This window comes from Melozone crissalis, unplaced genomic scaffold, assembly GCF_028551555.1.
Source record: "Melozone crissalis strain CALT ecotype California unplaced genomic scaffold, PUWL_Pcris_2 ptg000038l_1, whole genome shotgun sequence".
Lineage (NCBI taxonomy): Eukaryota > Metazoa > Chordata > Aves > Passeriformes > Passerellidae > Melozone > Melozone crissalis.
This window is the reverse complement of record NW_026535816.1, coordinates 9,114,032-9,250,982: the sequence shown is the minus strand read 5'-3', so window position 1 is coordinate 9,250,982 and position 136,951 is coordinate 9,114,032. Positions and strand designations below refer to the sequence as shown.

The 136,951-nt window shown below is 37.1% G+C and overlaps 2 protein-coding genes across 3 annotated transcripts; one reads left to right on the top strand and one right to left on the bottom strand.

Annotated features, from left to right (window-relative positions):
• Positions 1-18,771: 18,771 nt before the first annotated feature.
• On the top strand, positions 18,772-33,454 carry SLC5A12 (solute carrier family 5 member 12). The gene is made up of 15 exons (XM_054283700.1): positions 18,772-19,128; positions 21,109-21,174; positions 22,236-22,287; positions 23,564-23,631; positions 24,637-24,791; positions 26,005-26,145; positions 27,542-27,671; positions 28,006-28,094; positions 28,953-29,065; positions 30,141-30,208; positions 30,565-30,651; positions 31,252-31,430; positions 31,651-31,754; positions 32,002-32,123; positions 33,296-33,454. Exons 1-15 carry the CDS (start codon positions 18,772-18,774, stop codon positions 33,452-33,454), a joined length of 1,890 nt encoding a protein of 629 aa, XP_054139675.1.
• Positions 33,455-43,465: 10,011 nt separating this feature from the next.
• Positions 43,466-129,223, bottom strand: ANO3 (anoctamin 3). Of its 2 annotated transcripts, none has more exons than XM_054283601.1 (27): positions 129,055-129,223; positions 110,918-111,130; positions 109,969-110,040; positions 102,507-102,643; positions 91,170-91,322; positions 89,407-89,507; positions 85,687-85,731; positions 80,346-80,477; positions 78,940-79,046; positions 77,482-77,537; positions 73,950-74,071; positions 72,669-72,803; positions 68,360-68,456; positions 67,421-67,481; positions 56,888-56,970; positions 55,832-55,972; positions 55,326-55,490; positions 54,262-54,298; positions 52,146-52,257; positions 50,908-50,965; positions 49,355-49,452; positions 47,748-47,893; positions 47,488-47,640; positions 46,701-46,848; positions 45,440-45,520; positions 44,480-44,585; positions 43,466-43,704 (listed from the first exon to the last, which is right to left on the bottom strand). In XM_054283601.1, exons 2-27 carry the CDS (start codon positions 111,126-111,128, stop codon positions 43,522-43,524), a joined length of 2,940 nt encoding a protein of 979 aa, XP_054139576.1. In that variant the 5' UTR covers positions 111,129-111,130; positions 129,055-129,223; the 3' UTR covers positions 43,466-43,521. The 2 variants fall into 2 exon arrangements, with proteins under 2 accessions (XP_054139576.1, XP_054139575.1); XM_054283600.1 differs by lacking the exon at positions 129,055-129,223 and adding an exon at positions 127,618-127,708.
• Between the last annotated feature and the right edge of the window lie 7,728 nt (positions 129,224-136,951).

Genomic DNA, 136,951 nt, shown 5'->3' with positions numbered 1-136,951 from the left:
GCCTTTGTTCCAAGTAAAAGGGAGCTCAGAGCAAATGGATACATGCTTGTTCTGGGGACATCTCTCTCATTACCAATGCTTTTTGTTATAAGGAAAGTTTCATGTAAGGCTCAAGACTGGAAACTTTCATCCTAAAAGAAATTTGGTTCCAGCTTCAAGATTCTCAGTTTCTTTTTAAATAATAAAACATTAATATAAATTTACTTGGCACCTTTTATTTGTGAAGAGTGCTCTACCAAATAAAAAAGGGACAATATAAGGGCTTCTGAAATAAATAAACACTTTTCCATGTGTTTGTAAAGAGGATCCACAGGATTCTGTCGTGGTTGTACCCATAGCATTTTAGTTTGCATTTTAGTGATGATGTAGGTCTAGAGGCTTTTGCTCTGGCCGCCTCAGTCTGCTCATCCGTTGCATCATATTACTTGCTAAAATAGACACAGCAAATTTAATATAAACCTCAGACTTTTACAAAAAACCCTAACATATAGATCTGAAAAATGATCAAATTATCCAACCAAGTTTTAGACTAAACTGGAGTCTGCAACTTTTTTATCAAACAGTAAGTGTCTCAAAAGATGTGCTGCTATTTGCATTTTGATTATCACAGGATCCAATTCAAAGCTCATTAAATCACTAAAGGAATTCATCCACTGGTCTGCAGTGTCCTTCCTTTCAGCTCATTTCTATGCTTGGGTAGGAAGGACCTAACAAACACCTTTTTTTTTCTAGGAGAAAATAATCAAGTGTTTATGTTTGCGAACAAATGAGCATCTGCTCTGACGCCAGTTAGGTTTCTTTCAAATGATACAAGAATTCACCCAAAAAGCAAGTTTTTGTTCTACATACACCTACAGCTGTAAAGCTCTGATCACCCTCAATGCCTGATACAAGCTGGGAAAGTTGTCATGGTACATGTGATGAAGCCCCACATTTGTCATTCCATTAAAAATACCTTTTGTATGTACACGACCTCATGAAAAAGTAATAGAAGATAATTTACCAAAGGAAAATGAAATTAATTTTTATTTATTTTAGCTATTATTCACAAACTCTGCATCACTATATCAAAAACCTCAGCCTGTAAAGCCATTTCAGTATGAAGGAGCAAGTGGAGTTTTATGCCTGAGGAATGGTTGTAATTATGAACAAGGACCAATTTTCAAATTTATAAGCAAATTTATATATGCTATTATCCTTCTGTTATGCAATTGTATTTTTTCTAATGACACAAACACCTCAGTCTTGGTAAAACATGATACCATATCTTTGCATGAATAGTCTAAGACATTACCCTTGATTTCAGTATAGTTGGTGCTGAAAATTTTACCACTACTGAAAAGTTTCTTTATTCATTACATTAAAAATAACTAAACAAAAATGCCATTTCAAAATAACATAAGACTTTTAGCCAGCATGCCTGCCTTTCTTCCTGCCATGGAAGATCTTGCAGGTTTGTGTTATAGCCACAGTCACTGACATGATTCAAAGGCCACCAACATTAATTTGGCAGCAACAGCCAAACATCATATCAAAGCTGACTACAAATCCTTGCATTTCTGCTGTATTGTTTAAAGAAATATAACTGAAATGTGAAAAAGAGATTTTAAATTGGAGCCACATATCCACAGCTATTGCCAAATAGCTTTCAGGCAGCCCCTCCCCTGGGGGCAAAGAACGTTTATTATTATCCTTGCAAAAAAAGCCTGAGCATGCAAAATGCCAACAAAAACCTAAACAAAGGAAGAATGAAAAATTAGCATTAAATGCAGCAGGTTTAAGTTGTGGAAATGTATATAATTTTTTTTGATTATGATGATGATAAAATGTGTGTTTAGGAGGCTGCTCTTGCAAATAATAACAAAAATGAACAAATGAAGCACCAAGCATAAGTGCCGAAGAAAGAAAACAGTGATATTCAACAGAGGCAAACGGTTCAGGAGGAAAGAACTCTGCTCAAGAGAAGATGAGATGTAATGGCTTCAGTTGCATATGGGCAAAAAAAGTCTTTCTGCCTAACTTTTCAGGTATACCCTTCTGTGAAAACTTTAAACACATCACAAAGACAGATGCAGGTTTAGTTTCACAAAGAGCAGTCCCTCTGACACTGAGATGCCCCCATGCTGCTAGAAATGTTTTCTTTGCTCCTCCTTCATGCTGTGGATGTAAAAATTAGCATTCAGCTCAGTGTTGTCTTAAGTGGGGAGCACTTCCTTTTGGTGAGGGATAGTCAGGAGAAAATGGGTCAAGAATATGTATGACTCCATGGTGCTTAAGAACAGTAATTGCATGAAAAATACGTGGGGCCCAACGGAAACACTGGTTAAAATGGTATTAAAAATATACATGGGAATGTGTTAAAACACTTAGCTGAATTTGCAATTATACATTGCATTTGGAGGAAGTTTAGCAAAATTCCAAAAGCAACACTGATGCTTTTAATTTAAAAAACAAACCACCAAAAGCTAGTATTTCAAATAAGTTCTAGAAACAGCCTGGAGAGGTTAATAAAAAAATATCTCCTCTTCATGTCCTGTTCAAGACATTTTCAGATATAGAGTTTTTCTTACAAATGGTTAAAATTGCCTACAGCAACAGACCACTGTCTACCACAACTCAGGTTTTTTAGCAATTATACACATATACACACACATTTAACACCAGACTCTGGAGACCACAAGTGCAGGGTACAGTAGTTTATATCCACCACTCCAGCACTGTGTGACACACCTGAAGGACAGAAAGCTGTCCAGAGGGACCTGGACAAGCTTTAGAAGTGGTGCCATGAGAATCTTAACAAATGCACCAAAAAAATCAAAAGTCAGTACGTATCCAAAGCTGAGGATCTGAGCCATTTTTACCCCACTATAAGGACAGATAGAGATATTTTGCAGATATTGGCTTGTACAAATGAACAATATCTAAACCAGAGACTGAGCTGCTTGCATCAAATTTAAATAACCATATCCTTCATTGCTGTATAGACAAGAAAGGGTGTGAATAAAAAAAAACCCAGAAAGATGATGTAGTATATACAGGGAAAAATGCCAAAGTTCAGATTAAAAATATTATAGTAGGCAATCCTCTTGCATACCCCATCTGAGGAAGCATTTGTGGCTACAAAACCATGTTTCTTTTGAACAACATAGGAAGGAAGCTAAGGGTTCCACTTTGGGACTGCATTTTCAGAGAAACACAAGGTGACAAAACTCAGGCTCCTGCTCTGACCTGACTTTACACTGAGAACTTTTTGATATAAAGCATGGGGAGAGCTGCCCCCCCGGTCCTCTTTCAAAAGTATTTATAAACAAGGAATGCAGCACCTCCTTCTAGATTATGGCTGCTACTGCTGTGCTTTTAGCGCCTGCACAGTCCCAATCTGCCAACTTCATGTTCATTTAGAAAGACCTGGCAGCCATCAATATTTGAATCATGCCAGTCCAGAATAAATAAAAACTTGGAAAGTTTCAGAAAAAAAAAAAACAAAACCCAGACAACAAAAACAATCAACCAAGAACCAAATCAAAACCAACCAAAAAAACTCCACCCTGAAATTTCATATTCTTTTAAGTGTATTTTTCTTTCCCCCAGACTGGAGCTATTTTTAAATCCTATTTCCTTAGTGTTCTTTCCAAAGCAGAGAAAACTCTCTCCTTCATACCTACAAGTTAAAGTTGCTTTCTCTTTATTTGCACAAGCCACTAAACCATTCCTATGTTCCTTATGCTTCAAAAATTTCAGCTTGCAGAAGAAAATGTTATATCTGGGTTACATCAAGTAATGTTCACTCTGGTACGCAGACAGCAATTTCCTTGCCAAGTTTTATATTATTAATCCCTTGGTAAGCAGAAGGGGAAAATATCTGGTTCTAAACTCCTCATAAAGGGAAGAAGGGAAATCCACCCTTGTGGGAGCAGGGAGGGGGGGAATAAAAATCTAATCTGTGGAATTTTTACCACATTTATGAACAGTGCTGCTAAAAGTAAAAGAATAAGAAAGGTTGAAGTAAATTTCAGCTCCTAATAAATACAATTAATTAAAATATTTACAACAAGATGGATGTTTTTAACTTAACTGCTAGGTCATTTTTAATAAGAAAACAGTAAGGTAACTCCAGACTCACATCTCTTAAAACATTAATTGTTTCCAGATATGATAGGTATTACCTTTCCCCTACATATTCAAAAATTTATTAACTAAACTTCTCTGGCTGAATCAGCATAACCTGACGTAGATGTATGTGGAAACAATTTGCCTTAGGTGAAGACATTCCAATACAGGTGTGGAAAAATGTGGAAAAGCACTTAATGTGCACCCTTGCACTTTATGACAGGAGGTAACTCTTGCCATGTCAGCCCCCTCACTGCTGACCTCTGCATGCAGCATCCTCACAGGCAGCCACAAAGGACACTTTCTGCCTGGATTACTCAAAATGAGATTACCCTGTAGAGCTTATATATAATATTTTACATTCTTTATATGTTGCTTAAATCCAAATGTTTGTAAGAATAACTGTGACGGTGTTCACAGGGGTCCAAGAATGAGGGAAGAGACGAGGATCTGACTCCATGTTTCAGAAGGCTTGATTTATTATTTTATGTTATATGTCATATTAAAACTATACTAAAAGAATAGAAGAAAGGATTTCATTAGAAGGCTAGCTAAGAATAGAAAAGCAAGAACGATAACAAAAGCTTGTGTCTCGGACAGAGTGTCTGAGCCAGCTGACTGTGATTGGCCATTAATTAGAAACAACCACATAAGAGCAATCACAGATGCACCTGTTGCATTCCACAGCAGCAGATAATCATTGTTTACATTTTGTTTCTGAGGCCTCTCAGCTTCTCAGGAGAAAAAATCCTAAGAAAAGGATTTTTCAGAAAATATCATGGCTACAAGTAACCCACAGGGCAAACATGTTCTCAGTAGTGACTTCATGAGCATTTTTATGTACAAATTAGGAAACAGCTAACACTTCAATTAAATGATGTTTTATTGGTGCTCACTGCCATCAGAATCCTAGGTAATCTGTGCTGGTGGGGGGAATTGCTGCAGTGACAAACTGCACTCACCATCCCAGCGTGCTGCTGAGGGCAAGTACAGCAAAGCACAGCTCAAGGCAAAACCTGTTGCACTTGGCACCAACCAGCAAGACAGGCTGGATGCTTGAGCTGCACACAAGCCAAAGACAAACCACCCATTCAGCTGCCTGGCTAGTTAGCTCCAGTGGGGTGTGAAAATGCAGGTTTACATAATGGAATACAGCACTCCAGTGTATAGCATTTCAAGAAGAGTTCATTTTTCCTGGCATTTACTTTTCTTCCATGTTATTTCACTCCCTCAAGAAATCTCTCAAATATGCTTTGGTGTGAGCAATCTGTCTACCAAAGCATTAGCAAGACAACATCTTTGCATGAAATGATTTGCCAGAAAATTTTGGACAATCCCTTCAAGGTTTTCTTGCACAGTATTTTGTAACAACAGTTAGTGCAGCTATATTGAAAAAATGTCCATCCATGAGACTCAGGCAGATTGAGAATAGTAACACAAGTAGCTGGAGTACTGAAAAAGTGATCTGCTTCTAAACCTAAGGAAAATACTCATTCCTACATCAACACACACACTCAAAGGTTCCTTGTAATTGAAAAACCAGATTATATGATCCCCACACTAAGATCATCCAGCTCTGTGTCAGTATTTTTTCCCCATTTCTTTTGAATTTTTTGTTTTCCAGATGAGGAGTGGGGTGATGGGAGCTAAAAAAAAATAAAAATAAAAATAAAAATAAAAATAAAAATAAAAATAAATCATTCTCATTCTGAAGTCGCCTCTAACTAAGTTAACATCAACTTCATTTTTTAAGTCCTCACTGCGCCTGATTTACTGTTTTTCTTTCTACCTGATTTATTTTCCAGATGGAGAACTGTAGAAGGCAGACAATTTTTCAGCACAGTGTCTTATTTCCTGCTGGGTTATTTTGTCTGTCCAAGGAGCTCTTAGAGAAGAGAACAGAAAAATGGATTTATGTTGCTGTACCTGATGAAGACACATATAGCCACACGTGAACATTTTTTTCAAAAGCTTTTACTGAAGATTTCACAGGCAACTACATTAATAATAGGCATTGCCTGCAGCAAAGTATAACAAAGTACCTCTACTTTCTCCTTCTGTCCTCCACTCTCTCACCTCCCATTTGGCAACCTGCCTGGCAGGGCATCTTACACACACATACACACACTTCACACCTTTATTTATTTATAATGACTCTGACAACACCATCTGTAATACCAGTTTTAAAGCAGCAGCAATGATGTAAAATAAGCCCAGTTAAAGGTATAGAAAATAGTTTCATAAAGTATAGATCATATCCATTCATTTTTTAGCAAAACTGCTCTAAAACTTAGTAACCTTCCAAAATTAAAAAACAAAACCACATAGATCAAGACCGAGCAATATCTAAACTCCTTAAGCACCTGGTCAGCCTATTTTTCACCATACCCTACCTTGTATTTATTGTACCTCTCAGATCCCTGCTCTTATCTTGATCCACCTTCTTTTTTGCCTAACAAATGGCTTTGTATTATATATTGACATAAGTGCATGCTCTCACATGGAAATACTTTAGCCCAGAGAAGCTGTGCGTGCCCTGTCCCTGGAAGTGTCCAAGACCAGACTGGCTGGGGCTCTGAGAAACCTCCTGTTACGGGAGGTGTCCCTGCCCATGGCAGGTGATCTTTGAGGTCCCTTCCAATCCAAACCATGCTATGGCTCTCAGATTGCCCTTGAATGTGACTGTGCAGTTATAGCCAGGAGTGAAGCCTTTCTCCTGTGAGTAATAACACTACTCCTCTTTCCCAGAGCATTTACAACTCTTACAAAGGCAAAGAAAAGAGGGGACAAGCAGGAGATGAAGGAGTAGGAGAATAAAGACAATGTCGTAAGATGCAGAACCTTCTTCATTTGCCCCAAGGACTTCCATAAGGGTTTGATTTTCTTCATGAATACAAGATTTAGTACCAGGAGTTTTCATCCACTGAAAAACTAAACATACCACATTAGTCTACGAAAAATACCAAAAATTAATATATAGCAGATGTGCTACATTGAGCATGAAAAAAGTATGCATTTGTGTGAATGTATTTCAGCAAAATCTTCTTCAAAGCATATAGTGATACCACTGTCAACTTGCTCTTGTGGGTAATGCCACGGGCTTTTTTGCTATTCATTCAGCAGAAAGTGACAGAAACTCTCAATTTTTAAGTTACTTATATAGAGAAGACCATGTAATTAATTAAAATACCATTTTTTATGAATCAAAGCAAGTTATCAGGACAGGTATTGTGGCACTGAGTAGAATTGCACACCAGTCCATGCAGTTACAAAGCAATTGTTTCCCAAATATTTCCTACTGACTTACACAGGATTTCAATTAAAACAGCATTTGAACTACAACTGTGAGGAATTTATGAGATTGGGTGACATTTCATGTAAAGAGGTTTATGAGTTAGGCAGCAGGATCTAATTTTTGAGTTATCTTGAGGATAACACGTTCCTCATTTTTTCAAACTGTGATGCTATAGAAAATTAATATATGCTGGTTTTTATTTCCTCTGAACATTATCTAAGGTTGTCCTTGGAAATAATTTTTTTTTCATTTCACATCATTACAAGGTAAATCTAGACAGCTGATTCCCTTTAAGGAAAGCAATCCACTGCCATATTCTAATTTCTGCCCAATAGAGTGCATGAAGAGGTGGGAGCAGCACCTGTCCTCTTCTAGGAAACTTGATACAGAACAGCAACAAGCACACCAAATCTTTCACTAAGCATCAAAAGCATGTTTTACTTGACATTATCTTAGGATTTACTTTAATATTTAAATATTAATTACCATTATATATTTTGTAGTAATTATTAATAATAATTTAATATGAGGACAGCTTTGTTCACTCCATTCTTGGAAAAAATCCAAGCCCCATCTCTTTCAGCTTTCTTTGTGCAGAACTGTCCTACTGAGATAGTTGCCATACCTGTATAAGCAAGATTAGGGAGTTAAAAACATGGAGGGCAAGAATTATATTGGACTTCAGGCAAGGAAATAAATATAATTATACTAAGGTGTATATAATACAAATATAGTATAATTTAATATATGATAATATATAATGCCATAATTTAATATAGAACAATATATAATACTATATAAATAAAAATACAACATAAAAAGAAATATATAATATCCATCAGTAAAATTATACTATGTGCCAAGTAGATTGTGAACCTTCTAAAAAATAACAAAGAGGTATTTTCTTAATGCTGATTCATTCTCCTTAACAATGTGGGAAGTTGCTAAATTTGCCATTCAACTTATGCCTACCTTGAATTATTCCAAGAAACAGAGGAACCAATATCAAAGCTTGATGTGGTTTTGAGTTCAGTATTCTCTATTTAACTATTATTTTCACACCATCTAAACCCACACAAAACCCAGAAATAATATTCACTTGAACACAAACTAAATTGTGTTGGTCTAGGAGCTTTACCCCAATTATTAAGGTGTTTACTCACTAAATTATGTGAAGTCCTTATGTCTTTTTTTCAAAATTAGTCAACTTCTAAAAAAGTAAAGTGTAAGAATGTTACTCTTCCTATGATTTTTGCTACTACTCATTTGTAAGCAAGATGTTTAATCACACTGCCTATGCCTTCATCAATATAAAAGCAGATCAAACCCTGTACTACAAATTTCACTCATAGTTCCAAAGAGAAAAAATGGACTCCTTCCAAACCACTTCTTTTCAAAACAGTATTAGTCCAAGCCTTATATACAGTTGTGTTCCAAATTCTTTATTACTATTTCTAGTTCATTTCTATCTCATTTCTTCTCCAGACTTGTCAGTTCTCAGCTGTTTCTGGGTCACGGAGCTGCGCCTAGTCATCATGTCTTAGGAAGAAAAATGATAAAGAACTATGCATATTGCAAAATGAATTCACAAATATTTAACGTACACGCCAGTAGTCAGGAGAAGTAGTCCAGAGAGGGGTCTGTAGGAGTTGCTGGGGGTCGCACAGTTTGGACAGATAGAGACGAGATCTCTTTGAAACTAAGTCTTATAACTTGCAGTTTATTTCAAAGGGCGTGGGTGCAGGGCCCTGTTGCAAGCTGCCAGCTGCAGCTCGGAGCAGGCCCGAGAGAAGAGAGGCTTAAAGTGTAAGAGAGTTAAAGGCAAAGGTTTAAGAGAGGAGAGCATGTAGAAAGGAGGGGGTGAAGAAGTGCAGAGAAGACAAAGAGAGAAAAGGGCGCGAAGAGGAGCACAGGACAAAAGGAGAGAGAGGGAGAAGAGATAAGAGCGCGAAAAGAGACCGAAGTTCCTGTTACAATACAATAAATCATCTTCAGTGTTGAATATTCAGATTCTCATTAATTAATCTACTACAGCATGCATATTCTATAACATTTCCATACAACCTATAAGAATCACTACATTACCATACTATGTTTACATTTTAAACTCTAAATTTTATTCTTTGGGCCCCATCTGCCAAGCTGCAGGGCCTGCTCTGACTCTTAGGCCTGCCTGCTTGCAGAAGGAATTGTTTCCTCCAGGGGGGATTACATTCAACTGGTCACATCATTGTTTTTCAGCAACTAAGGCATCTCAAAGGTTGCTTTCATTTCAATCTCACTTATAGTTTCTATATTCTCAAAATCTTTTGCCAGGCAGTCATATTTATTAGGCTTTCTTGTTTCATCCTCCCCAACAGGGGTCCTTTGTGTTAGCATCATTAAACTACCAGGTTAGATAACATTTTGAAAGCAAAGTGTCCTACAACTTGTCCTAGTTATAAATCAAAGATTACAGCCCGTAAAGAGCATTTAGGTCAGAACTACAAATGCCTGTAAAGTTATACTGGTGGAACTGAGGAAAGGCAACTTGAGTATTTCTGCATTTGTGAGGGGGATCCCAAAAGGTTTCCCCCTGCAGCAACCTTTGGCTACCTCTTAAAAAGCTGATTAGCCAAGTATTTTCCAACAGCTCCAGTTCAGCGTCTGATCTTTTTTATTTTTCTTTCCTATGGAAAAAGAAAATGAGAACTTGAATTTCTAACCCAGACCTGTGCAGCCAGCTGGCAGGAGCTAGGCATCCCATCAGAGGTCCCACTTCCAAGTCTTCATCCGCAGACAAAGCCTGCTCAAAAATTAAATCTAAAAAAAGACTGCTGCCTTTCACTTTTCCCTTCTCTCCTCTAACCAGAAAGCAAAAGTTAATGTTCCACAGATGTTACAGGGCAAAACAACACCAAAGATATATACGCTAATTCAAAAATATCCAACAAAAAGCCAAAGCAGAAAATCCCCTAGCCAAAAAACCCCCACACTTAATGCAAATGGGGGAAACCCCATACAGTAGTAAAAACATTATCCAAAAATTCAGCAAGCTACTACTCTGCACTGGGTGTGTTTCATACAAGAAGGCAAAGGAAGATGATCATTTGCAAAAACCAAATGCTGAAAACAATTCCTTTCATTTTCATGTCAAAAATTCTTTCACTCTGATGTTGATTATCAACAGCAAGCGATTTACCATGAATTTTTCAGTTGCCCTGTCACAGATTTAAAAGGAATGTAAAGCAGAAGCAAAATAATTGATCTATTTTCAAGCCTGCAGGGGACAGGCAATATTTGTTTCACTTCCGAGTTTTCATTCCACCAAGGCAGCATTGAATAAACATGAAATAGAGAGATGGCCTGTTTACATGTACACTTACATTCAAAGTAAAGTAACATAAAGTAAAATAAAATAAAATAAAATAAAATAAAATAAAATAAAATAAAATCTTTTCATCTTAGAGAGATGTGTTTAAAGAGCCTCACGTGTTCTGTCAGGACAAAATTTCATCTCTCCTCAACAATATATAGCACATCAAAAGTGCAGTTTTCCACCATAGGCCATCACATACAGCAAAAATCTTGGTTTAGAATTTATTGCTGAATGGATACTCATTTGCAATATCCTTAATTTTGATGTGTAATTAATGCCATTCCTAAATAGCATTTTACTATGATAATATTTTTCTTTTATATGTGTGATTTCAGGGATCAGCTTTCCAAAACAGTTCAACATGTGTACTCAGAATCAATTTTCCAAATGGATGAATGACTCACACTGCATAAAAATAACACTAAATTCCCTGCAGCTTAAACAGAGAACCACCCCAAAGTATTTTTTTATACAAGGAAAAATGTGAAATCTCAAACAAAACCAACATGACTAACAGAAGCTCTTCCACTTGATTCTTTCAAGCCAAATATATCGTGCAGTTGTAAGCAAAATCCTATTTATTCACTTATTTTGATGGATTATTTTAACTATGACTAGATCTTTATTTTTTAACTTTATTCATTTTAAGCTAGGGGAAAGAAAATAAGATATCATAATTGAGGGAATTTAATGATAACAAGCTATATAACAAACAGTTCAAGAGAAGCTATTCTCTGCAGAAAAATACAAAAAACTTTTTGCTGTGTAATAATATTGCACTCTAATCTATACAAAGATAAGGATGTAAGTACACAAGGAAACTGAAATTATGTAGGCAAAACAGGATTACGAGATCCTTCTGAAGTACATTAAGAATGAAAAGTGAATGTGACAAAATAAGCCAATAATGATTAAAGATGATTAATCTCCAAGTCCTACTAAAGAAGGTGTCCCTTTAATTTGGATTTTCTGTGATGTGGGAAAACACACTTTTTATAACACAAGTACACTAGAGTGCATGAACCATCTTATCTGGGGGAAGATGTCATGCCTCTTTGGTGTTAAACATCTTCACTCCTCAGGGAATGCCTGAGTTTCTCCTTTATGCTTAGCAGGGTATCACAAAGGTGAGGGGATGTTTGTGATCCTCAGCTCTGCTGTGGGCAGGGATGCTCATTAAAGCTGCTCATGATCAGCACAGACCTTCAGACCTCAGCTGCAATCCTGTAAAGTACATATTATCTGTCTGTCCCTAGGATTGCTGCCTGACTGTTCCCAAATGCTTCTTTTGCAGGGTTAAGGTGGAATGTCTATAACTTATTAACAACTGAAGAACAAATCAGATGACTTTGGTTTCTGAAGCTTTGAACAGCACAGGAATAATGAAGCGCACATTACTTTTTCATTCTCCTAAAGCATGTTCTGCTTCTTTATTCTTAAATCACCTGCAGTGATATCTCAACCCCCTCTTTCCTTACCAATTGCAACTACTTTCTCCCCAAAGTGCTTTTTAATTCATGTATAAAGTGGCTTACTTTTGCTGTGCCTTTTCCTCATTTTAAAACAAAGTAGAACTGTAATGCTGCTATTTTGTTCAGTCCTTGACTGCCTTCTTTTGCTGAGGTACACTGGAATGCACAGCTGGTCCATCTGTCAGTCCACAAGTTTTACAACCTCTTGGCTTGTTCAGCAACTAAAAAGTCAAACCAAATTTAACAGCCTTTGTCTGCAAAGCTGTAAGCCAAAGAGAAAATAAGTCATGTTCTCTCAGAACTAAATTATGTTTATTCATTAGTTATTGGTAAAGAGTAGTATTCTACTCTTCCCTGTAAGGATCTCAGATGGCCACTGCAGTGAGTTTCCCCAGTGCAGCCTAGCCCTGCCTTCCCTCAGGCAGCCTCCTTCCCTCCTCTCTGCCATGCTCAGCCTCATGCATACTCCCTCTCACAGAGTCTTCCATTGGTAAAGTCAGAAAAAAAATAGAGATGACCAAAGGACAGCCTTACCTCCTTGGTGTCCACACCAAGAGCACAGCAGCCTTCCCAGCCTGCTCTGTTTCACCAGCAGATCTGCACCAGCTATTTCCACACCTTCACCCACTCTGGTCTGTTATGAGCTCTGTCGCTTGGGCTATCCAGCTTGTGATCCAACTGCATTAGCCAATGATTGATTGATTTTGGGTGATATTTGGATAGAAACATCATATCTGTGCCATTTCTAGAAAATTATTCATTTGGTTGTCTCTCTTTTTCACATAGACACTGTGGCAAATACTCCCTGAAAGCTGGGACTGGGAAATGTCCCATCCTGTTTTGGAACACTCCCCAGCCACAGTGCCAGGATGTGATGTGTCTCATCCTTGCTCTGCACTGATGTCTGCCCACTGGTGCCAGTTTATAGGCTTCAGAGGAAGATACTCCCTGGGCAGATGAGTGGCAAACTACTTTCCTATATCCTACTTTCCTTCCCACTGCTGGGAAGAGGCAGCTGGGAAGATGTGAGGATGGCTCAGGGCCTTGGGAAACTGCAGCCACAGAGGGACCCCTCCACCACTGTCACCGTCATATTTTCTGGAAAAATCTCCTTGCCCAAGATTCTTCTCCTGGGAAGCTGACAAGCCTCAGAGAAAAAGGAAAACATTATCTCATTTGCTTCTCCCTGTGTTTTGCTGCTTTGGAATGTGGTTGGAGATTGTTTATCCAACAGGTGGTTGTTTCATTAGTTTCATGTGAATTGTTTTAACTTAATGACCAATCACAGTTAAGCTGTGTCGGGACTCTGGAAGGAATCACAAGTTTTCATTATTATCTTTTGAGCCTTCTGTTTGTATCCTTTCTGTATTCTTTAGTATAGTTTAGTATAGTATTCTTTAATATAATAGAATATCATAAAATAATAAATTAGCCTTCTAAGAACATGGACTCATTCATCATTCCTTCCTCTGTCTGGGGAACCCAACAAATACAAGACACCACTGCAGTTGTGGAGGGATAAATGACAACTGACATATGATTTTAAGCTGGTTTGGTTTTTTTCTTAATAATATGACTATTGAAAATCCAGTGTTTCAGATTTTTCTTCCCATTCAACTTTCTAGCTGTCTTTGTAGAAGAAAATCCAATTCTCAGTGTAAACCATGCATTTTTCTCCTGAAAAATGCTCACAAAGTGAACAATTGTGTTTGCAAGCAGCTCCACAAACTTTGCATCCTACAATGAAAGTAGAGGGAAGCAGGACTGGATGGGTCCTGATCACTCACCACAGAGGCCACCAGGTGCCCTGATGTGACCTGGCACTTCCAGGGAAGAACATTCCCACAGGGAGGACTCTGTGTCCCCAGAGAATGATCTATTTTGAAACTCTAAGCAATACCTCCAGTTCTTCATACTACTGGACTATAATCATCTTTTTATAGATAAATGAGCAAACTTTCTGAGGAAAGAGTAATCATTAAAGAAGAGCCTCTTAAGAAAAACCAAAGTCCACTGTCAAGGAAAGATAATAACCCCTAAGTTTAACTTCTTTCTGGAAGACACAGTTTTCAGTGCACTTCTTTTGCTCCAGAAATTTACTTTTTCTCAATAAACTAGTTAGCACTTCTTTTTTGCCTATCCAACCAAATGTGACTTAAATCCTCCAGTACCTATTTCTATGAATTTTTCACAGCTTGCTATTGAAAAATAATGAAAAGGAATATGAAAATAATTTAGTTGTATATTAGGATACAGCAAAATAGTTGGGTTTTTTAGCAAAATATATTATTCACATATTTTATTCTATTATTTGCATTTTTAAAAGGAAAAAAAATCCTTCAGTAATGCACAGGTATTTATTTGACAGTTGCACTTTAAATGATTTCTAGTGGAAAGCAATGTACTAAACAGAGAAACTGTCTGACCTAGGTGTTAGAAATCCTTTCCTTAGAGAAACACATGTAATATTTATTTTTTTGTAATAATATTTATAGGCTGCTGTTTATGAATACTATGCAAAGTATACAACCCGTGAGATCTTAATTTTGTAAGTTAAATCAAGTGTATTTTCTATGTATAGACCTAAGCACCAACAAATGGATATCAACAAAGGGATATCAAATTTACATGTGACTTGATCCTATGTCACAGAATGACCCATTTATAACAGTGGACACATCTCAGACGCAAGTACTTGACTTCAGCATCAAAATAAGTGCAGAAGATGAAAAAATAGTAAGTAATTTAGGAATTCAAAACCCACTTTTCTTCTTCTCAGTACTAGTGACCAGTCAGTCTTGGATCAAGGGTCAGGTCCTGGATCTGTTACACATGACAAATCTAGCAGATTGACTCAGCTGAAGCCAGAAAAAAATGTTCATGATCTGATCACTGAGCCTCAGACTACATGATTCTATTCTGGCCTCAGAGAGGAATTACTTCTATCCTCTCAAACTGGCATTTACTCCAAGCTGAAAGCTCTCATTGCAAGGAGAAAAAGAAGAAAAAAGGAGAAGAAAAAAGGGCAATGTAGCTGTGGTGGTGAGAGCATTAGGCAGAGGTGTCTTAAGCTTCCTCCTAGGGAACTGCTTGTAAATTTGCACAGTGTGCACATACAGCATCACTTTTCCGCATTTTAGGATAAATTATTTTAACAATATAAATATAAAAAAGTATATATAACTGCATTTTAGGATAAGGCAGATGTGTCTCATAAGTGCTCAACTCTCAAGCCAGTAGAATGCTGAATAAAGGTTTGTCTTTTCCCTGATCCCAAACTGAAAGATGCAATGATATATATATATCCATACACCCAGCTGTGTCTCCTCTCCCCCTCAAAAAGCTTATGTTCCCCATAGACATGGGCAAAACGAGATAGCAGCTCATGGAAAAGAGCATTCCTTGCAAGTTTTCCTGCCTGACTGCTGCAAGTCAGGCTGCAGCTCATTAGTCACACCCTAAACTTTGCTATCCTCAAGCACTTTTTTCACATGTTGAAATGGGGCCTGACATAGAACCTCAGATACATAGAGCCTGGAGAGGAAAAATGAAACACTCAGTTTGGAATTTCTTGTCAGATTCTTGGTCAGATATTGAAAGAGGTATTGAACCTTCAAAAAGTGAAGGTTCTTCCTTGGGTTACCCTGGCTAAAAATTAGTTTCACAAGAGTTTGCATAAATAAATTTAAAATAATCTTATTATTTCAGGGAAATAAAAATACCAATTATTTCCATATAAAGTCTAACATCATGACAGAATAACAAATGTTCCATACTATTTAAAAATACCTTTTTCTCCAGAAATTGTATTTCTAAGTTATATTATTTTTTCTGTATGAGATTTAGCCAAAATGGTTATTCTGAACAACCCCATGAGAGGATGCTGAAAATGTGTCAGAAGACTATGGCATGATAAATACACAAATTTACATTTCTAGCTTGATTTTCAGTTTGTTATTCCATCAGTTTTTTCCTACTTTGTGTAAAATACTATCATTCAAAAAATCCTCACTTTTCTGCTGGAAAAAACATTTGTAATTTAAAAAAATTTCTGCAGACTTCTATTTATGCCAATAGGAATTTTTACACTACACTTATTTTCCTAGAATGGATATTACAGGGATCTTCCACTTACAGTTTCTTTGGTAACATGACTAGGAGAAAAACCTTCTGACTCAGATGATTATTTTTTCATTTGCTTTATATTTTCAATTTTTATCCCAGGCTTTAGAATCAGTTTCCCCAGTGCAGAACTCAATGTTGAGTTCTCTGCCCTCTCAACACTGTAAATCTGATGAGGTCTTATTTAGATAACACATGTTCAGCAGCTCAAATTTAAGAAGAAATACCCTCAAGTTTGAGGGTTTTGCATCTTTTTGTGAATTCACTTGATGTCCCTGTGCTCAGGCTAGATCAATCTATGATTTTCCTGGTTGGCCCTACAAACTGCATGCAAACCCCATTAAATTAGCCTCCTGCCAGACCTGGTTGATGGTTGACCCCAGAAACTCCATGTTGTAATGGCATAGGTCTTACCATTGCCAGAGACATTTATTAATAAGACCCTCTAGGTATGAAATAAAACATGCACAAAATATTCAAATCCATATCCACACTTATAAGGAGAAAAGAGCAAAAAGCTTGGGGGGGGGGGGGGAAGGCAAAAAATTCACCCTCTCAAAAGCAGAGGAACGCTTGTCTATTTTTTTGAGAGTGCAACAGTCTAAGGCATTTGGTCTGAACAAAAGAGAAATATTAACTAACGATGGTTGCATACTGGGATAGAGTTGTGTGAAAACTCTCAGCTTGTTACCTGTACTGACTCTAATCCACACCATGGAACATGGTTCACTGCTGTCTCCTCTGGCCCCTCCATCTCACCACCCACAGGCCACAGGTTAGACAGTGGTGTGCCATGGCAACTGCTACTTCCATATCCTGGCTTTCACACATTTGGGGTCATGGGTCCCAAACCTGCACTCCATATTTTTAACTTACATGGACTAAAAATGTTTTCTCTGTACGCAGCAGTACCTTTAAAGAAGTACCTTTGGTGTGGGTTTTTTATTTGTCTTTTTCAGCTCATATTTGGCAACAAAAGGGGAATTTCAACTTCCCCCTTCACACTCAGTCTCACCAAAATCAACAATAAAATTGCACAATCTCTACTGCACACATGGGCAGAAGTTGTTCTTCTCCTGAGCAATGGATGGGAACAGGCAAGACTTCAGGTCTGGTCACACACTAAGTTGCTACTGACATAGCAAAACCACCTCTATTTACCAATGACTTAACAGAGATGTGAGGATCCATCCCTCACCAAGACAAGGCTGAAGAAAAGGACTTCTGCTATTTATAGCTCTTCCAGGTTACATAATTTCTTTTTTAAAATTTTCCTCACAATACACTCTCCACTCTTCCTTCAGGGTTCTGCACACACTACCTCTCTGTAAAAGTTAATCCTTCAGAATGACAAGTAATTTCCTGCTTCTTTGGAAAATGTATTGTTATGGCATTAATGAGGATAAAATGAATGTTCAATTATTTAAAACACAAACACAAAAGGAAAACCTAATAATTGAATTTACAAAATTATGCCAAAGACATAGTTAAGATAAATGTTGCAGTTCAGTCTGTTTTTCTATGATTCTGTAGTCCTGTAAGTCCAAGAAAGTTTTATATGGATAAACAAAATAAGCAATTTCTCACATGAACCCACAGAAGCTATATTGTCTTTGGCAGAAGTCAGTTAAAAATTAGTTTCTAATTGAAACTCGCTCTCAGCACAAACTATACCTCTGGAGGCCCATTGGGTTTCCAAACACACCAAGGCTGAACTCCAGCAGGTGGGAGGGGAGCACCATAATTAGTTTTAACCATTAAACACTTTAGTTTCTTATGGCCACGGTAAGTTCCAGAGAATTCTACCCAGGAGCACACTTAGCATCTCAAAGGACAGCTGCAAAGCCTATTGCTGGCATTCAAGATCAGTTTTTAACCATATGAGGAAACTGCTTCTCTGAAAATGAACTCACTACTGAGATTACAGGTTTGTACACTGAGCTTCCCTTCCTTTTTCTCTCCTTTTTCCCCCCTCTATTGCTCTCATTTCATTATTTAAAAATGCTGAGACATTAGAAAAGAGTTGGATCATGTCAATGTGCCAGGCTAATGTTTAACCTTAAACTTACACAATACAGATTAAAAGGGATTGTACTACAGATTTCACAGCTAACTCCTTTATTTCAGCTTGCCTGGCAGAAGCACCCACAGTACTTGGGTCTAAGTGTATTCCTCCTTAACTCATCCTTAGCTACCTTTTTTTTAACTCCTTAGAACAGAACTGGATTAGAAAAAGTGTTCTGGCTGAACTCTTCCAGTTTATTTTTTGTCATTGTTGAGCGACAGATAAGATTCATCTTTACTGTCAACAGAGTCAATCTGGTCAGAGCAGCAGACACAGTAAAACAGAATCTTCCATCAGAGAATTATACAATTGGTATATCAATTATACCAATTGGTAAATTGGTTTGGTAATGTCAAACTTTGTAGCTCCAGAAGTTAAAAAATTTGTGACTTGGGACTATATTGTTTTTGCAGCCCTATTTTTAGTCTCTGCCAGCATTGGAGTCTTTTTTGCAGTTAAAGAGAGGAAAAAGAAAACTTCAAAGGAATTTTTGGTGGGCGGTAGGCAGATGACATGTGGACCCATAGCTTTTTCTCTTACATCAAGCTTCATGTCCGCAGTGACAGTCCTGGGGACACCCTCCGAAGTTTATCGCTATGGGGCATCCTTTGTGCTCTTCTTCCTTTCATACACACTTGTCATCATTTTTACTTCTGAACTTTTTCTACCTGTTTTTTATAGATCTGGCATCACAAGCACTTATGAGGTAAGTAGAAATCATAAAATAAAGGCATTATTCTAGCATAACTAATTATCATGAATATATTTTTTTAGAGAAAAATCTTTGACAGAAAGCTTTCTGCAGTGTTTTACAGAACAAATATATTGATATACTAATTATTTTTAGAAATAAATTGCATTTAAATTTAGTTTACTTATTTAAACTAGCTATTTATATGGCATAAGCTGAAATCCTAGTCTAAGGGTCAGAGCTCCTTTTATGCACATATAGCACAGACTGGATAAGGGTTTACGCACAGCATCAAGTTAAATTACAGCAGGAAAATATTTAAGCGTATCCAAATGTTTCTGGTCTTTGAGTATTCTGCTCTGGTTTAGAGAGACAGACTTTAAGAACAACATTCAATACTATACAATTCAAACTTAGTCTATATATGGTAAATTTGACCAAGTTACTATATCTAAGTAGCTGCGGTGGGAAGAAGAGAAAGAAGGTGGTAGGCTTGTTCAAAAACATAAAAAAGAAAGAAGAAGAAAAACCAGTCAGGGCTGGAGAATAAATTCAAGCATTCTCTAGGAAAAGAAATCAATGAATTCTGAATTTTGTAGAGTTTTTTGCCTGGCATTTTCTCTGGAACACATTTTTTCCTTCATAACAAAGTTCAGTAGCAGTCCTTATAAACAGCACATCCACAGGACAGCTACTGACCATTTGGGATGGCCTCTTACTCACTTCAATCAGCTCCTGCAAGTTTGGTTGCTCCACTGTGGGCAGTTTCAGCTAGGCATGAATTGGATGACAAAGTGGGTTCCTTCACACAGAACCTTCTGGTAACAGAAAAGCTGCTCATGCTCACTGAGCCCAAATCCAAGGAAGGAAATTTGGCCAAACAGATCTGCCTGGGTATTTGGAAATACTTTCAGGTCAGTGAAGAGCAAAATTGACCATTGCTGCAAGTAGTTGCATTTTCTAGCTGGTTTTGATACAATGTTAGAGAATTAATTATTTTTGTCATATGAACCAGCAAAAGGGTCATTGTAGATGGAGAGACCCTTCAAGCATGCTGCAAAGATGACTGTTGGCTTCACAAATGATTTTTAGAAATAGATCAAGTTACATAAATTAGCCATGCATTTATATGGCAGACTGTGGGGTTTATTATGCAAGAAACACAAGATCAGCATGAGAAAAATGGAAAAGAAAAAGATATTTTGGCAGTAGGAAGTGCACAGCCTAGAGACTTGTAAAGAGAGAAAACATGTACAGGCCTCCAGCCTGGTGTCTGGGGGGCACATGGGACTGTGGCCCAAGAACAGCCTCCCTGCATGGGGGCTGCCATGGGGCAGAGAGATTCTGCAAAGACCCCAGGTGGTGATTCAGCCTTAAAACCTGGGCTTTTGGGTCTAGAGATCCACTCACCTCTGCAGTTCTTTTGAAGGTGGAAACACCTCTCCACATCCTTGAACCTGGAAGTCCCTAAGATCCCCCTTCACGCCTCTCCATATTGGTGATGTGCAGATTTGGCTTTAGGCTAACACAGAAAAAGGGGGAAAGCCAGCTCAGCTCCTGCACAAGCAAACTCCAGGCTGCTGTTTCACCATCTGCTCCACCTCCACTTTTGGCACTACTGGAGTCGATGCTATTTCTGCTAGAGACGAGCTCAAGTTTCCTCATTGTAGAGCTGGAATATACCTTCATTTGAAGTTAAAATTTCTTTGTAGTTCTTGGGATCTTTCAGTTATTCCTGGTGCAAAGAAGGTATTGATTACTGCAACCCAATATAGATCTTCCCCTGGTTCAGATGAGGAGATTGATTTCTTAAATCTAATTATCATTCTGTCTAATGACAATCTTGCTCTCCTCATTAGCTGCTCACAGCAGCAGGGCCAGCTGCCAGGAAGTTTACTGGTAAGCACAGTAAGGTGTCACTTGGGGCAAACAGAAGGTAACAGCTGTGTCACAGATGCTACATGTGCACTTTACTGACATTATGCTTTTTCCTAGTATTTGGAGTTAAGATTTAACAAGATTGTCCGTCTTGCTGCAACACTGATTTACATCCTCCAGACGGTAAGACAACATTGACTCTTTTTTTTATGCTACTTTCACTCACCATTGATTTTCACAGCCTAATCCCATACACCACATTTTTTATAATGAGATGTTTTAATGTCTTTTTTCTTAGTTTTTTCACTTGAACTATGAATGCTAAAAAGAAAGTCAGATTGTATTTTTAACTGTCTAACTGCCCTAACCCTTCCTGTTTAGTATTAAGAATGCCATTTTAGTTGTCTTTAACACTCTTTAGCTGTCTTTAACACTCCTAAGCTGTATTTAACACATGTTGGGCTGTACTCTCACAGCACATTCTTGGTCACATTATGTTCATTGGAAGCCTCTCTCTTCCCAAACAAGTGGATTCTGTCTTTCTTGAGAAGCTGGTCAAGCTTCACTGGGTATGTTTAGTTACCCATTTATGACACTGAGGTGAAGTGCCCTATTTGAAAACTGCTTTACAAGGTATACTTGTAGGGCAGATGCCCTGCTAGCTGCGGTCCCATGATGGTCTCTGCTGTCACCGTCTTGAAAGGTTACATTATTTGTGTATTTAAGGGAAAGATAGGTTTTAATGGGAGATTAGGAGACATTTTCTTCTGCATTAATTCCATTTTAATTATTCCCAAACATTTGGCAACAGATCTGAATGCTCAGTGACTTTGATGCTTAGTTTCTCCATCAGCTCTCTCAGATCTTAGACATAAAAGGTATTGAGTCAGTTACTTTGAAAGGGATTGAATGGAAAAATGAAAATTTAATTTCTAATATGAATGCAACTTTATATCTGTATCACTATTTGTGTTTTCTGGAGATATTCTTTTTGTATTTCATGAGGATATTTTGTCATGTACTTGTCTTAGCAGTAGAGAAATAGGTAATACAAAGACAGATAATGGTTCTCCCCTCAGAAAAGAACTAAAGACAACATTTTAATTTTTAAGGGCTGAAACAGAAAGCCATAGTACAATACAAGCTGATGCAAAGAAACCCTAGATCTGCTATTTTGCTCACAGCCCTACTCTAAATACAAGTTCTATCACTGAGCATTCAAACACGTAATTTTTTTCCTTCAGATCCTTTACACAGGAATAGTGGTCTATGCTCCATCACTGGCACTCAACCAAGGTGAGTTCTTACGCTGCACTACACTGCTACCCCAAATAACCACACCAGAGGGATTACTTCAGTAAAAGAAGTAACAAAAATAGATAAAAACCCAACCCTGCTCAAAGGTGCTATAAGAAGGTTTTTGCCTTCACCTCGTAGCTCCACATTTCTGACTCCTCTAGCTCCTCTCACACCCAAAATTAGCAGGAACCTCATGGTTGCTCTTCTGCTCTCCTTCCCACTCAGTACCGTCTGAAGAGAGCTGAAGCAAACAATTTCCCAACATCCTGACAAAGTCCACAGTACAAGCTGATGATCCAAAACCATACTATGTACTTTGATTGCCCCCGTTCCTGTCTCTTGTGTTCAGGTTTCCTTGGGAATAGCTCCTTTTCCTGCAGCCAGAGATGAATGCTGTTCATCTGTCTGCCCCTAGACTTCTTCAATTAATATTTGCAAATTAGGCATAAAGCATCCATCACCATAGGTGGGATTTGTAATTTTGCTGTCATAAGGCACAAGGAATCATTGTGGCCCAAAACCTGGTTTTACCAAAATTTACCGGGAAGAGATTGTAAATGTCTTTTCTTTGTTCATTATCTGAGTTGCATTCAGACTGATCCCACCGCTCACACAGCGCCAAATTTTCTTCCTCTATCATGCAGCTGAATTCCATGTGAAAGTTCTCATTCATTATCACACCACACTAACTTTGCTAATAAGAGAACCTTTACAAATAGGTTTTGCCCTCACAGGTTATCACTGCTGGGTGAGATTTCAGTATCAGCCAGAACAAAATGTGTGCATTTTGTGTAAAGAAACTTTATGAAGCAAAATGAACACAAAAATTTGTTTTAATGAAGTTCATTTTAGCATTAAATCATTCTTAGATGCAGGTAATGGAATTACTTAGGGGTTGGGGGTTTTTTCATCTTTGGATTTTTGGGAATCTTTGAAGAACTTGGTTTCTCAAGACAAAGTCTGGACTAAGAACAGAAGTGAAGCATTGCTTATAAAGCTCTGTCCTGTCAGAATGACATTTTTGCTTTATGCAAGTATTCTTACTTTTGCTTGAAAGTTAGTTAATTTCAATTCAAAAGAAAACAACAATGAAAAACAGTATCCAGAAGTTCTACAAAACTTGAACAATCCAGCAAAGCTCCTAATAGACACGAAAGATTGAAGTTAGTAATTGCTCCTGTCCTTCTAAAGCTAAAGGATTACAGCTCTTCTGCTACCTTCCAGATGACTCACACCCATTTCACTCACAATTTTGTTTTCATTGGTTTCACAGTCACTGGATTTGATCTCTGGGGCTCTGTAGCTGCAACAGGAATTGTCTGCACTTTCTACTGCACTCTGGTATGTAACAGGCGTAACTGAATACTTGGAACACAGACGGTTAATTCGACCATCCTTTAAACATTACACACTATCAGAAAAAGATGGCTCCTGTGAAGAACACAGATAAATTTCTTCCACATTCTGTGTTGTAAGAAAATCTATTTGGTGGAAAAAAAAAAAACCTCTCTAATCCTCTGCTGTATGTCTCCATGTTTAAACCAGATATCTTGAGACAGAATCCAGATAAGGAGGCAATAATCTTCCCTTGTCTTGAAGGGAAGATTAATCTTCCCTTCTCTTGAAGAGAAGATGATTCTTACCTTTTACAAATTATAAGCTGAAAAACATTGCAATGAAAATTGTGTTCAAGAACAAAGCACTAAAACCTAGGAAGGATAATAAAGGTCAGAGAGCTTTACTTTTGAGTGGAAGCAACCTGAGACTCCAAATTCCAACCCAAATATATTGTATAGATATTTGCAGCAAAGCAGCAGAGCCCTGTGGCTCAAGACACAAATAATTGCCATTCTCATTGCCACTAATGATTTTTTTTTCAATATACCACTCCACTCCTCTTGAAAACACTTATTATGTGCTCTAGTACTGATTTGATCAAATAAGAAAGCTATGGAAGAAGCTGAATGGCAAATTGTCTGGAGATGTTTTTTTGTGTTGTGCTAATTGTGGGCTCTGAGAACATATGGAGTCCTATGGGATGTAGGAATAGGCCAAAACTCCCTAAGTTCCACACTATCATATGTTCTTCAAATGCATATAAAGGAGGCAGTAAAAAAGCTTTTAACTGAAAGTCAAATATTCTTCTGTGCCTGTGAACAAACTATTTAGGCTGTGAAATTTTCTGACCTGCCAAAATACACACTTTGTGGGAGAATACAGAGCCCTGATTTGCTGGGTGCTGCACATACAGATCAGAAGCTGTCAAAATAAGGAGTCTTGCTACATTTTTCAGTACTTGAGCAACAGGAAAGAAGACTGGGGGTGTACAGTTTCTCTTTGTTCTAGGGAGGATTAAAAGCTGTTGTCTGGACAGATGCATTTCAAATGGTTGTTATGGTGGCTGGCTTCGTGGCGGTTCTGATTCGAGGCACTAGTCTGAACGGTGGAGTGACCAAAGTCTGGGAAGATGCCCATGAAGGATCTCGGCTAAACATATTTGAGTAAGAAACAAATGATGCAAACCATTCCTCTCTGTTCTAAACATATTTAATGTTTAGAAACCATTCCCTCAGTAAGTCAAAAATACACAGACTTGCTATTAAATAACTCTGGTGACTCAGAGAAGTCCATTCCTCATCTCTTCAGCTACTGGCAGTGCATTTGACCTTCAGGAAAGCTTTACTCTTTGAAAAAATCAAAGGTCTGCTGAACTGAAGGGGAGATTTGCCATTTTTCCATGTGTAGCTACAAATGCAGCCTAATTATTCCTTCCAATTTCATACACAGAATAGAGTTGGAAGGGATCCACAAGGATCAACAAGTCCAGCTCTTAAGTAAAATGGCCCATAAAGGGATCAAACATGAAACCTTGATGCCATTAGCACCATGTTCTAGTCAACTGAGCTAATCTCAGTGGCTAATTGTATATATCTTTCATTTTCTATTCATAAAACAGATGCTGTTTTACTTGCACTCACCACAGCAGCAGGCAATAGTGCACCAGTGCACTGGGATAGAAATCTGATCTTCGTTTGGTTGTTTGGGGCATTTGTTGGTTAACCAAGGCAAGTCAGTGACAGAATCCAGCAGCAAGGTCAAATGTTACCTGCTGTCCCAACCAAGATAAGAAGAACTGCAAAGACTACACATTCGAGACAGAAAAATATACTTGTACAAGTTAGATTTGCAGAGTAGCAGAATTTTGTTAGATAACACAGCAGCTGAAGCAATTTCTTGTAAAGGCAGTTATAATTATTATTATTAATTATAAATAAATTATCAATAATTATTAAAAATTATTACTAAAACTCTGCTGGATTTTTTTAGTTTGGTAAACAACCTTGCTCCTTACAGAAGATGGGGTCCCAGGCAGGAAGGCTTGTAGGTCTGCTACAGCATGACACAGGTCAGATGTCTGAGCATAAGCACCGTTATAAATTTAATTAATCTGAATTAAGTGATCCTCTGACTAGGTCTGAATGATATTTGTTTATCCTGTCTTGAAAACAATGTGTTCCAATATAAAAGTATAAAAACTTCCAAACCTGAACACATCCGATGCTGTCTGTTCTGGAAAACCGTATTACCAATGCAGAATTTTTTGATTCAGGTGGTAGGACACACCAGATAGTTCTGAAAAAATCACCTACCTCTTGCTGAAAAAAATATGTTTAAATAAAAAAAATTAATTGCTTCTTTCTTTCTTTCTTTTAGCTTTGATGTTGATCCTTTGAGACGACATACCTTCTGGACAATAGTTATTGGGGGAACATTTACCTGGCTAGGGCTCTATGGAGTCAATCAGTCCACAATACAGAGATGCATTTCCTGCAAATCAGAAAGGCATGCTAAACTGTAAGCTACCTGCTGTTAACCTATTCCTGCAATCAATCAAGAATTACACTAAGTTTGTCAGCTATACTGAAAAAATAGATATGATAAATAAATATTGGGATGCCATTAGGTGGTAGTAAGCTAATTTTGCTCTGACAGACTTACTACCTCTGGCTCAAAATGACTTAAGTATATGCAGAGGAAAAAGAGAAATCCATCTCTTGCAGTTTATCAATTTGTTATCAGGCTGACAAACTAATCCTCAGAAGGAGAGTATGGCAAAGACGTCAACACCGAAGTTGCGCTATCTACAATCTCATTGTAAAAATGTATCTATTGGAACTGTGTTTATGTTATACAGGATTAAAAGTTGTTATTGATTTAGTGGAGCACTACAGTACAAGGTATTACCTAAATAAATCTTAATTTCTTAAAATTCTGCAGTGTCACAATAATCAGAATCAATGAAGAACAAAATCTTCATAACATAGATATACAGGTCTCCAGCTTGCTACCTGCCTCAACTTCAGCAGTAATATATTCATAGCTAGACATATTTTACTAAACAATCAGATTTTTTTCACACACCTAGGGCCAATTGCCTGCACATGCAGCTAAAGAATAAAGGTATTAATTTTTTCCTTTTTAAAACAGTTAGCTTTTTTGCTGACTGTAAAGCCATTAATTTCTCTGAAGGTCATGACTGTCTATACGAATTCATCCTGTAGATAATTCAGTGTCTGAAAAGCATTTAGAAGTCACACCAGGGAGAACATCACCAGTAACAAGTTGTGTTAACCTTTGTTTCCTGGCAGCACACTCTGAACTGGCCTTAGCAATAGATCTTGTGCAAGGTGTGTCCAAACAGGATGTGAGCTCTGTAAATCCTGGCAGCTCTCAGAGCCCGCAGGATTGCTGACCCACAGCCATACAACCTCCCCAGGAGAGGCTGTCACCCACATCCATTCATGGAACAGAGAAAAGCCACCAGGACTGTTACTGTCCTGTTAAAAAGCCACTGACTGTTACTGTACTACCGACTATTACGGTAACATTGGAAACAATATTCTGTGTGCTCTAAAGGGAGAGCAGCATCAGCATCTCCCAACAGGCAAAAATCTGTTCTTACAAGGGACAGGCATTACAGACCCAGCCCTCAGTGCAGCCCATTCTGCATTGAGGTTACTTGACTCTCCCAGCTCTATGGAGTTGCTTGGAAACTTTATCCTTGCCCTATAGCACAGAGATGGTGTGCTTTTCCCTTTTTTTTATTTTTCATCTTGCTTTGAATTATACAGCCAGTTTGAATTACATAACCAATTGAAATGAAGATATCTCCCAAAAAACTTCAGAATAAGTATCTTATAACAACTTTTTAGTTTATCTTCCATTAAACAGTTTCCCTCTTTACCTCTAGGGCACTTTACCTGAATTTATTGGGACTTTGGACAGTCCTGCTGTGTGCAGTATTTTGTGGATTGGTGATGCACTCTCATTACAAGAGTTGTGACCCTTGGACAGCTGCTTTCATTTCAGCTCCTGATCAGGTACAGATGTCCATTACAATATTTAGGAGCTGCTTTGGGCTCAGATATAGCACATATCAGAACAGTTTAATTTTATGCAATGCTCTATGTCCTTCCAGCACTCATGGACTAAGGTGGGTGCCAGATCAGGGCTACAATAATATCTATTCTGGCACTCCTGCAGTATTAATTCAGTTGAGTATTTTCCCCAGAAGATATTCCCTTCGCTCAAAATCTGAAACCATGTTATTTGGGACAACATCAGAATTTAGCAACATGCTAATAAACATAAAATACTTTGCTTCCATTACCTTAATTAATTTCTTGCGTTGCTTGTGTGCTCCTTCTATGCTAGCTCATGCCATACTTTGTTATGGACATTTTTTCTTCGATGCCAGGAGTCCCAGGACTGTTTGTTGCCTGTGCATTCAGTGGAACACTAAGGTTTGTGAATCTGAATTGACATTTTAGCTGTTTATGGTAATTTCTTGAGGATCCAGAATGAGGTCAAAATATGAAACCCTAAGAATTTGTTTAATTATGTTACATCCCTGGAGATATTTGAAAGACACGTGGATGTAGCACTTAGGGACATGGCTTAGTGGTGGACTTGACTGTGCTGGGTAAACAGTTGGACTCTGTGACCTTAGGGGTCTTGTCCAACCTAAATTATTCTATGATTATGTTTATGATAAAGTCTAACTCCACATCTCCAGTATCTTTTTATCCCAAATACATTTTAGAATAATGTTACCAATACAAAGAAAGTGTAGAAAAACTGAGTTTAACTTCCCAAAATACTCTTGGGAGCTGCTCATGGTGAAACTGTCTTTACTGAAGGTAGCTGCCACAATATCATAGTCAGGGGTATAAACGTTTTCACTAAGTCTATCTGAACTGTATTCACCAAAAACAGGCTCACTCACCCAGCTAAAAGAGTTGGACCATTCATGGAGGACCAGGGTGGCAGTAGTGGTTACTGCACATCCTTCAATTTGTGAGGGAGTAGGGTTTTAATTCTGGAACATGTCTATACTTAAAGTCTTTGCAAACTTGTAAAAGGAAGGGTCACTTAGGATGTGTTTTTATCTTGTTCCATGCCAGCACAAAGCAGAGCCCCCAGCAATTGCAGAAGCAGCAGGAACCTCCCCAGTTAAAGTAGCATATATGAAAAATACTGTGAATCATACAGTTCTTGGAGAGCATTAGTGCTGAAAAAGAGGAAGCATTTCTATATAAATACAACTTGATTCCATATTATATTGCTTCCTATTTATTTACCATTCTTCTCCCTTTCTACAGCACGGTAGCTGCCAGCATCAATGCTTTAGCAACTGTTACCTTTGAAGACTTGGTCAAGAAAGGTTTCCCAAACATCTCTGAGAAGATGAGCACATGGATCAGCAAAGGCTTGTGTGGGTACTCCAGATGAGACCCCTTTCTTTAGCACCAAAGGGCACTGGCACAGAGAGACTCCCTCAGAAACAGGAATGCAACACTTTATAAACCCCCCAGGTGAACATCAGCTGAGGCCTTGGTAGCATCATCAGCACCATAGGGCAGAGGAACAGACAGAGACTAGCATGAACAACCCCCACTCAAAATCCTTGGAAAAGTCTGGTCTACTGAAAGTATTGGAAAACGCTCTTCATAACACAGAATGAATGTTAATGTAGTTATTACCATATTACTCTATAGTAGTATTTATTTAGAGTAATACAGTAGATAACTTCTATTCAGAGTATCGCATAAGCAGGTTATTCAGCTTTTCAGAGAACAAAGCATAAAAACAAAACAAAACCACTAAACATCATCAACATATCAAACATCCAACATTATTTAAATTTTTATGAAATTTGTTACAATTATTGCAGTAACATCATAACCCTTTTATGAATACCATGACAATACTATAAGAATTCTATTAAAATTCATAAATATAATGAAAGCACCAAACTCATCTATTTTCTATCTCTGTAACTGCTTCTAGTCTTCTCCCTTCTTGTTTTTCCACTTACTACGTAGTTTTTTCACTCTGGACCTAGAAAGATAATTTTTATATCTGAAACCAAGGTGTGCTAGCACAGAAGTTTTGGCTGGCTTTACTCAAGGCTGCTGCATACAGAGTTTCACCTACCATAAAGTTAAAACTGGTGTCAAGGGAAAAAAGCCATGCTGTTTTATCATTTCTCAACTCCTTTATTAGATTATTTTAGAAGTGATACTTAAAGGCAACAGAAACATTCCTATATGAGGCATAACTTCTAAATTAATTTCATTGCTATTGTTCTACTTTGTAAGAAATACCAATCCACCAAAAACCCAACAAGACTTCATACAAGCCACTTACGGGTGTGTAATGGTCTATTCTAAACATCCAATAAGAAGTGACAATTCCCCTCTGCTGGCTGGTCACCTCAGACACTACTGAGCTGGAAGCCATCCCCACCTTAACCAGCACTGAGAGCCTCCCTACCTTACCTTTTCCAGGTGTATTGTACGGTGTCCTGTGCACTTCCATGGCTGCAGCAGCATCGCTGCTGGGAGGAGTCGTGCAGGTATTTCTTTCTTCAGAAATGCAATTAATGGAATAGGAATGAACACAAAATATAATGAACTGAGCAAATAATGCTGCCAGCTCTGATGGCTACTAGATTATACCCAAACCATTTCTGTGGACATTTTGCTGAGTGGAATAAGTAAGGGGAAAAAAAAGTCCTCTAACTCCTTCACTATTGACTCACTGCTAGGAAACAATATTGAGCACAATTCTCTCTTTAACTGTGTCCTGAAATCACTACCTATCCCTTCTCCATCACCATTTTCCCAGAGAAAATTACAGATCAAAATCAGAACTGGGTATGCTTCCCCTCAGCTGCTGCCCTTAACTCCTCTTTCTTCTCTGCACCCACAGGCTTCCCTCTCCATCCATGGGATGTGTGGGGGACCCATGCTGGGATTATTTACTCTGGGAATTGTGTTTCCCTGTGCTAACTGGAAGGTAAGTAAACAAAAATCCTGATCTAAAAGATCAAGTTGTTTTTTGGTTAAAACTCAATTTTGAAAATTGTTTAGGTTCTTGAACTGCTTTTCAGATTTAACGCCTGAGGATCTAAGATCTATTTATATGTGCCTTTTCCCTGCCTAAATTTATCCTGCTGAATTTATGTCTACCCAGCTGTGGAATAACTGGTGATTAGATTCACATGAAGGATTTCTTAATTTTTTTTCTGAGTTTCATTAAGAAGAAAAAACTATTCAATACTTGCCCCAGCTTTGGGATGCACAGAGTGATTTCAAAAGCTTTGCCTTCATTCTTTCACTCAAAACACATCATGAGCTCATTCCATATTGCCCCGTCAGGATTCCTATCAAGGCTAGCAGAGGTAAAACTAAAATCTGTATCACAGCTTTAAGCACACTTCTGCTTTAACTTTTACAAACAGAGAGCACTAAAACACCATGTTTTATAGCTTAGCTGAGAGAGAACAGAATTTATTTACACCATAACCCATCATTACCTACTCTTGGCTATTTCACATTCACAGAAAAGCACTTTGCACATACCGTCTTTTAACAGTATCTTTCCATACTTTCCAAGGGTGCTCTTGGAGGCCTCTTAGCTGGGATCAGCCTGGCTTTTTGGGCTGGCACTGGCTCTTTCATTTACCCTGCACCACCAACAAAGTCCATCCCTCTGCAGCTGTCTACCCTCAACTGCACCCTGGCTAATAGCACCGAGGCACTGCTAACAGCAGCTCCCACGCTGGCTCCAGAGAGGTATTTTTCCTATTGTTACCACTTAAGCCTATGCTTTGCCAAGTGTGCCCCCCAGCCTGCAGCTGGGGTGCAGGCAGTACTGACAGGGCAGGCTGGGAGTGCAGACTGGTGCCAGATGTCACACCAGCTGCAGCTTGACCTGCATTGTGTTGGCTCAGTCAGGCAACAAGTCAAACTTAACTGATGCTCATCACTAGCTGTTTCTGTCACCTCTTCACAGGCCTCTGCTGGCAGACACCTGGTATTCCCTGTCTTACCTGTACTTCAGTGCCATTGGCTGTGTGGGCTGTGCCATCACTGGGCTGTTGATAAGCTTTATAACAGGTTGGTGTTCTAAACCTACATAGACATATATATATACAGACATATATAAATAATCATACCTTTGCATAAACTGACTCAGCTGTTAAAAAAGCTTTTAAAAAAGTCTAGTGGGTGACTTGGGACACAGACTCAGAAGTCGGCAGTGGGCTCTGATCCTGCTCCCCCACCTCATGGTCTGTGGTCTGAGGCTCCCAAGGCTCATAGCCAGCTATCCATAGACTCACTTATTACTATTTTCTTTTTGCAGGACCTAGTAAAGGAGAAGACATCTCACCAGTGTTAATTAAGCCAGTCTGCGACCTGTTTTGCTTTTGGTCCAAAAGACTCAAAGTATTTCTCTGGTGTGGTGTGCAGCACGACAGCCTGGAGGTGAGTGCTGAGCCTATCAGCTCAGCCTTATTGTGGACCAGGAGCCACAGGAACATATGAGAGCATGTGCCCACGTGAGGGTATGGGCTGAGCAGAGAAATAACCAGCCTTCAACAGCCGCTCTTGAACTTCTGCAAGGGATGCTGCATAAGCAGCAGAGACTGGAAATGAAATCAGCTAAACCCTGGTCAGTAGTAAGTTACCTATTGTTCCCTGAGATTTTTTTCCTATTGTTCCCATTTTCATCACATATGGGGACTCAGGCCCTCAGAAAACAAAGAGCCCTCAGGAAAGCCAGGAAGCTGATCTAGAACAGAAGCTGGACAGAGCTAAAGAATAAAGCAGGGATTTATTCAAAGGATCTCCTCCATGGATCCACCTTGGGCAGCACAAGAGCCCAGCCAGGGCTGCACCCAAGAGGAACCAAAATGCATGACCACTCATAGGGGTCTCACTTTTTTAAGTTCTGCTCCATTTGCATATTGGAGTTAATTGTCCCATTCCAGCTTTAGTCCATGCAGTCCCATCCTGCTTGGTTTTCACTCTTCAGTCCTTGTTGTTTGTGCTCTTGGGCTGAGATTTGGATCATTTGTCCTTGGCCACATGGTAGAAAAGGAACTGTTTTGTACAGCTGCTCTGTGAAGTGAGCTCACCAACACTTAATATGAAGCTCAGAACTACACACTAAAGCAGAACAAAATCTGGAAAACATAAAAGCTAAAACCTAAGGCATCAAAACAGGGTCTGACCTCCCTTCTTCCTGCTGGGACAAAACTGCACTTTACACCCTAGACAGTTCACCAAGCTATTGCTTTCCACCAAGCTCAGAGAAAAGGATTTTAGAACCGACACTCTCATGAAGCTCTCTTGCTGCTGTCATCCCCACCACCATAGCCCCTGAGGCTTCTGCCCTCCAGAGCAGCACCAGAGAGCAACAATCAGGCAGTGCTGCATTCACCAGCATCTGACCTGCTCCTTCCCACCTCCTCCTCCTCCACAGCAACAGGGCCAGCTATTCTCCAGGTGTTCCAAAGCTTTGTAGCTCATTAAAAAGGCATACAGAATGAACATCTTTTTTCTTCTGCACTGTTTCCATAATTTTTCTTTAATCAAAGGAAAAAAGCAGTGAATACAGGCTTCAAACTACAAGGGTATTTTCTTTCTTTTTTCAGATGGACTTTGAGAAAAAACTGCCTGAAGCTGCTGCTAATAAAACCAGAACAGATAACACCTTCAAGAACAATACCAATAAAGAAAATAACTACCAGATCTGTGGTTACAATTCCGAGGAGAATTCAAATACGAATATAAGCATAGAAACTCGCCTCTAGAAGCTTAAGGACAAGGGACATTTAATCAAACTTTAGTTCTTCAGCTTCAGAAATTAATAACTTCTTTTACTGCACTTACCAGCTTGTAGGTGACCAAGAGGGAACAGCTGCTCTCAATAGCAATAAAGGTCAGATTTTTATTCACCAATCTCTTGGCAGACCTGGGAGATGATGGGACAATCAAGTTTTGGAAGCACTGCTATTTCAGAAGAAATGTTTCATGAATTTTGTTGTGGAAGCTCCCACTCAGACACAGCTGCAATACATCTGCATCACATGCTCTATTCAGGAACTCATCATAGAAGGGAGTGTGCAAAGGTGAACTTGAGGTAAATTAAGACTTTGGAGAAGTTTGTGGGGTATCTCACTCAGGTGAGTCTGTGAGCTGCCCTCTGATGGAGGGAAAGAAGAGAGGTCAGGCTGAGCCTACACACAAGCATCACAAAGAGTCTCCTCACAGGAACTCTGTACAGACCAGAATGGTCTTTCAGTCACCAAGATAACTGTTTGCTCCCTCTGGGGAATTCAAGTTTTCTTTATAGCTTCTCATTGTAAAAGCTATGGGATGGAGTAATAAATTTTACTTTGAATTCAGGATAGTTATTTATCTGTTTTAGTTTTCACCTCAAAAGGATTCACTTTTTAGCAATAAAGAAAATAAACCAAGATTTAATGATGATCATGCCTCCTAATTGATAATTCATGCTGAATTTTGAAAAAAAGACACATAATTAGGCAAAATAATCTGTCTGGTACACTGTCTTGGAAGCAGAGCACATTCAGTGCTCTATTCCAGCCAAACACATTTCCTTGAAAACTTGCTGGTTGAAAATAAAAGCCAACAGATCACCTCTCACCTTGACTAACTTCTGGATATAGTTTTTCAATAAATATATTTGTTTTAAAACAAAATTCACAATTGAGTGAAACAGACTGAATGAAAATATCAAAGACAACTCACAGACTCACCTGAGACATTCAGCTTGTATTTCTTTGAAGAGCCCCTCTGTTGCTTTTGCTTTAGCAGTGACCATCTTTATGATGCAGACGTATGTCAATCTGGTCCTTGAAGTCACTTGCCCTGTCTGGGTTCATGCTCTACCCCTGGAAGTGGTCCCAGGATTTTAATCAGAGAACAGAAATAGGAGCTTGTAAATGGCACTCCCTTGCTTGCATGGAACAGTTTGTCAAGAAACTGAGAACCATGTCAATATTTGTGTTAATCCTCAATATTTGTGTTAATCCCTTTTACAGTGCCCTTATCATCTCATCAAAGCTTACAGCTGAGTCTGGCTGCAAGGCAGCTGCTTGCTGTCTCATGGGGCATGCTCTCCCTTCCTGCTGCCACACCTGGGATTCCAGCAAGGTGAAGAGGGAAACTCAGTAAATGCTATTGGACCATTTGTATCTCATGGGCACACATCTTACATTTTCAAACAAACAAAACTAAATTGTATTTTTTTCATCAAAATACACAAACACTTATACAAATATTTCACATTTCCAAAAACCAAACAAAAACCATTATTACTACTTACCTTAACTATCAACTTCTATAACTTCCTGTTTCTACAAAAACTGTTAACCCTCAAAAATTATAAACTTTACAACTATAACAAACAAATATTACCAAATACCCATCTTTTATGAAATTTAAAAGCATTCATGTGTCTATTAACACTTTTTCAAATACAATTTTTACTTCGACACACAAAAAAACAACCAATCACAATTACCAACACTTTCTACAAACTTTTCCTTCATTAAATATACTCCCAAAAAACCCAGACAATAACCCCACATACACAACTCAAAAATTAACCACATTTTTAATAAATTAAAATATTCACCACACTTTTAAAATTCCCGAAACCCCTACAAATAAAAAAATTATTAAAAAAACACACCACACTCTAAAACACATTTTAAAGCAACAACAACAAAAAAATAACCAAAACAACACCACACATAAAATTACACAAAACTTTATATATCCTTAATTTTTAATAACTCATTGACAAAATCTAATCATCCAATTTTAAAACACCTTTCAAATAACGCAGAAATGAAATTTTTAAAAATCATCCAATTTTAATCAAAACCCCTAAAACAAAAATTAAAACATAATTTCCACAAATAAATTAAAATAAAAATTATATTTCCACAAATACAAAATACAATATCCCACTCAAACTCACACCAACAATTTCACAAACAAAAAAGCAAACACACAAACATAAACTACACAAAACCCCTATTATTTATACCAAACATTCCCTATTCAACCTACAAAAACTACAAATCTTAAACTTTATATTAATATTTAGACTACAAAAATTATTAATATCATAAAACTCTTTTAACAAAAACGTAATATCGATCATATTTTTCTAATCCTAAAATATCTAAATTTATAAAAATTAAGTATTAAAAAAACAACTTAATACCTTATAATTAGCCAATCCCTAAAGAAATACTAAAAAATTTACTCTCCCCTTCCTGAGCCATTGCTCCTTTCAGAGGCAGATCTGGCCTGTCCACTTTGGTTGAAAAAATGAGATTATGAAACTAAGCAGAGATAAATCCTAGAAGAGATTACATTTAAGAAATTGTTAGTCACTAGTCAAAGCAGTGTAACATAAATGACTGAAAATTTGAAAATTGAGTCTAGCTGTGCCTTGAGGCCAAAATAATTGACTATTTAATTGTTATAAATTCCTAAGCCAAGTATGACCCTGAAATTACTTTCTTACAAGACTATGGTTTGAATGCTCATGAGCACTCACTTTTCAAGTATACAATTCTTTTAATTATCTTTGACTATTTGGAATAATAAAGCTCACAGCCTTTTTCAAAGATATCCAAGTTTATTACTGAAAAAAAAAAGTAATAATCAAATGTGCATGATACAGCAAATAGTTGCATTTGTAAATGTAAACCTTGATAAAGTAAACAGCATCCCAAAGACAAATTTATGCCAAAAGTGTCTTACAATAGTTAATCAGATTTACAACTTTTTCCTCAGTGAATTCTTTAATTTCTGGGGTACACAGCTGCTTGTAAAAGCAATCTTAAAACACAAAATAAACTGAAAGCTGACATGCTGGAGGAACTTACAGCTTTTGCACAGAAAAGTAGATTTCTCCAAAAATGCTCTCTGATACTGTAAAATTGCTTCAAATATTACTTACAAAGTGTAGATTTATGAGTAGAAAAAATAGCTGAAATTTTGTTCTTACTGCTTACTTAGAAATCAAGTTGTATTTAAACATTACATAAATTTCAAATATATACACATTTTAAGAAATCTGTTATGATCATGATATTGCAAGTTAGCCAGGACTATCAGAGTAAAAAAAATGACTGAAGTATCTTATTAAGTTAGATTTTACATGAGATAATTTCAAAGAACTGAAATTTCAGTGATACTACTCTAGGTAAAAATTATAGCCAACAGTTTGGAAGATTTTTCAATACGAAACTCCAAGTCAATTAAATAGAACAAGAAAAGAAAATGTGATCTGTTTTTTTTTTTTTTTTTATTAACAGAGAAGTCATCATGTTCTCAGTGGTTAAAATCTCACCAGCTTTAGACTCCACTAGGTTTAATTCTAATTTCTCCCCCTGTTGCATCTGTACAAGTAGCTCATGTCAGTAAGAATGCAAACTCCAGAGAACAGCCAGCAATACAGAGCTTGTATCAAGAAGACAGAATGAGCCAGCAGAACTCACACAAGACCATTCTGAGTGCAGTGCAGAGGGAATACACCATTACAATTTCAAGACTACATCCCAGTCCTGGATTTAAAAAGTTCCTCTATACTATGGAGTAGTGCAGTGATTTCCCTACTGTTCCTTGTTGTGCCATTAGAACTTTGTGCTGCTGTGGTAATGTGCTATTATGGCGATGCCAAGCTTGTGACAATCCAAATTTCTAGTAAATATGTTTGCAATGGCAATATCAGATAAAAATTGTCAAAAGGAATCCATGGTAGAAATTTAAAAATTATACGACCGTGACAGTTTCCAAGGATTTACTGAAGTCATCATGAGGTTTGCCTTGCTTCCAAATATCCAAAGAAGGGTATTTAGGATGTATGTGCATGTGTAGGAAGAGACATAATGGGAAAAGACTGTGGTGCTTGGGGAAGTGACTAAAAGGACAGTAATAGCACAGGCAGAGGTGCCCCATACTTCCTCACACTGCTTCATCCCACCAAGGCAAACTGATTTCTAAAAAGACTGTTGCGCACTTTCTGCTTTGGCATCTCAGTCAGGGACATCCAAAAAGAGCCTGTAAAAAAAAAAATCTGCTTTTACAGAATTGCCCTGGAAATGGGACTGTCACCCAGCAGGCAGTGTTCAATAAAACACTGAGGATAAGTAAAGAATGAGCGAAAGGAGAAAAAAAAAAAAAAAGATCAGGAGGCCTGTCCTCATGCTTCCCATTCTCAAACCCTTATTTTTCAGAGCTGGTTGCAATTCTGGAGCAAAACTTGCTGGGGTGAACAGGAGCCCTTTGCTGCCTGGTGCTCATTCTCACCCTCCACATGCTGGCTCTGAATTTGACCTCAGAAGAACATGTGTTTTGCAAGTGTGAGGTTGAGTATGAAAGGACTCCGGGAATTTTTGAAGCTACTAGATTTTCTACTACAGGAATATAGGTTAGAATTCACTACAACACTTCCAGAAAGTGTCATTGTATGCATCTTAGTCAGACAAAGTATGCACTGGAAGCAAGTAACAGGTCTGCCTAGAAGAGGAATTCTATTTGAATTCTAGAATCAGTCTTAACATCAAATAATTATTACAAAATGCTGCCCTTATATTTGTTTCAAACTTTGCCCCCAAACAAGCAACATCAGCACTTTATGAGGATTCCAAAAAAATATAATGCTTCTGGAAGTACTACTGCATTGTAAGTGATTACTGACACCACTATTTTCTTCTCTGTCCATTTTCTTAATAGAAACTAAATAGAAAATGCGGGGGTTTTTTTCATTTTCCATCAACTTTATCGCATTCATAAGTAGCTGTTTGTATAAAATGAGCTTTATTGATAAGGCTACTATCCAGTATATATATTAAAAATCTAGTTTATAATAGTTTTAATGGAAATTAGTGACATTTACAGGCTAACTATGCTAATTTGCCTCCAAATAAATTGTTATATAATGCAAAAGTTTGCTAAGTCCCACAATGCCATGTAGGACTTGGCAGGTAACTCCAACAGACTCCCTAGCTCCAGAAATTCTCTCTGGCAACACTCTCAGTTGGAGTTGGCAGTGAAGGAAGCCATAGCAAGGATGTGCATTACATATATGATTAGACTGATCATCTTAATGGCACATTAAGAATAAAATATCGCCAAAACTCTTGCCTTTCCCCATATTAATACTTGCTCTGAAGCTATGTTTCCCAAAGTATTTTTCCTTCTGTAGAACTTTTTATGAAGGAAACTTCTGGAAATTTATTAATTTTTCCATTAAGGTATTTATCTACTAACCTTTATGTACCAATTTGTCTAGATATTTTCCTTTTTAACTTTCCACAGGACACAACTGAGCCTAACTGTGCTCAGACAACAATTTATGACAACCTGTTGTTGGAAAAGGCCACAGCTGATATGTATTTCATACTAGTGAAGATATGTACTTCCAAAGAAGCATCTAAGACAAAAAAAGCTCACTTAATCACTATTGAAATTTTATCTCTGTCACCATTTTCTCAAATCCTTGAATGAAAACAGGAAAAAACAGAATCATTAATGCTGGAAAACATCACCAAAATTATCAGGTCCAATCTTTGACCAAGTATCACCATGACAAATAAATCACAACACTAAGTGCCATGTGCAGTCATTTCTTGAACACACCCAAAGATGATGACCCCACCACTTCCCAGGACAACCTGTTTCAATACCCTCAATGAAAAAATTCTTCTTGATATCCAACCTGCACCTCACTGTGTGCAGCCTGAGGTTATGTTCCCTTGTCTTGTCCCTAGCTGCCTGGTAGAAGAGGCTGATTCCCACACCTGCTACAATCTCTTTCCACCTAGTTGTGGAGAGTGATAGGACTCCTCTGAGCCTCCTCATCTAACTAAACAACCACAGCTCCTTCAACCAATCCTTCCTATGACTTAATCTTTCCAGATGCCTCAGCAGCTTCACTGCCCTTCTCTGGACATGCTCCAGCACCTCAGTGTCTGCCTGGAACTGCGAGGCCAGAACTGCACACAAGTCTCAATGCATGGCTTCACCAGCGCCAGGTGCAGGGGGACAATCAGCTCCTGCTCCCACCCTGTTTCTGACACAGGCCAGGATGCCATTGGTCTTTGTGCCCACCTGGGCACAGCTGGCTCATGCTCAGCTGCTCCTGGCCAGCACATCCAGCTCCTTTGCCACTCTACCCCAGCCTGCAGCACTGCAATGGGTTCTTGTGATCCAGGGACAAGACTCGGCATTTGGCCACACTGAGCACTCCACTGACCTGGGCCCATGGATCCAGCCTGTCCAGGTCCCTCTGCAGAGCCTTCAACAGTCCCATCCAACTTCGGATTGGCTGCAAACTCACTGAGGATGCCCTTGATCCCCTTGTCCAGATCATTGATAAGGACATTAAACAGAACTGGCCCCAACAGAAGTGGTTCCCCTGGGGAACCACACTCCTGACCAGCTGCCAGCTGGATAAACAGCTTTCATTGCCACCCTCTGGGCATGGCCATCTAGCTTTAACCCAGCTAAGAGTGCACCTGCTGCAACCTTCTCCAGGAGAACACCATGGGTGACAGTTTCCAAGGCTTTACTGAACTCATCATGAGGTTTGCCTTGTTTCCAAATATCCAAAGAAGGATTCTCAGTCAGTGTGCTGTGGGAGCTGAGTTCAACACTCAGGCAAGCCTTAGCACTCAGTTGTGAATACTCTTAATGTCTCCCTGATTGTAGAGACAAACTTAGGGGAACCTCTCATTAGGATGGGCAATAAAATAGAATTCTTATCTTCCTTTTTTTATTCATCAAAATTCATATCTCATACATTAGGCACAAATTAAGAATAAAAAGTTGTAAGAAATGAGGTGCATCTCATGTATCTGGACTTTGTGCCATTCCTGAAATAGAAATATTTTTTGTCTGAATCAAGATGCAGAATTTGGTTAAGAATAATTAACACATTTTGAACAAATACTTCATATATAAAAAAATCCAGTTGCTCATGCAGTCTCTCTAAGGGCGCATGCATAGAGCAAACTTTCCATAGATTAGATCTGCAATTATCTAAAGCATTTTTGCACAAACTGAGGTTCTAAAGCTTTGTCAAATTTCACAAATGCAGCCTGCATGCACAGTCTAGTCATATTAGTCATTTGTTTGAAAAGACAATATTTAAAATATTATAAGATCATTCACCATTCAAAAAATACATTATTCCTGAGGACAGTGTGTGCCTTATTATTTATGAAAATAACGTGCAGTCAATGAAAACAGCATACTGAGCAAAGTCCAGCAAAAAGGTTTCTCTGCTTAAGCAAATGGCTAGACAGTTGATGTCCTCCAAAAGTAAAGGACACACAGAGTGTTTCTCCAAACTTCTTGTCCTTTCCCAGTGCATAAAATGCACCATGTCAGATCTACATACTTGCCTTTCATACGCTCTTATATCCCAGTGTTGAAAAAATTCATAATATATATAAATGTAAATCTCAAATACAAAAAGATTGTTTAATGTGGTTTTTGAACTCCCATTGGAATTTGCCTTGGTATGTATTGACACATGCCAATATCAACAGCAAAACCAAAAAAGTATAAAATAATGTTTCTGATTTTTGCCTGATTTTACTCTGTATCTTTATAACTTGGGCCAGCCAAGACATTTTGTTTTTAGAGAAAATATTACAATGAGCTCATTTGTGGCCTTCTGTAGCATTCAAATATTATCACAAGCTGGCACACAAATAAAAACTGTGAAACACGGTTACTGCTGTCAAGCAGTGCTTGACAGTCCACAGAATGAGACAAAGAAACAATAAATTAAATCAAACCTCGTGACTGTATTAGCACTGAAGAGAGTGCAGTAATTTTTTCTGATAATGACTTCTGAGGAATTCAATGCACAACCCAGAAGATGAAGGAACAAAACAGCCTTTCCAAAATATGGCAAGCTGTGTTCCATCCGCCCTTTATCACAGAATGAATGGGTAATATACCTGATTAGGCCAGATCTTTAAATTTCCTTCCTCCTTTTATGCCGTACTATAGATACTCCTACAAGTGCCTTGCCTGGTAACAGAGCTGAAATTAATCAAGAAAGCTCATGAATGTGGTGAAACCACTGAAGAACTTGAAAGTCTGATGTTAGGCTCTCTGGATACAACAGATCCTTTGATGGGCTCTTGACTCTTGAAATTCATTTCAGTGAAATAAAATAAAATTATTGTGCTAATAAATGCAAGTGAGTACTAAAATCACACTTTTTAATTACACAAGATTAATGTAAATAGCAAAAATTCAGGTCTTTTCATATCTGCCAGCAGTGATTTTGCTGCAGCTTTATCCCTAAAAATAATGTCAAAATTTGTAGACTTTGTAGCTATTGTGCTTTGCTGACTCTTTTTTTTTTAGATTTTTCTCATCCAATACAGAAAAGCATTATTTAAAACTGTAGGAGAGAAACAGAACAACTGTAACTCTGTTTATCCATTCCCTTCCCTTCAAGGTATCCCTTAAATTTGTTTAAACATTAAGCGCTTTTCCTGTATTATGAAATGCTAGTAACAGACAATTTCATCACCAAAATGTGACTATTAACCACAAGCAACACTGCAGTATGCTGTTTGCACATAAAAATTGAAATTTGATTCTTCAATGAACATCTACTTTTTTAGTGATTTTATCAAAAAATCCACCCCAAGTGTAAGAAGGCATACTACTAATAATAATAATAGTAAATACCGTGTGTGTATGCATTTATATACAATCTGTATACATATTTGCCTGTATCCAGCTCCATTGTTATGACATATTTAGGCCAATAAAAGAAGTGTACATTACTGCAACATTTACTATTACAAGAAGAACCTTGTTACAAATTCCTCTTCTTCTCCTTCCCTGAAAAAGCAAGCCACAATGCTATACTGTATGTCTCATATATATTGGCAGAAGCTTGCATACTATAAAGATATAATTGTATTTGAAGAGAAAGTAATTTGCACTGCATGGGAGTATTTCAAGTTAGCACTCTGTGAAGTGATGGAATCATTGCCCAGGCAGATCAAGAGGAACAGTAACACAGTTAGCATGAAAATGACAGTTCTTTCATGCTGGGAGCGTGTGGAGATGGCCTTTCACACAGAAAAGTGCAAGGACAACTCAACAGCTGTGTAATTTTCAAATAGAAAATTACCTTCTCCTGGTGCTGCTGTTTTCTTTCTGAATTTGGACTTTTTGGTTTTCAACTAGATGTATAAATTAATGACACTAATGACACTAATGTGCAAATCTTAAACTGCATAGTATATATTTAGCAGCCACAGACCCCTTTTTTAGGGTAGGACCACATCCACAATCTCAACAAGAGACTAGGACAAACCTGACAAAACAGTAAGCCTTAAAGATCAAGTCATGGCCACAAAGGCAACAATTGCTCTTTTCTTCAGAGGCATTACAGATGGAGCTGAGCAATCAGAAGCTGTAGAAGTAGTGGATATCATGTAAGTTGGTTTTAGTCATGCCCTTACTCTATAGGTTCACAGGTAATTTTATGTTTTCATCATGCTGATAGTATCTTCATAAACAGCATGAAAACCCATTGCCTTTTTTTAAACAGTGTTCAGATTTTTACTCTGCACATTTCTGAATGCCAATTATCATTGGAGCTCATCACAGACCAGTTACAGGTAAGGCTTTTCATTGACATCACTGGAAACATCCATTTCTCGGCGCCCACCAAAGTATTCAATTGCACTGCCTAGCAAGAACATAAATACACCACCACCAAATCTCACATTTGACTTCATTTTGCAACTTCTCTCTCCAATTCCAAAGTGTTTTTGTTGTAGCATTGTAGTGACTAAGGCCATTCATGGTGATACTGTTTCCCATTCTTTTTCCTTTCTCTTTGCAAATGTTCCAGTTCAGCCTCATACATCATTTCCTGGACTAAGTATTTCTCTCTTCTCATTCTGTCACACAAGTCTTTGGGTATGTCTGGAATTAGGTAGGCAATGAAAGACTTTATTCCAAAAACAAGATGCTGAAAAGAAAAACAAAAATAATTGCTTAACATATCAATAAGTATTCCTTTGTAGGACTACAGTTTAGAGCCTAAAAGTCTGTGGCAAAACTGGAACTGAGATTCAATTTGTGACTGAAAGGCAACTCCTTTGGTTTTTTTTCTTAATAAAAACACTCCTATGGGAGTAAATGAGTCATCTAAAAGAAATGGGCAAATGCTGAAGTTTTCTAAGAAGGAAAACAAAGAGTAGAGTTGGTGACTTAAATGAAGATGTGACTACAGGATATGCTAGTTTGATCAACAAATGCCAACACTACCTACAAGCAGTCTTTGTTCAGGGCTTATCATGGAAATAGGTGGTTAGAGTCCTGGGGAGTATGCAATACGTACTTCAAACTTAGTATACATGTTTCAACTTTTATATTAACCTAGAATCATGTATCATCTTCCTGACACACATTCTATCTTGTAATAACTGTACCTAATATACATGAAACTTGCATTTCTTCATTTTCAATAAAATAGGAACAATTGGGCAGGGAACCAACATGATGGATAAGACGACTGTCAAGGAAATATGATTTTAGAGGAGTTCTACAGCAAGTGCATGCTCTGTCAGTTCTGTTTGAAGTAGCTGATAGTCAACAGTTTGGGGAACACAATTTTTTTTCCTCTGTCTTGACCGTAATGAACAAACAATTGATTAAAATGACAATTTACTTATAGGACAACTATAAAGAATCAATTCAGACCTATAAAAGGTAGAATAGGCTTGCTCCCTTCCACAACTAACCTCAAATACTATGATGAAGGCCAGTCGTGCTGCCAGGACATGCCAAAACTGCAAAGTGAATTCATACGGAGTCGAACTCCATGGTGGGGCTCTGTAGTCTCTGTACCTGCAGAGCAAAGAGAAACCCAGTGAGTTACTCTGTGCTCTCTTGAGCAACTAAAACTTTTGACATGGCCAAGGGCTCTCTGATTCATCCCAGATCTGGCTAAAAGGAGAGAAACTGAAGTGAAAGCAGACTTCAAGAGGAGTTAAACTGAAAGGGAGAGCTGTCCAGAATACGGGCTGTTAAATAAAGCTGTTTATGAGACAGTACTTTTTGCTTCCAAAAATCCAGAGCAAACAGTTTCTTTTATTGTTACAAAGCTGGAGTGTTAAGTGTATTGATTCTAAATTGGTTCTTGTCTTTGCTTACAAGCCTTTGAGAGTCTCCAGAAAAAGTTTGCATAAATGAAATATGATCCTAATTTAAACTAATGCTTACTGCAAACCTAAGTCAGAAAACAGAAGTGTGCTCATGTCCTATTTCATTTTTATGCTGTATTTCTTATATTCATTTTGCATAATTGTTTGCAAGAATTGCAATCTCAATCTGGTTTAGAGAGGTAACAAAAATTTTAATTGTGTATTTTAATTTATTGATTTGAGAATGCTTAACAAAATTGAAATGAGGATTTTTACCCTTCTTGGCAGCTGGTAAAACAATTATATTAAATAATTCATAGAGACATGACAGATAATGGCTTGCAGGAGTCCTACAAAAACTTCAAACACAAATTTCCAGTATGTTAGCAGTGTATCTTACCACACACTCTTTGTACCCAAGGACTCCATGTTGAACAAACATGAACTCCAACGCTTTTAAGGGCAAAAAAGGAATGCCAGCAATTTCAGCACTGTTAATTTACTGTCTGCATTAATGTCCATGCCTGTATTGCAATAAGTGAGAGCAAGGAAACGTACCGACAGTATCCTGAGTATCCCATCCCAAGTTCACTCAAATCAAATACTGACAAGCTGCTGTTGACATATCCTTTTAAGCATCTGAAAGAAAAAGCCATATGGGCAGCACTTTCTTCATAAAGTGGTTATACAATAAACATCCTGTATGTAAACATATTCTGCTATCAGATACTGTGAGCATAATACTTTACTTGCTTATCAGGACAAAAGCAATTCTGAAATTCATGCAGAGAAGCAAATTTTACTGGAAAAAAAGGACTAACAACTGTTTCAGCTATAGCACTGTTTAAGTCTATTTTCAGCACATCTTATAGTTTTGCTTCTTACCTGCTGGGAGATATAAACAAAAATTGTTGCTACAAGGCTTTTAACTGTTTTCTAAAATTACTGATCTTTGAAAGATGGATAGAAAGACAGAGAGCAGAATAATTTAACACCCTTGCAGACTTGGCCACCAATAATGCAGCATATACAAAAAATAACAGGTTTTATGAGTTTTCATCAACAGTAACATGAACAGTGTATATATACCAAACACTTACATTAAAGGCAAAAATGTATTACTATTAATTACAGAAATTATATAAATATATGATTTATGACTGTTGGAGTGAACTTTTGCTGTTGCTTGAAAAGCACACAGACATGAAAGATATCCTATCTTCTTTAAATGTCTTGTAACAACTAAAGCACATTTGAAAGTCAAAGAAGATATAAGAAGAGATGCGTGAGGAATCCTTTTACAATCCTGGATCTTCTGGTTTGCTGTAATACCTCAAACCACTACTGACAAAAGAACTACACAGTTCTCTCTTAAACGGGTAGGGTGCATCAAGCACTAACGTTTTTCTGATAGTGTCTCTTTTCTTCCTATCCCATCTCACTATTTTTACCCTTAAACCCTCTTTTCCTGTGACAGCTCAGGAAGAGTAAATCACTATTTTTGGGAGCATATATGCGTATTTGGGAATGCACTGGAGAAGACAGCATAGACCTACTGCAGAGAAGAGGAAAAGCTTATCTAGAAAAGATCTGAGAACTGATGCAATGTACAGACTTTTTTGTTTGCATTCAGGAGGGAAGAGATGGTTTTCCACTTCTATAAAGAGCTACTCTGCAAACTCTTTGGACTTACTCTTCAGATCTGGGAAGGTTTGCACAGGTGTAAAGAAATATATCTGATATATGTTATCATAGAAATACAGCAGTAAATTGTGTTCCACTCAAAAATACATGTATATATAAAGAATATCCTAATTACTTTTCTTGTCTGTACCCTTGATCTGTACAGGGACCATATCTGTATGCATAGACAAAACGTGGAATGTAATCAGAAGTAATGGCAATAACAAAGGCATTGGTGATGACAGCCAGAACTCCAATTCCTTCCAGAATTCCATACCAAATACCTAGAAACAAGAGAAATATCAATAAAATAGTCAGCTTTTTTATAGTCATATTGAGTCATATCAGTGATAATAAAGTCATTATTAGTCATACAGTTTTCCTTTCTTATAGAGAATAAGTTATGAGACAGAAAAACTAATCAGATGAAGCCATGTCCCCACATTGCAGCCACCACCCGTGCCACTCAAATGAAATCTTACAACAGGGCACACCCTGCTGAGAAGATAAGCCAAGCAACAAAGCCATAACAAGTTGTTATGAAGGCCAAATAGGAAGTTCTGGAAAGAGATTTCTTATTTAATTAAATTTTAAATTAAAAGTTAATTCAGTCCTTTTATTTAACTTCTAAATTCAATTTATTTTAGACCTAGAGTTCCACAAATCAGAAGCCTGAAATAATTTTAGCCTGTTTCCAATATTCAAATTATAACAATTCCTTATTGTAAATGGGAAACAAACTGGAGGAATCCTCTATGCAAATCAACCAACTATTTCTTTGTTGCCAAAAAGGAAAGCTGTCACTGAAATCTGTTGGTTATGTCATCATCCTGATACATGAAATACTTCAGGGGTGGAGCTGTTCTCAAGAGGAAAACCCAAAGAGACGGTAGCTGGCAGTGGCAGTCACTGGGTTTTCTCACCTATATCTGTTGCTCTTGCAGGCATGGGTCTTCGCCACTGAGTGACAAACTTGTATGCATCTAATCTGATTTCTATGATGTTGTTGAGCAGTGCCAGGAGAGGTGCCAGGGGGAAGGCAGCCACAAAGATGGTGGTAAAGCCAAACTGTAAAACTAGACAGGCATTTCCGTGGTTAGAAATTGGAAATTCAAAAAAATCTTATAACTTGCAACATAGTTCTACCTTCTGAAGAAAACCAACACCTCCCAGATTTGCTCACCCATCTCTAAATATTCGTCCATTAAACCATGGAGATTCATAGGTTGCAGATTCCAGTCTTTTTCCCATTGAGGTAGAGAAATTTTATTCTCCATTGATTGCCCTCTTCTCTTCATTTTGCGTCTTGACCACCAATTCTGTAATAAACTTTATTAGATAAAGAGAGTATTAATGACTGTATCTGCTCACAGATCTAAAATATGTTCTTGTACTGTTCTGAAATAAACAGCCCTGTTTTGAACAGCATCTGAATGATTACTTAAATATTTTATGGAAAATTTTACAATAGCCTCTTAGATATAATGCAAAGAACTTACAGAAGATCTCATAATTCTGCATTATTATTTTAATTGTCTTTAATGTAGCATGTTTTGCATTGTATAAATAAGCTTTTCAGAATATGGAACATGCTTGCATGGACTTTTTTTATTTTGGTAGGATTTACCTGAATGAATAAATAAAAAAAAAATAAAAAAGCATGCATAGCAAGAGCACTAAAAAATAAATAATGCTTTATTTCAATCCTGTAAAAGACAAACCACGTCAGTGGAACCCAGTAAAAATACCATAATAAAACACACTGAATAGTAGAATACATATATTTTTGAACAAACGTAAAGGTCTAGATGTTCTACAGAATACTTCTCTTCTTAAAGCAGGAAAAAGCATTTAAAGAGGTGTTGCTGTATGTGGAAATATTTAAGACTATTCTTCATAAAGCTGTGCAAAATCTTTTCACAAAGTAGTCATAAATATTATGGAGATAGTAGGCTCATGAATTAAAATGTTATTTAAATGAAAAATATTATCTAGTACTGACACATGGGCTAACTAAAGGCTTCTATTTGTTTCTAGATAATATGGAAGAGAGACTAAGGATGGGAAATAACTTTCTTCTAAGTGTTTTCATAAAAAGGCTGCTCTTTTTTCTCTCAAGCTAATTTAGTGTTTGGCTCTTGATCCCTCTTGTTACTGAAAGAGCAGTTTTTGTTTTTTGAAAGATAAACAGTTGCCTATGTTGCAAACAATGGTTTTGTCAAAACAAAACATTTATTTCCGTAACAGAACATTAGCATGTTCTAAAATAAATTTTAGACAAGGTTAACGTCCTGCTTGGCTGAGAAGACAGGAAGCCTGGCAGTTAAAGTAGGTTTCTTAATTTCAAAAATCCTCATTCCACAACATACAGTACACTGTCTCTCATGTGCAGAACAATTGCAAATTTCATGTTGTGAGCAAAATCCTTTCTAACATATTTTCAAGGTTGAGACTTTAATTTGATCAATATTTGATGATCAATATTATACAGGAAACATATTCTTACCGTTTTAAGAGAAGTGTAAGACTCTTAGCTGATTAGTCATTTCAGAGGCTGAACATCTCTGTATTATGGAAAATGAAATCCTAATCAACAACTGAGATGCTTAACATACCCTGAGAATCTTTATCTCAGAGTGGAAGACGATGTTTTCCTTGGGAATAAAGTGACAATGTCTGAGGTGGAATGAGTGAAAACATTGTCCAAACATAAAACCACTTCTCCCTATCACTGAATCAGGCTAACATGGATTTACTGTTTTTAAAATGAACTTTAACATCTGAACTTACGGATAGCCTAGTTCCATGAAGTTGTTCCACATTTGTTTTAAAACCATAATAACTCCCATTTGTAAGCACAGATCTATCAAGCAGCCACTAGGATGACACTGAAATAAAGTGGAAGAGATCAACAGCTAGAATCAGAGAATTCATTTATTTTTATTTGTTCAGAGTGTAAATAAAAAATATTAAGTATGTGTGTTTAAAAACATTATTTGCCATCTGCAGAAATATTAAAAGAAATGGTAATAAAATAAAAATTAACAGACTTCAGCTGAACAATCTTCAGACATATTGTTAGCTATTAGATCATATTGGCTAATTTAAAGGTATGTGTGCTAGATTTATGATAAATGATAGAGACTGTTTCACTTAGACCAATAAGTACTTACTAATTTCAAAAAAATGGAGCAATATTTCATCTGCAATAATCTAAGTCTAAAGAAAGACTTCATTAGCAGAATTTCTGGTACTGGTATGTTATCTATATATATATCTATCCTTGTGTTTGTGTGTGTGTGTGTGTGTACTACCATGTTAAAATGTTAAGTAATTACAGAACTATTTTTCAATTAATTGACTACAAAGTTATAATACTTTACTCTTTGGCTACCAAGCTGCAGTAGAAGTAGTTTGATTTTCAGAGAAAAGAAGAAACTTAAGCATGCTGGTAAGTTGCAATTCTAACAGTCTAGTTAAATTTTGAACATACTATTCATCTTCCTCTAGAACAATATAAAATTATAGATTATTTTGGGTTGGAAGGATCCCTTAAGGTGATCCAGTCCAAACTTCTGCAGTAAGTGTGGCCATTTTCAACTAAAGGAGTCCCATCCAACCTGACTTTGAATGTTTTCAGGGATAAGACATCCATCATCCCTCTAGATAACCTGTCCCAGTGTTTCATCATAATTTTCATCATCATATTTTAAAAACCTTTCCTTACACCTAGTCTAAACCTACCCTCTCTTAGTTTAAAATCATTAATCCTTGCCCTGTCTCAACAGCCCCTACTAAAAATTTGTCCCCTTCTTTCCTTCAAGTACTGAAAGGCAGTAGTAATGTCTCCTTGGAGCATTCTCTGCTCCAAGCTGAGTATCTCCAACTCAGCCTGCCTTCATAGGAGAGCTGCTCCAGCCCTCTGATTCATTTTGTGGCCCCATCTCTGGGCCCATTCCAACAGATCCATTTTTTTTTTCTGTGCTGAGAGAAATTAAGCAAGTTGATTAAAAAGCTGATGGCTTTATATTTATGTCCTCTATCCAAAAATCCCAAATACCAGGAGATTCCAATCTCACAGGAGTCACGGTGCATGTGAGGTAAGGGTCTATTACTGATGGCTTTTTCCTAAGACAGACAGAAAGAACTCGTGTGCCTTAGGCACAGTCACTCAGCACACTGGAGAACACAGAAGGAAAAATCCATCTCCTAGATCCTATCCTTTGCTATAAACTAGAGTTTAATATTTGCTGTGCTTGGAATAATAAAATCTTTAGATGGGCTTCAGACACCACCTTTTTACTCATGGAAATATCACAGGAGCAGAAAACAAGATTGTTTACCTCTTCCAGCCTCCATCTGTTAAAAAGCTTATTGTACTTTCCTGGGCGGCCTGCAAATCTGGAAAATAAGATTTCTGTTTCTCAGCGGACATTCCAGAAACACCTTGTATCAGTAGTTGTTTCACAACATCCACTGAATTCAGGAAATACCAACAGAATAAATCACACAGGCTTAAATCTGGTGTAGGATATGGAAGTTTCAGAATGCAAACAAAGACCATCATTTTGCAAACAATCCTAAACTTTTATTATGTCCTGAATAAAAATCCTAGCTTCAGAGATTTTAGATGTTAGATATTCAACATCTAACTCTAATCTACTTCTAAGAAGTCAAGCCAGCCACTACAACTAATGGGAATTAACCGCAGCACAGGGATCTGCTTGCCCACATGAAGTGTACACTTGATTTGTAAAGCAAATCCCAGCTCTTGATGACCTCAATGAAAGTTATAAAAGAAAGAAACCCATGCCTGGTCCTGTTAGGTACAGGAGAGAGCAATACACACAGAAATTTTGGTATTGTATGGTGAATACCCCACTGAATGCAACAAACAGATTCTCACCAACAGTCTTTACTAGACTTTTTTTGTTTCTTTGCTTTTTGTTTTTGTTAGTTTTTTTCCAAACAATCCTGAAGTGAAATTATACTGTAAAACTTTATAGAAGATACCCTGAAATGTTCTGTAGGTTCTGCAGGAATGGTACATGTGATCATTACAAAATTGAACAGAAGATGAAGCAAGGTTACATCTGTACTGTATCTCATGCTCTAACCTAAAGATACACATAAAAATTAGAGCCAGAATTTTTGCTTCCTGCCCTTGTATAACTTTTGCCAGACAATATTTAATATTTACAGAAATGCATTATTGGAAATGTAACACAAGCAGAATAAACAAGAAAATATTAATAAAGCCTATTAACACAGGGCTAAATACAGACCCACATCTAGGAAGTGACTGCATTTTCAAAAGTTCTGCCTTCTTATTTAGTAAGAAAGTAATGTACATTCCAATAAAAAGTAGAATTTTTACTCTCCAGTTTCATGAATAAACATTACAATGGTCCAACCCTTCCATACATTTAGAAATAGTGTTTTAATTATGCCCAGAAACCAACTCATACCTAAACCTTACAGTTCATACTGTCCCTGTATTTTCTTTAAATCTATAAAATTATTGAAGATTTTGAGTTCTGTGCAAGTTTTCTTTTAAGTGCAATTGGCAAACATAACTTACCTGCCAAGAAAAAAGGCGATGTAGAAGATGGAGCTGTTCAAGTTGACAAACTGGAAGAGGAACATTTTCAAGGCAAAGCTGTTTTCCCACTCAGATTCTGTTCTAGGGTGCTCTTCAGAAACACACAACATCCATTATATAAACAAAAATGAAATTGAGTTATGCATAAGTTTGCTCACAAATCAATCAATATTAACAAAACAAGTGATGGTTTTAAATCATAGTGCCCCATCATGTTGCCATTGATTTCTTTTCATTACCCCAGCTTAGACTACGTTGTTTCTATGTGGAAGCAGAAGATAGGAACCCCTTGGTCCAGCATAAATCATAATGCTATGGGAAGATACCTGTTTCACTTCCATGAAAAAAACTCGAAACCAGTGTGGATTTTTTATCATAAGATTAAAGATACCTTGATTCAAAGAAAAAAACTCACCACAAAAAATCCCCACAAAACCCAACCAAACTCCAAAACAAACAAAACCCAAACCAACCCAACCCCCCCCAAAAACTTGAAAGCACTTGGAATCAGTAGAGCTGCCCAGGGAACAGAGGTGAAAGAGTCACCTAAAAGCTAGCTGATTTCTCATCCAAGATCCTCACCCTCTAAATACTTCTGTAAAACCTTTACTTCATCCTTAGGAGTTCCCTTTCATAAAGCTTGAGGAGTGCCAAACAGTTTATAATTCAGCAAGGAAAGGACAGAGGCTCTCTCTTGGCTTCTTTTGGAAAGAAATGTAGAAACGTGTAGTAGGGCTACAAGTGCTCTGTGTGAGTCTGCACTGCCTTGGATATCTTTCCTTAAGATTATTTATGTCTGAATTAGAATTTGGTCATAATGTTTACAAATTAATTTTTACAAAATCCATCTTTGATAGACATCTCAAAGTTGGAATATAGTACATTGGTAAAAATTTTAAAGCACTTGAGTTGTAAAAGCATATGAGTTGTAAGTTAAAACTTCCTGGATTTGTCAGTTAAAATTTGTTCTACTTAACTACCCTGGTCTACTGATGACTAAATTTGGATAGAAATATAGTAGGATACTACTAGCTTTACATAGAGACAGTTGTCTCCAGAAGGGTGTGCTTTTCTGATGTAAAACACTTAGCAAGAAGAATGAGCTACCTATCTGAAACACCTAATGCTCCTTTATATTTAATTCAAGAAATCTTTTTTGAAAAAAATGCTTTCATGTATTTTGGGAAAAAACTGCTCAAACACTTAAACAATTATTTTCTTTCCCATTCTGTGACCTGTAACAATACAAAATACTTTAAAAGGAATAGAAATAATTTTGATATGAAAGAATACTTTAAAATATTTTAAGAATTCAAGTAAGTTGGTGATAAATTCTGAATTTTTCTAGCCTGTTCTACTGCCTCTTAGGTGAAGCACTAAAAAGCTTTGAGCACCTCGTTTAATACTTTAACCAAAAGAGGGAGCTGTGGAATTTAAGCAGCCAGCTGGCATTTAACCAAGACAAAATTACTTGCATATTTTGACATGAGCTAAAAGTGAGCATGTAAAATGAAACACTAAATAGTAACACATTGACACAGCCAGAGATCTTAAATTCTATCTTTGTTTTCTTGTTTTCTATAAGCTAGAAAGCTTTATGTCTGGATTGAATCATGACTATAGGCTTCAGTATAAAATTTTAATGTTACCAAATTGGAGCTACTATAAAATTCATGACTCAACATTTTTATCTGGGACAACCTAATTTTATCTTAACCCATTTTTTCCATCTGAAAGATCAAAGTAAAACTTAATAAAAAATAAACCAAGAACTTGGGGAAATAGAAAAAACTCTTCAGCATGCTAAGAAAGAATAAGTTTTGACTTTTGCTTCAAAATAAGATTACTATTTTTCAATGTATACCACAAAACATTAAAAGTAGAAGAACAAATTCCTTAGTTTTATTTTATTTCCTCGCTGAAATACCAATGTATTTTCTTTCTGTGATATTTCTCACTTGCTTAGGGAAATGCCAGAAAAGTACTTCACAGATCAAGTTTTCAAAACACTTCTTTAACGTTAAATAAAGAAGTATACTATAAAGGTATATACCACAGCCATCAAGAACCACACCATTAGTAGAGACCTACATACCTAAATCTGTCAGGAGATAGGCAACTTTTTCATACACCTAAAAAAGAAATGAAATGGTGTAAGTACAGGACATCCTGGCTGTATTGATGACAAATCCACACTGAAAACAAGCACCAAAGCATGGTATTCTCTTGCTCTATAGCATCAAGGTAACACAGTTCAGTTTTCCTTTGCTGAGGATATCAGCCTTGTACCAAAAACTTTTCTCTCTATATATTGACCATCTCAAGTTTTTATTTTAAATGTCATTTAGCCCCAGGCAGTTGCCGACTCAGAAATACATTTCCGACAGTACACTACAAATAGCAAGTTATTTTGGATAGCTTTGCTTGTTCACTTGAATATACATTTTATGATGTGGAGTGATCATACATAATAACACAAATAACTAGAGGGCTCTGATTGGAAGAATTATTTCTTATTGCAGCGAGTGTAATTCCTTAAGAGAATTAAAAGCCAATGTTTGCTGGGTTATTATTCCTTTTTATCTGTTTGTACTTGCATGAGAACAGAAAGATGATGAATAATAAAGCAGCTGAAATAACAGAGTTTCTGTCCGTGTAATGCTATAAGAGCAAATGATTAAACCTGTGCTGTTACATGACAGAAAAAACCTAATACCAAAATCACATATCAAAGTGATTCCAGGACTGTACAACACTGATATCACCGCTGCATTTTAATAAGAAGTCATTAATCAAAAACAACCTAGAAACCAAATTCTCAGTCAAGAAAATAATGTAGTTCAAATTAGAACTACATCTCAAATTAGAGATCTACTGCAAAAGGTAATATTAAAAAAATACAAATATCAAAAGCAGCAATCTATACCCTTGTAACTTGGTAACATAAACGAAGATGTGCAGTGACAAATCAAGGAGGATTTAGATAAAAACATTAACAAACATTGTATCAGAGGAGAAAAATCCACTGCAATACTAGCTTCAGATACTGCTACCTGAAAAAGCATGAACATGTATATATCTAACACATGGGTAACTCAGTAAGCTTTTAAAAATTAGTCTTTTAAATTAATTGTTGTTTTAAAAGAACAGAAGACTTACAACATTGAGTGACATGATGATCATAAAATTGATACAGACTCCAGTGCCAGATGTTGCAAACTGCCAATACTTCTTGATGAAATACCACTTGAAAGAAGCAAACTGCTCCATGGCTACCAGTCGATACACCACAACTGCAAACACTGCAGTAAGGACCAGTGAAATCTACAGATATGTATTTATGAGCAGAGGTATTAGAACAAAAGGAATCACATCTGAAATTATATCTACTGAAATAATAAAACAAGTGTTTTAAAGACTAATATTTGTTTTGGAGAGCAGAATTTGAGAGAACAAAAAACTAAGATGAGTTACAGCATTTCTTTACTGTTCTTTTCCAATATAATTATACTCCATCTTGGGAAACAAAGCAGTAAGACAGACAAGCAGTTTTGCCTATGTTATGTAAATCCACTAATCTTAATGAATGCACTCATGCTGAGTTACTATTTACATCAGAGTAAGATGAATTACAATACAACAGTTCTAATATTATGAAACATCACCATGAAGAATATTCCTGAGACAGACACCATCAGTCGACTGAGCTTATCAGGGAAAGGCTGAAAAGGTTCGGGTTTTCCTGTGATGGGATTTACTCTTTCCACTTGGGAATATTTAGCTTCAAACTGGGGACGCAGCTCTTCCTGGAATGACAGGGTGGATTCCATTTGTTGTATTACTAATTTCTTTCAAGGATCAGACATACATGTAAAATATTATACTGATAAGGATCATTTTTCATAATGCTGCAACTCAAATACCTAAATAATTTGCTCTTTTGAAAATCCAAAGAACAGAAACCACAGGAGCCTTCCCCACTATGTGAGGGTGTTAAAAAGAATCATGGGTCATATTGCTGACTTAGACACTAGATTGTCTGCGAAAATTGGTAACAAAACTATAAATTAGGCCCACTTAGAATGGTTGTGTTATGAGAGCATTTATTAAAAATAGCCACCAGCTTCTATCTACCCATCCACAGAAAGCTGCAAAACAAGTGAAGTCTATAGACTTAAACTGCAATTAAATCACCAATACAGGTAAACTACAGCTATGCTGACTAGTAATTTATAGAATAAAATAAATTATTATTGCTGATGCTGATAACAGAATGTTCAAGGATAGGCTATGCCTCTCCAAGGATACAAAATCTAGTTTCTGTCTTGTTGCTTGTCTTGGTCTTATTTTTATGCAGGATCAAGAATTTCCAGAACAAGAAACCATGGAACTGAAAGGCATCTGTACTGACATCAGAAGCAGCTACTGTCCTCTGTATTTGTACAGTATTACAAACACAAATACAGGAAGTATTTGCACTCAGTTTTTCCAAGGATACTTTTAATAAATGTACAATTATATTTGGAATTATAACGTTAGTTGCAAAAAGCAAAGTATCCTTGTACAATCTCAAGCATACCTTTGTATTCTGCAACTAGTGCTATAAATACAAATATGATCTGAATGACAAACTCAGATGACTAACATACAATATGGATAGATACTGAGACTTTAACCATGCTGATAGCATGGTTTACATGTAAACTTCTATTTCTCCTTACCTCTTCATCTTCCCAGTCTATGAGGTCCCAATCATAAGTCAATACAGCTCTCCGTCTTTTCCAAAACTCCAGAAAGACTGTTGCTGTGGAAAACAACTGTACTTTAGCTACAGGAGGGGAAAGGGCCATGCACATCTTAAGAAAATCACCAATGTAACATATCATTAGCCACTTTCTGATAGTTTCCCTCATAGAATCTGAAAACTCTAAGTAGCTTCAGGATAATCCCTGTTAAATTTAAAACAGTACTTAATAATGTTTATCTAAGAAACATTTTTGCTGTCTGCAGTAGCTGTACAGAAATAGGCACCTGACAACATGAGACACTGTCATCCCTTTAAATTCATCATTTTGCTTTTCATTTTATTCAACACGTAGAATCTTCTCTTGAAGAAACAAGGAAACACACACACAATGATATCTATTAATAAGGAGCCAAGAGCTATCTCCTTCTATTCAGTTCAAATAAGAACCTCACTTCTTTCCCAGCTATACCAGTTTTATACTGTAGCAGTCTTGCTACTAGAATAATTCTTTAGACAATTATTTCTAATAATTCTTAGGTATGAGACCATAATCAGATTTTCCATACACTTAGGGGTTTGGATAAGATAATTACACCTAATAATTAACTCTAAATTTCCAAAACACTGTTGTCTGCCACTGAGGAGAGGTAACCTTGCTTAGGGTGTGACTCCTGACAAAACACAGAATTGTCCAACTGTTCTTTGAAAAACAATGAATTCAAATAGGAAGTAGGAAAATTTGCTTCCTTCTAGAAAGCCAACTGCTCAAAAGAAGGATTTCTAACTCAAAATAAACAGGAGGGTCACATATTCCTACCTTTATCTATATTTCTGTACTATGCTTAATATCTTTTTGGGTTTCTATACATACTTGATACATAATTAGTTATCATAATTAGTTACATATTATACCAATATCTACATAATTATGTATGATTTATATAATATATACTCTTCACATTGCTCTTAACAGTGTTGCATACAAAGAAGCTAAGCTGGGAATAATACACACTCAATAAAAAAACCCAAATGAACAAGTTAATAGAACCAGCCCTTATTCTCTCTGGCCCCTGCCCGAAACAAAACGAACAAAAAATCTAAAATAAAATTTAAAAAAAAAGAAAAACAACAAAACACAAACCCTCTGAAAAAATCACTCATAGGAAAAAGCATAAGAAAGTAGGCGAGGCTTGCAGACAAAAGAAATAAGCTACTTTTTTCAGGTATAAATCTCCTTCATTCAGGTGGTGAAATACCCACATACATGGACAGCCAAATAATTAATGATGCTGAAGAATAACTAATGATAGAATTTACTGTGCTGTCATATGAGAGCTCATGTGTGGGAGTTAAAAAGTGGATCATCCCAATCTGCTTCATAAATAGAAAAAGTACCCCTCACCAAAACCTCACTGAACAACATATGCTAAACAGCAGACCTACCACAATCATGTGACTTCAAGGTGAGGTTTTCTCATTCTTCTCAATCTAACATTTGAAAAATTAATGCTTAATACACAGTTTCCAGTTTTGTACTGCAAAAGAACTTTGCACACAAATTCAGCCTCATTCATAACCTCTGGACTGATTTAGTTTTCAATTTGCTCCTGGCAGCATTCACATGACACTCACTGCTCAAGGCCACAAAATATTATCCATCAACTTTCCACGTTAATTGTAAAAATTCCAATTCTTCACAAGGCAGCAGAAATCTTTGGCATGCTCTTAGAATTGCTATCTGCCCAGAAAACATTGCGTTGAGAACACCATCCATATATGTTTCATGACCTCACTCCATAGCAACATGGATTTGAATTATCAATGTGGTTTTTGATTTATTCCCTTCTGAGTATGAGGTCTGTTTATAGGAACATGGCATTTTCTTGCGAAATGAAGCTTTTGTTCCAGAATCATGAAATGTGAAATGGGTAAGATTGGAAGGGAATGGATCATCTGGTCTAACCTCCCTGCTCAAGGAGGGTCATCCAAGAGCATATGGCACATGACTGCCATATGCTGACTGGGATATTCAAGAACAGGCAGTTCTTGAATATCTTCAATGAGGGAGACTCCACAGCCTCTCTGAGCAGCCTCTTTCAGAGCAAGCAGGAGATAAGTCCTTCCTCACATTCAGGTGAAAATTACTGTGCATTAATTTCTGTTCATTGCATCTTGTCCTATTGTTTGGCACTAAGCAGACTCTTAACACCCTCCCTTTCAGATACCCAGATATATTGATGAGATCCCCTCTGTCATCTCTCCTCAAGGATGAACAGGCCCAGCTCCCTCAGACTTTCAACAACTCCAGGGGCTCCTTGTCTTTCTTGACATGAGGAGCCCAGAGCAGGACACAGAGCTCCAGATGCGCCTCACGAGGTTGAGCAGAGGGGAAGGATCACCCACCTCAACCTGCTGTTCTCCCTAATGCACTCCAGGACCCCACTGGCCTCACTGCCCACAGGGCATGCTGCTGGCCCACGGACAATTTATCATCCACCAGGACCCCCTGCTCCTTTTCCACACAGCTGCTGCCCAGCACGTCAGCCTGTACTGGTGCATGGGCTTGTTCCTCCCCAGGTGCAAGACCCTGCATTTGCCTCTGTTGAATTTGACACAGTTCTCTGTCCATCTCTCCAGCCTGTTGAGGTCCCTCTGAAGGGATGCATAACACTCTGGGGCCACTTCTCCCATCTTTAGGTCATCAGCAAACATGCTGAGGGGGCATCTGCACCTTGGTCCAAGTCATTGATGAGTAAGTTACACAACACTGGGACCAGTATTGAACCTTGGGGTACACCAGCAGTGACAGGTCTACAGCCAGACCCTCTGCCAATGATTGCAGTTCTCTGGGATTGAGGTGAGGCTGATTGTTAAGCAGTTTCCTGGGTCCTCCTTCTTTCATTTGAAGATTCGGATGACATTTGCTTCCTTTCAGCATTTGGGAACCTGTCCTGATCACCAAGACCTTTCAAAGACGTTTGCAAACAGCCTAGCTTTGGGGTCTGCCAACTCTTTCAGCACTCATGGATGCATCTTGTCAAGGCCCATGTACTTGTGGATGTCAAGTTTGTCTAAGGGTTCTCTCACCCAGTCGTGCTTGAGCAAGGAACCCGACCTTCTTTTACCCTGGGCAGCTGGGAGAGAGATTCCTGGGGCTGGTAATGTCAGGGAAGACCAATGCAAAGAAGATGCTCAGTAGCTCTGCCTCTTCCGTGTCTTCAGCTACAAGGGCGTCCATCCACTTAGTAATGGGCCACATGATCCTTAGCTTTCCTTTTGTTATGGATAAGCCTTTGTATAAGCCTTTCTTGTTGTCCTTCACATCCTTGTCCAGATTTAATTCCAGATGGGCCTTGGTCTTCCTTGTTTCAATTCTACTTCCTCTGATCACCTCTCTATACGCATGCCAAGTGACCTGACCCTGCTTCAATCTCCTGTATTGGTATTTCCTGCTCATGCTTGACAGGAATTCTTTATTCATTCACACAGGTCTTTTGACTGCTTTGCCTGATTCCTTTCTCAATGGAATTCATCATTCTTGAGCCTGGAGAAAGTGGTACTTGAACATCAACCAGCCCTCTTAGACCCCTCTTCCCTGCAGAGCCAATTCCCATGGGATTTTTCCAAGAGATCCCTAAAGAGGGTAATGTGAGCTCACCTGAATACCATGGTTGCAATTTTAATTGCTGCCTTGTGTCCTCTTTATCCAGTACTGACCTCCACAATCACATGATCCCTGCAGCCAAGGTGGCTCCCAACCTTCACACTTCCAACAAGACTTCCCTGTTTGTTAGTATGAGGTCAAGCAACATGCCACTCCTTGGGGAATCCTCTACTACCTGTTTCAGAAAGTTGTAATTAATGCTTTCCAGGAGTCTCCTGGACTGTTTGTGCTGTGTTGCTTCTCCAGCAGATGTCAAGGTAGGTAAAGTCCCTCACAAGAACCAGTGCTGTGACTTTGAGGCTGCTTCAAGCTGTCTACAGAAAACCTCATCCACTTTTTATTCCTGATCAGTTGGCCTGTAGCAAACACTCACAACAGTGTCACCCTTACGAGTAATCCCCTTTATCCTGACTCATAAGTTCTCGACTTACTCCTACCCTAAGTCAGAGCTGAATACATTCCAAGTCTTGCCTCACACAGGACAACTCTGTCGCCATGTCCTTCCTGGTCCTGTCTATCCTAAGCAGTATGTAGCCCTCCATGACAACATTCCAGCCACGTGAGCTATCCTACAACATCTCCACCAGCACACTGAGATCAATATTGCAATTGATATTGATCAAGATGAGATCAATTTTATTGATCATCAATATTAATTTAGGTGATTCTTATGTCATTAACACTTAGGGACATAACGTTTCCAGTATCAACACGTGATAAAACAGTGAGATTTCTATTGCATAACACTAACTTATTTTACCAACTTATTTGGGTCTTCAGTGAGTAACTTGGTTTGGTTAAATAAAACTATTTTAAAAAGTGAATTTCTTGCAGGTTCTCTATAAAATAAACTTTGAACTCAACACCCTGCAACCCTCCTGTGGAATGACTCTCATTTTTCTGCATTGTAAGACTGCAATGGAACAGAAGCAATACTGAGTCTGAAGAAGTAAAAGAAACAAGTAAAGGAAATAGCTCCATTACAAAAAAACATCAGTCTCCAGTGCAACTAACTTCACAGAGATTTGTTCTTCATATGACTACCACAGTAAGTCCTCCTACCACAAGTCATGCTCTACCAGCAGCTGCCAATGTCAAAGAGAATGTAGTGAAAAGAACAGAAATTATCAGCAGGGCAAAAAGCAGATCCCTGAGGCCCTCTGATGGCACCACCTTCTCTTCAAATGTGTCAAAAAAATGGAATAACTCAGCCATAAATATCCACAGAATGTCTTTAGCAACATTTGGAACAACAGGTGACTTTTCTGAAGTGAACAAAAGTGCTGAGCTACATCTCCTTCCACAGTGACACCAAGTTATTCCACAGTCATCCATACCACCCCTGGGGCTTTAGTGCTTCCAGTGATAACTCTTCAGTGAAACCCACCACGTTATTCCCCCATCAGTGTCATTCTCACATCACCCATGGTGAAGCAGGACAATCCTACCCCAAATTTCAACTCTATTCAGCAGACAACAAAGATAAATCATAATTCCAGCAACCCTCCTACTGCATCACCAAAAGATGCCAATGAAGGTAAGGATCTAACTAAAATCCAAGTGGTTTAATAAAATGATAATGCTGAAATAAAAACTTTTTTTTAAATCGAACTGGAGGCTTTATAAGACATGTGAACTTACAACTTATCTAGTACAGACTAAAACTAAAGCTCACCCAAAATAAAACATGTACTTTCAAATTATTTATACTTTAATTAATTATTTAACGCTTCCAGAGTGGGAGAACCTAGTGAAAATAGGTATTGTCTATTTTCACTGGAACGGATCTTCAAAGCAGATGTGTATAAATTAGATGTAAAATATACAGGACATCAACTTATTAAAGTTCAGAAATTTTTGTGACCAAAGATGACTTCTTATAAACAAAGTTCCAAAGGAATTACTCATTGTGCGCTTAATTACCAAGTTAAGTATGCGTGGGAAAACAATGGAACATAAAATTGTCATTGCACTTTTCTGCTATTCTGAATCAGGTCTTCAGAAAAAGAAAAGATTAGAAAGGCACAGTAATTTTTTGCATTAATTAGCTTTCAAGCTTTTAACACAGGACTGAAAGTACAGTTTGTACTAAGAACTGAAGGATCATCAGACTTTCAAGTTTCCCATCACAGTTAATATATAGCTAATAATTACAAGGCACCTGATTTTTTTAGCTAGCATCAACTGAAAAGGAATGAGAGTTGGAGAGCGTGTTCACTTCCAAGAAAAACTGAGTATCGTGAAGAAAGGTTTTATGAAATTTGAGGGAAAATCTTGAAGAAATGCATTTATTCTGCTAATTAACCAGGTGCATGAAGCATTACTGAATTTTTAACTTTGCATACATAGAAACTGAAATTCAGAGGCTGCAATTTTAACTGCTGTCTTAAATGCTTACAAATAATTCCATTCAAAGAATGATTACTGTTTTTTTGTTTAATTAAAAAATAGTTGTGATTCTGTAATTAATCCTGAAACCTTTGTATTTGATTAAAAACTCATTTAGCAGCTTTTTTTATTTTTCCTAAATCCCCTTTATTCCTCCAAACTTCAAGGATGGAGATGTCTGTTTTCATTTACAAAGGCAGACAGTTTCTGCAGATAGGCTGGTTTACTTATAGCTTGTAAAGTGTTTCAGACCCTTGCTGAAAGTCTCACTCACTGGTTTTATAGATTTATTATTCCCGTCAACTGTTTAATCTTTGCTTCTTTTTCTCACAGACAAAAACAACAAAGAAGAAGTAATAGCTGGCATCTCTGCAGGAGCATTTTGGGATCTGTATTAATTGGCCTGGTTGGATATTTTATATGTGCTACAAAGAGGCCCGAGTCATTTTCCCCCAGAAAATTCCTATTTCCCACAGAAAACTTCCTATGCTGACACAAGGAGTGACCCAGGTAAGGAACAGCACAAGCGTTTGCTGCGGCAGCTATATACAGACACGAACGGAGACGGGGCAATCCGAACCAGTGTCATGAGCTATTTATTCAGCACATCAGTCTCAGTACATTGTTAGGACAATGGAGACAGATTATGTTAACAGCTCTCTGATCCAAAGGGAATGCAAAGGGGGTGTTACATTACATCATAGCATAAAGCTATCTTAGCCTAGGTTTCAGCCAATCACACAGAGCAAAACATATTGACAAAAATTCTATCCAATCATATGAAACACATGTAATAGTAGTTAACACAATAAAGACTTATTTTCTAACACAATGGCTCGTTCATGAGAGACAAAGCACAGAGACTCATTCATACTAACCTTATAAAGGTGTACATTAAATAACCTTGTTGCAACCTATGAAGACACATTACAAAAGTCTATTGTGCTATTTCTCACGTCTGCTGTACTGCTTAGAAAACTTTTTGCTGTATTAGCAATGTTCACAAGTCTGCTGTCTGAAGCCTGCCTTTTTAACCACTTTCTCAAAACCCTCTAATTTTATGAATCCCAACAGTGTTTTGCATAAGTGTTCCTTATTTCTGCACAGGGCTGCTTAAATTATCATCTTACTGAATTATTAGGATATCATTGACTCCAGCCAAACTAGCTTTCAGCTGACATTAATTTATTATTTAAAAATTTTAGCTTAACCAATATGTCTCTTAACTCTGTATCTCCTCCTTGCAAGTTCTTTCTTTAAGCTCTGAAACATCAGGAAAATAGTATCTAGTATCAGTGAACATGTTCAAAGAATTGTGGGCAAATTTAAAACTATAGCACAAAAAGCTCTCCCAAACCGAAGAAAATCTAAACTCTTTAGTCATCCAATGTCAGTTACAAAATTAGGGATGAAGCTACATCTGTTTTCAGAAGTAAAACTATTTTTAAGAGGTTTAAAAACATGACTGCTTTTGTCTTCTCTGCGAGTATGTAAAAATGCGTACTGAAGTGCAATCACAGTCCAAACATCCGTATCATGTTTCTGGTCCTTATTTTTAAATATTTAAACAATTACTGAGAGGCCAAACACACCTTTTTTCTCATAGAAAATAAAATCAAAATAAATTTTGGCAATATGCCCTTTCCAGCTTAAAAGCAAGAGCTGAAAGCTGCCAGAACATCAGATTAGGAAGCAGCTTTGAAAGCTGACCACCCATGGGAGTGCTGAATGGGTGTTGCTAGAAGGACACGGGTTATCTTCAAAAATAATGAATCGGGGCATTCATCTCTTTGTCTCCCCTATGTCAGAAAGCAGTTAACTGGACTTACATGTGATACATGTGAGGGACTGCTGAATTAAACTGAGGTACCCAGCAGATAGTGATTCAAATCTTTCAAGCCATATATAAAAAAAGAAATTATGTTATTCCCTCAGTTCTTCACTAAGACAACTCCCTTGAACCATATGAGAAGAGTCAGAGCTGCCTCACAGCAGACAAGACAGAGGAAGACAATGCAGGGTGCCCATCTGATGGCATTCCAACTGCTGACAACACACCATCCCACCCCTCATTGCAATGCTTGCTTCAGATTATATTCCTGCCTGTTACCTACATCCCTTTCATTTTTTCAAGAACATGCTGGCCATTGTTACCTTACAGCCATTACTGAAGTGAAACTATTCCATCCTAATATAATTTCTATCTGAAAAATGACTCAGGTCATTATTTTCCCAGATTTACATCTGTACCTTCTTCAGTGAATATGCCAAGATTGATTAGGTTTACTTGGATTATTTAGTTTGGATTACTTGAGGTTTGCTGGGGAGAATGGAATTACTGAGTAAAATGAGCTACATCTAACCTTTGACTAGATGACACTGATTTACTATCACTATCAATGGGAAAAAAGATGACAAGCTTCTATTCCTCTGTCAAACAGATCTGTTGTCTGAATTGCAGGCTAGATCTGTAGAAATCATTTAAAACATATCAGTACAGATTAGATAGAAGAAATACTTAACAAGAGAGGAAAGGATATATATATCCTATACCTACATATATAGGTACCCCAAAAAGCATGGTCCAGTTCTGCCTAGCTAAAGAGTAAAATTATGGCAACAAAAAGCAAATAATTGCATAGCTGATCTGCTTGCAATTACCAGACGTGTCTAAATAGAAAGAAAGAATATGTAAAAGAAACAATTGTAAAGGCACAGAATAAACAAAATAAAGTGCAGAGAAAACTACCCATGAGGGATATGTCCTGGTTATTATGCTCTGCTAAAACACTTTAATTAGTGTGGAGACTGTGGATCACACTGATGGAATGGAATTATCTCACTGTCTGTGAATGATGCCATGAGGTTTTATTCAATATGTGAGTAAATTACATGCACATACACCCCAGAGAGAAACTATGTCAGTCAAACTGAATATGAGCAAAACAGGTATTTATTTTAAATATCAAAGATTTCAGCCCATATATGCATTTTTGCCTTTTTTTTTTGAGTTCAGTCATAAAAACAGCATTATGTCCCATCAGTGCCAGGACCTGATTTCTAACATATGCAGCATGTTTGGTAGTACATAGAATGCAGCATGTTTGGTAGCAGACTGAAAATCTGAGACAGATTCAGCTATATTACACGAGAATATCAGTCTGATGCTTGAAATGAAAAAATATGTAATGGTCAGCTTTCACATTCCTTAGCCCATATAATACCATCTTCCCTGTGGTAAAGCAGTGTCATACAAGCAAATTCCTCGTCACACTTGAATCTTGGCCTCAGATGAAAATGGAAGGAGCTCTCTTGAAGGAGAATTTAGAGATGAAGAGATGCTAAGAAGCTATCTCTGTTGTCTGCACTGCTAACTATATAATTAAATGCACTGTATTTTAGGAATTTCACCAAGTAATAATTAATAATTGGAAGACAGTAATAGCAAGATCAGCAGTAAATGAAGAAGCATGAGTGAGGAAATTATTCAAAGTGTGCCTGTTAGTTATAGGATGTCAATTTTTAACAACCCAATCATAATTTTTGCACATATGAGGATGTGCTTCTGTTCTCCATGTAACTATTTGATGTTTTGCTGTTGTTTGTGCATTGTTACTTGCTTTTACCATGCCAGCCTCCAAAATCTGTGACATTTGTTCTTACTTTAAGTTAGAGTCATTAATACTTATTCATACACATTATATGAATAAAGATGTTGTGTACCATTTCATTCAAAACTGTGAAACTCTGGCTTGAATGCAGACACCTCTGTGTATGTGAACTAGGGCTATTTTCCCTATTTCCCAGCAGCAAAATCCTCTTAGCTGCAGTGAAAGCTAATTCTACTGAGGATTTAATGCTGGGCCCATTAAATCTGTCTTTTATGGCACTATTACACTGAGAGTCAGGACTGTTTTTGTAACTCCTGCTCAGCAGTGTCCTCTGTGGATGCACCCCTGTTTGGCTTTGTGCTGCACAACACAATGTGTGCAATGGCAGTGGGAACATAACAAGAGATTCAGACTGAGAATTTCAATGGAAACACCTTAACTGCAGTAAGCACTTAAACTCACACATTTCCTATACCTTCTTCTAATTAGTTTCCATAAAACCATTCTCATTTATTCGGTAAGAATCCTCTACAAGATGTGTTTTTGATATTGGCGCAAGATCAGTAACACAACCCACATGTTTTCCTCTAAAAGGACTTTGTCCTAAATAATATAAAATTCAGGCTTAAAGACATATAAGACCCTAAAGAAAATACTAGCATGGAAGTCTAAGTTAATGAAAATGAAAAAAAAATTGTTTATAGGGCAAAATAATAATCCTTCTTTAACTTTTATCCAGAGCTATAATCTCCTTTGTTAAGTAATCATATAAAAAGGTCAGGTGAAAAAAAAAAAAACAAACAAAAAACCAAAACAAAAAACAAACCAGGAAAAATGTACTTACCCCAAATTGCCATGAAAATTGCAAAGAAGACAGTCCCTCCGTTATCAAACAAATGTGTAACCTGAAAAAAAAATGAACGTATCAGGAAAAAATAATCGTGCCATCTCATCTTTTGCCCCAAATAGTCCCAGAGTACATAACTGGCATCAGAAACCAAAAGCTAAGCTTTCTCATAACTAGTCCTACTAGCATGTTTCTTCTACCAAGGTTTGTCAATGTCACATTCTGACTGCCAGGGTAATTTGAAATCTGCTGTTCCAGACTATTACTTCACGCATCACCCGTCATTTTGTTTCACAGACACTGAGCTGTTTTGTCCATGTCCAGACAGACTAAAATTTTATCCAGAATTCTTGTCATATGGTAGGTCAAACCTAATCTCAACCATTTCTATTTTAAGGTTTTTATAAGCTAAAAAACCTCTTCACTTTTCTCCATCTACATACTTACTGTCTCTTGATTCCATTTTGTTGTTCTACCTAGGTATTTTGCAATTTCTGGTGTGATTATTTAAGTTTGAAGAATAGATTCTTGCAGCAAAATATTTAATTGTATAAAATCTTCACATTAGTTTGACAGGAGCAGGAGCAAAAGCAGGAGCAAAAATTCAAATAGAAAGTAAGCAAAGGAAACAGAGTAACAAGATAGTTACAGAGAAGAGTAAAAAAAATCTTACAAAAATTTTAATTATGAAGTCCTCACAGAGGAATTAATAAGTTGATGAAAATAATATTCATTTATTTATAAGGAAATTCTCACAGAAAGGAATTTTATAAAAACCCCAGATCACTTTAGAGCACTCCCTTATTAGAAAGATGCATTGCAAAAGCTGAAAACAATATCTGTAGAGAAACAACATGATTTTTAGGAAACTTGGCAGAAACAAGGGCAGCTATTTTACAACCACAATCATCCTGATTGCAATAACACAATAATTACCTTGGCATATATGCAGCTTTCGTTGAGTTTTTGTAGTGTGCAATTGCGTTCACACATAGGGCACATAATGGTTTCATTTGCCTCGCAGATCTCTTTGCTTTAGTATGAGAGACGAAAATAAAGGTTATAAAAACACTTCTAGCATTCACAAGGCTTTCTGAGTTACGCCATTTATATTCTCTGTTTGTCAACAGTGCGTGCACCACAAAGCTGAGCAAATAAAATAAATTAAAAGTGAGTATTTGGCTTGGAAAGTCTAATCCCAAATCAGGAACCTGAACACTATGGGCCATAGAGTAGCATACAATATTTCTAGGCATCATGTTACACTTCTCACACTAGCAAATTCTCTCCCAAATAGCTCAAACAGAAAAAAAATTGCTCAGTACCCTTCAAATGCATTTACAGCCTATTTTTCTAAGTTGTTATAAGATACCAAACATTCAGAGGATAGACAACACTGGTACATCTACATTGATCTCAGTCAAATGGCATCATTTGTATGTAATTGAGCAAAGAAGAAAGACACTATGACAAGAGGCAAAAGTCAGTATGAGAGGGGGATATTTGCTCCCTATTGGTGGTACCCTTCCTTCTTCTCCATTTCCAACTTGCCCATGGCAGCCAGAGAGAGGAGCTACAGAGAGAATCTTCTTATACACAGAGGGCAGAGACTCATGACCCTGTGCTGAGCTGAGATGGGCTCCTGACATAGGCTGATGCATACATATATATATCTTCCTTGTAGTATATATTTATATAATGTTTTTATACGTGTATATATATATATAGCCAACTGCTAGCAGACCCTGAGCATGGAGCAGAGGCAGGCACTTGGACAAGTCATAAGAGAAACTAATTCTTGGATGTGACATCATTCTGCACCATCCTCAAATTACTGCTGCACAAAACCTATGGCTGGCATGGTTTGGTTCTATGGCAGTACATACTCCTGTATTTGCTTATTACTTCTCTATTGAAACTGTGCTGGATATCTGGGAAAAAAAAAAAGAAAATTATATAGTTTCCTGCCTGCAGCCACTAGAGGTGGGCTGACGGCAGCTTCCTGCATCTGAGGGGTGAAGGCACATCAGTGAAGAAAGTATCCTTCTGCAAAACTGATTTGATCATCTCTTAAATTCAAATTTTGTAGTACATAAGACAGATAAAAAGTAGGGCTTTGTGATGGAATTTTTCATACTTAAATCAACACATTCTAACAGCCATGGATTCCTCTTAACAGGCATGATAAACCTGTTTCACATGAAACAGTGATCAGCAGAAAATATTGAATGTGGGGCAACACGCCAGTTCTGACATTGCCATAATGCCCCAAAATTGTGTTTCAATTTCTAATTTCCACTGGGTTTCCTGTGTTTACATTTTTTTAAGATAACATATCCAGTTCTGGTTCTGCCAGATTGCTGTTGAACACTGCATTTGTGTATGGCGGTAGCTGAAGTGCTTAAAATCAAATGATAGATTTTAGTACTCTTACAGATGCTTATCTAGAATTTTCTTTAGAAGAATGCAGAAACACCAGATAAATAATCTCTCAATCCCAGACTACAGCAAGAATAAGAACAGGTGTGCAAGTCCATCTACCTGCTAATGGATGACACCTGTCTGCTCTAGGTACAAAGTTCCTGTCTAATCCTTACTTACACCTTCCAGGCTAAGTAAAAAAAAATCCGGCAAGGACATGGCAACAATATCTGTTATCAGTGGCCTTTAGAAATGCGTAAGTACACAAGGTGATACAGAAAACGTCTACATATATTTTATCAGCCAGGCATAATCAACGTGAGTCACACATTTCACAGCTGCTCTTACTAACAAAGTTGTAGCAATGCACTGACAGGACAGTGCTGTGCCATGACTGACCAGAAGGACTGCACACATTCACACAACCAAAGGCAGGTAGCACCTTCTCCACAGAATTAACACATCCAGATTGTGGATGTGGGGCTGCCACAGAGCACCTGGTTAGGACTTCTGCCATAACCCATCCTCTGACAGCATTGTGAAATTAACAATGGCTAATGATAGCTATAATAAATAAATTAATATTCACCTTCCTTGCAGGCATACAGAGCTTATATGAGGGTTTACCTTACTTTGAGTCTCTTGTTTATCACACAGAGCACAGAGGCCTGAGGCACACTGGCACTCTGTGTAGCACAGCACAACACTGAGGTGCCTCAGGATGAGACCCAATAGAACCAGCCCCACAGGAACACACTCAAATGTTCTTTGTCTGTGTTTTCTCTGCAGCTACTAAACAGCAGCCAAAGGAAAAAACTGAGGACAGAAACCCTCAAAAGCCAGCCTACCTCTGTGCTCATTTACAACACCCTGCAACCTTCAGCAAGGAAGATAGCTGCATTTTTCTGTTAAAAATGAGTCGTACCTGCAAGTCTTCCTGGGAGAAGCATATGACACACAGGAGGTGATTGCCTGTTCTATTCTGTGCTGGTGCAGCCTCACCTTGAATATGGTTTGCAGTTTTGGGAGCCACAATACAACAAAGATAGAAGGCTCTTAAGACAGTCTCCAAAAGAGGGCCACAAAGATGGTGAAAGGCCTAGAGGGGAAGCCATATGAGGAGCAGCTAAAATCACTTGGCTCGTTCAGCCTGGTAAATAGGAGACTGAGGGGAGATCTCACAGCAGTCTAACAGCTGGAATCTAACAGCTTCCTCTCCTTCTGGTGACCAGTGACAGGACCAGAGCAAACACATGAAGCTGTGTCAGAGGAGCTGTAGGTTAGATGTTAGAAAAAGGTTTTTCAATCACAGGGCAGCTGGGAACTGGAACAGATTCCCCAGGAAAGTGGTCACAGTACCAAGATTGACAGAGTTAAAAAAAGAATGTGAACAACGATCTCAGGCACATGGTGGGATTGTTGGGGCAGTCCTATGCAGACCCAGGAGATGAACTTCAATGATCCTTGTGAATCCCTTCAAATCCAGGATATTCTATGATTCTATGGTATAAAAACACGTAACAGCTTACAGTTTGAAAGAATGAAATTATTAGAAATTTTGTTCTTTCTCTCGGGGAGTTGCCAATGACACACCTTTCTCTTCCACAAGGAAGAAATACTAAGCTATACCTTGATAATAGTAGATTATGGCCCCTTGTTCCCCCTTTGTTGGAACTGTGTCATTGTACATGTGACAAATACAAGACTGACAGTTCAACAGCTGTGGTCCCTGTGCTCTAAGAATAGGCTAATCCTCGACTTTACAACCGCTGCATTTTGAAGGCATTTATGATGAAAAACAATCATAATACAGTATCTTAAAGATAGCATAATTTCCTGGCTGTTAAGTTCATTGCATTTAACTGTATTTGATGTGGTTTGAATTAGTACAGTTTCTAAGGAGTTTGCTCTACAAAGCAAGCTTAAAAAAAAGTGTTCATTACAGCACTGTAGAATATAATAACTCACTGTGAAACAGAAGTTAAAGAAAACTCCTTAGATAAAACTTGAATATGGTCTTGCTCAAAGCCAGAGAAACAGTATTTTTTATGAAATCTGACTCCAAGTATACATACAGCCTAAGCACCCAAACTGCTGGGAGCAACAGCTGCAATTGTGAGAACAGATACTGATACTGCCTGATAACAGCTAATGGAATACTTTGCAGTCCAGTGGATCCTCAGAGAGTTCCCAGAAGTACAGTCAGCACTTGAGCACCCTCATCACAATATCGAAACTGACACAGAACCCTTCCCAGAGCAAAACCACAGAAGTGAGAAACTTGAAACTTGGTTCATTTTATGTGGTTGCAATCTCCCTGAAGCTGAGTCTCCTGGCTGCAAGTTATATTGATACAGATAAGAATTTTGTTAGAGTCCAAGTTTGCCACTATTAATGAAGAAGGAAAAAAAAAGACATAGGTCAAATTTGAAGTTTAGTAACTGTACTACACTCTGGAAGTTATAGGAAGATGAAGGTAATGAGGGAATATGGCTGGTTTTTCACCCATTAGCCTTAATTAGATCAACAACTACTGAAGTATCAGCAACATGAACATTGGTCCTTACAGACTGGTCTGTTTTTCCTTAGTGGGAATCACTGCAATGCAGTGATAAGAATGGCCACTGCCAGCAGTACACATTTTACTTGATGCAAAACAAATGTACTATGTGCAAATACTTGACTCAAAGCCTCAGTATTCTATTTTGGTCATTCTTACATTATTACCATATCTGCAAAACATTTAAAAGTACAGCAATCTAAGTTGTGCCAGACTGTTCTTAATTAGCAATAGGCTGTTACATATTATTAAATAGAATTTTACCTTACTTGGCTGGAATCCATTGTAAATAATCCATAGAGGAAAACAAAGAGCCCAACCAGGGCAGCAGGAATAAGCATTCCAGTATACCATCCCAGCCAGGCAAAATACAGTCCAATTTTTTCACCAAAGTATCGCCTACATGAAAAGGAAACACATATATTGTTTAAAACTAAATTTTCTGTTGACTTATCTCTATTGTCACAGTAGCAGAATAATTCTAACAAGGAACTATCATTACAAGTTTCTGGTAAAATTGTCACTTTGCCAAACAGTTTTTTTTCAGGCTAGCATAATATTTTAGTGACACTAACTGCAGATTTATGAGAACAAGATAACTGCAGTGCCTCTGTAATTGTGATGTTGTTGCAATGACTAAGTAGATGGACAAGTAGCAACATTATTAAACATAGGATAGACAGACAAATGGATGTACACAGATAGAAAAAATCTCGAAAGGGATAAGGTAAGTTAGTATGACTTAAGTATTCAATTTAAAATAATTTATGATAGATAATCATACATAGATAATATCACATATTTCCAACTATATTAGTGAAAACAATGCTCTGAAAACACCAGCTGAAGACAACTTCAATTCTTCCAAACTTGGGTATCAATTGCCAGAACAGATGAAATAGCAGTGATCAGAAAGTCAATCAAGGATGAAACAGCATAAAATTGCCCCATGGCACATGCTTAGCTCCACCAATAACCAGTTATGACTCAGATCAGGAATAAAAACTTACAGCAAGAAAATTAATTACTGGTAAGCAATGTCAGAGGGGGAAACTGTGAAACCCAAACACCATCATTATTTAACTTAAATTATATGTATTTCTCTATTTTAGATTTGGTAACCTATGACACTAAGTCCAATACGTAAAATAAGAGTTATTTAAATCCACATGGAAAAGTTAAAATTCGGTTGCATTTTAAGTCCTCTGCATCTGGTAACTCTGACTGTCCATGTGGATAAGAGTCCGCTTTCAAAGGTGCTCTCACAAGGGGCAAGTGTCTCTGATCAGCAGACCACATTATGGGTTTGTATTTTAAGTTTCACACTACACATCTTGAGCAGTTGGAACTACATGTTCTTTAAGAAGACTAATTTGAAATTAACCTACAAAAGACGATCCAAAATAAGCAACTTCAAGAACTCCAGCCTTACCCAATAATAGGGAATATATAAATGTTATAGGAAAGCACAAGGAATTTATGAATATAGTTAGCACACTGTTGCCAGGCTTTTTGTACCAGAGAAAATCTTCAAAGTACTCATACCTGATTAAATCAAGAGGTTGGTATTTGTACCACATTCCCCACCGTGCCCAGCGCTCATACAAGAGGTGTCTGTGATTCTGTGCTCCGTGTGTTTTGATGGGATGCCTGCTTTTGTGGCTTCCCTGCAAAAAAACCACAAAGATATGTAAGTACATTACCAAGCACTATGGAAAATGTATGCGTTTCTTAGGTATTTCTGATTATAATTTTAATAGAAATGTTCCTTATATTTAATAAATAGGTCTCTTATTCTGGGCACATCTGGAACATGTCATCAGGAGCTACGTAAGGCAAGTCTGACATAAGAGGCAGGGTTACATACACTTCTGAAATGGTCAGTTTCTCTAATAATTAATGACTGAAACATATTAATACAACTTTAAAGAAGTACTCAGCTCTGTTTTTATTTCACTAATAGATCCTACTTGTATGCTTTACCTATTTAAATTTTTCAAGAAATGCTTGTGGAATATTTTTATTTCTTCTATAAAATTTTTTAACATTTCTAGTATGTCTGCTTTCTTCTCCCAGACATTTTTTATCAATTTCTTTCACTACTGTTGAAGGTATAGAAAAGTATATTCTTTCTGTGGTACATACTTTCTAAGATGAAGGAAACAGAATTGGCATTATTTTGAAGCTACATAGGACTCTCAAGGCATTAAAAGCAAAACAGAGTCTGTCTGATCCAAAAGGAGTCCTTCCAGGCCATGTCTGACATTTGTAGACCACCTAACAGACTAAAAGAATAGCCTCATGCTTGGCAGTCAAAAGGTATCACACACATCTGCTAGAATCACCTTGAGCAGAATGTCTTGCATTTCTAATTTTGCTCCAATTCTGAAGCAGGACATATGCCTTACTTGAACTTTTTCCCCAAAAAACTTCCATCACTCAGCAGTGGAAAAGTAAATATTTCATCAACTGTTGACTGCAAGTGAGCCAAGTAATTCTCTTGTGAGGAGAGCAGAGTTCTCCAGCACCCAACTCAGTTAGTGATCAGGTAGATTCTTGACCCTGACAGATGCAGGTAACTAAGCAATTTAGATTTTATCAGGTATTTGAAATCTTGAGCACTCCTCAAAGTTCAAAGAACATCATCAACGTGTTGCAATCTGCTGACCCTCTGACTTAAGAATGAGTTACAACCAAAGCTAAACACAGCAAAAAGTCCAAGTCTACTCCTTTCTCTTTAGTGTCAGGACAGCAGCATACCAAAGATGCCAACACTGAGTGCGACCTTTGCAGATTTAGGAACACCCAGGAAGAGCACATCAACTTATTCTCACAGCAGGCTGGATAAATAACTGCAAAGTATTACCCAAAATTACATGTTTTCATTTTTTTCCTGATTCTTTCTGCACTGTTATACATAAAAGAGTTAAACTCAGCATTCCCATTGGGATTGAATTTTCACTCTTATTTGTTCATGTGGAAAAGGAAAAAAAATAAATTGAGTGTTCCACCAGTAGTCCTTAGCATCAGTCAAGGAGCAATTAAGGTAAGAGTGGCTTTAAACTATGATTTCACTAATTTTAACTGAGATGTGGAAACAGTAGCTTATGCCATAACAAAGGAACATGTAAAATGGATATGACAGCATGGCTTTGATGCCAGAGAAAGCTTCACAGGTTTTTATGGTAGTAGAGCCAGCTTTTCCCTGAAGTCAGTAAAGCACAGCTGAAGCATTAACAATGATGTTACATTATTTATCTAAAATACTCCTTCTCTGACTTCCTAGTAATTAATTATTAAAACGAAAGTATTTAATAATTAAAAAAATACTCCCAGCCATTTGTAAAGCCTTTGAAATATGAAACCAAGTCACAATATTCAGCTGAAACACCCAGAGTTCAGAGCTGCAACCACCATGTTCCTGAGTGTGGAATTTGCAGACAACCCCAACAAGGGAAGAGATGAGAATCTTGACTCCATGTTTCAGAAGGCTTTATTATTTTATTATAGATATTAAAAGAAAATTATATATTAAAACTATACTAAAGAAAGAGAGAGGAGACCTCAGAAGGTTACCAAGGCAGGAATGAATAATAAAATCTTGTGATTGCTCACAGCCTTAACAAAGCTGGCTGCCATTGGTCATCAAGTAAAAACAATTCACATGCTGGGTAAACAATTCTCCAAATAACATTCCAAAGTAGCAAAACATGGAGAAGCTGAAGCTTCCCAGCTTCTCAGGAGAAAAGATCCTAGCGAAAGGATTTTTCAGAAAATATGTCTGTGACACCTGAGAGCATTTGAAGGACTGAAATGTGTGATTTGCTTCTTCTTTTCAACATAAGAGAGTTTTCTCAAAACCCTCTTAAGTCAAACACAGGTTTTTAGTTCATTTTGTGGGTTTCCAGTCTTCAGTAGAGTTTTGAACTAGTGGAAAAAGCATTGTCAAGTGTAGCAGTGTGGGGTTTAGATGGTGGTTGGTGCTACCTCTATCTCATTGCCCAGTGAGCATCTCCTGTGGAAAAGCTGCTTGGGGAGCATTCAGGCTAGGCAGCCAAGTCCACACCCCACACTCACCACAGCTGGCCCAGCCAAGAGAGGCAGGAGGGCCTTCTGTAGGGTCAGTTCCAGCAAGGTTCATTTTAGCACACCAAAGAGGAACCAGGGACAAAAGACCAACCAGGTGCTCTGCACAAGGCTATTATGAGGGGGCCTATGGGGGTGCTACCAAGGGAAGAAGGGGCTGGTCACAGGGGTATCCCAGCCACTGAGGAAACAGGGAAAGGAGAAACCAGGGGAAGTTGGGACAAATGGGGATGGGAATTGGGATGGATCAGTGTTGTGCAAGACTCCATGGGGAAGTCTTTTCCCCCTGCCCAGGTGTAGAGAGACTCTATGGTAAGTCTCTCCAGGGGAGAGCCCTGTAGATTTCCCTGAGGGGGAAAGATCCTGAGAAATCCACAACTCCTCTGATTTTTTCTTACTATGAAGACTTCCCTAATAGACATCTGCAGACACTTCACAGGGAAACATGAGTAAAACAATAGAAACCAAATCCAGCTCCTTCAACAGCCTGAATAGTCTTTTTGAGAACCATCTCTAAAGAACAGTCTCAGTGTGTATTAGAAATTACCCAGAAGTATTCCGAAAATAGTAAACAGGAAATAATTATGCAGTCTCTCTAACTGTGATCAAGTGGCCAAGCTATTAGAAAAACAAATCCTTTTGTAGGTAGCAAGTAACAATAATTAAATACAACTAATTGGAACAATTTGGAACCACTGATACTCTCCTTAAGAACTCAACAGGAAATGTAGAGTTCATAAAAACCAGAAAATAATTATAATATCCTAGTCAAACCAGAAAATGTTCCAGGATGTTATTATAATATCCAAATTATCCAAAATTTGGAAAATTTTAAAAGCCAATATCAAAGTAAAAGCTATAAATAAAAGAAGCATTGACAAATTACAATATGAAATGAAAAGTTTGCAGGACAGAATTAAAGTAAGATCCCAAACCACTAGTGGAAGCTTTAATCTAAATATGAAACTAAAAATCAAATTAACCAGGTTACCTCATGTGGTGGAAATGCTGCTTCATATGTGCCATTATTTAGTAGCCTATTAATACCTAAAAAAAACAAAAAAGCATTAGCTCCGATATAAATTTTTCATACACATTTTTCAAGTCACATTTGGAGAATGTAACTTAGTGTTAAATGATAAGAATGCTGCTGAAGATGACAATCAATAACCCCACCAACTACTTCAGCAGGTACTGCTGATGCTTTCAGATTCCTGGCTCTGTCAAACTAAAGAGCAACTTGCCAAAGCCTGAAAACTTTCCCTCAGGGCTGAGTGCTTGTACCAAATTGATTGTGAGAAAATAGTTACATTCACACTGTATTCCTCAGGACATATAATTCAGATTTTATGGGTGACCAGATGATCTGATAGAGTGGTATGGATAGACAATCCTTGAGGCAGTGAAACTCCTGCAGGGTTAAAAGCTATTAGGTATCTATTTAGCTACCAGCTGAACCCTGGTATTTTTAAATATAAGCCAGCTGAAAATTGCATATCAGAGCAGTGCTCTGTACCAGACTGACTACTGCATTTTGGATCAGTTCCTAGAGTCTTCCTAAGCCCAGATTTGTTGTACTAGCACAGCACATTACAAAACTTGAAAAAGATAAATAACCATTGATAGGTACAACAAAAAGATTCAATAGCCTTTAAGAGCAAATCTGTAGCCAAAAGTTTCCCAAGAAACAGGTACATATGGTGGAACACAGATTGGTCTCTAAAAATATACAAATTATACTAAACTAATCTTATCATGAAATTTCCCATCATCAACTTCAAAGGTGCTAGATATGAACATTTATTCTACCTGTTTTTCTTACTACCACTTTTGTTCAGAAACTCAAGAAACAGTTTTCTGTAACTGGAATCACCCAAGCCTCTGCATGTTAAATCTTTAATTGAATTCCTGCAGAAAATACAGAAAATCATGCATACATTCCCTGGTCATTGAAAATGAAAATGGATAGTTTGACCTTCTAAAAACTAACACTGCATTATGAATGTTGATATAAAGCAAATTCAGTCTTAGATCAGCTGTCTCTGAGCTACACAGACATCTCAAATAAATCAAGTGTAGCACACATTGATTCTACTGGACTGAAACTGATGGACAATAGCTGAAGTACTAGGATCAGTCCTTGAAAACATTTTCAGCTTTCTGAGGTAGATGTAACCCTTACTGTGGCTCTCAATAGTGTAAAATTACAATAATCTCTCCGTTTTATTTTAATGAATGAGTAATTAAGTGAAAAATACTGCAAATTTTCACTGAAATATTTAGGTAGAAAATGATGGGACATTGTTTCAATTCTGTTACTGTGTGAAAGGAAAGATTTCAAGAATAGGAAAAAAAATTAATTGAGTTTATTCAAATGGTATTTTTCCAGACAATTAAAGATGAACAATTTTATAGCTTTGGGTTAGGTAAAAAAATGTAGCATACTCACCCATTTTGGATTTTCCATCTTCATACTTAGTTCTCTGTAGCACATGATGCACAATTCTACTTCTTGTGGAATTGCTGAAGAAGCTGTCTTTGTTGTTTATCGTAAAACTATTAAAATAATGAATGTCTCAATATTCATAACAATGCACACACGTTGAAACATAGCTGTTCAAGTGTTTTTGCTTTTTTTTTTTTACAATGATTTAGTGGAGGTTTACATTCCTTAAACATAAGGTTATACACTGTTACAGCAGGTCCAATGAAGTTATCCTTATCACAAATTAAACCAAAAATAACCTACTATCTAGTTAATTTCTGTTCTGGATATAATTAATTAAATAAAGATCTTCAGTAACAGTGGTAGCCTTAAATTCAAATTACTTATGAGTTGACAGTTGCCTGTGCACTGGAACCACCAAAATTACTATTAAAAAAAACCAAATCCACACACTGCGAAGCAACTCCACAACCATTTTCCCTTAGAGGATCCCAGGATGGAGCCAAGTAAAGCAGCCTTGGCCAGATGGCTCCATTCTGGATGCGGGAAATCTGATATGCAGGGGCTTCTTCCTGCTCAGCTGTGCCAAAAGTTGCTACTACAATTCATTAAATCAGCTGAGCTGATTGAGAAAAAAACACCAGAACCAGGGGATTGATCCCGTGCAGTATGGTAAATTACTGGGAAAAAAAAAAAATTTGAGTCTATAATGAAATTACTCTGTTTTTCTGGGGTAAAGTCAGTTCACTACCATTTAGGTTCTTTACTGAGTGGAAAAATCCTGTTTATCCTAATTCATACTTCTATTTTAAATTAACTTTTATCTTCTAAAACAGTTATCACAAAATAACTTTAAAATTAAGAAACAGAATTTTAAAACCTAACTTTTTAGGTACTGAAAAAAATTTATGTCACATTTTAAATATAGCATTATCAACATGCTGATTTGAACACATATAGTTTTGTTCTATATATATTTGTATTTTCAGAGGCAATAGATCTTTTTAAATGCAGATCTGGTAAGAGAGAAAAAGAAAATTATCACTGGTCTTAGCTCGCTTCTGGTGTTCCAAATCTCAACTGGTTTTTGCCTACGTAAAGTAAGTAATAAGCACAGAAAACTTGAGCAAGTATTTGCATTTTGTAATGTAAGGGAACAAAAAACCAAACATCTTCTAAACTAAAATGGAAACATTCATCTTTCCATCAAATTTCATATTGTGTTACTGAGTGACCATCAAATAGCAAGTAACAAAGAGCAGATTTTCACTTGAAGAGAATAAAATCAAATATGATACTTGGTACTGCCAGTGACCATCTGTCAGCAGCTCCCTCTCTGGCCCTTGCTCAGAAGTGAGGAACAGAAACCCTTGTGGTGCCTGACGCTGCCTGCCCACCCCAGCACTCACTGGTGGATGCGTGCGCGGCTGAAGGGGGCTGTGTAGCAATCTGTCTCCTCCAGATCAGGCAGGGCCTCCTTATCCAGCTTCATGGGATTTCTGGGCAACCAGCTTTTCAGCTCTCTAATGTTCCTCTGCAAACTGAGACAAGAAGAAGTCAGATTCACACGCTCTCATTTCGTCATCATTTCTATCACCGGCACTGCATATTTATTGACATCGTACTAGAAATGAAATTAAATGAAAGCAGGAAACTTCCACATTAAGTAAACAAAAGAAAAGAAAGAGTCAAAAGGCAAAATGAACAATATTCATTTGCAATCCATCTTGAACACTTTACACGAGTAAAACTCATCCTAAAATTAGTGAGCTTATAGCTCAAAATGGGACTGTGGTATTGAGTCTGCAGAAATTAATTTTCCAAAGTAGTTAATCTGGCAGAACTGTAGGTGCTTATGCTTTAGTCAAGAACATACCCAGCTGCACTGAACAAAGCAAGTGAAACTCCTCCCCACTCTCTTGCCTGGCAACATGGACACTAAAATTAATAAATTTTTTAAGTATATTTGAGAGTGCTAAGGATCCGATTATGGTTTTCTGATTGCAATAAAGTTTTCCCCTGCAAAATTTTCTTAAAAATCCAAGAGCTGATATTGCCTTATGAAATATACAACAGTATACCTAAATATCAAATAAAATAAAGGATATGTTACGCTAAAATGGTTATGCAGTATTTAGACAAGAAAACTCCTAAATATGGCTTCCTCCAGATTCCTAAAAATGGATACTACAAAATACAAACAGAACATCAATGCTGTATCTTCAATTAAATTACATACTGGCAACATAAATGGTTTTTTTCTCTAACGGCACGTTGCCCAAATGATGTCTCAGGACATCATTCATACATGTGTAAATCCAGTCAAGTGCAGTTAATTTTTTAAGTGAGCAAATTCAATTTTGCCCTCCTTGCTGACCCATATCTTTTCATATTCAATTGCAATGCAACATGGTTATTTAAGGAGTAGATCTCAAATTAAATGTGCTATATCATGACACAGTAAGCACATCAGAGACTCAGAAAAAGCCTAAATTTGAGAAAAACATTCCCCAAATAGTATTTTTTTCGGTGGAATTCAGGTTCTACTCAATGAATATGTATGCATGATATATAAAGCATATATATTTTACACCCACAAGAAGTGTAAAGCTAAGCAACAAATTCTTTTCTTTGAGGTGAATACTTCATTGCCTGTGCTAAGAAGCAGCACACCTACACATTTCATAATGCCAATAATATTTCATAATGTGAACGCACCTATTTTCATAATGTTCCTAGTATAGACTAATAAGTGATGATGTGGTAAATTGCTCTCATGCAACAAAGTAACCCTTATGAAAATGTACTTCTTATTATCAACATCAACAAAATCAGAAAACCCCTATTTCACACAGTATCAGATAGAAATTTCAGCCAAATGTGGGAGAAGGATTTTACAGTTACATTTAAAATTCTCAAAATTTTCTTCCTGCTATATATTGCAAGATATTGGTGCACACTGTATTGTAGCTGATACTGCACTTGAGGGACACCACTTGTGTTCAACACCAACCACTGTAAGCCAAAGAACATAATATGTTCATGATATTGGAACACAGAACACAGTACAGAGGCTGGTGGATTCCTTAAGTGTCTTCTTAATAATACCTTAGTGAGTTGATTATCTTTATTAGTTCCAGCAGAAGCTCTCTTAGTACAGTTTATATAAACGCAGTTTCCCCTTTATTGTCTTGAACCCTTTTTTCTGTTGTACACTTGCTGACTTCTTAGTCGAAATCCAGAATTTTTTTTTAATGAGGAAAATACGCAGATGCATCAGGAAGAAAAGAAAAACAATGCATCTAGTTTCAGATTTTTTCATTATGAAAGTGCTTTAAAATTGGTTATGAGAGAAGTCTTGATCACTTCTCCCATACAAAAATCTAAAAAAAAGTTGATAAATATTATGTTAAAAAAGACAGCTCTTGTTTAAAATTCATGACTGCTTCTTTTAACATGAAAAGCAGCATTGGAATAAATTAATGCTTGTGTCCCCATTACAGTTGCAGTTTCTCTTCTGAGAAAAAATGTAATGCCTTTAGTATTAGATAGCATAGGTAGATAGCATAGAATATTGCAACTCAGTAACGTATAAAGATGATACAAGAGAGCCATTTTTAGGTCATTTTACTGTTGAAGAAGAAACTGAGTTTTCATGGAGCTTGCCTTTAAACACAAAATTTTTGCCTAAATCATAGGACTAAGTATTAGCATCTTTACTCAGAGCGGCTTTCTAGGTTTAAACTAGCAGTTTAAACAGATTCCTGACTTAATCTGTTCAATGTAGCCTACTTAGCTACAGTAAAAGCAGAGAGAACTGCTCTGGGGAAGGCAGTAGCTCAGGCAAGGAGATAAAAAATGTCCCAGTGGAATGGTGCTGCAATGTTATGGGATACTGCTTCATGTACGCTTTTACCGAAACCACTCCAGCTGGTGCTACAGGAACACCTCAAACCAAGGAACAGCACTCTTGAAATGCATGTGCATTTCATTCTTAGCTATACAATTTAATATTTTATGAAGACACTTGTAATTTCAGCTTTTCTCGACTCCCATTCTCAGTTTTACGCATCTGATTTATTTGGTTGGTTAGTCTTTTTTTGCAGAACAAGCTCACCCAAAAATCCTTGCAGATTATGTTTACTCAACAGACTACAATGCAAAGGAACACAGTATATGGATGATTTTAGCATTATCTGATCAAACTCATGGAATGAGATACCAGAATTAAGCAGCTTCACCAATCACGTTAGGCAGCTTTGACAGCAACAATCACCAAGCAGTTTGCTTGATGTTTGTGTCTCTTGAGACTGGCCACAAGTGCCAGCTACGTGCCACCAAGTTACCTGGGCTCAGTGTGTTTCCATGTAATAGGAAACACGTCAGTGTTGACAGATCCAACATACAGACACAACCATCACTAAAAAAAGAAAATTATCATACCTTTGTTTACTGGAATGATATCAACAATTTCACTTCAGTGTGCAGACTGAAATCCCAAAGATTTTAAGTCCTTTTGCAAAGCAAACTAACTGCAGGTCAGGCGCTGAACAAAGTCATTTTCAGTTCTCTATTTTTAGAAGTATTAAGTGATTTTAACATTTCAGTGGGCAGAGTGTAGCTGCATACAAGACAAATATATTTTCATTTTCTTTTCCTTGATGCCATCCTTTACCAGCATGAAATCAGCAGGTCCAATGTGGCAATTACAAGACAGTCTTACTAGATTATTCAGTGTTCAATCTGAGAGCTCAGACAATTTTTGATACCAACCCTATTTATAGGTATATTTCTTTTGGGAAGAGCAAGGCTTTCCAAATATTGCTCATAATGAATATGACAGATTTATTTCTATAGTGTGATTCAATGGACAGAAAACAAGCTTCTTAGAATTAAATACAATGTTAAGGGATTTTTAAAGGTGTGTAAATAAACAGACCACATAGATACCACATAAAAGAAATTAAGTATTACATTTTTCTTGTCCTTTCATTAATGCACCTAATAATCTTTTGCAGATCTTTTAAAGAACATTTATAGATACATATCTACCTATAACCGTGTCAATAAAGTTAAAGAAGTGTACAGCAGGTCTAATATACTAGAATTATACTAGAATACTTTGCAGTCTTAAATCATAGAAAATTTATAAGCTTAATATTTTGGTATACAAGAATTTTAATATACTTCTTCATGTAGCTCATATAAACTATTTAACTTAGAAATTTTAACAAGAGATTAAATAAACTACCGGGAAGCAGTAAAATTTGAAAAGTTGCAAGATGCAAGGTAACAATGACAGTTGTAGAAGTATGCATGTGATGTGTATGTCAGGAATTTTAGAGTTAGCTTTCAACTTTAAATATAGCTTCTTTCTATATTTCTTTTGTTTCACACAATTCCTCTGTGCACTGAATTTTATAAAGTGCCAGAAAATATACACATAAAAATATTTATACCCAAATTCTCACAAAGTAAATCACAAGTAAAAGCATTTATCTCAATACAAAATCAATCTGGCATGGAAATTACTCATTACTCAATTCACAGGTACTGTGCAATTTCAGTTGCATCTTTCAGACATTTTTCCTTCTAAAAAAGGAAAACAAAATTTATGTAATATCCAGGACCCACTAGATGGATTATAGACAAAACAAGACAATTTTGAAGTAAAGCTTGTTGATTCTGCCTTTTATTGCAAGCATTTCACTTAGACTTTTCATAATGCATGCTAAAATGGAGCAAGTATGCGAACTGGGAAGAGAACAAAATGCAGTTGTAAATCTATGTTATAAATTGGTTTACTTCAACATATGTTATCAGCTCATATGTTTAAAGTTTTCTCACTTTACCATTCAACATTCTGCTGTTGTTAGCTGATCGTCTTGGAAATTGTTATCATGAGACTCTCTAAATTGCTCCACAGAAATGAGAGTTCTTTACCATCTTAAGTGACAATAGGAGAACCTAAATCAAAAGTGATCTCAAGATCCATCCCAAGAAAACCTGTGATGGGGAACTCTTTCAGGAGAATTCCCTCATGTGAAATACTGTCAGGTATCTTTTCTGCTAGGGATTAGGATTTACAAGACATAATTATGTCTGACTAAAGGGATGGGGAGTAACTACAGCTCAGTGTCCCCCATTCTCATTTCCTAGCACTCCCAGGCTCCTTTCCCCTGCCCCTACAGGCTCTTGTACCCTTCTTCTGGCTGACAAAAACACCACAAGCAGCACCAGCTAGCTAAAAGTGAGTTTTGCAAGTTACTCTCTCAGCTAGCAAACAAAAATTCAAAGCAGCCTTCAGCATGCGGCATTAATTTGTTCCTGATCACGACGACACACAGGAGAAAAAGTATGTTTGCATATCTAAGGAAGTAGCTGACTGCCAGAATCTGAGGCACACACTCAAAAGCATCCTTCATGCTAAAGAGGTATGCCTTGGTGTCAGCAGATATAAGGGCAGAGGTAGATGCAGTATTAAATCCTTACTGCAAAGATAAGGTCTCTTTTTTTGTTTGTTTCCCTGGCATAAACATTTTTACATTTCTAAAATGACAACTGGCAAAGCTTTAAAGAACTGCACCTTGTTGCAGATGAATATTTTAGCACTTTGAGCTGACATATTTTGAGTTTTCAGGAAAATAATCTAATTTTCCAAGTGTCACGGATAAATTTACAACTGCAAATGGGTTTTCTTTAGCAGGGTCACTATCTGACAAAATTAGAAGCTACACATCACCCACCAACCTGCCCATGGTTTTGCTCCTCCAGTCAGTGTAATAACATTTTTTCCTGAAAGAACAGCAAAAAATCAGCTGAGATTAATCAAGTAGGACATAGTTGAAAAGGACATACATGTTACAAAAGAATGCTATACATTTTAAAACATGCATTTTCATAGACAAAAACATGAAAAAACTTTTAAAAAGGCAAGTGAAATAGAATAAGTCATTACAATAACATAGTTTCACATTTTTCAAGTTTGTTCTAAAATAACAGATTTGTAGCTACTGACAAAAATGATAACTGATCAATAAGTCACTTAACAGTTCTTTTCTCCCCACCCTTTGCCAATTAGAGAAACAAGACCAGAAATTCCCAGTAGAGTCTTCTCAGAACAGTTATTTTGAAACGAAATGGAGACATATTTGCTACATGGTTTATATTTCCCACACCTAGTTTCAGGCTTTTTGTTTGGCCTCCTCCTTTAATTTCACATCACATTTCAACCACAAAAAGAGCCTTGATGTTGCAGATTCCCAGATTCCTCAGGAGTTAGGAAGATCTGCAACTGCCCACCTGGGCAGCATGTGAGATTCATAAAATTACATTACTTACATTGAAGATCCACTGAAATTAATACCTTAAAAAGAGGGTGAAAGACTCCTTGCCTGGAAAATATGTGGCCACCTGAAAATTATGTATCTACCAATCTGCAGACTGTTGGCAGCCTGACACTTGGTACTGCTAGGCAGCATTGTAAATGAAGCGATGAAAGGTATTAAAGGGTTTTCAGACTTTTTTTTAACAAAACCCTTAATTACCCTTAGCTGTTTTGCCCAGATGTAACAGTTCAGCTGTTACAAATAACTTATTAACTACAAACAATAATAATTATGAGTTGCAAGATACTTGTAGACAAAATTAAAGCTTTGCCTCAATTCTAGAAACAGATATAGTTTTATTTCTACCGACAGACCACATACTTAAAAAAAATACCCATGAAAGTTAAAAAATCATAACTCAGTCATGACCTAGCTTTGATGCTTACACAAACCTGGTACGAAACCATGTACATATGCTTCCAAATAAAGCAGCATGGCAAAGTCAGCCATATATACAAGACAGTAATGATTACTACACACTGTCTATTGAAATTTCAGAAAAATTTCATTCTGCAATTGACACAATGAGATTCCATCTATATTACATATATGATACATATTATATATCTGTCAACACATTTTGGTATAATACCATGCTAAAACAGTTCTGGGGTGTGGGTGAATCTCAAATGTATTTTTACTTTTCAGAAACAGAGACAAGTAACCGGTGTGATAATAATTCTGTTGATTTTGTTTAGATTCCAGGATTGAGCAAAATGAAACTAAAAAGTTTGAATTGAATTCTTCATGTATTATTCATATATGATATTGACATATGGCATATTTTAGTGACCATAATTAAAAGTCAAAATTTTGCAAGACTGTGCAAGAGCAAATAGGTATACTGCATTAAAGTATTGCAGGGAAGGTTGTCTGTCATCTTTAACTTTGTACTAGAACCAGTCAGAAAACACTGATGAAACAGATAAATGAGAAATAATTTGCTTTTTAGAATTACAGAGTATCTCAAGTAAGAAGGGATGCATAAAGATCATCAAGTCCAACTCTCTTTTCCCCTTAGGCTTACTTAAATCTACCTAAGGATGACCTAAAACTTTTTGGGAGGAAGATGCTCTAGTTCACTGAGTAATCACTAATTGTGGGAGAATTGCAGCATTTGAGGTTCCTTTGTCCATTGAATGGTTACCTCAGAAAAACAATATACACCATCCAGGTAGGAATCATTTCATTTAAAAAAGCAAGTTCAATACTTCAAACACAATTGCTCTTAACAGAATATGCAATTAAATTATAAAATGTGTGGTCACAGGATGTTGTTACAGGAGTGCAGGTTTATATTTCTGCATCCATGAAAAAGCCATCTGGGCAGATATGAACAAAGACAAAGACTTGAACTGTGTCTCAGCAAGTTTCTAAAGCACAGCCTTCTATAGAGAAGGAAGGTATCATGAAAAACTGCTCATCTCCTGTAGGGGACACTTTGGAAAGGCTGCTGGCAAAGCAGGGCAGACCATTCCTCAATTCTGCTACATCCAGCTTGTGTTTGCAACAGAATTGTGTCGAGTTTTCTGTTTGAAAAGGTAAAGGAATTGAAGAAATATACTACAATAGTCACACAAGTTCTAGACTGCAATTTCATTTAAATACCTATTAAAATCTTTTTAAAGATAACAAAAATGTTGACCAATTTACTATTTCTCACAGTTCTATTATGGAGGTAGAGGTGGAAAAATATCTTCCCAAATGTATGTATTTCATTGTACAGCAAAACTACCAAAAAGGTGAAATTGGAAAATTTAGTATTTCATCTATTTTTGGTTTACTGAAATTAATTGGATAAAAAGAAGCCAAAGCAACAAAGACCCTTTGGGGGAAACAATAAGAGAATATATTTACATGGCATTAATAATATAACAAACAAACATGATTTAGAATGTCTTCCAAATAAATCAGGATTGCAAAAGCCAGCCTTTTTTGTCCTGAGAGCACTATAGATCTATCAAGTAACTACAATTATGAAGAATTCAAACCCATTGCTAAAACACAATTTTGTGAAGTAATGTATCAAAAGGAGGAAGAAATAATTTTTAATTGCAATTTTGATTATTTATGTCTGTATGCCCATACATAAACACTTCTATACTTAATATACTGGCAAGTATTTTTTGAACTAGATAAACTCAAATAGCACTATAATAATATTTTTAAACATACGGAAGATGACTATTACTAAAACATTTTTTATGGTAAGGCCTTTGAAGGCTTAATGGGATGATGTGAAAATTCACTACAGAACTGGGTATGTGGAGCAAGATTTGAGCAATGATGATTCACAATCACTGTTTCTGTCTTAGGACCAATGCAGGAGACCACAGTGTCATAGCATAAAAGACTGAGCATTTGGCAAGGGCATTTTCCATGGCTCACACAACTTTGGCACCTGGTTACCACTTGAACTCATGCACACAATATGCTCTTCTCCAAGAGCATTATTAATCAATTTGAAAAGGCACATTTTCTCCTTTAAAGACTTAAGTATTGTTGCAGAAAATATTAACCTGTCCCACAAATTAATAACAAATATTAATTTGTTAATACAATAGAACTTGTTTTGCATTCAGACAAGGAAGTCAGTTCAGGCCATTATTCTGCCTAAAGAAAGTTACTGGACCTCAGTTTACTCAAATTGTGACAATATGCATTATATTGGAGACATGGAAGACACTTTCTCTCATTTCACCTGCCTTTCAATAAGACTCCAGAAAAACCCTAAAATCATGGAGGACACTCAAGCTCAGATGGAGAATATCTGAAATTCTGCCAAGAACACCCAAAACAATGTGTGACATTGTTTCTAAAAGACATATGTTTTCTAAAAGACATATGCTCAATCTGATGTAAAAGGCAAGTCTGAAAACAAGTAACACATAGTATTGTGTAAAAATGAGGAAAGAACAGGACTTCTTATTTGTTTCTCCTCTCTCCCTATCCCATCACTAAAATAAATATGAGCACTCCTGGCTACAGAGCAGTAAAGACTGCACTTTTAGACTTGAGTAAGTGACAAACTTTCAATATTAAGCACTAAATCATAGGTTTCTTAAAATAGTTTCCACAATACCTGAAAGGCATCCTGATGTTCATTCTTTCTGCATACTTGCACAATGTCTCCCACGGACAGTGAATTTTAACAAACATGATATCACTGTTGGTAACAGCTGGCTGTAAAGAGCAGTAACATGCAAATACATATTAATAATTTAAACCTACAGCAATCACCCTTCCAGAAGCATTCTTCAGGGTCAAATTCTGATTTTAGGCCTGAGTTGGGCATGCAACTCTGAAAATAAATGCTCTTCTAGACAAAGGAAAATCAGTAACCTTTCTCGCTTACAGACTCTGCAGTATGTGTAGACAAGTGGGACAAAAGGCATCTGTAGGGAAAGATCTGTGGTCATGAACTTAAGTAAAGACTTTATGCAGCACCTTTTTACATGGAATAAATTTAACATGGAATTAATTTTAAATCTCAAAAAAATCACCTTAGATAAGTAGATTGAAGACCATTCTGTGTCTCCCATTAAAGGAGAAGTGTGGTCAGTGCTAGAGGCATGAGAACAGATGAGAGAAGGCTCCAGGTTGCGAAAATGGTAACTCAAGGGAATGGTTGAGCAATTGAGTTACCTGCTGGGAATTTTTAAATGTGTATGAACTGGGATGTTCGAATTTCAATGTGTACTCTACACAAATGTTTTTCATCATTAATTTATTTATACGTAAAAAAATAGTTTCAGCCTTACAGATTTCTATATTCACCTTCTCTTGTGAACTTCAGTTCCCCACACTCTTCCCAGATGTATTTGCTTGAGATTCTATAACTAAATATTTTGATAGTTGAATTGTGTCCGATTAAAGCCTCCAAAAGCCTGACTTTGTAAGGTTTGGTAAGTAAAGGTAAAAGAAAATGCAGGTAAACTTAAAATGTTGCCAATTTTACCTACCCGTTCCATAAATCATATCACAGTTCCATAGTACTACTTCAAATATTTTACTTTCTTGAAAGTTGTGCATAAAATACAATGCTTGTGGAAAACAAAATAATTCAGAACTTATAAAACCATTTGTTTCTGAATGTCAGTAATTCTGAACTGACAAAAGCTCTATTTATTTAAACTGGAACAAAATCAGCTGTTTTTATTACCATACTGCAACAATTCTTAAAAGTCTTAAAACCAAATTTTAGTCAGGCTAGCTATTTATGAATATTTAACATGCTATATTGTGAGCTATATCTTGCAAGCTCATTGCTTAAACCCAGAACACGTATTACAATTCTACTGAGATGAAAAATCAAGACAAAAGACACATGAACAATAGGAGCTTACATCAGAATAGAGTAAATATATACCTGCTCTGCAGGTCATTCATGAGACAGCAAAAATCCAAGGCAATGTTTCCCTGGCTCCATTTTCTTTCATTTTTTATTAATACTACTATTACTAGCCACAGATTAACCAGAATAGTGACAACCTTAACCCCTTGAGAAACAATGAGACATTTAACATCAAGCATTCTGCTGAAAGACATAGAGGATATGCATTAAAGCAACAACATGGGTTACCGAAGCTGCTTCTGTTCTGCAAGCATGAGAAGCTGGAACTTCTCCCCCTGTACTGCATGACACTTCTGTGTACAAGCATGTATCTCCAAATCATTTTAAAATACACTATCAAACTATTCTTCTTATTAGTTTAATATAGTTAAGCAGATGATGAGAACTGCCTGGAAAGGCTTGTAGTTTTGTCTGGAATCTTTTATCAGTTCAGTAAAGTAGGATGGTATAATAAAAGGCTTTTTTTATGCCACATAAGCTACAGGACTCACCTCCCGTTCTAACATAAGCCCTTCTGCTCTCAAATTCTTCTCAAATGTGCTTCTTTTCTCTACCTGTGGGCTTGATTTCTTGTAGACCAAGATGTAATCAATGCGCTTTTTGCCATCTTTGAAGAAGAGTCCTGATGATGCCATGGCATCACTCTAGCAAACATAAAAGAAACATACTCTAAATATGGCATCTATAAAGATGAAGAGCTCCATTGTGAATTGTATATAACATAGCACTTCCTAAACCATGGAAACAGCCACATATCTAAAGGATGATGAATATGCAAGAAGTTCAGAAGAACAAAAAAGTGATATGCATCAGTTCCTCAGGATTTCAAATTAATTAGAACAAAACAAAATAAAATATCTTTGCAGAGCCCATATTCCAGTTATTTCAGTTGAGCAAAAACCTTAAAATTCTTGAGTGGTGTGTATTGATATGAACTTTTGTTTATCCCTACTTTCAATTGGAAAATTTAAAAAAAAAAATAAAGAAGTCAATTAAAGCAATTTTCTCAGCTTTTTACCTGTGCAAATTTTATAAAACAAACATACCTATATTTTCTCCAAGGCAGAAATAAATCTAAAAAATTTTAAAAGAATGCTATTGATCGGAATGTTTGCACGGACAGTCTAGTTGAAGTGCTTTTTCAATGCCATGTTAGCCATGTTTCAATCTTGACTAGCTCCTTCCCACCATGCTTGCAAACATAAGGAATTACCTGACCTTGATATGGAAAACCCTGCTTTACATGCTGCTGCGGAGCTATTTTTGCATTCTGTGATTTGCATGCTTCAGAACAGAGACCAAACCAACTGGTGACAGACTACAGAATGATAGAATTATTAGATTAGGATGGACCTCCAAGATCATTGAGTCAAACCAAACACCACCTTGTGACGACTAAATCACAGAACTAGGTGCCTCATCCAGTCATGTCTTGAACACCTCCACAGATGGTGACCCTGCCACCTCCCAGGGCAGCCTCTTCCAATGCTTAACCATCCTTGCAGTGAAAAAATTGCTCTTGATGTCCAATCTGAGTGTCTCCTTGTACAATTTAAGGCCATTTCCTCTTGTCCTGTTGATTGGTAGAAGAGGTTGATCTCCACCTTGCTACAATCTCATTTCAGGTAGCTTTAGAGAGGATGACTCCTCCGAAGCTTCTCTTGTGACTGAACAACTCCTGTATCCCCACCTTATGAGGCGTGCCACTCCTCTTACAAGGAGTGCCTCGTAAGCCTTAGTCTCTCTGGACTCCTCACCAGCTCCACTGCCTATCTCTGGACAGTGGAATTAATTAATTAATTAACTCCAGCACCTCAATGTCTCTCTTGCAATGAGGGGCCCAGAACTGGATGCAATACTCAATGTGTGCCCTCACCCATGCAGAGAGCAGAGGGACAACTACAGCCCTGCTCTATTTCTGATACAGGCCAGGTGCCATTGGCCTTCTTGGCCAACTGGGCACACATATTCAGTCAGCTGCTGAGCAGCACCCCCAGGTCCTGAAAACTTTAAAATCTGAAAAGGAAAACTGAGAAACTATCATCATCCCCTGGAGAATGCAGCACTTACTTAGACATGAACCATCCAGAAGAATGTTGGTTTCAAGAAGTATGCATTACACCCATCATAAATGGGTGCAAATGTTTATGAATGCTGCATCTTCTGAACAATGGGATGATGCTGATCCTAGGAATTAATCCTATTTGGATTATTTGGATATGAAATTTACAATAGTCAGTTATACCCCACAGGGACATTCTCTATTCAAAACTAGAACCATGTATCAGTGCATGATATCAGCATTATATATATTGGATACCAGCTCACTTGTTTCTATGTGAAATGTTTTTCTTACGCCCACATCTCTCACTGCCAGCTTTCTACACATTTAGTGCTTCTGAAAACTCCTCAGTCTGCAAAAACTAAAGCATTCTAACAAGATTCTGTCTTTGCTTTTTTAACTCCCAAAATAAAAAACAACAACAGTCTGTCTCAGACAATCTACCGCTACAAAGGAGTGCACCAGAGAACATTATTTAAGTACATTAAGCTTCAATTTAAGCTCTAAGATCATTGAGTCCAACCATTAACCCAACACTACACCATGTCCCCAAGGGTCACATCACACACCTTTTAAGTACCTCCAGGGATGGTGATTCCACTTCCCTGTGCAGCCTTGTTCCAAAGCTTGACCACCCTTCCAGTGAAGAAATTTGCCCTAATAGCAAATCTAAACACATCCTGATTTAACTTGAGGATGTTTTATCTTGTCCTGTCACTTGTTATTGAAACAGACTGAATCCCACATGGCTAAACCTCCTTTCAGGTACTTGTAGAGAGCAGTAACACCCAGCATGAGCTTCCTTTTCTCCAGACTAATACTTTCAGCTGCCTCAACCACTCCATGTAAGACTAGCACCCTGGATCCCTCTTGGAACACACTCTAACACCTCAATATCTTTCTTCATATTCAGAAAAATAATATCTGAAGTCCAAATTAAGGTAGCAAAGTGTGTCAACCAAGACTGTTAGTGTTAGTGAATATAGGGTCTGCCACCCCTTCTAAGAATTCTGAATGGGAATGGTAGTAAAACCATTATTTTTTATAATGTTATAGATTTAATGATCTAAATCTGTAAGACCCAGAGGTTTGAGGGTGAGGTAGTAGACTGAAGGTTCAAAAGTGCAAGTTTGAATATGCAAGTTTTTAAAACACAAACTTTTTCAGGTTCAAGACATGAACAATGACTCTCCTCTTGAACACTGAAGGACTCCTGCATAAGTATTTTACAAAACCAGACCAGGGCTGCTTTTACAGTTCATGAAGCAGGCACAATAAGATACAAAAAGCCTGGCCAAAACTCCCCCAAAGGGGACATCTGGAACTTGTCCAAAACACTTTCTGCTCATGCAATTTCTGTACAGACATGCTGCAAACTACACCCACCTTTTGTAATACATTTCTACTGCCTTTCTTTGAGTTATTATTTCTAGTCTTTCTTTCCTCATTTCCGAAACATCTGATTTTCTTCAGTCTTAGAAATACATGCTTTGTTTCTCAGATTAATGAGAGTATCCAAATATGACCTCGTATTCATTAACATCAAACAGAATTATTTGGGGTCAATGTTAAAAACATAATGAGCAGTGAAGACAGTAGAAAGAAATCTTCTATCCCAGTTTAAACCAGATCACTTTCAGAGAACATCCCCCACAGGGGGTTTAGAAGTGCAATAGTGAAGCCACTTACCACATTCATGCAGTGAACCTGGCCTACATAACACTGATTTCATGACTGATTCACTTTAATGCTACTGGCACCATTAGTTTCACTTTTGTCCTATTCAAAAAAAACCAATGTTGACCACCTATATTAGCAGTAATTTAAAATTACTTAAGTAATTAAGTACTAGTAAAAGAATTTATATGGTTGATTTGTATGGATGATGTAGTTGGGTCTTTTCAGTTGATCTGAAGGAGCTCCATAACACAAAAGGGCAACAGGCAGCAGTAATTTCAATTAAACATCTAAGTCAGAATATATTATCTATACCTAGAACAAGGAATCAGCTGTTAGTGCAGTGGGCATTCAAGCACCGATCATTTATTATTTATCTGCTGGTTTAGACCAATACATTAATTCATTCTTTCACCTTTTTAAAGGGAGAAAAGGATCAGAAAAGGAGAAAAGCATCAGAAGAAATATTTTGTCCAAAGACCTTACTCTTTAAGATTTCCTGTTTCACCTGAAAAATGAGTATAAAAGGACTAATCAAAATTCCCTCATCCTCTCCATCACCTTACTCCTCCAGATTTTCTGAAACAGTATCCATCTGTTAAGCCTTTTTACATTTACACACATATGAAAACTTGTTTGTTTGGAAAAACTCCTTTTAGAGTATTGCAATATAGTTCAGATAGTAAACTCAACAATTTAACCTACCCTTGTTCTTTCAAAGTCTTTAAATAGAAGAACTTCAACTGTGAGGCACCACTTGACTCAAGCTTGTCCATTACGCAGAATCATAATACACTGGCTTGCATCAGAGGCTTTGATACCATAGATGCTGCAGTTTCTTGGTTTTATTATGCATCAAGATTTTTGATTGCTTCATAGTTTGTGGTTAGTATAACAAATCACATGACAAGCTGCTTTGAAGTCTGAAAGTGTAAAATTCAAAATACTGCCACTATCATTCAACTGAAGTTTACACAAGGCAAAACACATCGATCAATTTAGCCTAGAAAAAGGAGTTTTGGCTCAATCAAAAAGAAAAAAAAGGTGGAAGCACAATGCAAATATTTAGCAAAGCTATAAAATAAAAAGTTTATATTTTCATTCAAATGTATAAAAAGAACTTCCTTGGAGGGACATTCCTCCAACATGGAGGGATTTCTCAATAAACTATTTTTCAGATTCTAATTAATTAGAAATGTCCTTTTTACAAAGTGGGAACATCTGCTTTACTGGATCTTTCTGTCCCCAGTTAATTTAAGTAGCACATTTCACAGTAATTGTAACTATTTCAACTTCATTTGTCTCACTGCTGCTCTGATCTGCAAATTAAACTTTTATCATTTTTTCACCCCAAACACAGAAACAAATATTTCTAAAGAGGGAGTTGAAACTATTCTCAAAACAGGAGCAAATTTTAGATTCATACAGTCACTGTATCCTAATTTAGCGGTATATTTTCTTTGTTTTCCACCTTACACTGGTAAAAAGTTTAAGATAGTGAATAATATACTCTACTTAGGTGAATTTAGATGTTAATGAGAACCACACATAGGTACAACATACATGTTGTAGCCATTTGTTTCACCTTCAGTCCACCACTGACAACTCTCCCCAAAAATAACATAACAGCAAGGCTTAAGGCCTGACAAAATAGGCGTTTACATTTTAATGGATTTTAAGAAAATTCCCATTCACTTGTTCAAGTATTTGCAGCTTGAACTGTGCAACAGCAAAATACAAGTACATTCAAACCACTATGAAAGGCTCTAATTTGTTTATACATTAAAGGTACTAGGATAGAGCATGTAACTAAGAAATGTAATTAATTACTTCCCTCTACCACCTGCTCAGAGTTCATCCAGTGTCAGCTCTGATTTCTATGTATTTAGTAACTTTCTATAACATCATCCAGCAGCCCTCAAACCCATATAATCGTTAAAAACCCACAAGATCTCTGATAAGGATGTCCACAGCTCATTTCTGGGAGAACTGCTTGCTATTCCTTGTTCTGAATTCAGGACAAATTTGTTTTTTTGCAAAAAGCACAAAAAAAAAAAAAAAGATGTTTTATACATTCATATGGTATCTTAGAGCCCAAAAAGGCCAGTATGGATTATCATATATGTACATATATTTACGTGTATTAGTGTGTATATATGTATATACATACACTCTCAAACACACAGATATGTATACATGCATATTCACTATTGCTGTCTACACTTGTAAGGAAAATCAGCTAGGAACACAGTAAGAAGAGCAGAAAGACACTTAAAATGCAAAACCACACTGGTTTCTAGAGGGATGTCAAGGAAAAGCAGTTTTCTGTACTTCTTCATGCTTTTAAGACAACTTTCAGAGATAATAATGGATTAATTCAGGGCTTTTATATAATGAAGTAAGAAAAAGCAGCCATAGAAACAATTTGAAGAACTAGGGCTGGAATTCTGACAGAGGTCAAGTCTGATCTGTTAACTCCTTCAGCATGGCAACTACCTGAAACTGAAACATCTACATGAACAGCTTTTCTGTTCTATCTCTGAGAAGAATGGTTCTCTGTAATAAAAGAAAACTTTCTTCCAATATAATATACTGATGATCTTGATCTTCATATGATGCTAATAGGTTGAAAAATTACTGGAAGATTAATGAAAAACATTCCATTTGCTTAGGTTACTAATTCTCCCAAACTCTGTTACCATGATCTTGGCATTAACATCTTCGGTAATACTCACACCAAAGGATGCCACCATTTAAGCGGTGAGTGTCCACATCCACAGCTTATGGTTCATCTTACACCTTAAGTATTTTCTGGAAATAAACACATCTGTGATTCTAACTACAGCGGATATTCCCATGAACAAAAGTAGGATACCTAAATAATGCTTGCTTTATTTCAGGATGTTTAAAAATCAAAGCTTCAATAAGTTTTAGACTTCTTAAGTTACTTGGAATTAGCTGTGAAGTGTTTTTAAATAGTACAAGACCCATTTTTTACATCCTAAAAACATACTCTGATTAAGAATAATCTAAGGCATGCTTTATGTGAAATTTTCCAAGCACACATCTAAGTTAGACTTCATCATTTTGTGTTTGTAGGAATAGATAAACCATAAACAGATTTACTAGAATCATCCTTTCAATTACTTAATTTCAAAAACAGATTGATGATTTCAAATGTATATTGCTTTAGCGTTCTTCTTGTGCAAATAACCTAGGAAAGAAAATTGGGGACATATTTGCATATGCAAAGACATCCAAACTACCCTGGGCATCAAAGACAACATGACAGGCTTCCATAATTACCCACACTATTGCATTTCTGTGAGATTACACTGCTGGGCAGAACAAAGCTTTTTTCTGTGGAGACAAAGACTTCCAGAAATATCTGACCTTCCTAGTTAAACTGCATTTTAACCTTTTAGGATTTACTAATTTAGCAATTACTTCAGCTTCTTCACAGACGATTTTTTTTTTCCATTTATAGTCTACTCAGACTTATAGAGCAAGCATGAAAAACGCATTTGTATATATTATGAAAAACATATCAGACTTCAGGAAAGGAGTGGGTTAGGTGATATGCAAAATTTTTAAAGGAAGTCTTTTCAATATTACCATATGAGGGAGCAGCAATGGACGATGTTTGGAGACAGGAGGAGGCTTTTTTATATTAAACCTCTTCTAATTTGCTCTTGAGGTCTAATAGGGATGTCTTAAGAAGCATACTAACATAACCACTGAAAATTCTTCTTTACATATTTTTTTTCAAACATTTTTGTCTGTAAGTTGAAATTACTTGCCACTTACCCCAAATTTCCTCAAATATTTTCTGAGCTTTTTTGGCTTTTTTTCTTTAATAAAACCTCACAGGAAATGAGAGCCAAGCACTAAAAGCACAAGCATGAAGTCAACTTTTGTTGCACTTTACCACATCCTTCCACTCTGGGATAAGGATTTTATCTGTTATCATTGCTTTTAGGCTTTATTCACTTCTGTGTTATTAGACTGCATTTTTGGACTACCAGAAAAAGGCAGTAAATTGGGCCATTGTATAGGTAGCATTTCTTCATAGTTCCTGAATCCAAGAGATAACAATGCAAACCTTGTTCCAAAAATTATTTCTTTACCTTCCCAGACAGCAAAATGCATTACCTAGATAAAATATTTACAGGATCAAAGAGAGTAACAGTGATCTAGTGAATGAAAGGAAATGGAAGAGCAATTTCTCAAATATTCCTATCTTGCTACTATACATGCAACAGCAATAGGTAAAGAATTGGCTGCTACTGATTTTGCCACTTCTCTAGGAAAACATTGCCTTCCACTCAAGATAAAGTCTGTTTTAGCCTGCTTCCCTTTCCTAAGGAAACTTGAGCATTTCAAGTATCAGCTTTTCACCCAGGGACCTTCTCATTTTCTTCATTTGCCTTGCAAAGCAGATACTACTCGTTTTTGCTCAATAGACACTTGTTGGCCTCATTTTTCCTTGTGAGACCCCTTGGCAGAACCATGTACATAGAGTGGTACTTTCTGTGCAATTTCAAGAGCAGCTGGTGATGAGAAGCTGGCAGAGATGGATAATGATGACAGCTTTTTCATGGGTCTGAGCGACTCACAATTTTTCAGTATGAAATCTGTGGATTCTGAAATATACCAACCCACACTATAGGAAACTATCAGTTATAAATCATAATCATGCAAACAAGAACAGTAGATGAATACACTGGCATCTGGTTGCTCCAAGAAAATGCTCTGATTTTTCAAAGCTTTAAAATGTAATAACAAGAATCAGATTTATGGAGGTATCACACATGTAAGCTGAAAACTAAACAATTCCTGAAAAAAAAAAGTGTATTGGGTTTCATCATGTCAGCAAGACATGTTCACTACCGCTGAAGTATCCAGCCAAGTTATTGCTGAGAAAGATAATGGCACCAAGAAGTAATTGCAGACAAATTTTTTTGCAATTTTCCCCATAATCTCTCAAGAATACAACAACCCTTCTAAAACAAGCAAAAATTTTAGAAACATTAAAAAGTAGAGAAGAAGAATATGTTTTTATCCTTGTACTCCTGGTCAATGCAGTGTTTCACATTCTCATTATCTGGTCAGACTGAGGAGACCTTTTTATTGTGGCAGATCAGTTTACACTTCAAATATGTGAGAGTACTTACCAGCTGTAAAGCTGTACTGCAGTATTCTGTGTTTTCAGCAGTCTCAGAAAGAATTAGAAGCCTTCTTTTGCTAGTTTTATATCAATTTGGGGAAGAAATTTCCCTAAGGCTTTTTAAAATAATTGCCACAAAGACTCCTATAATAATCCAAAGGCAAAACTTTTTTTCTAAGACTAAATTCCTTTCTAAGACTAATCTAAATTCCCCTTGCCTTTTTCCTGTGGAAGCAGGCAAAGATGAAGAGAAGGAGAATCCTGGTTGCTTCAGGTGTGGCTTTTTGCTGGGATAGAGTTCATTTACTTCACAGTAACTGGTACAGGGCTGTGTTTTAAATTTTGGGTTTAACCCAGCTAAGGTTAAACCAAACCACCTCATTCGCAGAAACAGTCCTTCTAAATGGAGAAGGAAGTTTCCAGAGTGGTTGTTGTGATAAAAGAAATTATCAAAGTTAAAAGCCAGAGGCACTGTGAGAAGACTGTTTTTAAACTCTGAACCAGTTTGCTCAGTAGTTTGGTACATACAAAGACTGTAACATAAAAAGTGTATTTTTGTTTAAACTTAATACAAATATAAAGCTCCTCTTTAAACTTTGAAAGAAAGTTAGCTTACTGGCTGATTATGAACTTCATAACCATCCTGAATGCAGGGCTTGGAAAAAAATGCAACTAGTAATTATTTTCTATTTCACATGGAAATAGAAAAAAAAGTATTTTGCTTTAGTGCAGTGAAATCCCTGTTACTAGACAGACAGTAGAGCATCTGTTACTAGATTGTTTTGGCAGCAGCCTTACCTATTATTAAAACTATTTAGTGCTCAGTAACAGGATCTAAATTCTACAGACTCCACATTGCTTTTCTGCCTTTTCAGCCAGAATTAACATAAAAGGCTTTGCCTGTTTAATCAACAAAATCAAACAAGAACATCCATTATTATTTGTCTTTGTTCAGCCACTTTTGCAGAAACAGACAAAAAAAAAATCTTTGGATACAAGAAGTTCTCATTGCAACAGTTTAGATTAAAATGTAACCAGAAAAGGTTACATATATGACATATGGATTTAATATATAATCTCTGAAGTTTCATTTTCATGTCACAGATTCCCAGTCTGTAAATACAATTTCCTGTAAGCCTATTTAAAAATTATTACATAGCTACTACTATAGAAGATCTTTCTAAAAGGATCCTATGAAATGAAGCCTCAGAGGACACATCTACCTGTGTTCCAGAATACTGCAGTAATGATGATGAGTGTGACAAGCATTAGAGCTGTTGTAGAACTTGAAAAAAATTAATTCAATGCCAAAACCACAAAGTGCCACAGGTACCATCCATGAAACAACTCTGGAATGGTCTCCTGAAGAGAACAGCACATGTGCTGTGAGTGCAGCAGAGAGGCTTACAGTAATTCAAGCATTACTAGAGATTTGTAATACAGGATTACTGATGCTACAGTAAAAAAAACCCTGTGCTGCAGAATTCACTATTTCCACAGTGTGACGAAGAAATTATTCAGAACTTCTGGAGGTTGTCATTTGTCATATATATGCAAGCAGTTAGGCTTAATGGAAAGGAGAATTAAGGGTCTCCTACTTGAAAGTATGACTAAAAAAATATACATTTTGTGAACAGAAAATCCATCATAATTCTTTGACATTATAGTGGATTAAGTGCTGTAGAAAATGCATTGTGATGAATAGTATAATTATGCAATTACTAAGCAAGATAGCATGCCAGATTTATCTGATGAGATGGCTTTTCCAGTGCTTGAAAACTCAACTGCCTTCCAGTTGAGGTTTCTGACAACAGTCCTACACTCACCTACACATAAGTGAGTTTTATCTCTCTTTTAATGGGTCTAGATATCATTTTGATGCTACTTAGAAGAAGGATCTTATACTCTATCTAGATCACACTTGACTGACCATTTGCTACATGAACATACTTCTTCTACACTCTCAGAATTTCTGAGACCTTCCAGACAACATGAATTCCACTCCATGTTAAGAATCCTATACCCTAAATTCTGTGCAACATAAATTTATTGAAAGAAGGCTACTACCTCTTAGATGAGTCAATAAAACACATAAGAATCATTGATTTTATATAATTTTGCTTGATTTTAGTACAGAGAATTCCATTCACTGATTCTGTCACTCAAACTATAATATTGTTACTAACACTTTCCAAAATCATCAGGATGAATAAAATACTCTAACACTGTCTTCTGAATGTTAGCAAGCAAGGCAAAATTCCAGCCTCCAAATAAAAATTTGTAGAAAACTTTTTAACCTATTTATACATTTTTAGCAAACAAAGATATTTGTGTTCATTAGTTCTAAATTGCATCATTCTTTTTCATTAATATTCTATCCTCAATTGCTTATTTAGTTCTCTTGGAACATCCTAATTAGTCCATATTTTTAATATCTCTTTCCTCCAGCTCACATACTTAGTCTCTTCTTTATGTTCTGGTTTCTGCAAAATGACCTTGTGATCCAAAAATTCTGCACTCCTTGTATCCAATTTCAACAATACATCTTTCTTCTCCCAGGCTTTCTTCATTGAAGCATATCAAGTTCAGTTTAACAAAACTAATTTCAGTAATTTTATGCAGTTGTGTTCCCATAACAGCAGCTCATGACAATTTTGCTAAATGCTAACTAAAAGTGATTTAAGACTTAAAACACTGCTTATGATTAATTAAAAAAAATAATTAAAAGTTATTTAAAACCATTAACTAACACTATTTTACAAGTTTTATCATTTTCAACAATTTGGGAGCCACCTAAATTTCTTACCATGAGACGCCTATTTACTTAGGCTGCAACATATGTTGCTTTAGAAATTGCATTTTAAAAATATTTAAGCACATTCTGACAGCTGATACAATTTAATAGAATTTTGTGCCCATTACCTTTAAAGAAGATTTAGTTCGAGGTTCTGTTTTCTGCCTGGTGAGCTTATTTTGAATAAGCAATGACTGATCTGTACGAGCATCATAATTCCCATGTTCTGAATCATCTGTGTATGTATCTTTTTCCTTGCCTACATCTGAAGGAAAATCAGAAGAAAACAATGGGCTCATTTTAGATTATAATGGATAGAAACAAACAGCATTATTACAGCCACAGTTGAATATTCATTTTATGTGTACAAATTTTAATAATGCACTTATTTTCCTGTTAAAGCTTGATACATGAAATGTTACAATGTTCATCTTAAATTGGATGTGAGTGCTATTTCTAGTAGAAGGCCAAGAGAAATGTTTTTTTTTTTTTTATTAGCCTTCAAATAAAAAAGTCCATGATGTCCTTTACAGTAGTTCTAAAAAACAAAGTAATATGAATATTCAACTGCTCAAGTCACAGTTGTTGAGGCTCAGGATGTTTCACCAAACAGGCAGCACAGCCTGCAGACCAGAGGAACATCTCATGTTTCAAATCTAAACAAACAACTGAAATGCCAGTTCCCCTACACACATGCAGATATTCCATTTGAAAATTTGCAGTCTGATATTGCAGTAAGTGCCTCAGAACACATTTTAATAGGGGTACCTTGTTCAAGGATGGTGGTAGGAGGTAGGAGATCTTCATGGAGAAAACGTTCGCTTTCTCACTGGATTTGGTTTTAATTGCTCAGCTGAAGTTTTTACGAAAACTTAGCTGAGTACCATAACAGAGCTGCAGGAAACTGAGTACCTCCCTCAGAGATCACCCATATTGTCCATCAAAAATCATGACAATTCTTGCCCTACACACCCAGAAGAAGTCAAATGAAGGGCAATGCCTGTGCAGTGCTGGACTGTAAAGCTTCAATCCATGTTAGAAAATGGCTAGATTTGAAAAAAATATATTAGAGATTAAAAAGACGGAATAATCATTGCCACACAATTTTATCTTGGCCAAATCGGAAAAAGAAACATATTCAGACAAAAAATTTACCCACAAATCCTGAGTCAAGTTCCCATCTCAGCTTTCACATCAACATGGGAAAAGTCAGGTGGACTAGCAACAGCATTTAGCTCAGTATTTTGAAACCCTAAATAGAAGCCAAGAAAAAAGTCGTGGTTGCTGTGGGAACCACAATCTTGAATTTCATGGATTTTAAATTCATAAATGTTCATCTGAAACATTTAAGTATTTTTCATTAAGTTGTTCAGTTAAATTCTCCACACTAAGTACTATAGAAATTAAGAAAAACAACCACAATTATCTCATGCACCCTAAACATTTCACATATTAAAATATTTAAAACCAGAACATTTACTGAGCACTATTTTTTCCTCAATTTAGTTACTACATAATGATTATACAAAATGTACCCTTGATAATTTCTAACACTGATATTAACCATGGTAAATCTGTGACGGGATTTCTTAATGTACAAACCAGCTCATTTTTCTTGTCAATGTGCCTAATTCAGGAGTTTTATTTATTTTAAACAATGATATAACTTCATATACAACTTACTCCCTGCTCAACAAAAATGAATGCAGTTAAAAGAAGGCTTCAGGTAGGTATATAAAGTAGGAAACAGTACTTAGCAACTCTGCATATTTGACTTATGCCTAGGTTTGAGCTCTCCATTTTAGGAGCCAGTAAAATGAAGAGGCAGGCCTATGAAACCTAAACTAGGTCATTTAAGCTGAAAGAAAGACTGTACTTATATTAAAAAGTCTATTTCAATGAGGGAAGTTTTAGAGGATTAGACATTATGAGTACACCTAGTACTAAAAAACAAAAAACATTTGCAAAACTTTTGCAACTTGTTAAATTTAAGTAATTTGAAGTTATGAATAAGTTCTCCCTCTGTGCTCAATGCACTTCACCTGCTAAACATTTTTATGCTTTCAAGGACACATATTTCAAATTGCAGCATCTCCCTTCTATAAAAAAAAATCTTTCACCTAGAGACGTCTGCTATTTTGCCTGAAATGTAGTCAAAATTTGTTTTAGCAAAACAAAAACCCCAAACAGCCCTTAAAATTAAGTGAATTTATAAAGAAACGTTTTCTAAAATTCAAAGATACTTCCTATTCTATCTTTCAGCAGTTGATGACTAATTTTATACATAAAAGTACTCTCCCACTATGCAATGCTATGAATACAGTAAAAAGGGGAATATTATTTAGCTCTGAACAAGCCCCTTGAGGCTGTAAGCTGCTGGTCCCTGCTCCACCATGGACCTCTACAGGCTCCAGGGACACAGCCTGCCTCACCATGGTTTTCACCAGAGGCTGCAAGAGAATCTCTGTTCCAGTTGAAGTTGCCCTTGTGTATTTTTTTCTCCCTTCTCAAATCTGTTACTCCAAAGGCACTTCCACAGTCACTGATGAGTTCAGCCTTGCCAAGCAGCAGGTCCGCCTTGGAGCTGCTGCCATTGGCTCCACCAGACACAGGTGAAGCTTCCAGCAGCTTCTCAGAGAAGCCAGTCCTGAAGCTGCACTGCTCACACAGACCCAACACAGCTTCTCAGCTACAAGAGTCTCACCGACGCAAACACAACCTGCATGACCCTTTACATGACCTCTCTGTGTGAGTTTCCAGAGTACCTATTAACAGCAGAAAGATTTAAACATCCATCTTTTTACCAAGTCTTACATCTCAAAGACCATGTTCAGGGGCTGTTCTCACAAGCACAGGCTCACCCCAGGGCAGCAGAAGCAGGTCTGGGCTGGGCTCGGGAGCAGCCAATTCCCTCCCAAGCAGCCACCCCAGCCCTGTCCTTTACCTGCCCAACTCCTGCGCTATCTCCCCCCATCAGAGAGAAACTCTGGGACAAGACAAGTGCAAACACATGCTCTCCTCCCCTGAGGCTTGGCCATTTCTTTGGTTTTCCCAAGTACTCAGTTGCTAATATGTCCTAGCAACTTATGGGAAAAAATTCTATAAGTAAATTTTATAAGTATAAAGGAGCAAAAGGAAAGAAACTTAAACCCCAACAATCACAAAAACTAATCAATGCTTCCTGACACATAATTTGGCAACACTTAACACATGACAGTAAGATTTGCCCTATAAGGTCACTTACATGATAAAACATTGAAGACAATTTCATTTCTGGAAATCCTTTACACAGTAATGCAGAAGCATTTAGTTTAGAAATAGATAACTAAGTTCACATTTTGAATCTTTTTGGGTCTTAACTGCTTGGCTACCTTTCTTACTATCATACTTTTCTGAAGGGCCAAAACTGCATTTCAATTTTATGACAGGAAATAAAAAGCAGTTGTTCTGATTTCTCTGTATCCTGCAATCCAGCAATATATTTTATATATACCCAGTAGTGTCTGGTAGCAAATGTTTTTCAATTGAAAAGTGGCATAGTTATGGAAAGAAAAATTAATATAAACATTTCTAAATAGTTTCTGTTTCATAAACTTTGATACAACAACTCTACTCAATCCTTTGAACCTTTACACATTTAAGGATAGGCTTTGCAAAGCTTTAGTAAGAAAGAGACTATTGGTCAAGTAAATAACCCCCTTTTGTCCTAATTTAAATCCTAGGCAAATCATGAGGAAGAACATCACTAGACACCTAGATAAATGATATTGTGATAGATTTAGGTCTTTTTTTATTTTGCTGTGCACCTGGAACACTATCTTATACAGATAACATAGAAAGGTTTTCACCTACCTGTGTATGTATATTTAGATATGAAAAACCATAACTACCAGAACAACTCTGGAGCCACAACCTACACCAAAAGAAGCTTCAAGCATCTGCTGCTTGTTGCTCTTCAGCCCAACCTTTTATACCCCTCATGTTGATGCACTGCACCTGTGTGCTCCCTGTGTGATTGCTCAGCACCCCTGAGCACTCCATGGCTCCTCACCTTCAATAGCATTCACCTGTTCTGCACAGCTGCAGCCAATTGGGGATCAGCCACAGCCCCACTCCCAATCACCACACACCCTGTGCCTACACACAACAGACAAAGACCTTCCTCAATGTACAATTTTTTATGAACTTTCAGACAGCGGTAACTGTTACACAGAATATTTCTAATTTTTTTAAAAGGGAGTCAGTCATATATTATTGCCCTTTAGATGAGTTAAAATGGTGCATAAAACTGCTAGAGACAGATTAAATGCCTAAAGCACATCAATATTTTGGACTGCATATTAAGTCCAAAGACTAATCCTTATTATGTTCCCATGAGCACTGAACAGATTACATAATTTCTTCATCCATACTGCCAGCTCTCCAGGCATGAACCAGCTCCAACACGGGAGCTGGACAGCTCTGGGTATAGGACAAACTGTTCTCATGCAGCTTGTCAGCCACCTCACTACACAACCACAACAGACGCGACACCCTCATTTATGTAGGCACTGACCACAAACTTAGGATAAAATTATTCTAGAAGGCATAATGGAAACACCACATTTCTCCTGAAGCAGAAACTGAACCTGGTTTCCTGGAATCATATCTTCTGTGATCTTTCAGTCCCTCTTTTTATATAAACATGATATGTACTGCACAGGTTATACATATATATATGCCCATTTCAATTTATGATAACATCACAAAATTGACTTACAAACACCTCAATAATTGAGCATTGAAAAGTAGTTTTTATCATTCAGTTATTATGATTCTTTGTTGGATTGTTAATTTTGGTTCAGCTCTTCATTTGTCAGTTCACTGTATTGCAGCATAGCATATAAATACATTGGTTTTTATATATAAACTCTGTAGTAATTTGATTCATGATAAATTCAGAATACAAGGTATCTGTCACAGCAAAATTGTTAATTATCTAGGAAAGCTTTCATGTCCTGCTAAGAAAGATGAGTTATTATGCACAAATCCTCATAATTAATCTAAGGGGGAAAAAAACAGAATTAAAAAAAGAATAAATTAGTTTGTGATGTTTTACTTGCTACTGAGTGTTACTTTTGTTCTTATTTCAACCCAGTACTCTCCACCTTCTGTGTCTCCCACCAGAAGTGGGAGGGGATTGAGTGAGTCAGAAAGAGGGGCATTCCATTATGCCTGAAACCTCAAAGTTCACAATATACATTAGAGAAGCTCAATATTTATTACTTGGATTGAATGTACCACTTCCTCAAACTAAAAGCACTACTGACTACCTAAAACTGGCAGAGGAAAAATTACACAAATCCATAATGTCCTTGATCCCATTTATCCCATTTATTTATGTGTAATTAACAAAGGTGTAATACATTGACTTTTTACTTCATAAATCTACTAAGATCATTAACTAAGCTTGTCTGACAGCCTCAGCTATAGTCAACTGAAATAAAAGTGAAGCTTTCCACTGAAGTTCTTTATTTGATGCCTGTTAATCTTCGCTCAAGATAATTTTGTCTACAAACAGCTCAGGAAGAGGAGAAAGCCATTTGGCCTACATTTCTACAACACTGCCTAATTAAAAATTCACCACATTCACTTAATTCCGCTTTCTTTCATGTTCTCAGGGGAGCAGTTTGAAAATATTCACTAAGATGATGATACCCATTAAACAGCCTTCTTTTCAAACTCCATGAAACTGCCAGAGTACCCACAAAAGCATTGTTTTAACCTATCTGGGGGTCAAAGCTGAAGCTGCAATATTCCTTTTTCAGGTTTATTTTTTACATCCCCTCCCTATCTACATCCAGACTCAGGATTAAACTGAAAATTTTAGACTTGGAGACAAATTCTTACCCACATAAACACAATACTTAAGGATCAACAAACTGTATTTTGAAGGTATACAGGCAATTTTGTTACATGCACCTTTTAACTGTCCCTTATTTCTCTTCATGAATCTAACAGATAGTGTTAATATAAAAATAAGGCAATTCTTATTACTGACCTCTGGCAGTAATGTTTTTAATACTGTTTTCTTGCTTGTTTATAACTGACAAACCTAATCAGTTACATTTCTAAAACTTCTATAACTGTGAATAACTTAACAGATTTCACTCATGTAATTTGGGATTGACTAAACATGGGCAAATTCATCAATCAAGTTAGTAAAGGGCAACTATTTAAATACTTTTTCTTCCACAAGCATAGCTGTAGCCAGAAGAGAAGAAACATGCACACCAAAATTTAACACAATTTTGAACTAAAAGGAATCAATCTATCTTCTCCTGAGTTGCTGAGCCCTCCATGTATCTTTTCAGGTTAAAACTAAGTAATGGGACTGAAAACCAGCAATGTTTATTATGAGAAAGAATTACTGCTGACATATATAAATACACAATAATATCAGAAAGTGTATGTGTAAGCAATTCACATACATAATAAAATAGAGCAAGATATTACAAATAGAGCAGGGTATTAAAAAAAAAGAAAAGAAGGAAATTATAACAGTAAAATCTCCTAGTATCCATGCTTGCCAACCAATTACCCCAGGAAAGGGCAGCAGCTTTAACTGGAACCTTACTAAGACTTGATTTTCTTATATAATCTTCATGCCAAATTCTTGTTTTGTGCCATCATTTTGGAATATCTGGTTTTGAAGAAATATCAATTTTACTATTTCCAGTAGTTACCTACCCAGGAAACCTTGACGAGCACTCTTATCTATCATATATTTTAGGGATCAAGAAAATTCAATGCTAAATTATTTAGAGGTGAGAGGTGAGCAGACCTAGCTTTCTGAAAGCAGATATCTTGATATCTTTCATTCAGCATGAATATCTGATTTATAGTTTGATGTTCATCAACTGTGAGCAAAAATATCTTTCCTAGTAGTTGTGCAAGGTGCAGAAATATCTTTGTGTCTGTATGGGTAAAATAGATGGCAACTACCTCATCCTGGAACTTGTAAATTACTACCTATGTGTGTATTTACAGATTCAATTTGCAGTTACAAGATGATTCTAAGAATAACTTTTTCCCTGCTTATTCTGACTTAATTACAATATCAAAATGGTAGCAAAGCATTACAAATATGGCTATTTTCTCCATTACCTTTTTTTTTTGCTTCCCAAATTTTAACACTTTTTATGTAAATGTCCAAAGCAAATACACAAAATATCAAAAAAAGCCCAACAACAGAACTGCAGCCACAATAATAGCGAATGACATGACTATATAGGAAAAATAAGTGAATAATGACAACTTTAAAGGAATTTCAAGTACATTTGTTCAAAATTATTATTTTATGAAGAATTGTTATAGGAAAAGGATATATTCAATATATGACACTTCTCTGTCTTCAGTCCCTGCTTTTAGTCTAAAAGGTGAGACAGTATCAGGAAATTTATGACAGACACATTTCTTTAATCACACTTAGTCTCCCCTTTCAAAAAAAATGGAAGTTCAGGGTAAGTATGGCCTTTCCACACTTAAATACTGTGAGATTAATCAAAGAATCAGTAATTTTTCATTGTTTCAGTTCAGACAACAACTTACCTGAAAATGGATCACCGTATTCTGTATTAGACAGTTTAAGCAAGTTGCTTTCCAAAGTCTCCACCACTTTAGCTGAAATAAATGCAATAACTGTATCAGCATTGACATGTATTTTCTAAGTAAAAACTCTTTACTCTTTTCAAAGTCGTAACTCAAATAAAACACTTTGGACTGAAATTCTGAAGAGCACTTTCTATCAATAGAAAAAAAGAGTAAGATCACTCTAATGAACACTTTCTATTACTAAGAGAAGTTTAACTCAATAAAATAACTCACAAGAACAATAAATAATGCCTAGTGTCTATCAACATTAAAGACAGACTTATCAAAAGCTACTACCAGATGAGTTAATTTATTCTACAAAGCTTCACACACATCTGGCAATAGAGGATGGCAAGAGTTGGTAACAGGTGACACACAGTGACTGGGATTCCAACTATACTAGCTCCTCTGATAAGGCATGTGTATCTGTTAAATTAGAAATCCTAAAATAAAAGTAGTTCCTTATCCCACACGAGCTAAAATTTGGAAGGATTTTCTCCATTCATTTTCATTCTTTCCATACAGCTCTTGCCTGATTCTACTGTTTGTAAATGAATGCATCTCCTTCTACATGTTCATATATAAAGACATTTTTTGCCTAAAGCCTAATATTTATTCTTTCTTTCTCCTCTAGGACAGACTACAAAAACTTTCATACTTTTCTCCAGCATAAATGAGCAAGACTTTCTTGTCTTATTACCAGTGAGAAGGAAATAATGTCATCATTGACAAAAATAAAAATTAGTTTAAAACTCACTTCAAACATTATAAAGACTCACTTAAGAACCTGTTAATGTAATATGTGTAGGTGTTTTCTGCAAAAACGTTTCTTCAACAAACCATAGATATCTAAATAAATCAGTTTATCAGAGCTGGAGCAAACTCCTGAAAGGGAAAAACGTCCTACCTCGTTCTGACACGATATCCACTGCAGCTGCTGACGTCCCTGCACTCAAAGGCTGGGGCTGGAGCTGTGGCTGCACACGGTTTGTCTGCAGAAATGATGAATGCTTGCTCAGGCTCTGAGGATGTGTTTGGCTCTGGGCAAGGCATGGCATAGATCTTCTAGAGGGTTTTAATGGGTGCTCTTTCACTGTCTCGCTCTTGCTTGTATTCATACCTGAAATAGCCAAAAGAAAAATAACAAAATAACATAATAAGCTCTAGCATATTGGACCATGACAAAGAAAGATGGCTAATTATGAATCCACTTAATAAGCCACTCCTCAACTAAACAAAAATGCTGTGCTAAAAGGTTTGAAGTTATTAAAAAAACAATGTAATGAACTAAAATACAGATGCTAATACTACCCCATTCTGTAAATTATTTACATTTTCCTTTCAAAGCTACAAAAATTTCCCCTTCACCAAATAAATTAATGTTCTTAATCCTTTGACCTGTTGGGTAACCTTTGTGAAAAAATACTGTAGAACTGCGGTGGTGTTTGAGGGTCCCCAGGATGAGGGAAGAGATGAGAATCTTGACTCCGTGTTTCAGAAGGCTGATTTATTATTTTATGATATTGTATTATATTAAAAGAAAATAATATATTAGAACTATACTAAAGAAAGAGAAAGCATACACCAGAAGGTAGAAAGGAATGAATAATAAAGTCTTGTGATTGCTCACAGCCTCGACACAGCTGGCCATCATTGGTCATCAACTAAAAACAATTCACATGCTGGGTAAACAATTCTCCAAATCACATTCCAAAGTAGCAAAACATGGACAAGCTGAAGCTTCCCAGCTTCTCAGGAGAAAAAATCCTAGTGAAAGGATTTTTCAGAAAATATGTCTGTGACATAGAACAACAAACAAATGTAGCAAAAAAGACCCCAAACATTTCAGGGTCAGTTAGAACAAAGCAGCTGTGACAATGGTTTGTCTCTTTAAGAGTTGTTTCTGAGAGACCTAGAAATTAAGTAGCTTTCCTAAGTTTACATGGAAGAAAAACTCAGTATTATACACCTCCTGATTCAATACAGAGCAATGACACACACAATCCTTGTAAAAGTTAATTCAACACAGAGCAAAACCAAAGTCCACTAGTGTAGCTAGTTTCTTTCACTGTACTGTTTCTCTGCTCAACAGAACAATTTACTTTATACACAGGTAAGCTTCTGTTGCCTCAGAAGATACCATAAGTCTTTAAATAAGTATGTGCAGAAAGAACTCTGCCTCTTAATAAAAAGGCTGCTGTGTGCCAACAGAGAACACAGCGGGCACTGGGCCTTGACAGTGCCTTGTTCAGAGCAAAGCAATGCCACACGTCTGTTGTGCTACCTGGAAAGTTTCCAGAGAGTCTCTGTTATAGTTCTTCCTAAATGGACATTTATTAGACAAAAATCTGCAGCAGTTAGACACAGCAATGGGTAATATAGAATAATATATAAAGACATACACTTTGTAATTGTTCTGGATGGCTTCAGTGAATAATTTCCTAAGCAGGGATAGGCTGCCTCTAAGTATGGACCCCACTGCATAATTATTAGAGTTGCCAAAGAGAAATGGTTCTTATATCTACACTGGAGTCACTATGTGTGGCGAGATGAATCACTGTTACCAAAGAAATTTATGATAATGCAAATAACACATACTGACATTCAATTTTAGCCCAAATTTAAGTGATACATATAAAAAAACCAGAATGCAATTATTTTATGACATAATGCCTCAATTGAAAATTCTTCCCTTTTGCTCTCTCTTACTCTATATTTCCCTGTGTCATTTCAAATGGATTCCTTAATATCATGCTGCTTCTGCTTGACGAAAGTGAATCACAGCAAAGTAATCTCACAGCAGATTTGCTCTTATGTTATTGGTATGAACCACCTTAAAATTTGGAAAAGTTAATTCATAATCTGCTACTGTGCCAGAGTCCAATTCTGTGATATGCTAGTTTTGATGGCACTTGCTGCTGCATGCAAATGCTTACCCAGCATGAATAACATGTGGCTGACATCATGAATTGGATCACTAAATTGAGTTACTGAAATTATTTTCATTCCTTCCTCTCTTTTCCACAGAGTAGTTTTCTAGACTATATATTTTCCAGCTAGAACTTTGTTACACAGTCCTTGCTTGTTCAGGGATCTTTTCATCTGCAATAGTAGACATGTATACACTTAGCAGAAAAAGCCCAACAGACTTGTTTTTCTACAGCAATTTCATTTATTCCTTCTTTTCCTACATAATATTCCTCCAGCAGCTAGCATGAGCATGGGAACAATTATAACATGAGTCTAGAAATTCCTCATGTAGGCAAAAAAGGTAAATAATATATGGTTTAATTAGATGCTGCCCTTTTTTTTTAGCACTTCTGCCTTGGAAAGTCTTCTTTCCAAGGGGATGCTGGGGATTCCTGTTACAGAGGCAAATCTCTACGTGGCTCAAAGCCAGAAAAGAGAGCTGTACTACAGCTGTAGAGCCAACAGAGAGCTGAACTACTCACAGCTTTCTGATAGGTCAGGCAGGAAAGATGGAGCTAGAATATGAGAAGCTTTTCTGGTTTTTAAGTGAGTATGCACAATTTAATTGCATGCTCAATATTATGCCAATCCAGAAAGACTCTAAATAAAGCAAACTCTCAGAGGCCTTCAGGTTTTGGCCACTAGAAACATAAAGAAAAATTTTGCTATGCCTCATTCTGTGAAATACAAACTCAGATGATAATTTTCGTACTGTTAAGAAAAGAATTGATCTTTCATTTGCTCCTTATTTTACATGAGGAGAGTTTGGCAGCTAGTCCCTATTAATTGTTAACTCAATGCTGTAAGCAAGGCTGGATCAGTGCTAGCCTCATAAAGAGCAGCCCAGTAACTATCCCCCATTTAATCCAGCACAAATCTTAGCATCAAAAAGAAGTAGCTTCTGTAGAAGCCAAATCATAACACCAGCTTTTGGCCAGCTAATCAGGTACACATCATGTGTGCTGTGCTGCTTGAGGCCTTGCCCTGAACAACACTTAGGCACTGATCTCCTGACAGAAAACGAAGTCACTTACTTTGGTCACTGCATTTTCAGTCATAACCAATACTGCTCTATATATTCCCAGTTTGAAAAAACACCCCTAATCCTCCTCCCTCCCCTCCAACCCTATCCCCAGATTTCATTTACAGAGACAGACCTAGTTTATAACAACTGCCAAGCCCTTGGTCCTATTATTCAATTCCAGTAAGGTTGATTATATTCAGCTGAAAACCTGATGCTAGCAAAACTTCAGTGGAGAACTGCAGGTAGGCAGAAGGTACTCAGGGTAATGACCTGGCTAAGGCTTACAGTATTTCTATGGGAAAAGTGCTGCAGTAAAACTGAATAAAAAATGGAATTTGTGCCAGAAGATATTTTTTGCAGTGGATATTCTTTTCTCTGTCACAGGGTTATTTGAATGCTTAAGTTATATTTTTAAGTCTTGAAAAACTTCTGCAGAAAAGGTGCATGCATTTTACTACTACTTTCAAAACACTCCCTATAGGGTTTCAAGCATCTGAAGCCTGAAAGGGATCATAACCTCTGGCATTACTAATGACAACACCAATCAAGTATCTCATTAAAATATTTATTTCTCCTAATTATTAATTTCACTAATTTAAAAGTTTATATTTTTTCACAGTCATCTCATTACTGAAAAACACAGCACACCAGATGGTTACAAATGTTTACTGAACAAACAAGCTATCCTAAGGAGCCTCAGCCATATAAATCTCCAGTCTTTCTCAACCAGAGATGTTGGTATCCTCTATTCAGTATGAGCAACACTACTTTTGTTGTGTGGGAATGACTTTGAAGAAAACAAGGAACAGCAATTCCTTCAAATACAGCAAAACACACTGTGTTTATGTTCCATCACATAGATTGTAGCTCCATCTGGACCAAGATAAAAACTTAGACTATTCTAAAGCTTCACATGATGAAGCAAGCTCAGAATCCTAAGACCAGTATCTTGAAATTTCCTTATTTAACTGGTCTACTTTTCACTGTGAAACTCCAATGTAACTCCCAAGCTTTTTAAAATGGAAGCTTTAAAATTGATTCCTTTGCCCCATAAAGTCAACTAGTACCAAAATCAAAGCAAAGTAACACAGTCTAGAAGCAGAGCTACGATCCGTTTCTCTCCTAAACGTGTTTGGGTGAGACACAGATCGGGATGACTTCACATCTGAGGTTACAGACAAGGCTGAGGAAGAGGCACAGGAGATGCTGATGTGAGACCCAGAAGAACTGATGAGTTAGGATGCCCAGAAGACCAGAGGATGCTCCTTAACCTCAGCTGCCAGTTTGCCCTGGAACAGCCAGGTTTTGTTCTCACACATTTATTTGCTCCCACAAACAAACTGAGATGCGATTTTGTTGCCCATAGCCATGTATGAAAGTCACACTGATTTTGGCAGCTTGTGGCTGTACAAGTACTGCTCACCTGAGAACTCCTCTGCACATCCTTAGAGCTCTCAATCCTGAAGAGCTAAACATTTTTTTCGTGTTTGAACTGCAGTGCAGTTTCCTGGTAGCTTTAAGTGACTGCTGAGAGTCAGCATGTGACAAAGGCTGCTTGGAGGAAGGAGCAGGATACAATGGAAAGCTTGTTAAAAAGACCGCTTTTTTTCCACCTCCTTCAGCAACCTTTGTACCAAACTCAACTCAGCTACTTGAAGATTAGGCCCACGTAGGCAGCTCAATGCTGTGGAGGTGTACACAGCTATTTAAAAAATCTGTAATTTTACAGTTTTCCTAAATTACAGGGAGAAAGTTGAGATTATAACTTAAGTACTTAAAAACTCTAAAGGTTAAATACCTGAAAAAAAAAGTTACCCGTGCTCTTTCAAAGCTTATTCTTTAAAGAGAAAATGATATCCTTTCAACAAACACAATTAAGCAAAATGTACAGAACTAAGTAACTCTTCTATGTTCATCTTTGCACCTGACTAAGATTTCAGTATTGAAATATATTGAAATACATAACTGGAAGATATTTTTTTTTGCATGCATAATGCATTTCATTAACGTTCTATAACTTCATTAAGTTACAGAATTGCTCATATAGAACACAATTCTTATCGCTCTGTTTCATAACTAGATGCAACTACATTTCAACCTTTATTTTGTCACTTTTTAAAATATACACTGTGTCTCCTTTCATAAAAACATGGAACATCCACCAATCTCTGACCTTTGGTGGAAAAAGATTTAATTTGCAACAGGTTCATGAGAGGCTGCAGTACAATGCATCCTGCAGGACACATGTCTTAATACATGCATATTCACACAAGAAATTAGGAATGACAAAAGGTCTTTCCTGACAATTCCCTTCACTGAACACACACCCCCATCATAAATGCATTCAGATTGATCTCATCTTTTACAAATGAAGCATCCTACTGAACCTATCAAGCACATTCAAACCCTTCAGTAAGAGTTATGAAATACCAAGATGACCCTGATTAATTAAAATTCAGTTAAATCAATTAGATAATCTGAAAGAAAAGACAGGGAATTGTGTTTAACAGATGTTGTTAATCTCATACCAACTTATTAATTTACATTTGAAATTTGCAGCTTTCATTTCAGATTTGCAAATAGTTCTTACATGCTAAGAAGCTTATCTGACTTTTCTAGTTATGGCAGCAATTAAAAGACACTTTCTCTAGCACTGCAAAACTTGCCTCACTTTCTCAGAGCACTATCCATAAAATTATTAACATTATAATAAATTCTGTGGAATTAAATACAAAGGAAACATATCCAACACAAAATCAGAGTCTAAGTTAAAACCACAAAAAGTTTTCCTGGAAGTGATTATTGACTTTTTTAAAATTACTTCTTCCATTTCAGAATTTGAAAACCATGTCTATATATGTTAATGCATACAAGGGGGAAAAAGTAAATACTTTCAGTTTTTAAGGATGTAAAATAAAAGTGAATATAATAGTAAAAACAGCTGGCACTAAAGAGACTGCAAAAATTGTAATTTGCAATTAACTCATTTCATTTAACATGAAGACTCATATACCTATTAACTTTTTTCAAAATTTCCTGAAGCACAACTCAGAACAGTAAAACCTGACTAAAAAGCCCCTAAACACCAAGCAGAGTGTGTGGGCCTAGTGACCAACCTTTGAAAGGTTGCTTTAGGAAGCGTAAGGATTTATTATCTTTGTTTTGCTACTAGTAGGACACATGACTTGATAATAGTGCTTTTATTGCTGGCAGCTTTTTAGGCCCAATTAATTTAGTGTGTTGGGTTAAAAGTAAATTAAAATAGCACAGCTCATCTACAGCAGGTGATCTGCCCTTCTTTAAGTCATCTGTGCTTATAAGATCTTCTAATAACAGCCAGAATTCTAAATTAGCAGGCATTTGGTATTTGGAGCCTTGAGACCAAAGTTTGATGATGACCCGTCGCCTATTCAGTATTTACAAGTTTTTGCTTGTCAGAACAAACTGTAAACCTCTCCAGCGGCAAAACCATCCATGTTCACACCAACTGACAAAGCCATGCATACTTCTTTTGAACAGCTGCCTCCTCACTTTGCTGGTGAAACCAATAAAACAATTTCATTTAGACATTCGTGGCACTGGCTATTTGCTGTAATAACTGGCACTGCACTTCTCAACAGGTTGACTCCCAGTTGTGTCAGTAGTGAAACCCTTGCAGAAAAAAAACCTGATTCTTTCTTGAGCTGCTTTGACATGCGTGAAGCTAGGAGGTCAAGGGAAGAGATTACTCCTCTCTAGTTGACTCTCCTGCAGGCACATCTCAAACAGCATCCAGCTTTGGGGTGCTCCTGGTAAATAAAATGCAGAATATAAATTTTCAGTCCCCCTGAAGTTGCTGGACAGAGCTTCAAAACTTCTGCGCAAAAAAGACAAAAGGATGCAAAGGCACGTGCACAGGATGATAAATATAGCCGGAACCAGGGGAGAAAAAATAAAGAGAACTACAGGGGGGTTTGGGAAAAGTTATGTAACAAGGAGCAACAGCACACGCCCAAAGAAAAAGTTCAAGGAAAGGTTGCCTGTAATATCAAAGTATTCAGTGAATACAACCACCTTGAGAGGACCCTCCAGGGCCATATAAGGACCTCCAGTAGGAGGAAGATGCATGCAAATCAGTTCTAGGAAAGTGATGTTTATGTATTAGGTAGGAAGCACATTGTAATGAATGTGCATGATTATGATGGATAAATACCTAGTGGTGAAGTCTTGTCATACACATTGGATTGAAGGAGACAGCCTTCTAACATGTCCTGCACTGATAAAGAATGCCTGCTTCATAACACTTCCAAAGTTTATTTTCCAGCCCCTTCCAGTATCAGCTCTGTACAGGACACCTCAACATACGGAAGGCCGGGCAATGGAGAGTTATAAAGATGGTTCAGAAGCCAGAGGGCATGGAAGAGGAAAAGCAGCTGGTGCAGCAGCACTTTACCAGCAGAGTCTAACAAACAACTTATCTGCACATCCAGGCCACTCTGAACATAACTCCACCACCTTAAAAAGGAAATTACAGAGGGAAAGGAGAGCAACTTAGATTTCTCTCCCTTTATTCAGAGTTACAGAACTCCTCTGTCTCCATTTTGGTCCTAAACCCCTGACATCATGGATTAGCTTTCCTGATAAAAGCAAAACAGCATAGGAAAGACACCACATTAGCCAAAGCCACATTAATACACATTGCTAGTGGAAACTGTATTCAATAATCACCTAACAATCAGTAAAAAATAATGACAATAGCAGCAAGAAAATTGTGTTGCCCCTCTCCCCTCCAGCCCTTCACCTCTGGATAACAGTGTAATTCAAATGGAGAGAGAAAATAAAAAGAGGAAATTACCGTAATGAAGATAAAAGAGGCTAAAGTAAACTAAAAGTCCAACAAAACGTACTTTTCAAGAAGGTATATGCTCAGAGGACATTCTTGAAGAAATCTATGAAATGTTCTGGACAAAGCTTCTGATTTAAATTCAGCTGTTATAATTTCTTTTTTAATATTAATGCTCACAGAATTAGTCTTCTAAACAAAAAATTTGAAAAGGAAATTTGAAAGTGTCAGAGCTTAGCACTGGTATAATGCTCTTCAAAATTAAAGGGGTAGTTGATTTGAAAGCATTTCTCTATTTTTTCCCTTGTTAAAGGGAAAAAATACTGAAAAACCAGTTTAATCCATTACTTGGTGCCTTGCTTTGCCTTCTTTTCATTCCAGGCTGACAGAAATTTGAATTCCTCCTGCTTGGGCAGAAAAGACTGATAGCAAATACCTATGATGGCCACAGGTATGAAATTATAATGTCTAATAGACTATGCATGAACTGGATGATGGCACTAGTAGACCCCTAAGACAACACTGCAGAACCAACATGCCAAAACTGAACAAACAACTACAAGCTGCAACCAAGAGGGAAAACGCCCAGTCAGACTGACAAACAGATCACTGTCACCATGACACTAAAAAATCATTTTTCTCTCTAAAGAAACTCCTTCCATTAAAGTACAAGCATTTATGAATGCATATTTCAAAATTTTTTTTTTATGACTGAGCTTAAATACAAGTCAATCTCAGGTTTATTTTGAGATTTCCTACAATATAAAGTAATAAAAAGTTGTAGATGCTCCCTTCCAACACTACAAAAGAATAGAAAGTTTTGTTTAGTCTCTACCAACACATTATATTTAATTCAAAGTAATATCCTAAAAGGTGTTTGCCTGTGGTTTTGGTTGGTGTTGCTGCCAGGGTTGTTTGTCTTGTTACACATAAATATACAGTAAAGAACTGTTATTCCTTTCCCCATACCTTTGCCTCAAAACCCTGTAATTTCAAAGATATAATAGTTTGGAGGGAAAGGTTTCCATTCCAAGGGAGTTCTCACCTTCCTTAGCAGACACCTGTCCTTTAAACCAGACAACAAAATAGTCCATAATGAAAAACAGACTTCTCCAAAAAAATAAAAAACAAAAACAAAAACAAACAACAACAAAACCCAAACAAATAAACAAACAAAACCTAAAAAACAAAACAATCCTAATGCTTCAGGAAAACTAATTCATTAAAAGCACTAACTCCATTAGTTTAATGAACCAGAAAGATAAGAGAATACAAATATTACATAAGTTAGAGACCATCTAGATTATAAAGACATATTATTGATAAAGCTACTAAACAAACAGTAAGGAGTACGGAAATTTTTGAGCAAGAGTAATTCTACTGAAGCAGACAGGCAGAGAATAGAATATGACATCTCAAACATATTTTAACTCCAGAGCTTGCCATCACCATAGGAGCTCTCTGGAGCATACGTGACTGGCTACAATTCTTGTGCAACTGTGATGTACTTAAAAATTTTTCAATGCAGATTTGAGCGAGCTCTGAATTCCTTCATTTGTGCATCCTTCTTGTGCTAGGGTGCTGTGGAATTTGTAGGCAATTTGCATGCTGGGTAAACAATTCTCCAAATCACATTCCAAAGTAGTAAAACACGGAGAAGCTGAAGCTTCCCTGCTTCTCAGGAGAAAAGATCCTAGTGAAAGGATTTTTCAGAAAATATGTGTGTGACAGGGTACCACACAGGAATCCAGTAACAGCAACAGACAAGATGCAACAAAACACGTGCGGCTTTGTCCTATGTTGTTACTAATGAAATCAATGAAAACCCTATGAGCAGTGGCAATTTGTTGCTCAAAAGGGATTTCTGTAGATACTCTTCAAAGCACACTTCCTTCTCCTGAGTTGCTGATGGATTCTAACTCAGCAGGATTTCACAGTATCTTTTTTCCCACTCAAAAGATCCTACCTTTAAGCAGAGCAAACAGTTACATAATAGTAAGGCTATTTGCCTGATGTACAAATATTAGACAGGACCCAAAGGGAAAACCTAATGTTTCCATTTCTTCAAAACCTCACTTAGATACTCAAATATACTGAGAATTAAACTGTGACCTCACCAGTCAGAAAAATGAACAATTCCTCCCTTAAGTAACTGCACTGGCTAAAAGCCCTCACAAGACAAATGATAATCCAAATTGAGGCAGACTCAGACTTTCTTTCTGAGAAAACAGTGATGAATTTGCATTCATTGTAGCTCAGAGTTGTTAAAACATATTGCTGTACACTGCAGTTTGGTTTTGAGTTCACCTGTCTCTAATAAATAATCTACTGTAACTTATCTGTAGAATATATAGAACTGACCTAACTCCAGAACAAGTGTGGTAAAGATTTGTAATCTGAGTAATATATATACATATATATGTATAATACATACAATGCTTTCCGCAAATGTCATTGCATGTTTGACTCAAGACAACATAAACACACTCTTCAGTTTGGACAGGCCAAAGCAGAAAACAAGTAATCTTCATGTTGCTCAGCAAACTTGTGAATTTAGCACATCCACTTTCTGCTATCATGCTATGTCTAAAATATGGATGGCTGGGGTTTTTTTCATTACTTTCCCAGTTACTGCTTAGCCATCTGCATTAACTGTAATGCAAGGCTCTTGGTACTGTTAGCTAAGACAGTGTTTCAATTTCTCACAGTTACTGGAACTTCAAAATACCTCTGATCATAAAATATGCTGACTATCTTGATTTTGAAACAAAAACTGATATATTCAAAATGCTACTACAACAGAATACAAAATGAAAGGGCTGTTTCATTTATACTCATTTAGAAGATTTCAAAAATGACCAAAAGCAGAATAAATAAAGCAAAATATGGAAGCAGATCAGGAACTTGCAACTTTGTGGTATACCCAGTGAAATATAACTGATGAGAGTTCTAAAGAAAATGAGCGGTGGCTAGGGTTGCTATTTTCACAGGTCCTTACTCAGGAAATTTTGAAAAGCTGTGGAATAGGTACAAGGTTTGTCCACAGATACAACTATATTAAGCTATACTTAAAACAGATTGTAGGAAGTTAATGCCCAGACATCTAACCACAGCAGCATCATCATCTTTAGCTAGAGAGAGTTATGCAACATCCCAAAATTTTCTGATATCCTTTAGTTTCTCATTTCAAATATCCATTCAGTGAAAAAAAAAGTTACTTTTTTCTACAGCACTCATACACCTGCATAATATAAGGTTTAATATGTCACGTTTAGTGATTGTTTTCAAAAAGCTCTATATTTTTTCAAGTTACAACCCATAACAGTATAATCTGGAATAAAAAGACATATTATGGGCCCTTCAAAGGTGTTTGAGTGAAAAAGATGGAGTGGATCCTAGGCTGAGCAGTTGTATCAGGCAAAAGAAGTAAGAGCAAATATAGCCTTATTTAACATAGGACCTTACTTTTCAGTGCCCTGAAAAAACATTTTAAGTAACACTGTTTAAATATAGTATTGTTTTAAGGGATTGTACTAATAGCTGCATTGCTCTCAGCTTTCAGAGTCAACATGAGTATGGCACTGAAATTTTCTGTGTGTGTTAGTGCTCCTTGGAATGAAAACTGAAGAGCTGAGGCCAAAAACTTGCTTCATTCACACTGACATGAAAACTTGGCCTTTCTGTTCTAAAGAACAGTGGCAAAGGGTCGCAGTCTGTCATAAATTTTTGTGTGACAGAATTCCATCTTCTAGTAATTTCAGCAGTCTCTTCAAATTGTTAAGTTCACTAGGTTTACTCATGCCACAGAAGCACCAAACATCCTTGGATAAGCCTCCATGGGATTCTTTATCACAAGGCCAAGTTCCTGAATACTGAAAATTCTGGTAATAATACAATATATAAAATGTAAAATTCTGGAAATAATATAATATATAAATGTAAAATTATAATATAATATATAAAATATAAAATGTGATGTTTACAAATTCTCATTGAAATTCACAAGAAATGAAAGTCAGTTTCACATGCTGTTTTATAAAGAATGCAGGTCACTAAGAGCTTAAAATCTGAGTAAAGGAACCATAAGGGAAAGCTTTACTCCACAACAACAGTGCTTCTCAAAGTAGCTCCAAGTGATTTAACAAAAAAGCCAATGAAGCAACAAGCCTCACAGTGAAGGCAGAGCTATTCAAGATTCTCCATCCTCAATCCCTCTAAATCACACTACAACTTCAAGTGGCAATATATAAAATGAAACTAAATATTTGGTAGAGATAAGAATTGGAATGTGTCTAAATACACATCTTTTATGAAGATCCCTGATTTCTTCAGGAGTCTCAATTCAAGCTACTCCAAGATAAATCCCTTGAGAGGCTAAATCAGTGCCCTCAAAGACTTAATGAGTACTGAAATTGATTAACTTCTTCCTGCCTCGTTGAACCAGGAAACATTGAACTCCTTGACCAGACACCTGAAAAGCCACCAGATTTCAATCTGCACTCCACATTCTTAAATCTCATACACCAAGATGAAAGCAACTCCATTCTAAAGCACAAAACATCTTTTCTTCTTCCCAGCACTGAACTCCTTCATTAAAAAGCTTTGATAGAGGTATTAAAAAAACAACACTATTCAGTAAAAGCACCCAGCAAAGTATCCAGGAGAGTGTAGTCTGCGTATTCGGATAAAAGTCCTAGACATTTAAAATTTTAAGCATAGCAATTGCCTTGACCTACACCTTAAACACAGATTTATTCAAACTCTACCACCAGGTATCTGTTACAAGAGCCCACTGCAAATCATGTTGCCTTGCCTTCTGAAGAACTCAAGTTTTCAGTAGAGTCCCCTAATAAAACAAGCAATTGCTTGGTACCTGTCCCACACCTATTATGGAACCCACAAAAATCTACCCTAAGGCTGCAGCATATTTTTATGTCCTGCATGTAAAAAATTATGATTCCTAACTAGCTATCTTTCCCTGGAATTATGAAACTACAAATTACAGTAGATATTATCTTTGCTCTTGTCAACATTAACTGATTTCTCCTTTATTAATAACTATTAATTACTTACTAGTTTTAAACAAACCTGTATATTAAAGAAGTATATACAGTAATGTACAGTATATATTACCTGCATATTAATCTTTAAGGAAGAACATTATTCTTTTGTAAAGGATGGTTGGGAAGAAAAATAATAAAAATTTCTTTCCCTTTCCTCTGGCATAATTCCTCAGAGGCCATAGGTTGCATTGCCTTTTGAAAAAGTAAGAAGTATCAAGGTCTATATCACTAACATGATTTTTATCTGAGAATATTACTGAGGAAAATAATTTCAGAAAAACCAGTTTCCACCAAAGCAGAGGTTAAAAATAGCCAGAAAATACTATACAGATGGCTAAACAGATCTAACACACTGCTGTGTAGAGACACAGATTAGTCTACCTCTAGGACACTGCTCTTCTCCACAGACATTATCTTTGGATACAAGTAGAAGAACAAGAATTGCAGGGGTGAAGAAGAATGAGATTATTTTTTTCAACCCTTTCTGTGTCTTTTTATAACACTACACTGAGTTCTGCTGCAGGTTTTGAAACTGAGGGTTTCACTCTGCATACACAATTTGAACAAAGAGCAAGACAAAAAGATGGCAGCAGCCTCCTACTCTGAACACCTCCTCACTTTGTCAAGAAGGGAAAGCTAAATCAAAGAAAAACAATACCTAAATTCTAAACAGTAACAAATCCTCAGGATGTAATTTCATTCTTTCTGTATTTTCTCCTTCCAGTTGAAGGCTCCTAGATACCCACGAGACTGGAGAACTTAATCTTTTTCCTCCAAACCTTGTAAAAACAGCTTTGGTACTGAAATCACAACTTCTCAGCTAGAACAAAGTGCTCAGAGTAAGTAAAAGAAAAAAAAATGCTCTCTACCACATTCTGTGTCCCCTTTTAAAAGTTAGTTCGCTTTAGCAATTGAGTTTGAATATTATGTTACCTGGCAATAGGTAAATTCTGTTTCTGAAAAGTTTAAAATTATCTTCTATTTGTTTTCAGGAACTATGAGACTTGCTGATGTGTATTTTTCCTATATGACTGAGAATCCACATAAAAATTATGTCCTTTCAATGCCCCCCCCAAAAATGAAGCTTAGTCTTAATGCAAGTGAAGCATACAAGGCACAGCTGTGATGGGCATTTGGCCATTTCAGGAAGATTACCCCCGATTCTGTAAAGAAAGGGAATTTAGGGCACAATTTAGTGAGCAGCTGGAAAACAAACAATGCATTTAGCCAAAATTTCAGCAACAATAAGCCAGAAATTACAGTAAGCAAAATATTAAATTTTAAATAAAGACTGATACAAAATACTAAATGAAAAGGAAAAAGACAACGTTTTTTGCTGCTGAGATCAGTGTCCATGAACTTCAGAGTACCAGATGCTCAGCTTCTTCTCAGTACCTCATGGTAAAATGATGAATTCTTGATTACCATTTATGTTTGCTTAGTTTTGCTACAGCCTTTTGCTCAAGTTTTTATGTTATCCTTCCCCATTCCTAAAAGCTTTAGGCTGAGAAAAGCAGGCTGAACTCAGGTACATTTTGTACAAAGCACACTGCATTGAGAACTTTGGGAAAGCCACGGTCATGTTAGTCAGTGCTGTACAGGTAACCCAGCTCCATAAAAGCATCATCTCATCTCCAAAGCCTGATGACAGGCAAGGTACCTCAATCAGCATTTTGGGGGAATAAGGAGATGAGAACAATAATCTTCTCAAAAAGTAACTGCCAAAACTCACTTAGTTTTTACAAAGTTTTTTGACTTGTGCAAACACAGAGTTTCATAAATCACAAGTCAAAGAACCTGAACATAGTTGAAGTTGACAGACATTGTTGAGAGAGAAATTGAATACAAAACAAGTTTCAAAGGATGGCCATGCCAAATAAGACTGGATACTTTGGAGAAATAGAACTGAAAGATGAAAGATGCACTGTAATGGGACCCACAAGGGGTAGTTTAGATAAGAGGCTTTAAGGCATCTACAGCATGGAGTGGCTAAAGCTGACAGGCCAAGAAACACTTAAAATGTTTTGTAATTAGGAAATAGTTGCGCTTCTAATTGTGATGGTGTCAATTATAACAGCTATATTCTAATCCTTCATGTGAGACTGAAAATGGAATAAACATTTTTTAAATGCCTCTCAGTTGACCCATCTCTGCATCAGAAAAGGGTATAATCTGACAAATGAAAGTTGGGTTTGGGGTTTTTTAAAGATTATTACAGAATGGCTGCATTTTTTCTGAAGAGCCTTGACAATGATTCTGGAGCTTGCTAATCATTGCTGTAATGTAAGAAATGCTGTCTTATGAAAAAGGACTAACACTGTGGCTTCAAGGCTTCTAATGCTTTTGTAAATGTTAACTTGACAGTTGAAAAAATACATTTTTATACTAATTAATTACCTTTGAGCCTGACTAAACTAGACTTTTTACAGTCTGAGACAGCACCACTCATTACTGCACACAAGACTGGCATTAAATGCAAAACCTCTACTGCAAGGAAGTAAATTTATTATGTGATTATCAGAATGGAAAAAGCGCTTTGAATTATTTATTTTCAACTAACCAGTGAAAGAGAAGAACTTGAATGAGGCAAAATCCAATAAGTGACCTCATCATTTATGTATAATGAATACCACTTCCTATCACAATTTACACCATACTGCATTATAAGAACAACAAAAAAAAAGTTTGTCAATAACTGAAAGAGAACAAAGTGAGAGAAATCTTGGTTCATCTGATCCACAAAATATAGAAAAATACTGGTTCCGTGATAAAGAAATAAATTTTAAAAGTTCATTGAGAGAATTACCTTTTTTCCTAACATGAACACAATACAGGTTTTATGGTGATGGTAATCAAAACTGGAAATTCACCTTTATATTTGCTGACCAGCAAAGAGCTTCTGTTTGGCAATTAAATCCCAGACAAAAAAAAAAAACTTAATACACAGACTGAGCCTGAGTTGTATCTGCACCTAAAACACCAGATCCCTGCTCACAATTACAATTAATATTCTTCCTCTGCTTTTGTACTTGGGTAACAGGATGACACGAAGACTAAAACCTAAAAACAAACCTACTAACAACCGCAGTGAACTCTGGAGGCTGAACGACCTGTCCGTATCACGCATGTAGGCATCTTTAGACTCACCTGTACAGCGAGAACCAAAGCAGCACCGCCCTTCGCGAAGGAACGCTTGGGCGGGGCCGGGCCGGGCCCTTCGGCCCCCAGCCCCGGGGCGCGGACAGCTCCGGGCTCGGCCCCGCCGCAGCCGCATTGACGCCCAGCAAAGCATCCGAGAGCACCGGTGCGCCTCCAGAGCAGGAGCGGGCACGGCCGCATGCCGGCACCCCGTACAGGGAGCGGGCACGGCCGCATGCCGGCACGCCGGGCAGGGTGCGGGCACACACACAGAACGCGCCGGCACCCGCGGGCGATCCCGCACGGACACCGCGGCCAGACCTCCGCGTCCCTCCTCAGGCTGCCCTCTCTGAAGATGCCCTCCCCTGAGGCTTACATCCTTCAGACTGCCCACCCTGAGGCTGCCCCCCCTGAGGCTGGCATCCCTCAGGCTGCCCCTTCTGCGGCTGACATCCCTCAGGCTGCCCCCCCTGAGGCTGGCATCCCTCAGGCCGCCCTCTCTGAGGCTGCCCTCGCCGCGTCCCCACTCCCGCAGGGCAGGCAGGTGCGGTGGCCTCCCGATAGGTGCGCTCGGCAGGGCTTGTACTGACCTTTCTGCTGCCGAAAGGACTGGATGGAGCCCGAGTGGTGAACCATGCTGGCGGAGCGCAGCCTCCCAGCTGCCAGCCCGCCGGCTGCGGCGGCGGGGGGCGGGCACCCAGCGGCGCGGCCCGGCCCGGCGCGGCCCGGCGCGCAGCGGAGGCCGGGGGAACGAAGGGCCCGGGGAATGGCGGCGGCCGCGGGGGAGGTGGTCACGCCGGGCCCGGGGGGCGAGGGGCGGGCGCGGAGCCGGGGCTGCGCCTCCGCCCGCAGCCCGGGCCGGGAATGGTGCCAGCGAGAATCGGTGGGAAAGGCTGTGCGCACCCCGCTGAGGAGGAGCGCTGGCCGCAGCCCCGTTATCCCTATTGCCTGGCTGTGCCCTCGGTCTCCCTTTTTAGAAAACATCAGGTGTTCCTATTGAGGTGAAGGGCAGCGAAGTAAAAATTGCATCGGCTTTACGCGGTAACGGCTGCGTTTGAATCTCAACGTTGTGAGTTAAGTTGGTGTTACATCGCTTCCATCCCCGTCCTCGCACCGCGTCCCTTAGTTGCATCACAGCTTTTTTTATTTCTATGTATTTTACAAAACTTAGAGTCTCAACCTTACTGCAGATAATTTTTTACAAGATACTAAATTACAAACTCAAGCCTGATGTGGCCCATTTCTATCCTATTTGTATCATAATCTCCCCTTTCTCTACAGTGTGTGCCAGTAGCTCATTCTAGACAACAGAAGATTCAAACTAAAAAGGGTTTTATTTCTTTCCTTGTTGCTCTCTGGTCACATTATTCTGTCTGGATTCTGAATAAGTTTTATGATAGTATCCTTCAATCCCTGTAGAATGCTTTGGATTTCTTTTTAATTTTTTTTTCTACCACAATATTCTGGAGGGTTTGGTCCTCCTAAATTAATTCAGTCAAATATTGTAGCCTGCATCTAGGAGTATCTATATCCTCTTCTCCATTTAGAGATACAAATATCATTTACTCATTAGAAGTCAATTCAATCACCTAACTAGCACAGGTTACTACAGTATTCCTTCAAAGTCTGTGGCTCCATTTGTGTCCTGTCAGATTTCCTCTGACAGTAAAGGCAGAACTTCCCCATAGCTGACTGGGGCTTGTCATGTACAATGTGCCAAAAAAATTACATAAATGCTACCCCATACTACAGTCTGTACTATAAATGGTACTACTTTGTCTATATGGGTGTAGTTAAGCAAACAAGATGGATACACACTTTTTTGTGTGTGTGTAAGAATGTTTTTCCACTATGAAAATATATTAAACAACCATATATAAACCAATACATCCATGCATGTAGAAAGGCAGACAAAAATTGCATCCTAACTGGTGAGGTATTCCGCAGCACTTTTTTTAGAGTACAACAGATATTGCTCTTACATAACATGCAGCTGACACATCCATAAGGGGAAAAAATAAACTTACCTCCTCAGGATAGCTGACCACATTTCAGGCTGCTCTGCGACATTTGCAGAAGGTTTGTTGTTAGTTTAAGAAAAGATGCAGAAGCTATAGTGCTATAGTATGGATCTTACTCATTTTTTGGTCTCCAGTGGTAGTCTGCACAGTGAAGGTAACATGAGGCATTCCTCTGCACTCATGCAATTTTAGAAAAGCTCCTCAGAACAGCTTTTTCCTGCTGAGATACAGCACTATAAATGTTGCATGGCAGAGTAAGTCAGCCAGCTGACTTGCTGATCAACAAGTTCTGGCAAACTAAAAGCAAGCTAAAAAAAGAGATGAATAAAATCTTTGTTGTTTACTTTCAAGCTTTAATGTAGACATCAGAGTGGACTCATGGAGATTAAAACCAAATCTATTCCCTGAAGGTCAGCCAGAAAAAACAAAAAGAGAGTGTAATAAAACCTATAAACTTAATAAACATGTGCAACCTGTAACAAGCAAAGGTAGTTCTTGCACTGTAAGGGTCTAAACCTTTGCCAGGTTCTAGGACAGATCTATTCTTTGGGAAACCTTGGCTGACACCTTTTGACTTGCCTACAAAGTAGAAGAACAGTGTGCATTGTGCTCCTTCTCTTCGCAGCACAAAATAAAAGAGGGCCATTGCTGGCTCTCCAATGATAGTAACTACAAAATGCAGAGGGGAAGGAGAGGGGCTCACAAGTAAAATTAAAGAAGAAAGAGATTATCATACTCAGTCTTGGAAAAGAGGCTGTCAGCTGCCTGGTACTCAGTGCCATCCTTCTAATTTCTGGTCCACAATCCTCCACAAGGACTTACAGAACTCCTGAATCCAAGCAGATTTCACTGACACTAGTAGATTTCAAGTATATTTCACTGACATAATACACAAAACGATGGGAAGAGGAAGCCAGGGTAAGGCAGTGCTCAGAAATCCTGTACTGGATTAAATGCTGAGACTAGAAAATTATAAATTATATACATTATAAAGCTCTATTTCTAACAGTAGGTGGTGTGTATGCATCAAACTACAGATAAGGCATTTGAAGCTAAGGTCTGCAAAAGAGAAGAAAAACTACCTCTACAAAGGTAATTAATTTTTAAATTAAATCCTTCACAGTGTCAACTGACTTAACTTAATAATTGTAAAATATGATCATATGAGGATCTTGAAATATAGTTCTTTGGTAAGTAAGGAGAGTTTGAAGATCTTTTTAGGGTGCAGATAACAGAACAATTAAGAATTGATGACTAAGATATGTAAGAAATGCATACATCCTTAGCTTCATATGCATTGGCTACATTGGCTTTGAAGGCCATTGAAATAAAAATCTACCCTCATAAGCACTGTCTAATAAAATATTCAGTTCTATTATGCTATGTCTCACATTTATCTCTTAGTAAGCTTTTATAAATAATTTCTAAAACCAATGAAAGATGGAGAGATCAGGATCAAACAGAACTAGATTAAAATCTTCTACCTTGACAATCAACAGAACCAAAATCATGACTTAAAAGCTTAAGGTTGATCACATTGAATTTTTTAACTAAGTTTTAGGTTTTTAGTTTTGACAGTGAGATTAATTCTCTGTGATAGACATCATTTTTAATGAGATATTTCCTTATATCTTCTGACAAAGACTAAGATTTGGTCTTGCTTCATCATAATACATATAGCCTTATGAAAATCTGTATTATTTGAGATCTGCAAAACTTTGAAATTATGAGAACAGGAGGACTGAGTTGTTTTGCCACAAGAACAGGCTATGAGAAAGAGATGCTTTTAATTAATTTTTGTACTTTCACAGTGCTTTTCAGAAAGTCAGAGGAAACAGAACCCTGAATTAAAGCCTAATTCACCTGTGTTGTGTCTTATGCCAAATATTTCCTTAAGAAATACAGCCACCTCAAAAGTTGACTATAGCCACTGTTAAGTATTGCCCAGAAAGAAAATGGAACTTACTCCAAAGAAGCTCAGGAGGTTCAGCACGTGCAAAATCCTGCCCCTGAGAAATCCCCATACATAATTCATGCTGAGCAGCAGATCTAGCAGAAAGGACCTGAACTTTATGGGAAGCATACCTTGAACACCAGCCAGCTGTGCACTTGCATCATAAATAAAGAAACCTTAGGAGAAATGGAGCCAGGAGATTAAATTTGCATTAATCCCCTTTACTTGGCCTGACTGTAGCTGTACCTGCAATTTTGTGTCTAGCTTTCCCACTTGAAGCCCACTCAGTTCAGGAAAGGTGTTAAAAAATTGGAAAAGATCCATAAAATGCTACTCAAGAAGGTCAGGGATCTACAGTAAATAAACTGTGAGAAGTTGAATAAACTAGGCTAATTTAATATGAAAAATAAACTAAGGAGTTTCAGGAGCCTACCACTACTGGGAAACACTTGCAAAGGTTAGAGTAATAAACCCTTTATAGTCCTAAATGATCTTCTTGGTGACAAAAGCCACACATCATGGCATGGGTAGCTCAGACTGAGCCCTACTAACGAGTTTTTAGCAGTGGTGATACATCATCAGAGCATGTAACCCAAAAAGAGGTAAAATACCTGTCCTTGATGGTTTTCAAATTATGCCTTGACAAAGCTGTGTCTGACCCAGTCAATGGCAATGGTAAAGTTGCAGAACAGGAGGTTGGATCTGCAAGGGCTATAATAAAGGATGTAATAAAAATAAAATTCAAGTGAGTTGGAGCCAGATCAATTCAAAACAGGAAGTAGACACACAATTTCAAATTGTAATTAAAATAAATCCTAAAGGGGTTTTTTTCGTATCGACAGTGAAAGATTTTGTTGACTATATGCTTATGCAGCTTTTCAAAGGACAAAATAGGAAGATGATATTAAATGTCCTTTCTCAAACATATTAATTTCTAAAATTCTTGTGGAGTACAGTTTCTTATAAATTTGCAGGAAAGGTTTTGAGACAGGGTGATTCTTTAGCGTAAAATGTTTGAATAAGAGCATTAAATATTTACAGCAGCACCCAAATTTACTTATTTTGCTATCAATTTTTATCTAATACATTTAAAGAGTATGAAAAATCAGTGTTTACAGAATTGTTGAGTCCACCTCTCAAGAAGAGCAGTTCCATACTACTTAATGTTCTGCAATGCAAAAATCATCTTGTTCAAATATTTACAGTAATGTTGTTCTCAAATTTTTTGATCTTACTGAAAACAGTGAGAATTTTGCCATAGAGAGTAACACAATGATTCTCTCATGAAGCTGTCAGTCACTATGGAGAAGGTTTAAAAAGCAGACTTGCTAAAGTATGTAGTAGATTAATTAAAAAACTGAACAACATATCGATAATGATTTTACCTTGTGTTGCTAAGACACAAACTCTTGAAATCTCACTGATTTCCATATTTTAATATTTCATTTCTATGGTAATTTAAGAGACATTTTCTCCTGGTATAGATAGAATTTTGTTATATCTAAGGAACTGTGTTTTCTGACTGATATAAAGTGTTTGGGATTCAATTCTGTAGCTCACTGCAATTGCATGCTTACTTTAAAGCTTGTAGTTTACTTTTATACATTTGTGTTTGCATCCTGATCATCTCCCTGAATGGAGTTACTTTTGCAGTATGAGATTAATTTATCAAGGCAACATGAAAGAGAACCAAAGAAACAAACTTTACAGTCCATATTTTTTGTAAAATTTCATTTTCCCCAGCAAAGAAACTCAATTTTGTTGTTAAATATTTGGGTCAAACACTAAACTAGAATTGTAAAGAGTTCCTCATTCTTATGCCTGGTATACACTGGAATCCTTGCAACATACCTATATAGAAGTGAAAACATGAGTGAGTTGTCCATTGCTAAAAACCCTTATATCATAATGCAAAGAGATTATAAAGAAAATACTAATGTCAAGAAACATTAAAAGGTGTAGAGGAAAAACTGAATTTTAATAGCAGCATCCAATTTATGTACCTATCCACATTTTTCAGGTAGGAAAACTTCTATATTGTGATATTTTTCTCTTCTATTACGCAGCTCAGTTTTCTTATTTCGTGTTTTATCTGAAGCAAGCAGCAAGAAAGATTATTCTCCTCTAACTGCAGTACCAGCTATCAAACTGCTGTAATATATTTCTGAATCACAGCCTGATTTTTCAAGTAAGGAAGAAAATAATCAGCTAGAGTATTAAAAATCACTGTCAGTGATGAAACTATCCCTCATCTAATTTGTTTTCACAGTGTAGACCTATTCTGCAAATGTGCCCATTGTTTCTTGAGTATCATGTTCTTAGTACAAGAAGCTTCAAGAATTACAGTGCTAGATATTTTTAGAAACAAGACATAGTCCTTAGCTGCAAAGTCTGAATTTACATTTTTTTAAAAAAAGCTGCCATTTAGGCATTTCTTCCTAGATTTAGGAAAAATTTCTTGTCTTGTCTCTAAGAAGATCTGGTCTCCTGGGTATTCAGTTCTTTGGTTTAGAGATTAACCCTCTATTGCTGCTTAGTGCAATTTTGACAGCCAAGTCTTTCATCACCTTCAAGCTAGTTCTGTGTAGAGAACATCTTAGTTCTTATTATTTATAATGGATATAAATCCATTTCCTATTTGCTGATGGCTCATGGAAAAATTCAATGCACAAGGAGAGAAAAAAAAAAAGAAAACTTACTTATAAAACCATACAAAGTATATTCATGTTCAGAGCAAAATGTTGCAAAGGCTGAATAACCCTTAGAGAACTAATCTAGCTTGACAGTTACACAGTGTTAAAGTTTTTCACTGTTCCTTTAAAAGTTATATAGCTCTGCCATCACTTCTTTTTTTTCTCCGTATCTCTAAAGAAAAAACCTATCATACTCTCTGTAAACTGACTATCCTGTTAAGAATGTACACAAAGACATATAAAAAAAGACAATAATCCCTATTGCTACAAGCATTATGTACCCAGACCTCTTCCCTGGTGGTGTCTGGCAGGAAAAAATTGAATAACACACATTATTTATAGTATTAAAATATTAAAAATTACAATAAACAATATTATTTCATCTTGACCCTGAGGAACTGTTCTGCAGGAAAGGAGACACGATGGGGAAAGCATTTATGCTGCAAAAAGGAGCCTGTGTTTGCAGAACAGAGCAGCAGGTGAGAACCTGAGGTAAACAAGGAATGTGGCCTTAGATGGTTGAACCTTTTTCCGTCTTGTATTTCTGTCATTCTGTCAGTTCTGGAGAAATAAAATGTGTGAAACAGTGCTCAAGGATGGTGGGAGGAAAATGCTCGCTGATAGCTCTGTGCAATAACTGTTTGAATATGAGGCACTTGTCAGTTTGATGTTGATGCTTTGAGAAGCAGATTTTGGGAGAGGCATCAGGAAAAGAAATCATGCTGCAACTGCCTGCAGAGCTTTGTATTTATTTCAGATAAATCGGTTAATTATTTATCTGAGTTATTTATGCCATGGGGTATTTCTTCCACTGTAAGAATACTCAGGGATGAACTGATAAAAATAAAAAAAAAATTGAATGCTCACTGAACAGCTCACAGGTACTGTTCTTCCTCCTTCCCAGGGGATTGCTCACACTAACTCTGTGCTTGTGGAGGTGTATCAGCCTGGCACCTAGAGCCTCTTATGCACAGAGATAGATTTATTCTCAGAAGAGGTAAGAGACTTGAAGTACCCATGAAGTGCATTCACATAGTCTCCCTTATAAAGAGAACCTGGATAGAGAGAACAGCAGAGATGCCAGAGAGGTAATGTGACAATAATTTGGATGTAGATTTTACAATAGCTAGGAAGCAGACTATTGCTTGCAGATGGCAGTGGCTGGCAGGAGTTACTCCAGCTTTTTTCCTTTTTTTTTTTAACAGAAGCTGTTGAAACTAGAAAATAATCCAGTTACAAGTAACTGCAAAGAACAAATTAAAAACTGCATACTGTTTTTATCCATGAATTTTGTCCTCTAGGGATCAACAAGGCCCTGTTTTAACAATCAGTGGGGTAAGGGAGAGATGTTAGGTATATTAAAATTAAAAAAAAAAACTCAAACGTTTCCTTTCTGAGCCTTCCTGGCCTTGGATTTATCTGTCTGCACCCTACCCAAACCTGGGCATTCAGTCCTAGGTTCTCCTCCCCTTTTCCTTGGTTGTTAATGGAACTGCCTCTACCAGTACCAAAGATTCATGGTGAAGGTTCTGGAAAGTATAAGAAATAATTCAAATCTCTGCTCTCCCAAAGCCCATTTCACTCCAATTGAATATTTATGTGACCACAGGGAAGGTATTTGATGTCATGTCATTCCAGCTGACTGAAAATCATTGCTGGGATAAACATTTAATAATTTATACAAAGCAGTGGCTCCCAGAATAACTTCTATAGGAGAAGGAAAAGAAACATCTGGTAGATAGGAGACACCTGGAATTTGAGAGGTTTAGTCTACTCTGTATAAGACATAGCACTGCTACTGTCACAGACAGCTATGGCAGCTTCTACACCGTTCAATTCTTGGCCAGGACCCGCCCAGCTGCTTTGCTAAAGCCAAAGCATTGATATATACATGCCAAAGGCATGAAGAAATTTTCCTGAGGAGCTGTGCTCAGTGTGAGTTACACTCAGCTGAGGGGTTGAGTCAGCATTCTGTGAGGACTAGGCTCCAGCAGCCAAACAGACAAGAGGATGCCCACTGGTGGGGCTGGGGTTGATCTGGGTAAGCCTGCTCACAGAAGAAATTTTGGCTGGATTGATACCATATGTGGTGCTGGAAGATCTAGGAAGGAAGTTAACTTCCAATTTTCAAGTTTCTGCAATATCTTGGCAAACACCTCCCTTGCATCTCTCCAAAGCCATTTTTCCTGTGAGTATCTACCAAAAGAAAGATGCATTTGGAGAGCAAACTAAAATTAAGCTACATGAATATCAATTGTAGTTACAAGCAAAAGTTGATTATGCACTCATGACATGCAAGCTAGTTATATCTTTTAAGGCTGAAGAATTGAGTAAGATCTAAATACACAGGCTGTAGTTTACAAAGGGTAAGAAAAAAGAGTGGAAACTATAGGACATTAAATATGAAAAAGCATGAAAAAGAAGCTAAATGCTTAAGAAAATAGGTTGGGAATCAATATGCATATATACATATATAAATATATAAATGAAGGGTACATAAAGAGTTTTTGGCCTTATCCCACTCTGATTTTGTTAGTAATAAATTCACTTTGTACCGCTAAGAGGAGCCTGTTTTGCCCCTGGAGTGTTTTCTTCAGGTCCTTATCTCCACTCATGGGCCCTTTGTTCAATTTTCTCTCCTCTGCCCAGCTGTGGCAGGGGCGCGTGAGCGAGCGGCTTCCGTCGTGCCTAGTGTCTGGCCAGTGTCAGACCACAAAAAAGCTTTTCCCCTCTCTGGCTCCAAGGAGCTGCAGCAGTCATCTTTCAGCTGCTTTGAGGTGAACTGCAGCCCACTTGCTAGTTCAAGACCAGAGATGGGGGACCCATGGGAGCAGCATCACCCCATGCTAGCCCCAGGCCTCCCGGAGCACCTTTTGTAGATTGAGACAAAAGGCCAGCAAGGTCATAAAGCTGGAATTCAGAAATATGTTTTCTATCTGAAGCAGACATCTTCCTGTTTATTTGGGATTAATTGGCAAAATCATCCTAATGGTTCACACAATCAAAACCAGAAGATCTTCACCATGGACTATGAAACCCCATCTCTTACACCCCATTGCTCCGTGGTGTAAACAGCTATGTTTGGTTTAGCCAGAGACACTACAGACATTTTTATTAACTCAGAACAGCACTTGCTGAAAGTGTAATAATATAAACTGAAGTTCCTGTGATCTCATTTGTAAAATAGTGTTAAGCAAGTACTAGACACCAAGTATTGTCGGCAAAAAACTGTAAAAGATGTAATTGTTAGGAGATA

What these genes read in the sequence shown, in the direction of transcription:
- SLC5A12 (XM_054283700.1), top strand. Translation starts at nt 18,772, where the DNA reads ATGTCAAACTTTGTAGCTCCAGAAGTTAAAAAATTTGTGACTTGGGAC. An exon ending in TTCCCTGTGCTAACTGGAAG is followed by an intron (nt 30,652 to 31,251) that starts GTAAGTAAACAA and finishes ATACTTTCCAAG; the next exon opens with GGTGCTCTTGGAGGCCTCTT. An exon ending in CCCACGCTGGCTCCAGAGAG is followed by an intron (nt 31,431 to 31,650) that starts GTATTTTTCCTA and finishes ACCTCTTCACAG; the next exon opens with GCCTCTGCTGGCAGACACCT.
- ANO3 (XM_054283600.1), bottom strand. Translation starts at nt 127,663, where the DNA reads ATGGTTCACCACTCGGGCTCCATCCAGTCCTTTCGGCAGCAGAAAG. An exon ending in TCTCAGGAATATTCTTCATG is followed by an intron (nt 55,491 to 55,831) that starts GTGATGTTTCAT and finishes ACATATCTGTAG; the next exon opens with ATTTCACTGGTCCTTACTGC. An exon ending in TGCAAGAGCAACAGATATAG is followed by an intron (nt 46,849 to 47,487) that starts GTGAGAAAACCC and finishes TCTTGTTTCTAG; the next exon opens with GTATTTGGTATGGAATTCTG.